The sequence below is a fragment of the Vanessa cardui genome, chromosome 16 (assembly GCF_905220365.1).
Source record: "Vanessa cardui chromosome 16, ilVanCard2.1, whole genome shotgun sequence".
Classification (NCBI taxonomy): Eukaryota; Metazoa; Arthropoda; class Insecta; order Lepidoptera; family Nymphalidae; genus Vanessa; species Vanessa cardui.
This window is the reverse complement of record NC_061138.1, coordinates 4,684,251-4,822,589: the sequence shown is the minus strand read 5'-3', so window position 1 is coordinate 4,822,589 and position 138,339 is coordinate 4,684,251. Positions and strand designations below refer to the sequence as shown.

General features: G+C 32.2%; 1 protein-coding gene and 4 non-coding genes across 8 annotated transcripts; 4 read left to right on the top strand and 1 right to left on the bottom strand.

Moving 5' to 3' along the window:
* Positions 1-47,699: 47,699 nt before the first annotated feature.
* LOC124536526 (collagen alpha-1(XVIII) chain) lies at positions 47,700-119,658 on the bottom strand. 4 transcript variants are annotated; one of them, XM_047113082.1, is made up of 24 exons: positions 119,470-119,658; positions 89,149-89,550; positions 72,214-72,262; positions 71,769-71,797; positions 69,882-69,929; positions 69,483-69,620; positions 69,029-69,223; positions 67,496-67,651; positions 66,205-66,322; positions 65,804-65,884; positions 64,335-64,387; positions 63,345-63,551; positions 62,703-62,846; positions 62,361-62,450; positions 62,051-62,288; positions 61,814-61,885; positions 60,056-60,168; positions 59,522-59,614; positions 57,174-57,296; positions 56,727-56,857; positions 54,199-54,378; positions 51,907-52,050; positions 49,861-49,941; positions 47,700-49,515 (listed from the first exon to the last, which is right to left on the bottom strand). In XM_047113082.1, the coding sequence occupies exons 2-24, from the start codon at positions 89,335-89,337 to the stop codon at positions 49,443-49,445; spliced, it is 2,745 nt and encodes a 914-aa protein (XP_046969038.1). In that variant the 5' UTR covers positions 89,338-89,550; positions 119,470-119,658; the 3' UTR covers positions 47,700-49,442. The 4 variants fall into 4 exon arrangements, with proteins under 4 accessions (XP_046969038.1, XP_046969039.1, XP_046969040.1 ...); XM_047113083.1 differs by having other exon boundaries at positions 89,149-89,501; XM_047113084.1 differs by having other exon boundaries at positions 89,149-89,481.
* A 3,766-nt stretch (positions 119,659-123,424) lies between these two features.
* Trnar-acg lies at positions 123,425-123,497 on the top strand. Its single transcript has one exon. It is a non-coding gene; the product is annotated as a tRNA-Arg (tRNA).
* A 304-nt stretch (positions 123,498-123,801) lies between these two features.
* Trnar-acg lies at positions 123,802-123,874 on the top strand. Its single transcript has one exon. It is a non-coding gene; the product is annotated as a tRNA-Arg (tRNA).
* A 669-nt stretch (positions 123,875-124,543) lies between these two features.
* On the top strand, positions 124,544-124,616 carry Trnar-acg. Its single transcript has one exon. It is a non-coding gene; the product is annotated as a tRNA-Arg (tRNA).
* A 779-nt stretch (positions 124,617-125,395) lies between these two features.
* Positions 125,396-125,468, top strand: Trnar-acg. The gene has a single exon. It is a non-coding gene; the product is annotated as a tRNA-Arg (tRNA).
* The last annotated feature ends 12,871 nt before the right edge of the window (positions 125,469-138,339 follow it).

The window sequence follows — 138,339 nt, the reverse complement described above, 5'->3', positions numbered from 1 at the left end:
TGGGTTTGAACCAATAATATTACTCTCTTTACAAGATTCACGAGTTCTATTAATTTCATTGTTATTTTTTCTTTTAAAGGAATATCATTAATCGAAATTCCAGCTTCAGATAGGTCAGTGTAAATAGTAATTATTTTTTCGATTAATCTGACTGTGTCCATAGTTGATCGCCTTTACAGCTTCATCGGGGTACAGCCAGTAATGGACTCTATCTTAATTTGGAACATCTCGAGTTGAATTGACGTCCATCCCAAGAGCTTTCCCTATGATATGACATCTCAGTTCAGGGTAGTCAGTAGCGATAAGAGCGCTTCTGTTTGTATTACTTGATTATCGACGTCGTAAGTTCGTTACCTTATGTTTTTCTTTGAATGAGGAAAACCAGTAATTCAATGACCAATGACATAAATTAAATAAGGGATCGCTTTTGTAACTCTTAATGTAACAGGTTTTACTTGGGAAAAAAAATGAGTTACAATAAAAGTAATTCACCTGTTCGTTCATCAAATCTATCGAAGGTACTTGAATAAGTATTAGTAAAAAATTAAGAACTTGGTGGTAGGGCTTTGTGCAAGCCCGGTAGGTATCACCCACTCACCAGTTATTCTACTGCCAAATAACAGTACTCAGTATTGTTGTGTTCCGGTCTGAAGGGTGAGTGAGCCAGTAACTACAAGCACATAACATAACATCTTAGTTCCCAAGGCTGGTGGCACATTGACAATGTAAGGAATAGTTAATATTTCTTACAGTGTCATTGTCTATGGGTTATGGTGACCACTTATCATCAGGTGGTCCATATGCTCGTCCGCCAACCTATACCGTAAAAAAAAGATAGCATTCGTTACATCAAATTTTAATAAAAGGAATCTTGACCCCACGAAACTTGAAAGTTGATTAAATCTAAAAGTAGTTAAAATAGAATTCTCGAGCGAAAGTATAAAATAAATTAGTATGCGATAAAATAGCTGAAGAATGTCGAAAATATTTTCAGAATTCGTATCAAAGGAAGGATTTTCTATAGAATGTTATAATACGTCCATTAGTGTCCATCAACATGGGATTTAAACTTTCGCCCATCTGGTTTACTTTGCGCTGCTTTGTTTTGTTGTATAAATAACGTTAAATATTAAGAAAAATCTTTATTAAATCTGTTCACAGACGTCCACGGTTTTTTATTGTTATGAGACTAACTCGAATATCATTAATTTGAGTGTACTATTAAATTCATATTATCAGTATCTGTGACGAAACCAGCCGCCGATGACTTAGTGTCTAGAACGCGTGCATCTTAAACGATGATTGCGGATTCAAACCCAGGCAAGCACCACTGAATATTCATGTGCTTCATTTGGATGAGGAAACTTGAATGTGACTAATTTCATAGAATTTCAGCCACTTGTGTATATCCAACCCGTATTGGAACAGCGTGGTAGAATATGTTCCGAGACTTCTCCTCAAAGGAAGGAGAGGCCTTGGCCCAGCTGTGGGAAATTCACAGGCTGTTGTTGTTGAGTTGTTGTGACGAATCGAAGACAAAGCTAATGTAATATATGCAAACAAACATTCGTAATTGTGTATTCCGATTTCAAAGGTGAGTGAGCCAGTGTATCAGGCACGGGAAATATGCTAGCGATGAAATGTGCTGTGCCAATATTTAGTGGTGTTTACTATTATGTAACCTATTTGCTAGAGAGACAAAATCAAAATCAAAATATACTTTATTCAAATAGGCTTTTCAAGCACTTTTGAATAATTATTTAACAAATCTTAGTTTATTAAGCGAGTAAGTACCCTAAAGTAGATTCTACCGTGAAGAACCGGGCATAAATCATTAGTTACTCTTTTTCAACATTTAAAAATACAGTCATGCTAGTTAAACACAATTATATATGTATGTAATATATCCTACCTGGCAGCCAAAAAGTATTAATTCGACGCTTTTTTTATATTTTATACAAAAAAAACGTTTGTTACCAATTAAATACACGAATTGTAAACGTAATAATCGGCCTCCATAAATCATAGTAGTGCCTTTATAGTCTACGATATTTTTATCAAATTAAATTAATTAAACCAACTAAACCTGTATTTGATTTTAAAACATAAATTTTAAACAATATCATCAAACGAACGATTCCAGACCAATTACGAATAGTCATATGTGTATGCATAATACCTCTATTGTTTGTGGAGAGCCATTTAATAACACTCTCGAATATTCCAATTAAATATTAATACAAAATTTACCGGCAATTGATATATACATAATTGGACTAGGGCTATGAGATCTATTGATTTAAGCGGGAACTTTTACTTAGAAGACAAAACAAAATATTCAGGGTTCATTAAAGCAGTTTGCATCGTTCCGACTTGATTTGTTATCTTATAGTTTTCAATTAAGTTCAATGTCAAAAACTGTATTTAATATAAAAGTGTTCCTATCTTATTGTTAATCAATAATCTACAACGGGTTTTAAGATTCATCAGCAGCTCATTTTCGTCCACTGCTGGAGATAGGGCTCACAGATTTGCACGCCACACTTGTGTTTTGCATATGGAGGAATTGCCGTGGCGATTACCGGCGCCACGATGGGCAGGCGGGTTGGCGATAGAAGGACGCTAAGACTTTACGAAAGATTCTAAGAATAAATACCTTGAATCTAAAGTTATAAAAATATATACAGCTAAAAAATGTATATAGTATTCAAGTCTGATGAATGATATCTACTGATGTGCTTGAATAATTAATTGTGACTTACAGTGTCGCTACCACCCTGTGATATAAGATGATATGACTTTCATATCTGTAGTTACACTGGCTTACTAGCCATTTACACTATTATTATAAAGTATGACAAAAAGTAAATAAACGTAATTATATGGCGCTTTGGAATTTCACCTCTCAGATATAATATTAATACTTGCCTATTTTCATACAGTATTAAAAAAACACCGAAAAACAGGCTAGACGAACGTAGTTACAAGAAAAAAGCTAATAAAAAATAATATTTCCTTTTATGACATTCCTTATAAATATCTACGTAGTTTCAATAATCTAACTATGAGTTATGAGGGTCGTCGAGTCCCCTAATGCAGACCCCGAAAAATATGTAGAATGTAAACGAAATATTTCATTTAGACCTAAATACTAAATGTAATATTGTATGCTAATGTACTTGTTTTTCGTATATTTTTTTTGCAAAATATTTGTATCATCATTACATAGTATAAAATAAAGTAGCTTAGTTTACAGCTATCAGTCCCTATGTATGCTTTCTTTAAAATTACGATACGGATTTTGATGCGGTTTTTTTTTTAATAGAGGTTTTTGATAAGGTTTTTGTATAGAACACACGTCATGGATAATAGTAATTAAACCCTGATAATTATAAAAGTTTCTAATGGGATGTCGTAAATAAACATAATCTGTAATTGTTATATTATATTTAGTATCAGCATTGAACCCGTGCGAAGCCGGGGCGGGTCGCTAGTTACGAAATAAACAGTTAAAATAGCAGAGATAACTGGTTGTATGTCTTAAGCAAATTTTATATATCTCACTAAAATAAGGGGTCTTAAGAATCTCTCGAAATTCAGAATTTAAATAATATGTTAATGAGCGCAACTATTTCAAAGACGAGTGTTGCTTTAACGCAAACGAGCGACGTCTTGATTTCATTAAATATCATGTTTCATGAAAATTGTTCGAGAATATTATGAACGTTATTAAATGCAACATTGCTTTGCAAAAAACCCTATTTGAAATAGTAAGCACGAAAATGTCAGATTTTCAAAAAAAATGTACAAGGTTTTATATGAAATCACTAATAAGACATTAGTGATTTACAGATAGGAAAAATACCTTAGATCACCATTGACAGGCCTGTTGACAGGGCCTCAAGGAATTGAGGATCGTTAGGTAGGCTTACCGTTGGGGCGTATCACCGTCCAGGGGACGGTGATCAAGGTGCAGGCCCAGATGAAGTATCTGGGCCTGATCCTGGACGGACGATGGAGCTTCGGGCAGCATTTTGTTCATCTCGGCCCAAGGCTCATCAACGCCGCTGCCGCTCTTGCTCGTCTCCTTCCGAATGTGGGAGGGCCGGGGTCGCTATGCCGGCGTCTTTATTCCGGCGTAGTGAGGTCGATGGCGCTGTACGGTGCCCCGATCTGGATAGACGCCCTAACCGCTAAAAATCGGGCTCTGCTGCGAAAGCCACAGAGGGTCATAGCGGTGAGAGGCATCAGAGGGTACCGTACGGTGTCGTGGACTGCGGCGACACTTCTCGCGGGCGATCCGCCCTGGGAGCTCCAGGCGGAGGTGCTCGCGAAAGTGTACCGGTTCCGGGTCGAGGCGAGGGACCGCGGCGACCGTCCAGGGTCGGCGGAGATCGGACGGATCAGGGCTCTAGCAAACCCTGATCGCCCGATGGCAGGAGGATCTGGGGACTCCCACGGCGGGCCTAGCGACAGTGGAGGCGATCCGTCCCCACTTGAGTCGCTGGGTCGAGAGGAAGCACGGCACACTGTCGTATAGAATGACGCAGGTACTTACCGGACACGGATGCTTCGGTAAGTACCTGCACGGGATAGCGCGGCGGGAGGAGTCACCCTCCTGCCACGAGTGTGGTGCGCCAGTGAACACGGCGTACCACACCATGTACGAGTGTGCTGCGTGGGGGCCCCAGAGGCACATCCTTGCGGCGACTATGGGCGGAGACCTCTCGCTACCGAGCGTTATCAACACCATGCTCGGTAGCGAGGTGTGCTGGACAGAGATGCGCTCCTTCTGCGAAAGTGTCATGTCGCAGAAGGAAGCAGCGGAGCGGGAGCGGAGCGGGAGCGGGAAAAAAATGCCGCCGCTGACTCGCTCCGCAGAAGACGACCGGGGGGAAGGAAAAGGCGCTACGCGCATCTTCTCCCTCCGCCTCAATAGGCGCCGTAGGGACCAGGGGGGGTCCCAGTACCCTGGGAATCCCCCCTAGCTGTTGAAGGCCCGTATAAGCGGGCCGACTGTCAGGGCGTCACAGTAGCATGCGTAAGCGATCCCGTGGCGTCCGCCGAAAGACGGAGAGGGTACCGCTGGTTTTTTAGTGGGTAAACCCGGTGTGCTTGGGCGCACTTGGCGTTCAGGGCTCCGGGGAGTCCCACACACCCCCCACTTTCCATCACGTGGGGGAAGCGCGTAAAGCGTTTTTCCAGCGTAATAAAAAAAAAAAAGCTTAACGTTGGGGCGTCACGCTAGTATGCGCTAGCAATCCCCTTACTTCCCCGAGGAGAGTTGGGTACCGCTTGCGTACCGTAATTGAGTTTCAACAAAGTATTTTAAATGAACTTTTCATTCTGTGTAAAAAATACTATTTTTTACATAGTCAGCAATATTTATATAGAAATTACAGCCTATTGTTAAATTTATTTCATAATTCTCATTATAAAAAATATGAAAATTTGTGGAACGTTCTTATCATTACTGTATTAAAAGTAAAGTTTCTGAACTTATTACTTTGTAATTAGTTCAAGGAATTCAACAAGTTGCAATTGTGAAAATAATCTTATCTGGGTCTTTATTAATAAAAGTTTTTTCGGGTCTTTATTAATAAAACATGTTCCGCCACGCTGTTCCAATACTAACAGATGGAATACACATGACAGAATTTCTATGAAATTAGACACATGCAGGTTTCCTCATGATGTTTTCCTTCACCGCCGAGCACTAGATGAATTATAAAAACAAATTACGCACATGAATAATCAGTGGTGTTTTTGCCTGGGCTTGAACCCGAAATCATCGGTTAAGATGTACACGTTCCAACTACTGGGCCACCTCTGCGGTTTCAAATCAATCAATCAAAATTTGATTGTATTTTCTATATTTTTCGTATATATTTTGAAGCTAACTTTAAACAACAGCGATATAAATATACTCAATATTACGGTATTCATTATTAGATATTACTTGAGACTTCAATGGAATTATTCTTTATTTACTTAGTTCAGCGAGGCGTTTGACAAATAAAAATATATTTTGCTAATTTTCTTAGCTACTTCACGGCTTTGCGGTAACCGAAACTACTGCTCTTTAAATTATTTTTATTTTACGAAAACGCCCTGTCCAATTTGTTTTTAATCTTAGTATGTATGTCGGCGTGCCTCGGGGGGCCGGAACGAATGCAATGATGATGATGACGACGTTGTCTCATGATATCTCACTCTAATTGCGCTATCTCTCTCTTTGTGTGTGTGTGTGTTTATCGTACATTTCGTTACTATTTATTATTACATTTTTTACTATTAATAAATATAAACATAATTATTTGTATCAATTGTAAAGGCCATTGCTATTGCCAGTTAAAAAAACAATTGAAATAGGATTCTATAAAAAATGAAATATTTCTTCATTCCGATAATGGTATACACACTGAAGTAATCGAAAATTGTAATTCACAAACGCGTACACATATTTTTTTCACGAAGTACGAGACATCGGATTACCGGTAATGGCATAACATTGAACTTTGACTGAGGAAATTCGGAAAATTCGCCCGTCTCCCAGTCGCCTGCTACGTGAAAAATGAATGAGCTAATGCACTACGTTCACTTCAGTTGCATGAGCGGTGAACCTTAAAAAATATCCAAGTACAGCATTCTATAATCCAAGACTCGTATATCCGGATAACATTTCAGAAATGTTACGTGAACCATGGAATAATATACCGCTTGAGCGAAATATTGTCGGTATGCAATGACTTTAAAATGAGTTGAAATTGTATGAGAATACAATATGAACGATTATACTTTAATGAAACAAAATCAAACTGTGTGTGTTGCGTTAATGATAAGAAGACACTTAAAAAAATGACTTTCTAGGAGAGCCGAGATAGCACAATGGTTAGTGGTATTTATATAAAATAATGTACAGCACTGACATCATCATTATTACATAGTTTAAAAAGTCGCTAACCGTTGTCCCTATGTATGCTCAGATCTTTAAAATTACAAAATGGATTATGAAACGGTTTTTTTTATAGAAAGAGTGATTCGAGAGGAAGGTTTTTTTATATAATTGGCAAATTAAAAAAGCACTGATAATTTTAGATGTTTCTAATGTGGTGTCGTTAATAAACAAATTCTGTAGAACATTTAGTATCAGTATTGCATCCGTGTTGAGCCGGGGCAGGTCAATAGTTATACCTTAAAGAGATTTTTAAAAATGTCGACGTGAGTGTGTGTCTATTTCTTAGGGATAGCCAACAGCAAACACTTATTATTCTTTACTTTTTAGTAAAAATATGTCTATATGAATATTTTCGAAGATATTTCAGATTTAAAATCCAGGGACGTAGCGGTCTGTACTGTCTAACGACTGAAAAACTGAACGCTTAAGCCATACTGTAGTATATTTAGTATCAGTATTGCACTTAGTTAGTTAGCTAGTAGGGCGTTAGTTAATAATAAAACTAGAGCCGTGTGAAATCAAATTCAAGAGTTTTCGATTTCACCGCTAACCGTAAGTAAATATATGTCCAAGCGACCCTATTTCGAAATTCTAATTTCCATGTTAACAAAAAAATACATTATTCAGAGAACGTTTGTTTTCGTTAACAACATATAAAACTTAATTCAGTTGCCGACAAAGGTGATCAATCATGAATATGTGTTAGATGATTAATAGTAACAGCTGTTTACAGCAACACTTTCGTTATAACGTGTTATGGTTTGATTTTTCATTTTCAATATTTTACTTTTTTTTTAAAGTAATTTAAAATTTTCATACACGCATGTATGTATATATATATTTATTATAAGATATCCACTAACGTGGAAACATCCCTATGGGGTTGAAATAGGAATGAAACGTTAGCATGAAAGTTCGTTATTTTTCTGAGTTTGAAATATTTAACGTTTTTGGACTACTGATTAAAAATAAGTGGATATTTAAGCGTTTCTGGATAGTCTACCTCTAAGGGGTTGAAGCAAGGGTTATAGTTTTATATAGAATACTCTGTATTATATGTTTGTGCGTATTTTATACTACATACATGGAATTTAATTCTTGAGCTACTAATCTGAAACATAATTAACTATACGAACGAAGCCGCAGGCAGCAGTTAGTTGTTTACAAATTTTTTGATCTGGAATAGGAAAAAATACTATGAAAATTAAAATAAAATACTCAGAACATAAATGTATTATTTTCAATCACGACGAAGTACAATTGTTCTGCGTTGAATGAAGTTTTTGTCTTCAAATTAAACATGTTTCAAAAGTAAATAAAACCTAGCTATTTGAAAAGGCGATGTTTTTATTCGGGCAGTACGGAATATTAATAAAACACATAACAGCCATACGTTAAACAGTAGATGGACTAAGGCTTCCCACACATATAATAATGGATAAAAATGTTTATGAAAATCATTTGATACTTTCAAGTTTCATTATGTTGATTTAAGCACGTCTCAGTTGGAGTGCACATTCTTCTTTTCAAACTTCGGGGAAGTCTTGGTTATCTCAAGACTTAAAAAAAACGAGCGACAGCCAGTTAGAAGGATGTTTACCTTGTTATATGTGTCGTGGAAAGCCAATCATGTTGATTAAAAAAAGCGTAATTGATTATTGTAGTAGCTGGTAAACGCCGTGACGTCATAGAATGTTAAAGCCACGTGGACAGAGTCGTGTTGGAGAGTATGGGAACTGGATAACGACACTGCGTTTGAGTAACTGATCAGCCCACACCTCCAAGGCGAAACTGTCTGTTTACCTACCACCGAACACAGAAAAGGACAATTCTATCGCTCAGCCATCGCTACGCTATATGTATTAAGCAACAGGCCCAATCAAATAAATGAAGGGCGTTTAGAATAATTAAATGACAAGAAATCAAACAGTTAAAAATTCCATGTGTATTAAATACCGTATTTAATAAAAAGACAAAGAAAGAGGCTTAACGGTTTGTTCTTACGTGATGATTTGTATTAGTTAACTTAAAAAAATCTTTAATTCACGCCATCTGTAATTAAATAACATAAATAAAAGTGTAATTAATCAACCACATTGAATAATTGTATTCTTAGCACGTCGTGGCTAAATAAATATCTATAGTATAATATATAGATAATTTTCCAGTGGAATCTACAATATCTCCTAGTCATCATGTTGTTGACCTTCCTTTTTGTTTCCTTAAAACTTAGTTATGTATTTTCCGCAAATGCAATGAAAATATTTAAATACATCTAGGTACTGTCATTTTTACAACAACAACAAGAACAGCTGTAAATTCCCACTACTGGGTTAAGGCCTCCTCTTATTTTATGGAGAAGGTTCGGAACATATTCCTCCACGCTGTTCCAATGCGGATTGGTGGAATACACATGTGGCAGAATTTCATTGAAATTAGACACATGCAGGTTTCCTAACGATGTTTTCCTTCACTGCCGAGCACGAGATGAATTGTAAACACATGAATATTCAGTAGTGCCTGCCTGAGTTTGAACCCGTGATCATCGGTTAAGATGCAAGCGTTCTAGTCACTGGGCTATCTCGGCTCTTTACAAGATTGTTTGTTAATAATATCCCTCTTATAATACCTCCTTTTATTTCGGGATGAATAACATTGATTGTATGATATAAAAAAAAAACCTTAACAAAATTATTGAAAAATTCCTTCGTTTAATCACATAAATAAAAATTTTAACAAAAAGAAAAACCGACTTCAAACAAAACAGCATTTTAAAACAAATGAATATGCTCTAAAAAGTAATAAAAACAATTGCGTATTGAACATATTTTTTAGAGTCCTCCTAAGTAAAATGAAATGAAATATATTAGACTACTTAAAAGTCGATTCACGATTATATAATGTAGATATAGTTATTGGTATATTTGGAGCCGGTGTCAGCCACGGTGCCCTTGCCCTTGCGATACGAGCCCCTTGATTGATCCAGTATATTATTGTGTAAAAGGTAATTTGTAAAAAAACATAAAAGTTTGTTAAAGTAAGATATACTGTAGGGTTTGATTGGCTGACACCGACTCCAAATATAGCAATAATTATAACTACATTATATAATCGTAAATCGACTTTTAAGTAGTCTAATATTTTTCATTTCATTTTACTTAGGAGGACTCTAAAAAATATGTTCAATATGCAATTATTTTTATTACTTTTTAGAGCATATTCATTTGTTTTAATATGCTGTTTTGTTTAAAGTCGGTTTTTCTTTTTGTTAAAATCTTTATTTATTTTTTGATTTTAAGTGAAGCTGATGGTGAGTAACTATTTTTTCTTAATATAGATAGATTAAGAGTTCCATTTATATGAGTCAGAAACTACTTTGAGGACAATTCCAAAGGAAACTTGCGAATAAAGCAAAAATAGACTTTCGAAAATGCGGATTTAATACGTCATGTGGCGTAAACTGCAAGGATCCCTCGAAAGAGCTGTAATCGAACTCAGCAAAAAAACTTTGAAAAAGACCAACTATATTTCGTACATCATATGACATCACATCACATACACAAAATTTGATTAAAGATAGTAAGAAATTCTGCCCCATATCGCACCCTAACTACGAGCCGTATAGGAGTTCCATCACTACATAGTATAAAACAAAGTCGCTTTCTCTGTCCCTATATCTTTACATCTACGCAACGGATTTTGATGCGGTTTTTTTTAAAAGATAGTGTGATTCAAGGGGAAGGTTTATGTATATAATACATGAACAATATAGTAAAGAAACACTGATAATTTTAGAAGTTTGCGATGTGATGTCGTAAATAAACAAATTCTGTAGTATATTTAGTATCAGTATTGCACCCGTGCGAAGCCGGGGTGGGTAGCTAGTTGATAATAATATTCGACTATGATAATTACATAAACATAACCACATTACGGAAGGTGACTCAAGTATCCAAATAACCTACAAATAAAAGATTCGACCGAGTATCGCTAACGTGCTCCTTAGAATTGTTCCGTTCCCTTCCGTCGTGTACTTTGTCATGGATCCTATGCTCAGAACCTTACCAAAATTTCACCGAACTACCCTTGAAGTATATATTTTATAATAAAAAAAGAATCATCGAAATTGGTTAACGTGATTTTCAGTTATTCACCTACTTGTCACGCATATACATAATGCAAATTTAAGACTTATGTCGTTTTCATATGAATACCATCATCGGAAAAAAAAAATGGGACCCCACGGGAAGCACTACCTTTCAAACAAAAAAAAAATTATCAAAATCGGTCCACCCAGTGAAAAGTTATGAGGTAACAAACATAAAAAAAAAAAAAAATACAGACGAATTGATAACCTCCTCCTTTTGGAAGTCGGTTGAAAAACAGTATAAAAAGCATAAATGAAGTTTTCGTATCCCTAAAGATGTCGGTGTGGAGTGATTCTCAGAACATTTAAGGTGAGTCTTAAAAAGCTCTCCAGAAAATAATTCTACCTTTGTTACAATTTCGAAGAAGTTACATTCATAACGGATCGTAATATTTTATTTTTAACACGAAACGCCACTGAAAATTATAAGTCTATTTCATCTGGCGTGCCGTGATGCTCCTTATTAATCATAGTCGTTAGGAAGCGTACGTTATTTTGTTATTTATCGGATGGTCCAGCATTATTGCCACCTTCATTAATCTCTTGGATTCTTGAAGGGAATGTAACAAAAACCATTGTTGTGGCTCCTTAATGATAAACGGTCGTTGTCTCGTATTCGTCTCTGTAACGATTTATACTTTTTTTTCTATTCCTATTTATGTCAAATGTATATTCGAATTCTGAAAGTATGCTAATAAAAAATATTGATTGAGATTTAAATACAAAATAATGCTAAGAATAAGGATATTATTCTTAGCATTATTTTCTTATATAGTTATGAATATTTAATTTAAATAAAAGAAAAGTAAACCTGTAAATGAACAAGTGCTAACAAATGCTACTTTAATCTTGATGAGAAGACTCTTGTAATTTATTTCAAAACGCTGCTTCTTTCTTAACTAGTATCGAAAAAGTATTTCTTTGTTTCTTACAATGTATTCCTTAAGATGAGTATAAACCCAAAATTGTTTTTTTATGTTAAAAAAATAATCAAAAGATTTTTATATGTTAAATAAATAATAAAGTATTTTTGAATTTGAATTTGAATATGTTCTAAACCTTAACCCAACAGTGGGAAATTTACCGACTGCTGCTGCTGTTGTTGCTGTTGTTGTTCTAGTTGTTATTATAGATAATAAAAAATAATTAATAGTTTATTGATGGTAAATTGTTATATGAAAACCCAGTTTGAACTTGCATTATTTAAGTAAGATACGCGAGGTGTAACTAAGGGATCAGGGTTTAAATTTTACTTAATGCTAGACATCCATTGATCAGAAATGTAATTTAATTTTGCATCGTATAAATGATTACATCCCTACTTTGATAGCACTTAACCGTTTTGTCTACGGGAATATTACTATCTAAATCTGGGTTGTTCCCTTCTTAATCCTTTGTTAATGAATAGGGTTGAACGGTAAAGCCTTTCGTCATGAAGATTATTGAAAAAGCAATCAAATTATATTTCATTTAACTTTACATTTGTAATGAAAATTACAAAAAGATAACAGTTCCATGTTAAAATTTACTCGAGTAAATGGTGAAGGGAATTAATTGGAGTTGGTTTAAGAAATCGGTTATAAAGATTAGCGATTGTAATACTACTGATTGTATTTTTTTTTATTCACTATAATGTGCACAGAATGGGGCTAGAACAGCTGAGTGCTTACTGAATAATGTGGTGTGAAATCCAGGTAAGCTTTACTGAGTTATTGTACGCTTATTTTGTGTTTACAAATCATTTAAAGCCCAAGCAATAACATTGAAACCATAGAAGTGTACACGTGTTAAAACCATACGATATATAAAGAACTATGAACTCTTCTCAAGATAAGCAAAGGCTTTTTATCCAGAAGGGGTCATTGTCTGGCTTTTGCTGCGTAGCTTATATTATATTGAAATATTATAATGAGAAAAAGAATAATAAAGTAACGAATAACAGTATTAAAGAAAAGTTACAACTTCAGGTAACTCACAAAAATTACGAAGTTACAAAAAAAATTAATTGCATAATTGCTCTCTTTTAACTAAAAAAAAAAGAAATTTTCCGTAACAAATTTTTAACACTGGTATGAAATTTGTACGCTTCTATTAAAACTTTTATAGATAATTCGAGTAATTCACGCTCTGAGAAATTTCTACGTTTGCACCACAGAACAGAAATTGCAACGGAATTTACATCAGGCAATTAAATATGTTAGTGATGAGAGTTATTATTTTGTAAACCTCGGTTGTATAAATACAGATTAAACAACACTATAATGCCTAAGTTTTTCGCAAAACACGCAATACATTATCTTCAAACATTATACGCAACAAAATATCGAAGGTAAATAACGTAAGACCTCCTCTCCCTTAGAGGTTAGCTGGTTGGTGGAAAAACATGTGGCAGAATTCTATTGATATTAGATAGATTCATGTTTCATCACAATGCTGTTCATCTTCACCGAGCACGAGATGTATAACAAAAACAAATTAAGCATATGAAAATAAAGTGTGCTTGTCTGGATTTGTACATGAAATCGTCATTTAAGAAGCGTACTTATCTATGGGTAATCTAGTTTATCATTGTGAACCATTATTATAAAGGAATCTAAAAACCTCGGTTACAATTAAATTTCAAGCCCTTTTATTACCTATTAATCATTGTTAAAAACAAAACTATTTATCAGTAGGATTTTATTGTGATATAAAATATAGGCTAAGCGAAGTTGAGATCTTGGATGTCAGTTTGGTGCCCTGGACTTGCTATAGAGGAGGACCTCATTATCATAATCGTCATATTACCATAAACATTTAACAAATCATTTTAAATATGCACAATGTACCTAACCGTCCTTATTTAACAATTTCCTACGCTCGAAAGTTTCAGGAAACAATGGTCTTTAGAGATTCGGCGAGTACTATGTGGTACATTGTATTTATTTACTTTAATCGTTTTATCTTAATGTATAACAAAGTGAGTTACAAATGTAAAAGTATAGCTATGTAAATTTTTCATATGTAAATGATGTTTCAATAGAAGTTCATTTTATATAATGCAAACTGTTACTCAATAGTATGAGTACCATCCACTTCTCTGCCTTACAACAGTAAGTAAAGTAAAGTAAAGTAACAGCCTGTAAATTTCCCACTGCTGGGATAAGGCCTCCTCTTCCATTAAGGGGACTACATGAGCTAAATGCAAGTTTTAAAATGCCAAAAAGTATATAATCCAATGCAATAAACCAAATGAAAAAAATATATGTTAATCTTCAGGATAGATGCTAGTTATTAATTGTGTTGAAAACATGATGTAATTAATTTGGTACGATAGAAAAAAATCGCAAAGTTACCTCTAAAAAAGTCTTTTTTTGTTTTTTAACTACACTTATATACCTTCAATAATTTTGGTCATTTGTCAGATTATTCTACAAACAATATACTAAAAATTTATTATCTTAATTATTTAGTAAAATCAATAGATTTTTTTTAAATCAGATTTTCTTATTTTCGACCAAAATGCGTAAGCATGTGTGCGTGAGCGCCTCGTACAGACACTGCCGGCCGAGGCCTGTTGCTATACAGACGTGTCGCTCTTTTCACCGCATCGTTGCGAATAAAATCTCGTAGATTTTATTTTTGTGTAATTTTAATTGTAAATTAATTGTCGAATATTATTCTTTTATGTAAATAAATATATTAAGTTTAAATAGTCTAGTTGTAGTTAGCCATTTATTTTTTTGTTAAGTTATTTTTTATAAAGTTTAATTTTGTAAACATGGGAAATAAAGTACAATCTGTGAAGAAAACTAAAAAACGTTCATATAAATTAAAAAGCCGAACATATGAAAGATAATATGAAAAGGTAAGAGTATTTAATTAGTAAACATATATATATATATATTTATATTATAAATAATGATTATTAAAAACAATGCAATTAGTTCGCATAGAATCAGATTTTTCGACATATTTCTTACAGTCACCATGGAGTATTTGGTCAATGCAAGCAAGTCCAAGGAAGAATGTGCAGGTTCGATCCCCGCACTCTGAACTAATATTTTATTATTTTTAAAGGACTGTATTTAAAAAAATATATATATTTTATAATTATTAAAATTTAATTGCTAACAACTATGCATTTATTTTTTCAGAATTAAGAAAATCGAAAAAAAATAACACGGAAGCTATTTCTATTACGTTAGAGTTTAATTTTATCAATTTTGTTTATAATAGGAAATATAGTTATGTATAGATGAAATTTAATAATAAAAAAATAAATAAATACAAATTAGCACATCACATGAATATTTAGTGGTGCTTGCCTGGGTTTGAACCCGCAATAAGATGCGCGCGTTCTACCCACTGGGCCATCTTGAAATATGTAATTGTTGTGAACCAAAGAACTAAAATAGTAACTAATTTAGAAGTGTAGTAATTTTTTTTTTATCGCTAAACGTTATTTTTCTGACGCGTTCGATTAACGCCCACGCGAGTGGGCCGCCGGTGCGAGCGCTACGACCATCATTTTCCTTTTTGCCTTTACGTGATTAGACCCCTGAAGAATCGCCATACTGGTACAAATGACCAAATATTTTCAACCGACTTCCAAAAGGAGGAGGTTATCAATTCGTCTGTATTTTTTTTTTTTTTTTTTTTTTTTTTTATGTTTGTTACCTCATAACTTTTCACTGGGTGGACCGATTTTGATAATTTTTTTTTGTTTGAAAGGTAGTGCTTCCCGTGGGGTCCCATTTTTTTTATTTTTTTTTCCGATGATGGTATCCATGTGAAAACGACATAAGTCTTAAATTTGCATTATGTATATGCGCGACAAATAGGTGAATAACTGAAAATCACGTTAACCAATTTTGATAATTCTTTTTTTATTATAAAATATATACTTCAAGGGTAATTTGGTGAAAGTTTGGTAAGGTTCTGAGCACAGGATCCATGACAAAGTAACGGAACGGAAGGGAACGGAACAATTCTGAGGAGCACGTTAGCGATACTCGGTCGAATCTTTTATTTATAAGTTATTTGGATATTTGAGTCACCTTCCGTAATGTGGTTATGTTTATGTAATTATCATAGTCGAATATTATAATCAACTAGCTACCCACCCCGGCTTCGCACGGGTGCAATACTGATACTAAATATACTACAGAATTTGTTTATTTACGACATCACATCGCAAACTTCTAAAATTATCAGTGTTTCTTTACTATATTGTTCATGTATTATATACACAAACCTTCCCCTTGAATCACACTATCTTTTAAAAAAAACCGCATCAAAATCCGTTGCGTAAATTTAAAGATATAGGGACAGAGAAAGCGACTTTGTTTTATACTATGTAGTGATGGAACTCCTATACGGCTCGCAGTTAGGGTGCGATATGGGGCAGAATTTCTTACTATATTTAATCAAATTTTGTGTATGTGATGTGATGTCATATGATGTACGAAATATAGTTGGTCTTTTTCAAAGTTTTTTTGCTGAGTTCGATTACAGCTCTTTCGAGGGATCCTTGTAGTTTACGCCGCGTGACGTATTAAATCCGCATTTTCGAAAGTCTATTTTTGCTTTATTCGCAAGTTTCCTTTGAAATTGTCCTCGAAGTAGTTTCTGACTCATATAAACGGAACGCTTAATCTATCCATATTAAAAAAAATTAGTTAGTCAACATCAGCTTCACTTAAAATCAAAAAATAAATAAAATTTTAACAAAAATAAAAACCGACTTCAAACAAAACACTATTTTAAAACAAATGAATATGCACGAAAAAGTAATAAAAATAATTGCGTATTCAGCATATTTTTTAGAGTCTTCCTAAGTTAAATGAAATGAAAAATATTAGACTACTTAAAAGTCGATTAACGATTATATCATTTAGTTATAATTATTGTTATATTTGGAGTCGGTGTCAGCCAATAAAACCCTACAGTATATCTATCAAAAAACAATACGAGAATACTTTAACAAATATGTTTTTTACAAATTACCTTTTACACAATAATATACTGGATCAATCAAAGGGCTCGTATCGCTTCTTTCTTTTGATTGTTGGGGCAAGGGCACCGTGGCTGACACCGGCTCCAAATATACCAATAACTATAACTACATGATATAATCGTTAATCGACTTTTAAGTAGTCTAATATTTGTCATTTCATTTAACTTAGGAAGACTCTAAAAAATATGCTGAATACGCAATTATTTTTATTACTTTTTCTTGCATATTCATTTGTTTTAAAATAGTGTTTTGTTTGAAGTCGGTTTTTATTTTTGTTAAAATTTTATGTCATTATCATCTCCCGGTCTATCAGTAATAGCGTATCGAGTCCTATATATTGTTCCAATTTCAAATTCGAAAATGATAACTACAACAAAATTTTCGATATTTAAATCTGTCCACCTACCACTTCTAACTCCCAGTTCTGAGACTAAAATCTTCATTTGAAATTAAAAGTTTATCTAATTAGGAGCGTTTTTGAATATCGATTATACTGTTGCGAACTTCAAAGACCTTTTATATTCAACTTTTTTCGAACAACTTGAAGCAATTTCTGAATGCCTTATTAAAATGAAAACATTCATTTTCGCAAAACTTTTACAGTTACTGAGAATAAGTATTTAATTTTTTCTATCTCAAAGGCTCTATTATTTTGATTGTTATTTTATATCGCTTTAGTATATTGGCTTTTAAGTTTACTGTAATTATTATTATAACATTTAGCTATTTAAAGTTAAATAATAGCCGGTTAAAATACCACTGGCGGAATGCGGCCTTCATTCAATTTAAGGATAATATCGTTTGAGAAACATTATACATGTATAATGGATGAAATTAGAAATAATTATTATTATTATACAGTAACTATTTTTAATTAATATTTGTATGTAATCACTTAATATTATTCATTTTTATGTATAATTCTTATAAATATAATTATAGACAATGTAATATTTGTGGCACACGATTTTTAGCATTGCAACAAATTATATAAAATTCGATTCCGTGGTTTGACCGTGGAAGAGCAACAAATAGACATAGACATTTTTTATGCTATAAAGTAACTTTTACATTTATAAATTATAGCCATTACTTTCATTGACCATAGTCAAAATATTTAATTAATTGGTTGTATGTTGACCTCCTTTGAACTATTTTGTTTTATAACGCTACCTAAATAATTATTTTAATTAAAAAATACTGAGCTATAAGCGACACAAATCTGTTTAAGTAAACGTAAAATGTATCACTTCAAGCTGGATTCAAAGCGTAAATTAATTTTCTTATTTGTCATTACAAAATCATGAGATAGCGGTCGAGATTACAAATTTGCATAGCCAAAGAACCCATGAATGCACGCCTTAGCTAACCAAGCAGAGTTGTTCCACGGACTATTCTTGCGGTTAACTCAAAATCTTAGCCAAAGTAAAGGGCTTATTAATTCCACGAAATTCCAATGCTACTTTGAAGACGCTTGAGGTAAGATAAAGGGCCATCTATTATTTTAAAGGGTCGCCTTTCTCTGTGGCATGAATAATATTTTCAAAAGAAAGCGTTTCGTGGTAAGATCATTTGATCATTATGAGTAACATATACTTGACACACAAAAATAAAAAAATCCCAGAATAAAGTTTCTAATCTAATAACTAATAAATATGTAATAATGACATAAACTGTTTTAATTACAAGGACTAAATTAATCGTTTTCTTGTTTTGAAGCAGTTTATGTAAATAAATAAATTTATGTATGATCAACTTTTTTTTTCGCTGGAAAAACGCATTACGCGCTTCCCCCACGTGATGGAAAGTGGGGGGGGGGGTGTGGGACTCCTCGGAGCCCTGAACGCCGAGTGCGCCCTAGCACACCGGGTTTACCCACTAAAAAACCAGCGGTACCCTCGCCGTCTTTCGGCGGACGCCACGGGGTCGCTTACGTATGATAAAGTGACGTATGTATGCCCAACTTAGTTAAATGTAATTTAAAAAATAATAATCGTAACAATGAAAAGGAAACCGCGTAGCGATGTCACAGTCGCATGCTCAATACTGCTTACCCGTTAAACTAATATTGAACTCCTACTATTTGGTTTCTATCTAACTGAAAAATAAAGTAAATAGTAATATCTTTAAAATACATGATAGTAACATTACTTTTGAAAATTGATAGTATAATATACATATTTATCAATTTATATTTATGCTTGTTGTATGTATAAGCTCAGGCACCTCATGCTTAGAGTATGTCGAATCATTTATAGCTTACATAAAGTAATAATACTCTTAAAGTAAAAAATAAAAATGGAATTAATTTTTACTTTGAAGTTTATAAATTAAACAGAAACAAAGGTAGAGCGTCAATATAAACGTTTAAAATTTAACATACAAATGTTCGAAATCAGACAATAAAGTTCAAATATTTACTTGTTTCATTTTAATTAAAGTAGCAACTAAGTAGTTTGATTTTAACAACTTGAGTTGTTTATACTTCACGATACTATAAAAGCTGAGTGTGAATTGAAGTCACAATGTATTCAAAGACTTTACTACTAATTCATTATTACACACTAGTATATACTTGCTTGCTCTCGTACATAGTTTTAATATATAACTGACTGTTACTATTCCGCCTTGAAACTATTTATATGCAAAAAACTTTATTGCGGAATAAGGAAAAAATTATTGTATTAAATAAATACATTTTCCTGTGCTACGACCTACGACCCATAGCACATCAACATAAGCACTTTAAGCCGTTGCTTCTGCGATAATCTTACGATAGAGCACTTATGCGGTTATATTATGACACATGGTCCTTTCGATCGTAGGTCGACATTGGTCATAGATATTAGTGCTGTATGAAGGTGGGAAATTTTATCAACTTCTTACAATATCAATGCACTACCAAACTTGGTATACTAAAGACTACTTGACAGCAGAATACATTTTGAGTGTGTAATACGAGCTTACACAAAGGAAGACTGAAATAGATTAAGTTTTATATAAGCTCGTCTCGTTTTGAACTCCGAGCTGAACTGGCTAAAGGACTGCCATAAAGAAAAAAAAAAACTACAATTTAGACGTATCACTGCGAGAAAAATGTTTTTACTGTGTATTTTGTTGAACTTTCAGTAAAGAAATAATGATAATACATACAATAACACCTATAAATTACATAGTTTAATTTTTAAGATTATATTAGGCTTCTGAAAAAAATAATGAGGGGTCAAAAGTTTCTCCACATGGTTCGTGTAATGTTACGGCGCTGCTCACCAGTTCAGTAACCTGAACTTGGCTGACACGCTACCGCGTGTCTAGATTTTGATCTCATGTTAAAAATGATTATTAATAAGTCGTATCATACAGTTTGTAGTCACAAAAACACTCCCGCGTTAGTATTCCTCTAATTACCATAGACAAAACAAAACGTAAATTATCACAGAAAAATAATATTCATTTAACAAAGTATCTATTGAGTTTCTTGCGTAATGTCAGTTTAATTTTCAGCATAATCCAAAGTATAAAATCGATGAGGTTTTATATTAAATTTAATCTTGTAAAATTTCGATTAAAAGTTGCTTGTAAGTCCTTATATGAATGAAGTTTAATTTAGTTTTCAACCGACTTCAAAAAGGAAGAGGTTATCAATTCGTCTGTATGTTTTTTATGTTTTTTACCTCATTACTTTTTACTGGGTAGACCGATATAGATTTTTTTTTTGTTTTGACACTGGCTCCAAATATAACAATAACTATAACAACGTTATATAATCGTAAATCGACATTTAAATAGTCTAACATTTTTCATTTCGTTTTACTTAGGAGGACTCTAAATAATATGTTGAATACGCAATTATTTTTTTACTTTTTAGTGCATATTTATTTGTTTTAAAATAGTGTTTTGTTCGAAGTCGGTTTTTCTTTTTGTTATAGTTTCTATTTATCTTGTGACTTATCGATATTTATTTATGGTCCACGCTAAAGTAAATCAGGATATTGTAGAAGTTAATTTAACTTCGATATCATGCACGATGCACGCTTTCAGTATAACAATCAATTTCCTATGCAAAGTAACTGTTTGAATAACCTTGGTCTTATAAATAGCTAAAGGTTAACGATACATTGTAAATAATTGCAAGTTAATCGATCATGAGATTTTTATAATAAACGTATAAGTTAAGCACTGAAGCAGGTAACTGAGTGAGCTATAAAAATTACTTAATATTAAAATATATGCGATAGTTCAACAATAATCTTAACGGAGATAACGATCAGTGTACATCTAAAATAAAGACAAGTGCTATTCGAATTTGGGCACGAAGGGTTCCGTACCTTCATCTATAAAACCGGCCAAAAATTCATGGACATAAAAAATTAACGATAAAAATACGGAACGCTTGAAACTATAAAAATTTAAACGGAAGCGCGGCGTAGTCACTGAAGTACCGATCTGTTCCTGTCAACCTGAAAGAAACATACTTGTAAAACATGCTGGCAAGTGTTAGATATGAATAGAAAGATGTATTTCTGTGCATAATAATTTTAATGGGATGAAAGTCGATATCATAATATGTTCTCGTGACTTTAAATGACAAAAAACAAATACGTCCATACATGTGTATATTTGTACGAGATGGCCCAGTGGTAAGAAGTCATACACCACTGAAGTTTCAAGTGCTTAATTTGGTTTTATAATTCCTCTCGAGCTCGGCGGTGAAGGAAAACATCAAGAAGTTGAGCCACATGTGAATCCACCATCCCGCATTGGAGCAGCGAGGTGGAATATGCTCCTAACCTTCTCCTAAAAGTTAGAGGGGGCCTTATCCAAGCAGTGGGAAATTTACAGGCTGTTACTGTACTGTACTACTGTACTGAACAGTATTTCTTCAGTTTCCCCTTTAAAACTCATGCTTTAGTGACCTTCAAACGAGGAGATTGGTGAAAATGTTACAACTTAATAATTTCATTGTTCTAAATAGAGAAGTATTGGTACTTATGTATTGGTTTATTGGGTGTGAATTACTCCGCAGCTACAGACTTTGATTGCGGTGATAACTATAATAGAGAAACAGGGATCACCGTTCCAACAGTTCCTTGGTGTAAGGCTGGTTAGGTACTGACCACTCATAAGATATTCCACAATCAAATAGTAATACTTAGTATCGTTTTATTCCAGATTGTTGAGTGAGTGAGTCAGAGTAAATACGGGCCAAGTTAGATGGTGCATTGGCCATGTAAGGAATAAGTTAATATTTCTGGTCGCCTGTCTATAGGTGATCTTACCATCCGGTGGTCTATTATTATCCAATACAATAATGCAATGCTTATTTATCCTTAATTATCAGAATAATATTTAATGATGTATTAATTAATTAAGGACATTTGTTATTGAAAACAGATAGAGTAACTACTGAGTTACTAGCCAGTTTCATTTCGGTACAAAGATTCCATTACCAATCAATGTTAGATTTAAATGAAATCTTGTAAAATGACGTTTCAATGTACTCGTAAAAGTCTATTTGAATAGAGTATATTTTTAATATTTCCCTACGTCTAGGTACGATTATTTTTCAACTGCAAGCTGAAAAAAGTAATAGAAACTAGAATTTTGTTTCAAAAAGCTTTTTAACACCGCGACGCTAACATCTTCACTATAACATAGGGTACATTGACATGTAAGAACAAAACACAGCACAGACGTAACCACGCAACATGACCTAAAGTAGATTAAAACGAAAAGAAAAAAACGTTCTTATTCCACAAGAAACAAGGACTGTAATTGAATCCAAAATTTCGCGTTGCGAAGCCATCTGTACTCAATCTAACTTTAACTGTTGGAAGCGCGTTCCGTAAACACACCTGTCAGAGTGGTCACGAATTGAAAATCAACTGCTTTTAGACATGCGAGAATGAAAAAAACGGGTAAGAACGAATCGACGATTAATATGAAGGACCTTTACATGATTTGTAGATTATCTTGTATAGTCTCCTAATTAATTTATTTTGTATTTTGATTTTTATTGACTTATGGCTGTCATCACTACATAGTATAAAATAAAGTCGCTTTCTCCGTCCCTATGTATGCATAAATCTTTAAAACTACGCAATGGATTTTGATGCGGTTTTTTTAAAGAGTGATTCAAGAGGAAGGTTTCTGTATATACATGGACAATATAGTAAAGAAACACTGATCATTTTTGAAGATTCTAATGTGATGTTGTTAAAACAAACAAAATCCACAGTACATTCAGTATGCACCCGAGCGAAACCGGTGCGGGTCGTTAGTGTTACTACATTTTGTTATACACTACAAAAAATACAGAAATGTAAGAGATAAATAAAAAAAAAAATTCAATAATTTTATGAGTTGTACAGTCCGGGTAAGAAAAGGTTCGTCACCTGAAGATCTACTTTCGTGTGCTCAGTATGAACGATAATCTCCTTTACCGATCGAGAATATATGACACTGACAGACATATTTTGACAATTCACTGGAAGATGTCATATCTGGTACGTGACATTGGCGAAATAATCTGTGCCTTCTTGACATAAATAAAGGCCATAAATATAAAAAAAAGATATCATATCTAATTTAAATATGGAATGACTAATTACGCCATTATAAAGATTTCATGTTGATATAAAACTAGACATAGTCCAAGGTTGTTACACTATTTTGAAACAAGTTACCATACGATTAAGTTTAATTTTATATGCAGTTGTCAGTTAAGTGCTTAAGTTTAAAAGGTACTAAGAGTTAAGACTTGATAAAGGAATTAATTTGAAAACTGACAAAGGTTTTCTTACTCTGACTGTACAACGGGTTTACTTACGACTAATTAGCCATCTCTTCCTTTTCCTATCTTTGATTTAATGGAGGATACATAACTAATCATAAAATCATCAAATAAAAATACAAATATTATTGAGGTTATATGTTTTTCAAACGACTTCAAAAACGTTATCAAGATTATCAATTCGCCTGCATTTTTTTTTGTTCGATACCTCATAACTTTCAATGGTTGAAAGTTCTTTGTTTTTTTTTGGCTGACACCTGCTCCAAATATAACAATAACTATAACTACGTTATATAATCGTAAATCGACTTTTAAGTAGTCTAATATTTATTCTTTCCAAAAACTCATGATCTAGTCGAAGACCTAATATTTCACAACCATTACACATTCAAGGGATCTCTAAAACACGAAAAAGAACGACCATTTGAGAAAGCGGGCGAACAAATACTGCAAATAATTTCTAAACTATAAATAATCACATTTTCCACATTTTATTACGTCCAAACTAGCCCGCTATGTAACCTAATAAGGATTATGTAAATATACTGTTGTTTGGTTCGTTATTTATTGTAACAGTAATAGCATTGCAGCCGACATTTTGTGATTAAACTAATTAATGCACACTATCTTTTAAATAGGTGATTCTTTTTAAGTTTTCTCTGAAACCTTTGTTGCTTTAAGTATTTTATAAAGAGTTTTTAGTATAAAAGACCTGCGAATGGCGTTTCTACATTTAAATTCTAAGCTCGTTTATGCTAACTCTAGCCTCGGGCATGTTAAGGTATATTTTTTACAATCTCTTGAATTATTTTATTTCGTACCTTAAATATGTCTAGTAGATTTTGTAAAAAGTATTACAGGAAGTGTAATGCTACTTGGAGTTTCCGTGACCAGAAAAATGTTGATTCATTTTGATCCTGGATGATAATATTCTACTTAAGCTTAATTTCCTCTCTATTTGAGGAGAACGCTGCTTCTACGTAAGTTGATAGATAGATGTTGGCATATGTGGAAAGTGTTCCCCTACCAAAATGCAAATTATCTCACGACATCGCACCTACCAAACACAATTTGTATATTAAGTAATAGGAAGCATAAATTAAACACTTGTAAAATATTATCCAGGTCACATTTAAATCCGTAGTGTTGCCATAAAAGTCCTAACCACTGCGCCATTTGGGTTTTAGAGTAGTCGAAGAGAATAAGGTTTCCGTGTAACTCCTTATTGACACAGATGGATAACTTTTTTAAATCGTTTTCTTTTAAAAACTATTTACGTAAGAACTTTGTTCAATGTTATTCTATGGAGTTGCTTGTTGGTGCTTTCTTGATTTTATTGTATGAGGTCAGCTCTATTTTCAGTAAGCTTGCTGTAATTAGTGTAAATATTTTCAGAAGATTACGGAATTAAAATGTATTTATAGTACTTAAGTTGTTATATAAATATTTTTGAGCGCTTATAGTACAGAATAAAAATAATTACAGCTGAATAAGTAAATTACGAAATGCAAGTCTAATTTATGCTTATATTTTAGTCGCAAATTTGAAACTGAATTCAAAACGATAAGGCTAGGAAAACTGTCATTGGGGTTATTCCCACACCCGATTGTTTAGCCACAGCCTAACTAAAGCCTAGCACTTTATAGAACTGGAGGAATTGCCTGTATTATATTTAAAAGAAACACTGCAGCTTCAGTGGTGTTATAAATCTGCATATCTCTGAAGGGTGGAATAAGTCGAGCTACTAGACTACCAAGAAATTTTGAGTAGCAGTTCTGAAATATTAAATTTGAGTTTTACACGACGTGCATCGAAAAACACGGAATCATTATTATGCTTTTGTATCGTGTTCAATATTAATTCATTCAAGTACACACACAGACAGACTTCATGTCTTTACTTGGCGGTAAGGTCTCGTAAAGTCAAAGTCAAAAACCTTTATTCAAAATAGAAGCGTTTACACTTTCTTATTGATTGTCAAAATCTTCCACCGCTTCGGAGTTTGTGGTTCTCCTGACTCATCAGATATTGAAGAGCCTGTGTAACTGATTACGCCTGACTATTTATGTTGTAAAATATAGATTATAATATATGTACCTAAGCGTGTACATAAATTTGCGGAGCGTGCAATGGTATCCTGTAAAATTATTAAAACTGCTCGCTACGATTGCAAAGTATTCATAAAATGTTTATAAAATTAATTGACATACATTCATGAGAGTTTGATAAACTTTGTTATATGATCATTGCGCAATCCTTTTTGGGTACCGCCCATAAATCAAAAATATTCATACAGCAAAATCAAAATCAATATATACTTTACTTCAATAGGCTTCTATAAGTACTTTTCAATCGTCATTTAACAAAATATTTCAAGTGAAGCTACCACTGGCTCGGAATGTAAATTCTACCAAAGAACCGGCAGGAAACTCAGCAGTTACTCATTTTCAACATTTACCAGTACATGTATTGATGTGTTCCGGTTTGAAGAATGAGTGAGTCAGTGTCAGGCACAAGGGACACAGCATCTTAATCACCAATGTTGGTGGCGCATTGGTGGCGGATATAATATTTAAAAGATATTACGTATTATTCATTCGGTTAAAAATAACCAATTACAATTTCCACATTGGAAATTAATAAAATTAATCTTATAATATTAACAAAATAAAATATTAATAAATATCGTTCTCACGATATTATGAAAAATATTTAACATACCGCTAAAGTAATTTCAAATGGAGTTCCGCTTACAAAATTTCGTAATTACTAGTATAGTAATTAAAAATTTTCGTTCGAGACCCGTGAAGCCGTCAACTCGACACGAAATTCCATTATCCGACGCATCAAAAACCAATGTTGTGTATGAAATTTATTAATATTTATATTATGATTTAATGTAACAAATAAAATTAAAAAGGAAATTAATTTAATAATTTGTAGGTATCTGTTTATAGTACAGTGTAATTAGGGTATATTAATATCGAATAAATAAAACGAAATAGGGCTTTTTTACGTAACAAAGAAATTTATCAGTTTATTAAATAAGCATTACTATTACATTACATTACAATACACCCTGGTGCATGCTTTTTACCGACGACATTGTACTGGTTGGTGAAGATGGAAACCGGAGAATATTGGGCTGAAAATCAGCAGAACGAAGACTGAATACATGATCTGCGATTTCGGCGGTCTCTCCAGTTCTGAAGCCAAAGCGCTTGATGGCGCAGCTCTTCCAGTTGCTCCGACTTCCGGTATCTCGGTTCACTCATTCAAGGCGATAGCGAAATAGATCGAATGGTGAAGCACAGGATTAACACAGGATGGATGAAATGGCAGCAGGATACGGGTACAATTTGTGACCCCCGTATTCCCATTAACTTAAGGGGAAGACCTTTAAGACCATGATCAGACCTGCTGTTCTATATGGATCAGAGTGTTGGGCTACAAAAGGGACGACTGAAAGACAATTGCATGTTGCGGAGATGAGAATGATACGAGGAATGTGTGGTGTTACGCGAATGGATGGAGTAAGGAATGAGTACATAAGAGGAAGTTTGAAAGTGACACCGATAGCCGAGAAGTTATGTGGAAGGCGGCTATCATGGTATGGGCATGTAATGCGGAGGAATGAGAACACACACATTGTGAGAAAGGCCTTGAGTATGGATCTGGATGGATATAGAGATAGAGGACGACCAAGAAAACGATGGATGGATTGCGTGAAAGACGATATGGTTATATAGAGAATGTTATTTGTGAGATGACGTCTGACAGAGAAGTATCAACCAAAGCCATTGGTAGCGATAGCCTCAGCCTTAATATGATTCTACCAGTGTTGGATGACATTGCACCAGTGATCACTCACATTATAAATTATTCACTTTCATGCAATGTCTTCCCAACACTCTGGAAAAGGGCTATCGTTATACCTCTTCCCAAAACCAGCAATCCTACCTCTATGTCCCAATATCGTCCTATATCTATCCTCCCTATCCTCTCTAAGGTCATTGAGTCCATTGTACACGAACAACTTTATTCCTTTCTTACAACTTACAACCTGTTATGTCCTTTCCAATCCGGTTTTCGTCCATCCCACAGCACTGTTGGTGCCTTGCTGAAGATAACGGAGGATGTGCGGTGGGCTATGGATAACACCAAGCTCACTGCAATTGCTCTATTGGATTTTAGCAGCGCCTTCAACTCCGTTGATTTTGACATACTTCTTGGTACTCTTCGAGCAGTCAACGTCTCTCCTCTTGTTATTAACTGGTTTCATTCATACCTTTTCGGACGCCAGCAATGTGTAAAAACCGACGATTCCTCGTCAGATTGGTTAGAGCTCACGGCTGGTGTCCCTCAAGGCGGCGTACTTTCACCATTACTGTTTTCTATTTTTATTAATAACATTTCCCGATTTATTACTTCTCCCTTCCATCTGTATGCAGATGATCTACAGCTTTATCGACATTTTAGTTTGGCTGAGCTACCCAGGGCTGTTGATTTATTGAATATGGACCTGTCTGCTATTCAGTCGTGGGCTAGATCTTTTGGCCTTCTTGTGAATCCCAAAAAATCACAAGCCATAATTGTTGGCAGTAGCAGGCTTAGAAGCAAGCTAGACTGGGGGCTAGTCCCCAAACTACTTTATGACGGGATTCCAATTTCTTACTGCGATTCAGTTAGGAACTTGGGTCTTGTTATTGACTGCAATATGTCCTGGGTGGCCCAAGTCAATGATGTTAGCAAGCGGATACACTACACTTACCACTCTCTTAAACGTCTCCAATACTTTCTCCCTTTCAGTACAAAAATTATGCTAGCGCAATCTCCTCTTCTACCAATCCTCGACTACGCTGATGTCTGCTTTTTGGATGTGACTGAGGAGCTACTTAATAAATTAGAGCGTCTTCAAAACCTGGCTATTCGGTTCATTTACGGCTTACGTAAATATGACCATATATCTGCATTTCGTACTCAACTTAAATGGCTCCCTATCCGCCTTCGCCGTGATATGCACATCCTTTCAGTCCTCTTTAATATTCTTAATGATCCAAATTCTCCTGCTTACCTTCGCTCCCGTTTCAATCTTCTTCCTCCTCCAACACGTTCTAGACGTTCCTGTATTACTTCTGAGTTAGAAGTGCCTAGATGTAATACAAAGTTTCTGCTTAACTCCTTCACGGTACGTGCAGCAAATCTCTGGAACAGTCTCCCAAAATCCATCCAAAAGAGTCCAAATATCAACCTCTTTAAAAAAAGAGTAAAAGAGCACTTTCTCTCACAACTTTCATAAATTTGACAAATTTACCATTATCTTTTTTTTTTTTTATTTATTTATTTATTTTTGTACGGTAGATATATTTATAATATTTGTGTATTTAGATGTAGTATAAGTATAATAATTTAATATATATGTATTTATTCTATTATATATATTTATGTAAGCGTAATATATATTATATTAATATTGTTTCTTTTATATAATGTTACTAAGAGTATCTAATGTTGCACTATTTATACCTGCTATATAACACTATCTCTTACAGCTGTGGGTTGGCTGGAAGAAATTTCTTTTAGAAATAAGCCCGCCATTGTAAACAAAAATTTCATGTTTAAAACTTCTATGTAAAATTTCTCAGTGCAATAAAGAGTATTATATATGGAATGAGAAAACGTGCTGCGCCGACCCCAAATAATATTGGGATAAGGGCAGGAGGATGATGATGATGATATTAAATAAGCATTACTAAATAGGTGTATAACTTATACAGAAGTATGCCTAACGAACGATGTTGAACCCTTATATCTTCTTAAGATATTTCAGCATCTTAATTACTAAAGTACGGTCAGCAGTATGTCTTCAATCGATATAGGCTACGTTAACCACTCTCAACTGAAACTAGATATCTGCATGGGAATTTATAGCACACAAGTAGGTGTTCTCATTCTGGTAATAAAAAACCAAATAATTCAGCTACAAGACCAATAAGTTTTAATGCTTTCTGGTGAACGGTGCAAATTTAAAATATATAGCAGCAACTATAATATTTTAGGAAATATTATATATAATTTTAAGTGGAAGGATCTTTATTTACCATCGCGATTTCATTAGTGCTGTAAATTTTCCCACTCTGTTAATTATAAAGAAATGTATAATAATGTAATATAACAGCCTGTAAATTTCTCACTTCTGGGTAAAGGCCTCCTCTCCCTTTGAAGAGAAGGTTAGGAGCATATTCCTAAAGGCTGCTGCAATGCGGGTTGGTGGAAATTATGCAGGTTTCCACACTATGTGTTCTTTCGCCTTGCTCGAGATAAATTATAAACACAAATTCATTAAGCACATGAAAATAAAAATTTAGTGGTGTTAGCCTGGGTTTGAAACGGCATTAATCGGTTAAGATGTACACGTTCTGACCGCTGGTCTACCTCTCCTATATCACGTCAGGGTATAAAGAAATACTAAAAATTTATTCAAATAAACATAGTACGAACAGGTACTTTTTTAAATTAAATCGGTTTTTTTTTTATTTTGTAAAAAACTGTTTTTTTAATATTTATATATATATTAATGAATTATTATGTAATTGTTAGAACTATAGAACGTCACGTCACGAATTTATAAGTTCTAGCTACTTTGACCTTAACACCACTTTTGACCTGAAGCTGCTATAACGTTCTTTGTAATAGTTAATGGTGTGTAAAATGTACTCGAGACAGAATGAAACCGTCCATTATGATATGTCTGTGACTCGCAATGTTTTCATAAGCCATATAAATGTTATTCAAGATTGTCCAGCTGTAAAAATATCTTTAATACTATGAAATTCTTTACGCCATCAACAACGAAAAGCAAATCGGTTTATTGCCAAAGAATTTCCGAACAGGTTTGAATAAGGAACGCGGCAGGCGTTTTTTTCTGTAAAACCGTCATGGTTCAAAAGGAGAAAGGCGAGGACGACGTAGGCGTTATTTCCGCATTTCCATAGCGCCAATGTGATGCTTCAAAGGCGTGACTTTTGGGCTATGGAGTCCGAGAAATCTAGGGTGTCCTTTTTCAGACGTCCCTTAGAAGAACGCCGGTATAGCCTCTACGCACTAGCTAAGAGGGCAGGAAGGCGAAGTTACCTTCACCTCTTGTAGAGAGCTTCGCTGAATTATGTCGGAGCACAGCACAAGAGGAGCTGCAAATACGGTACATCGATATGACCCCACAGCCTCTCTAATCTATGACGAAGACGGCTAACGCAGTAGTTTTGTTTAGTGTGTCCCATATAACACCCATGATATATTTTTTAATATATAATTTATGGTACTACAACTAGTATTCCTACAGTAAAATATACCGAACGATAAATACGTATTTAACGTTTTACCTATTTTCTGAATTTTATTAATATACCAACTCGCAGTAAATGAATTTTAGTTTGGTGGAAAAAGTTTTAAACGCGGTCCTTTGCTTAGCAGCGCGACATTTATGAGCCATTTCTTTACTTTTTTACTTAATAAACGGTTTAGTTTATAGTTTTTGAACATAATTTTCTTAGCAAGTAAATGAAATTAATAACAGTTAGATTTTGAAAAATAGAATCATCAATAGTACTGGTTAAAGAATGGTTAAAATTTGGTAAAAAAATGAAAGGTTGAAAATTTATTAAATTTAATGCCGCTTACATGGTACCTTCGAATTTTGAATTGGGAAAATACATATATATTTATCATCATATTTTGAGCTTTATAATTCTCTCTCTGGAAAATGAATACACGAAGAATATTTTCTTGAAAATGAAACACAGGCGCTTGGCGTACGTTGGCTACAAATTTCAGTACAAAGCAGGTCCAATTTCATCTTGAAAGGATTTTTCCGATACTAGCAATAAAATTCCAGAATCCACTAATACTCATTATGGTGCACAGAGACGGCGACCATAAAAGCCAAGAACTTAATTAACGTCCTTCGGGTTTTACTCAACATTTATTTGGGCGTGAATTTGGCTTGGCTATAAAAATAAACAATGAAAGGCACCAGGTGAATACCCAAGCTGGTCACGTGCACACATGCGCGGAACAAAATGGAAATGCTGGGGAGTGCTTACTGAGCGAGTTTTTTTCAAAAACATGTAGTCGATCAATATTTACTTAGAATTCGAGGTGACCAAAGTGTTGTAAAATGTTCGGCACATCCGAATTTTAAGTGGATCTGAAAATGTCAACAAGCTTCTCAGCTATACCTAACCGACGAAAATACGCCACCGGTATATACAAAAATTTATATAAGTACAGGTAAATAAAAATAATTTCAAATGTTCTATGAAATCAAAATATTTTTTAGCTATATTTAAATTGTAATATACCCTATACTGACAATAGGACATATAGGTTTGCTAAGACTGTGCAACTGTTGTTTTTTTTTAATATTAAATTAAAGATACATATTATGGATACACGTATTCTATAACTGTGATTTATTTTAGGTAATATAAATATATAATAATATTGATATGTATTTAATTTTACTTTAGTACCAAGCTTATTCCAGCTTCACATGTAATTCTACAATGAAACATCATGATTTAAAAATTGAAAAAGTGCTTTCATGAGTTCACTTGAAAAATGAATATTTTGATTTTGTTTTTAAAAATACTTCACAACCGCCCCTACAAGCGAAACTCTTTGTTGGAGTCCGGGTACATTCACAACTCAAATACAAATATCCAGACAATGACCAATACCCGTATAGCCAAAGTAGACTATACCGCTTTGTCTAGTATAGTAAAACAATATCATATTATATAGACTGGTTTGGAGCTGAGATGGCCCAGTGATTAGAACGCGTGCATCTTTACTGTTGATTGCGAGTTCGAACCCAGGCAAGCACCACCAACTAAACTGTGCTTAATTTGTGTTTATAATTCATCTCATGCTCGGCGGTGAAGGAAAACATCAAACATCGTGAGGAATCCTGCATGTGTCTAATTTTATCGAAATTTTGCCACATGTGCATTCCACCAACCTGCATTGGAACAGCGTGGTGGAATATGTTCCAAACCCTCTCCGCTCTCTTTTATCGGCAGTGGGAAATTTACAGGCTGTTATTTTACTTTACTACTTTTATAGACCGGTTTAAGTCTATTTATTTATTTATTGTAAAAGTTACACCATCGACGTATCAACAACACTTAAAAATAATATTTAATATAGGTAACATTCGAGATGATACATCTTTATACGTGTGAACAATATTGACGTTCAAAAATAGAAACTAAACTAACCAATATAAAATAAAAAATCAAATTTTGAACTAAATTATATAATAATTTAAGAATGTTGCCATTACAAAAATAAAATATCCATCAGTGTCTTGTTTCAATTTTGAAATATTAATTTAAAAAAAAAAAGAATAATCGAATGGAATATTTTATAAGTTTTCTGTACAAATCTGACACTAAAAACTCAATGAAAAAGTGTTCACTTAACCTTAAACAAAAACAAAGATTTAATATACTGAATAGTATTTAATGTGGCAACATTTTACATTAACGGTTTCCTTTGTACCGATAATACGTCACATTTCATTCACAGACGGACAATGAGCACCGCAAAGTGACGTTGTTCCAATTAAACTGCGGATTGGCCTTTCAAATAAATCCACTATTTACTTCCCACATAATGGGATATCATACATTTTGCATATGCACGGAACGTGTACACTTGTGTATTATGTGTGTTAGTGCCTTTTATTTTATACAGCTTCTTTATTATCATTAATCATAATTTCTATTTAATGATTATGATTCTTTATCATGATCCTACTTGAATTGTATATTTTGAATTTCGTTTTTAATTCTCAAAGATTGTCAAATTTTGTCATCAGGTCTATTATGTTATAAATAATATACAGCTTAAGTAATTAATTTCATTCATTATTTTTAGGTATTTCTACACATATAAAATATTTCTCCACAAGTAGAACTCTACTAGTAAATAGTTGCTAAATAAACTCAAACAACTTCTATCAGTATATGTAGCTTATCTACGTATGTATGAGCGCAACACCATATACTACTATCACTACGAGTATCTCACTAAACTATAAGATTTATAAAAGTTATAATTGACGAATACGTTCCTGACACGATTTATAGTATCTATTGAATTTGTTTCTTATAGTACACTAGCTATGCCAGCGACTTAGTGCGCGTTTTTTAATTTAGTAAAAAAAATTATTGTTGTTGTTATTTTAGTCCTTATTGCATCAGCTTTCTGCCAATGAAGTCCCGTCAAAATCTGTCCAGTTCCGAGATTAGCGGGAACAAACAAACAGACGGACGATTAAAATTGTAAACATGCTATTTTTGTATATGTACATAATTATGCAATTAGAAAAAAAGTTATTCTAATATTAGAACCAAACAAACCAATTTTAGTTTATGTATAGATGATAACTAAGACCGGATTTAATAAAAATCAATTCCCTAAGGAGTGAATAGGACGGATTAGAGAATCGAGTGGGAGAAATTTTCTCTGAGACTCGAGTCAATATTATTATAGGAATAGCTTATTATTCTGTATGGTTAAGATATTTATAATTCAAAGAATCGTTCATATAAATCGATATAATTTATTAATATTATTATTCGTAATAAAATTATTTTATTTTTAAAATATTAAATTCCATTTTCGAATAACATTATTTCAGATTCCATAATATAAATTCTTGTAATATTCTTAGGAACGTCCATCAGAAAGTTCGCGTATCGTACAAGGCATTCCGATTATGAATCACTTCGCTAAGCATCTGACGGCACGAGAGTATGCGACAGCTATGCTGAAGAGCCAACATTGCTGCACGAAAAAATCCATTTGTGCACGTCAAATCGTACAATGTTATAACCATTCAAAGTCAACAACACTTGACATTGACTGACTTATTACTTTATTACATTTTTATCATAAAATCTGCAATAATATCGCCGAGATATGAATCTTTCGAGTATAGTATTTTTTTCATAATATGGAGATCTTTTTTTGAAAAATCTTTAGAAGAAAAAAACGTTACGTTTCTTAATGCGTTGCAATTCTGAGCCAAAATTCTTGCGAATAACTCGTAACTTTTCAAAACTGTTCCGTCAACTTACAATCAAATCAAATAGGTCCGTTCGGCCGAGCCAGTGCAAATCGGGAATAAACCCGCGGTAGTGCGGCTCTCACGCGCCCAGGCACACGCAAATTGGATTACGTCCGGCGAAAGGACTAAACGTTTCTGTCAAACAAAATTGCTTGTGTCAGACTAATGGGCAAACAGTGGAAGAAATAAAAAACAAAACAAAGTTTTGATATCATTTCCGTTGTTTTAAAATCAATGGAAAAACAACTTTGTGCGATCGTTTCAGTTTTGTTAAACGTAATTAAGTTCTATTATTTCGTTAAAGTGATTTATACTAATTTTCCAAGTAGCTATTGGTCAGAGTGATGGGTTTCTGCTTAGCGACTTTAATTAATAATTATATTTTTTTTCATTATTACAACCTTTTAACGAATCAATAGCACATTTTAGGAGAAACTTTCGAGAGATCGTCAGATTAAACGATTTTTTTAAATACTACATAATCATTGGTTGGCTATGTGTTTTCAAAACTTTAAAAAAAGAACGCTTGGAAACTATCTGAAAATGCTATCGTAATCTGTTTGTCAAAGACCACTGAATCGGAATATCGTATTTATCATGCGTACGGATACATCTTAACTAAATTATGTCCGGTGAATAAACAGCTGCCGTCTAAAAAATATTCATTCGTCTAGTTCATATGCGAATAATGGGCAAATGTGAAGAGAAATCGTAGACGGGTTCGTGTTAAAGTACAATCAGAGATCTTCACGCATATAATAAATAAGATAGTTAATCTCTTTGTTACATTAACACGTCTTCGAAACGACATTTAGCATACATTGCGTCTGAAGTAGATAAATGGAAAGGTAACTCGCAAAGACACCCGCCGATGAAGTTATATTTATTTATAGTTATAGTTATTAGTGTGAATACAGAGAAACAAACTTATAGAGAAAATAAAATATGCAAAAACTATTGTACTCTGACTGAACTGTCCTACGTAGCTAGTCAATTTGTATCAACGCACGGCTTAAACGGCATAGCATAGAGATTTGAAACTGAATTTTGTAAAATATAGGACCAATAAATGTAGTATGTAACTTGAGACAGTTACATTTAGGTTTCAATCGGTTTTTTCTACCTTCAAAGCCTGACATCATCCATCGTTATTATTCTTTTTTTTTCACAAACCGAGAAAAATTAATACGTGTATATAGTGCGTAAATGGATTACAAATAATATCTCGAAATAATATCACTTACATATTTTTCAACTTTAGCCGAGTATGGGGGCGAAGGGTTAACTCATAAATATAGGTGAGCTCTGTGTGAAACGAGATTAAACTCGGAGGGTTATAACTGTCTTACGTCTAGACACGTATTATAGCACGACACAACTTAGATGTAGCATCGGCAAAATTCGTAAAACCGATCGCATCCGAATTAAGAACGCTATCCCCAATTTATCAATATCTATTTCGTGTGGATGTGATCTTTACACAAACGTGATCACTTGTATTATCATATGACCTAATATATTCGTCAATTTGACACGTCGATTTACTCGTACATGCACTTGCTTTCTCAGGTTGAATTGACGCGCGAATCTATAGCGTCGAATGGTGCGATTGGGAGCTATTTCTATTGGTTGTATAAATCGGCAGTAATCGGTTTTATTGAATATGCCATTGCTATATCTAAGTTGTGTCGTACTATACATAATTGTATCGTGAAAGTTATCACGCGTGCAAATGTTACATGTTAATTGAATTATGTACCTACAATGGAATGACTAATCGTAAGTCAAATCAATTGTTTGTATCGAATTAATGGGCAAATAGTGTAACAAATCAATATCGAAAAGCCATCTGAATATTTAAAATACTTACTTTAAGAGGAATTCATACTTTGGCCATAACTTTGTGCACTCGGCTTTATTAATTCATAATAATACTAGCTGTTACCCTTAGCTTTGTTCGCGTCGAAACTTATTATGTTACCTAAAATTTCAAACCCAATTTCACCCCCTTAGGGATTTACTTTCCCAAAATTCCTTCCTACTTGGGTGTTTACTCGATAATACGATCCTACTCACCAATTTTAAAGCCCTAAGTTTAATAGTTTACGCTTGGCTATGATCAATCAGTCAGTCAGAACTTGTTATTTTACATATACAAATTATATTGAGGTAAAATCGTAATCAATAATCATATCACAAAAACATCGAAAATAAGATATACTACTTAATACAAGCTTATATTAGTAAAAAAATAAGTGTGAGTTTTAGTATTTCGGTGATTTCTAGGCAGGTGTGTGTATATACAATTGATTGTTTTTTTAATAATGTACTCTGTAAGTAAAATTAAAAATAGCATCTGCTGGTTTTCATCTCGTTTCTTCTTAGTCAAATCAATCTTCCGAGCCGACGGTAGTCTTCCATTTAAGTCAGCACTGTAACACGATGATTCAAAAATGCTTTTGAGAGCCTACTTGATTACAGTACCTACTTGATTAGTAGAGAATGTTTTGATTTGATTTGATTTATACAATTGTTTTTATAAATTGCTTAAGAATATTGATTATATGACTTAATAATAAATATAAATTTACTTATATGATAAATATCATATAAGTAAATTTATATTTATTTATATTGCTCACATCACATATCATATCAGAGATTTATTAAAATTGTTTGACAATTACCTAGGCGCGAATAATTTTACCTTTACAAAATTTTGAGTGTGACTGTACTAACAATTTGGAAAATCGGTGCAAATCTAAACACAGACTAGTTACTTGTATTTCCATTCAAAGTTACAATGGAGTCGTGTCACGAAATGTCACGAACTGACTGAAGTGATGCTTCGGCTATTAACACGAGTTATCAGTTTCAATCCACACTTTATCTTTTAAATATCGATCTCGGCTATATCGCTACCCTCACGCGATGAATTAGACGGCAGCACTTTGATAGTTTAAATATAATTTGTGTTCATATCATTAACATAGCAGTCAAATTTATAAACTTAAAAATTAATATTGATATTTTTTTGCAAACATACATAATTTACTTGGTGGTAGGGCTTTGCGCAAGCCCTTCTGGGTAGGTACCACCCACTCGTCAGTTATTCTACCGCCTTGAAGGGGGAGTGAGCCGGTGTAACTACAGGCACAAGGGACATAACATCTTAGTTCCCAGGGTTGGTGGCACATTGACGATGTAAGTAATAGTTAATATTTCTTACTTTCTTAGTTTCATTGTCTATGGGTGATGGTGACCACTTACCATCAGGTGGCCCATATACTCGTCCGCCAACTTATACCATAAAAAATAAAAATAAACACACGTTTCCTACCCGTCTTCACACGTTCCTTTACTGGTATTACACGTACACGTATTCCTTTACTAGTATTGTACACGCGTTCCTTTCCTAATATTATGTATACTTTTGTAATATTGTTTCCTTGTCTTGCGTGGTTTGATATTATTTTCTATACCATCTGCAGTCGGACGGGTATAGAGGGCGTAACAATGCGCCACCAACCTCGGTAACTATGATCCGTTCATCCTTTAAAACCGGAACACAACGGTTTTAAGTAAGTACTACTGTTTAGCTGTAGAATATATGATATGTGGGTGGTACCTACACATATGGGCTTGCACAAAGCGTACCATCCTACCATTAAGTAAAGATATAATAATGCAATGCAACGTATTGTAAAAGCTAGTACTGCACAAGAACATGTCTCTAAGGCATAATATAAGGATATAATTTAGTAGACAATAGTAAGAGTAGTTTTTATTAAAGGTTGAGCTGTGTAATATTTAGTATCGACATATTTTTGTTTACACAATTATCAGCCTTATAGACGCTAAAATGCTTTAGTGAGCTTACTATTTTCTATAAATAAACTTTTAAACAGGTGTCCATTCAATGATCATAAACCGGTCTAAGTCGACATCGTAATTTGCTCTCGTAATATGAAAGCGTGTGTGTAACCAGTATCGATCTAGCGATCTTATAAAAAAGAGTATCAAAATTGATACATCTAATAAATAAAATTTTAACAAAAAGAAAAACCGACTTCAAACAAAACACTATTTTAAAACAAATGAATATGCACGAAAAAGTAATAAAAATAATTGCGTATTCAACATATTTTTTAGAGTCTTCCTAAGTTAAATGAAATGAAAAATATTAGACTACTTAAAAGTCGATTAACGATTATATCATGTAGTTATAATTATTGTTATATTTGGAGCCGGTGTCAGCCACGGTGCCCTTGCCCCAACAATCAAAAGAAAGAAGCGATACGAGCCCCTCGATTGATCCAGTATATTATTGTGTAAAAGGTAATTTGTAAAAAACATATTAGTTAAAGTATTCTCGTATTGTTTTTTGATAGATATACTGTAGGGTTTTATTGGCTGACACCGACTCCAAATATAACAATAATTATAACTACATGATATAATCGTTAATCGACTTTTAAGTAGTCTAATATTTTTCATTTCATTTAACTTAGGAAGACTCTAAAAAATATGTTGAATACGCAATTATTTTTATTACTTTTTCGTGCATATTCATTTGTTTTAAAATAGTGTTTTGTTTGAAGTCGGTTTTTCTTTTTGTTAAAATTTTATTTATTTTTTGATTTTAAGTGAAGCTGATGTTGACTAACTAATTTTTTTTTAATATGGATAGATTAAGCGTTCCGTTTATATGAGTCAGAAACTACTTCGAGGACAATTTCAAAGGAAACTTGCGAATAAAGCAAAAATAGACTTTCGAAAACGCGGATTTAATACGTCACGCGGCGTGAACTACAAGGATCCCTCGAAAGAGCTGTAATCGAACTCAGCAAAAAAACTTTGAAAAAGACCAACTATATTTCGTACATCATATGACATCACATCACATACACAAAATTTGATTAAAGATAGTAAGAAATTCTGCCCCATATCGCACCCTAACTGCGAGCCGTATAGGAGTTCCATCACTACATAATATAAAACAAAGTCGCTTTCTCTGTCCCTATATCTTTAAATCTACATAACGGATTTTGATGCGGTTTTTTTAAAAAGATAGTGTGATTCAAGGGGAAGGTTTGTGTATATAATACATGAACAATATAGTAAAGAAACACTGATAATTTTAGAAGTTTGCGATGTGATATCGTATATAAACAAATTCTGTAGTATATTTAGTATCAGTATTGCACCCGTGCGAAGCCGGGGTGGGTAGCTAGTTGATTATAATATTCGACTATGATAATTACATAAACATAACCACATTACGGAAGGTGACTCAAATATCCAAATAACCTATAAATAAAAGATTCGACCGAGTATCGCTAACGTGCTCCTCAGAATTGTTCCGTTCCCTTCCGTTCCGTCACTTTGTCATGGATCCTGTGCTCAGAACCTTACCAAACTTTCACCAAATTACCCTTGAAGTATATATTTTATAATAAAAAAAGAATTATCAAAATTGGTTAACGTGATTTTCAGTTATTCACCTATTTGTCGCGCATATACATAACGCAAATTTAAGACTTATGTCGTTTTCACATGGATACCATCATCGGAAAAAAAAATAAAAAAAATGGGACCCCACGGGAAGCACTACCTTTCAAACAAAAAAAAAATTATCAAAATCGGTCCACCCAGTGAAAAGTTATGAGGTAACAAACATAAAAAAAAAAAAAAAAAAAAAAAATACAGACGAATTGATAACCTCCTCCTTTTGGAAGTCGGTTGAAAAAACACTCAGAAACTTTTAAAAAAGTCTCCATTAAATGATTACAGGCTGGTCTGAGTCGAGATGGCCCAGTGGTTAGAACGCGTGTATCTTAAGCGGTAATTGCGGGTTCAAACCCTGGCAAGCACCACTGAATATTCATCTGGATAATTTGTGTTTATAATTCATCTCGTACTCGGTGGTGAAGGAAAACATCGTGAGGAAACCTGCATGTGTCTAATTTCATAGTAATTCTATGAAATTTTGGAAATGAAATATTGGATATGTTCCAAACCCTCGCCTGAATGGGAGAGGACGCCTTAGCCCAGCAGTGGGAAATTTACAGGCTGATGTTGTTGTTTTTTGTTGTTGTGTGAGTCGACATATTAATTCGTACTCATAATATGAGAGTGTGTGTGTGTGCACAGGCACCTTTGTTTAAAAATCAGATCTTATAAAATAGAGTATCAAAATTTATACATAAAAAACATTGTCTGATAATTTCGAAATTAGAACACGGAAAGTAAACACTCATATTGGATAATTTAATTAAAATTTTAATTAGGTAATTAAAATACACAGCAAACATTGATCGCTGATCGCGTTCTTTGAAAATATCGTCAAGACACCTTTGCGAGCGATTTAACTGGAAGCAGTAAATAGCTTTGAAGCTAATGAGTGTGCTCAGAAAACATGCTGTACACGAAGGCAGTCAAAGTGCCTCATTATTTCCACGACTTCAATTTCGCTAAACCGTACCACGTCATTTGGTTTTAAAATTAAGTCATTATATTTTTCAACCTTAACTAAACCGTCCCCGAAATTGTTACTCCGATTTAGGAACTTGTTTAGAAAATTTGACATTTAAATTTAATTGGATTGGAAATTATTATTAAGAGATTACAATCTTTGATTTAATATCGTTATAGTACGTGGTGTAAATTGTGTAACAACTTTGAGGAGAGTTAGGAGTATATTCCACAACATTTACGTACTGTTCTAATGTGGTTTGGTGGATTTAATGTGGCAGAATTTCATGATGTCTCCTTTAAGCACGAGACGAGTTTATAATTCAAAATAAAAGGAAACATGTAAATTATTCAAAAAGTAATGCTTGTCTGGATTTCAACCCGCAATAGTCGGTTCGGGTGTACGCGTTCCAACCACAGAGCCATCTCAAAAATATAAACGCGACTTAAAAAATGTGTCTGTCACGAATATGTTATAATAAAAATAAAAACAAACACAGGCTACGTTACTTTAATAAATACGTTTCTCTCATTATGATAATTTCAAACTGTTCGCGATAATCTAAGCGAATTTTATTTTTCAAATCGCCTGACTTAAAACAAAAGTGAAGATAAATACTGAACTCGTAGTTTGTTTTATAACGTTGCAAATATAAGTCGAAAATAGAACCTTTCGTGTTTAACGGTCGCTTATTAAAGGAACAAAGGCTCGAAATATCTGACCTTGTTATTATATTTTTAGCTCATGATTATATTATTTGCCTTTACTTTAATAGTTAATAAGTTGGAAATTATTTGGTCCTTTTTCTATAGTATTTTAAAGAAGGTATAGATTTTAAACCAGGCGTAGTTGCACAGAAAATTAAAAAGGATTTTGATTGTAATTTAATTAATGGTTACGATTAAACTAACTTAATTTTAACCGGTTGAAATAAGTTACTAGCCGGTTATAATAGTGAACGGATGTATTTGATATTAAAAAAATAATTAAAAATAGGTTTAATCAGTTTACGATGATATGAAATAGAAACAAAGCCTGTCCATGATTTGAAATACCGAAAAATATTTTAACGCGATGTTTCGCGAACGACCCCAGCATGTATGTGTGTGTGCATTATTTTTGTATACTTTATAAAGATAGTCATAGGTAAAATTTAAAACTACAAATCACTTTTTCGTTTAACTTTGTAAATATTATCAGTTTGAATTAATTTAAATATTAGTTTGCTAGGTAGCCCTATATATTGGATACTAAATAATTGTATCAAAAGAAAACCGACTTCAAATAATACAGAGATTTAAGAATGAATACAACTCGAGTCCAGCAAAAAAATATGGACTAAACGGAATGTATCCCAAACAAACCAAAGGGAATTTATCAAATCGGTTTATAAATAAAGGAATACTCAGTGTAGAGGTAACTTTGATAACTTCCCTTTATAAATTTAATATTTATTATTGGTTAATGTTTTTTATCTATAATATCTTATAGCGTATCACAAGTGTATATTTTATATTATAGATCCGCCTTTTTAAGTACATGGAATATTTTGCACACTTGACTATATACATATTATTGTAGCCTATGTTACTCCCTATTATATCAGTTATCTGACAGTGAAAGTCTTGTCAAAATCGGTCCAGCCGTTCCAGCGATTAGCCGGAACAAGCAGACAGACCGACAAAAATTGTAAAATGTAAATAAAAAGGGGCTATTTTAATATTACAAAGGTTTTAAAATTTAGGTCAAAATTTGGGCTTACGAAATTTTATTACATTAAGCCCTAAACAAAATAAATAATTAAATATATAAGTTATGAAGACCGCGGCAACCAATCGAATGTCCACCCTGTGGACCCAGTCTTTAAACGAGGTAAGTGCCGGACCTTGGGTCATCCTAATATGCAGCCCTTGAGCTTGACTTTTAATCTTATATTTTAGTAGTTGAACACTGTAGACATTATTATTATTGATTGTTAAAATAATGAGAACTACTGAGATTATTGTCTGCTTTTTATCAGTAGAACCTGGTAAATTAAAGTATATTTTCATTTGATTTAATTAAACATTTAAATCAACAAACAATTTTCTAAAGAACAAAAATTAATGAATAAGACTCTTATATTTAATGCCATACCTACATTAGAAGAAAAAGGCATAGCTTAAGAGTATGATTGTCGTACTCCTTAACTACGGAGTATTTAAAAGCAAGCCCTACAGCGATATTATATCCTACCGCCAAACAGAAATAAATTGTATTTTTGTGTTCATTTTGAAGGAAGAGTGAGCTAGTATACAGCACAAGGGGTCACTGATGAATTTTCCAGTGTTTATAAGCGTTTTTAGTACTATCAAGTGACCCATTTCTCTGTGAGCCTAATATAGAATAAAAACAATCAAAAAATGATGCAAATAACATTCACGACAATCAGTCTCAACAACGAACAACAACCACTCTTTTCCTTGGAGGAGAAGGTTTGGAACATATTCCACCACGTTGTACCAATGCGGTTTGGTAGAATACACATGTGGCATTTTTTATGAAATTAGATATGTATCTAATGCAGGTTAAGATGCACGCGTTCTAACCACTGGGGCATCATCATCATCATCATCAGCCCGTTTCCGTCCACTGCTGGACTTTGACCTCTCCAAGTGCACGCCACTGTGGTCTTTCTCCGCCTACTCGCATCCAGGTCCTGCCTGCCGCCTTGCGTAAATCGTCATTTTACCGTGCCTGATGACAACCTACACTACGTTTGCCGAGACGCGGTCTCCACTCTAGAACAAGTTTTCCCCAACGGTTATCGGTTCTACGCTCATCAGTCTCAATATATATGTAAACGTGAATGAGGATAAAACAATGAAATCAACTCCAACCTCATTCAAAAAACAAACGAGGAATATCTAATAACCACGCAAAAGTGAAGTACGGGTGGATGGTTAGTATATATTAATACATCTATTGTTCCCTTTCCTGTATTACCAACAAACTCATGCATATCTCGAACATTAATGTGCACGCGAGTCAAACGTCACGCCCTGCTTTGTACAGGGGAAGTATTTTATCAGAATGGAATTTTAACTCACCTATAACTCAGAATTGTATTTGATTACGGTACGGAATTGGAAATCGTGCTAATATTTAGGCCGAAATACAACGACAGAGCAATATTAATCAAATACCGTAACAAAAGATATGTGTAAACATGGTGTAACATAGTGTTTATAAGATTAAATTATTGAGATTAAATTAGGAACATTATTATCATACAGTTTATTTTTATAAAACTAGCGACCCGCCTTGTTCGCATGGTGGCAATGATGATACTAAATATACTAGACTCTGTTTATTTAAAACATCACATTAGAAATTTCTAAAATTAATAATCAGTGTTTCTTTGCGATATTGTCCGTGTATTATATACAAAAACCTTCCTCTCGAATCACTCTATATATTAAAATAAAACCGCATCATAATCCGTTGTGTAATTTAAAGCTCTAAGCATACGTAGGGACAGACAGCGGTAAGAAAAAGAAGAAGAATTATTGTAAATCTGTTGAAGTATTTATTTTAACTGTGTTCAACAATATAACATTTACTGAATGATATCAGTAAATATAAAAAAAAACATAACACAAGCATAAACGTCCGGAAATAAAATCGAATTATCTGTAATAAAATTTACCTAAAAATCATTTCTTAATTAACGAAAACGTTCACGTTTCAGATAATTAAAACGAGTTCTTTTAAACTTTTTTTTCAATATTACGCATTTAAAGATTCAACTGCATAGAAGAATTAGGTGTTAAAATTGTTAATTTGCGCTAATTTCAGTAATGTCTGAATATGTGAAACGTGTTTATTATGGTGGTTGTATTATGTAGGAATGACTAACGCATTTGCGACGTGGATTATAAACGATAACGCTTGAAATCATTAACATAATACTTACCATAACAATTAATAATATAAATATATTATTATAATATGATATTCACTGTATAATAAGTGAATATTTATTTATTTAGAAGAGTAACACGATTCTGTTTTTTTATGTTTGGTTGGCGAATGCAAGCATATAGGTCATCTGATGGTAAGTGGTCACCATCACCCATAGACTAGCCCTGTGAGAAATATTAACGATTCCTTATATCTTCAATGCGCCACCAACCTTGGGGACTAAGATGTTATGTCCCTTACGCCAGTAGTTACACTGACTCACGCACCCTTCAAACCAGAGCACAACAATACTGAGTACTGTTGTTTGGCGGTGGAATATCTGATGAGTGGGTGGTACCAACCCACACGGACTTGCATAAAGTCCTACCACCAAGTTTGCTACTAAATTCTATATTATAAAGAGAAAAAAAATCTCTCAAACGTTAATGAAAAGGAAAAACAATTGAATCCAATTGTGAATCGCTTAAGAGAGCTACTTACCCTTGTCCAACCTTTATCATATAAAATTAGATATATTTCAGTCCGTATTCACTTTTGCAAATGAGCGCAAAAAATTTAAATTTAACACAAACCTGTCCTAACGATGCGAAATGAAGGCTTTGCATAACAACTTTAATCTCCATTAAAATGTCTACATAACCCTTCCACGTACGTACCTGGATACATTAGGCTGTACCATCATTAAATTCAGAAACTAATTCATGCCATTCTGTACCTTATTAGAGGTGAATTTGTGTGAAAATTACTTGGCCGTATTCAGCGTTTAGCACCGCAAAGCAGTCTTTCATTGCGCCGGACGAAAATCTAACACCTTTAATTTACCTTAAATCCCTTTTAATTTCAGTAACGGCACGTTCCTTTTATAATATATTTCCCTGTTGTTTTATACAGCATATTAATATTTTAACGCTTTTTGTGCAATCCACGAACTGACGGCTCACGATTTACATCTTCATGGCGATATAAAATGTTTTATGATGGCCGAGGCCTTCAGCGGTCCTAGTTTTGATTTGAAGTTTGTATCGTATTAAGGAACAAATACCATTATTAATATTAATTGAAAAGATTTAGTAAAACTTATTATATGTATATTTAGGTACAGACTTATTTTTACGACAAAAGATTTAATCAAACAGTGCAGTATTTAATTGTAGATTTTTAATTTATAATAATAAATATATTCTTCTTATTATTATAATAAAGTATGACGTAAAAAAGCAAAGTACGACGACGGACAGACACACGTCCATACCGTATAAGATACAGTCATGCCGTTTGCCGTCAAAAGTAAAAATAAAATTTAAATTAAACTTTATTCAAGAAGGCTTTTAGATGCACTTTTATATTATTTAAAAGATAAGTAAAGCGACCACCGATTCGGGATGTAGATTCTACCGAGACGAATCGGCAAGAAACTCAGTATAGCATACGAGATATTCTAACATATTTATAATGTAGAATACTCTAATACTTTGTATCAGAATAGCGAATATAACATATACATAAATATAGCGTTTTATTTCATTCGATCTATCAAATTAACAAACATGTTATTCGTATATTTTTGTACATGATTCTATTATTTCATTGACTTTGAGTTTGTTAGTTTTAGTTTCACGGAAGTGAATGTTTTTATTTCCAAATAACATTGACACATCATTAATATAAACTTGATTTTTATTCAGGAATAAAATTTATCTCAGGTGGCCGTGGCGTGTAGAACATAAAGGCTTTGGGTCCAAATCCTTTCATGTTTGTTTACTCAACTCTCTAGGGTCTTAACTGTTTATACACAAACCTGTACCCTCGTAAAAAGCCACCCAAAATGATTCAAATCGAGAATACCTTTTACGTGAGCTTAGTACCATTGCAGAAAAAATATATAATAGTACATATTTTTTTATTTTAATCGGTAGAAAATAATATCTCTTGGTGAATGATTTTCTTTATATAGAAGAATTCTTTTTTGCACTTAGATTAAGCGGATATTTAGCTCAAAAGTAACGTGATATAAAATATTTTTTAAATACGGATAAAAATGTATATAAATACATAACAAAAGAATTTATATCTTGATTGCAATAGAGTTTAAGGTTTGTTTTTAAGTAAAATAATAAGCCACCACATTAAAAAAGATCTTTATTTAAAAAAAACAAACGTACTTACCAAGTACAATAAATTCTAACATATACAATTAAATTAGTAAAATCATATAACATTAGGCGTACTTATATGATTTTTAACAGCGATTTTTTTTTAAATTGAGATTAAAACATAATTATGGAAAACGACATCTCTTTTCAATTTAGTAAACGTTTTTTTTATCCATTAATATATTTTTGTTTTAAAACTTATCACTTAAATTTAACGATTTTTTTAACTATTCATCAATAAATGTAAAAGAATAAAAATTATTATCAATTCACGTGGATATGTATGATATTATTCGACAAAATTATTTAATATACAACGATGAAACGAAGAAACAAAACAAGCCTTACAATCAGCGATGTGTAACATTTAAATAAACTTTTATACATGATATATTGCATTTTATTCACACACACATACAAACACACATGCATAAATAGTAATAATGTATGACTTATCAAAACATAAAAAGATTGAAAAATTATAACATTGCTAATTAGAGATGCACACGTTGATCATTAAAATTACATAAAATAAGAATTATTTTATGACATATTAAATTTACCACGCTTTTTCATTCACTTCATTACACGTTTCCTTTGCATTTATGACATTACTCCCGGAATAAAGAGCTTAAATGTTACACATGAAAATATATTATTATTATATAAACGTGTGTTTTGAAATTAAATCGAAAACAAATGACTACTGAAAATGGCAGTAGTTCAAATATTATTCTATTATTTAACAGGAATATATTTACACATGAATTACATTCGATCTATCTATACAGGATGTATTAATTTATATAGATATTTTTTAAAAGCCATCTATGTACAAAACGACTATATTTTCAAAATGGCTGACGTTAAATAAACGGTTTCCAACTGATTTGTGTTGTATTTAAGCAGTTACATCGACGTTAGAGCAATAAATAGCAGAGAATTATAAAATATGGCCTGTGGTCAACTATCAAACGATTGATTTATTCTCTTTGGACGCTACTAGTTCTGATCGCCGGCGATATTTTGGATGAATTGCTTTTAGTAATGAAAATTCATAATAATTCAAAAATGATATATAACCTTTTTTCATATTCATTCATTTTGAAAAACATGGTTTGAAGATTCACTTCAATGCATTTTTATATAAAAATTGTTAAGTAAAACACTTCACTATTATACCAATACGACTTTTTTTGTATATATTGAAGTAAATATAAGGAAATTAATTAAGAATTCTTTGAAGAATTACTGAATTTCGATTTACATAATTTGTGTTTACACGTGCTCGGTGCTGTAAAAACATCGTGAGGAAACCTACATGTGTCTAATTTAAATGGAATTCTTCTACACGTGTATCCACTTACCCGCAATGGAGCAGAGTATTGGAACCTAGTCAACAAAAGGAGAGGAGTCCTAAGCACATCAGTGGGATACTTAATCACAATCAATATTAGTATCATTTAGATGTGGTTGTATATTTCTTTAATGTCGACGTTTGTTCGTTACAGAATTAGAAATTTAGAACATGTATTCTAACTTCCATACAAGTTTGTTTCAAGTTATTACTTTGTCGAAACAACGAATGCTTAAGTTTCTCTTGTTCTGAGCCGTAAGTTTAACGAACTTCACTGGCCTAGCTTAATACGGGTCATTTAAATTACTGAATTTATGTCCGTTGGAAACCGTTTCGAACAAATATTTTATTTTCATATTGTCTTTATGTTCCACGGGAATCGTTTTAGAAACATATACATTACCTAATGATTTATTTACAGTCTTCACAATTTGCTTATAAATGAAATGAAACGCTTTCAATATCTATAAATAATTATTCGTGTCGTTTCTTTCGTCGATGTCTTTCAAATCGTGTATCTTTTCGGAGACGCGGTATCTGAAAGAACACGTATTTAGATCAAATGGAATTAATTATGGTTATGTCAATTCGTGTAGTACAGTCAGAGTAATAAAACATTAATTCCTTTATCAAGTCGTCAGCTCTTAGGACCTTTTCAAACTAAAGCACCAAACAGACTGCATAAAAAATTAAACTTACATAGTACGCTTTGACGTGACTTATAATAACACTGCGACGCAATGTAATTCTCGATCGGTGAAGCAGTTTATCTCATACTGACGATATATTCACACGAAATTAGATCTTAAGGTGACGAACATTTTTATTCTGACTGTACATTCGTTCGGTATGGCTGTATGAGTTATGAAAATTATTACATACTTTGAACGTTTTTTTCTTCTAACCGTATTCACTGGTGTCGCCTCGATGCATAACACGATTAGCCTCGTGCTGCACGGATACCTGAATGAAAAGAAATTTATATAAGTTTTTTTTTTTTTAAATAAAAACAGCTTATTGTAAAATAAAACAGTTAAAGACTGACGTTCATTATACTGCTTTAATAGCGAGCTTAGAATGTTGTGTCTTATATTAATTTTGAATTTGGAAACACTTCGATTCCAATTTCAAAAAATCACAAATATATGAAAATGACTAATATTCCTCGTCGTAACTATCATTACTCAAGCCGTAATCGTTTCGATGTTTCTATTACATAATGACAACTTTTCACGTTCGTTTGTGATTTTTGGTCGAGCCAGCCAGTGTATATATTCGTGATACGTGACTGAAATCTAAGAGTGATTTCAAAGCAACTGCATACGTATGACTGTAATAACATTTGGAGGAAGTCGTATTTATCGTGAATATAACCTTTAAGGAGCTGGGTTTCAGTTCAAGGTTATCACACAGCCTAATTAGGCACAAGGGACATATTACCTTAAGTAAAATAGTTCGCCGTATTGACATTGAAATAGGTTGTAATATATGAATATGTATAAGCTGATAATGACGTCCTAACCGTTGGACAATCTCAAGAGACACCAACTACGTAAGACAAATTACTATAGTTTACAATGTTATACACTTATATAATTCGAAAGTAAATTTGACAAGGTTGGAAATAGTTTAGGTACATTACGTATACTCGGCATATTATTAAAAAAAAATCGGTTCTGCTACATCCTTTTAGCATAAACTTTATAAAAATACTAATGTTATATATAAAATTTCATAGTCAAACCCCGTTTTATATAAAACTGTCTTTAATTACTTAGAACTCTTGTATAATAACATACATACACTAATGTTATTACGTATTATATTTCAATATTAAATATATGTAATCCAATATAGCTCTTCTTCCGTGATACAATTATTCATTCCATAAAACATACTATTAATTAATTCGATTTCATATATTTTTAATTTACCCGACATTAAACGCTTTTTAAACTCTTTTACCTCTTAGTATGTTTAGTCAAAATGACTTTTAATTTTATCAAGATAACGGTTTAAATTTGTCAACAACAAAAAATAGTTAAAATTGGAATCGTCCGATTGCATTAGTGTCGGTATGTTAGCAGTATTATAATAGAAGAAAAAAACAAAGGTAGACGAAGAAAACTCGTGTAGTCGAGCCAGTCAGTTCGTGACAATGACAGATGGAATCGTGTTAAAACGACGAAAATAAAAAGCAATGATCGTGGTTTAAACCTCGAACATAATACAGACAATTTACAAAGGTAGTTTTTAATTAAATAAATTAATTAAAATCCTATTTAACCCAACACGGGAAATTCTACAAATAGAAAGTCGTTTGAAATGAGTCGCGGGGAAAACAGCTCGAGCAATAATAACACTCTAAAAAAAATACAATAAAGTTTTATCGAATTAACGTAACCGAATATTTTCGATGTTCCAATTTCGAATTAAGAAATGAGAATAAAATTTTCGAGAGAGAATATTGTTTCATTGAGTTGAGCAAAAAATCAGATGACCTAAATACGACACAGGTCGCATTGAAGCCTCGTGGGTTATTTTTCTGTTACATAAGTCATGTCATAAAGCTGTGCCTTACGATCGTCTGCTCGAAGAGGAGGCAGTGTACATCGATTCTGCTATTTTGTTACGCAAGCCTTACTTAACCCAATCGTATCTTTTGCTTTCAAATATATCCTTGTTAAACTCCTTTCGAGATTCTTTTAACGATTTATGTCAGAGGATAACAATAAATGTTATCCTCTGACATAACATTGTAAACATAAAGTTTACAATGTTATTACTACTTATATCAATCATTAAGTTGAACATTATCAACTATCAAGTCGTATTGCATTATCACAACTAACACGTCCTGTTTTATTTGAAATGAAATTCGATAATACGAAAAATATTTTTCGTAGAACTTCTTGTAATTGTACTCACGTTTCTTGGTCCAGTAGCTTATTTGAACGCAGTGAGGAGGCAAGTCCGAATTTACTCGGGTTGCTTGTGTGCCAAGCGTCACAGAACGCGTCCATTGCCGGTTCGCCCGTTGGATTCGCACCGTGCCATACCGCTTTCGTTGGCCTGGGAGAAATAAATCATATATTATATAGACATAGAGGATCATTTTCTCTTCTAACACAGATTTTTCATGACTATTCCTATTAGTATGATTTATATTTTTAGTCCGTGGTTGCACTTTGTAACACATCTCGATAAGTACGCACACATATTCTAACAAATAAAAATGCTCAGTAGTGTTATGTACGAAGAAAGACCACATTGGCGTGCATTTTGAGAGGCCTATGTCCAGCAGTGGACAAATATGGTTGACGTGTGTTGTGTTTCGGTCTAATGTGTGAATAAATCAGCGTAAAAGGCTATATAAATAAAATAAATTAGAAAAATATATGATATAAATATTGACTTTTTTATGGTATAGGTTGGCGAACGATCATATAGGCCACCTGATGGTAAGTGGTCACCATCACCCATAGACAATGAAACTAAGAAAGTAAGAAATATTAACTATTCCTTACATCGTCAATGTGCCACCAAACCTGGGAACTAAGATGTTATGTCCCTTGTGCTTGTAGTTACACTGGCTCACTCACCCTTCAAACCGGAACACAACAATACTGAGTACTGTTATTTAGCGGTAGAATAACTGACGAGTGGGTGGTACCTACATAGACGGGTTTGCACAAAGCCCAATTAGTATTATGCCAAGTATTATATATAGACGATTTCAAAATTATATTTATAACGTATTAAAAGACTATTCGCTTTGAAACGCGTCGGCAATTATAGAAAATAAAAGATATGTATTTTTAAATGAATAAAATTGTTCATAAATACATAACATCGATAACAATCGTATGATAAAACCACGACTGATTTTGTTCCAACCAGTTATTATAGTATACGAGATATTAAATAAATATACGGTATATTCTCCGCTACAATGTTTATATCGACAATAATTGATGCTTTTATGTTGTTTATTGACTGTGGTTTATTCTTTACCTATAAAAAAATTCTTTGTATTACTCTACCTGTAAATATAGAAATGATTTAAAAAACGAATGATAATCATTGATTATTTTATATTAAATTATATTAGTTGACCTATATTAATATCATATTAAAGAGTACCAACATTAAAAACGAAAAGGAATTAAGTACATATAACCCAATATTAAGAGCTGAGATGGCCCAGTGATTAGAACGCGTGCATCTTAACCGATGATTCCGGGTTCAAACCCAGGCAAGAACCACTATATGTATGTGCTTAATTTGTGTTTATAATTCATCTCGTGCTCGCCGGCGAAGAAAAGCATCGTGAGGAAACCTGCATATGTCTAATTTCACCGAAATTCTGTCACATGTGAATTCACCCAACCCGCATTGGAACGGCGTGGTGGAATATGTACCAAACCCTCTTCTTAACGAAAGGGGAGACCTTATCCCAGCCGTGGTAAATTTACAGGCTGTTACTTTTTTACTTGCGCAATATTTATAAATTTGTGGACGAAGGCATCATCCTAAAGGGTATATTTGTAGATTATCAATCTTTCAACTATAAAGAGATACAGAATCATAATATCAAGAACTAGTTAGCCGTTAAAAGCGTATTTAGATAGTACGCCTCGCAGGTGCTGCATGCATATCGGAAATCATAAGGTCGTTAAGGGAACTTAAATTCAAAAGAAGATAGAATAATATATGTATAAAAGATAGATAATAAATGTGTTTTTATAATTACCTTTTTTAATAATAATAGTAATGATCTATTTTAAAGGTATAACTAATATTATTATTTACCCTTTCAGTTGAGCCTAAAGCTTATTTATGCTCGGGATCAAACCTGTGACTACATCAGTTACTACTACTACTACTACTACTACTTTTTAGGAAGCCCGATAACCCAATATTGTAATAAAGGGAAATATAATATACATAGTTACCTATATAGAAGCTATTAATATTAAACTAAACAAAAAAGCAACGGTCTGTTTAAATTAAAAATTAAATTAATTTTAAAAATGGAATGTATTAATTTTCATGCCATTTTTTTTAAAACAATCCTGTCTATAACGGTGCTTATGTACAAACTTGTATCAATATCAAAGCAAGAAATAAACAGGGGAATTTGATAATATAATATAAAATTTCTATCCAATAACTCTTCGTTATCCCACAACTAATTGTACACGTCACTCTATAACTTACCAATCAGGATCTGTCATCACGTTCTTGCCATTGAAGCTGTAAATCTTGGGCGCATGCGTGAACAGCGCACCTGATCCATCAAACATTTCACCCCAGGAATTGAACAACATGTCTCCTCTTATATTCATGACTGGCATCTCTCTATCCACCCAGCTCACAATGGCGTCGATATTTTGAACCCTTAGTAAATAAGAAAATATTGAAAAATTAATCATTCATCATTTTACCAAATATACAAGAGCTATAGTTTTTGATTATATATTATGTTGATTAAGAAACAAGCAAGACTTAAATTTCCAATTTAGTTAAAAATCTCTAAAGTTAACTTGAGCGAGATTAAAAACGTCTTTAGTTCTTCTTGTATTAATATTGCGAATACTTTAAAAGTTTCTACAAAACTAATATTAAATAAAAATTTAAAATAAGAACGCCGCTGTCAGACCTCTTATAGAAAATCATATCAACTATATTATCAAAAGTATTATAATCATGTAATTGCTTATATATTTTTTTATTATCATTATCACTACATAGTATAAAACAAAGCCGCTTATAGCTGTTTGTCCCTATGCACAAAAGATATTTAGAATTACGCAACGAATTTTGATGCAGTTTTTTTTTAATAGATTGAGTGATTCGAAAGGAACGTTTGTGCATATAGTACGTTGACAGTATAGTAAAGAAACACTGATGTATTAGAGATTCTCTACTGTATTTAGTACCTGCATTCACCCGTGCGAAGCTGCGTCAAACAGTTGACAGAATAATTACTGAAGGACAGTAATGCCGTCGTTTTAAGGACGAGAATACAAAAGCTCAAAACTAAGCCTTGCCATTAAAAATGTTGAATAATAATATATAATTATAAGTATATATAAGTAACTGAATTCATTTATATGAGATTTCAAGGAAACCGTTATGAGTATTTTATAGTGAAATTATGAACATTAAATTATTCAAATTTGGAATGTATATTGTAATACAATAGCGGAAATTGTTTGAAATAGTCCTAACGAATGTAAACAATCTCGCTGAGTTTCTTTCGCCGATTCTTCTCAGATCTGAGTTGTTAAATTCTGGTAGATTTTTGACTATCATAAGCAAGTGTAATCACTTCTATATTGAATAAAGGTTTTTGACTCTGACTTTAAATCAAAGCTTGGGCGTGTATTGATAAATTAGTGATGAATAAAGCTACAAAAATGTACCGATTAAACCACTTGCTACAATACACTCATTATATTATTTAAAAAAAGGTCTTTGTATTAAAATTTAAACAAAATAGCGGAAAGGAACAAACAACTGCGCTCTTTAAAAGGTTTCGTTGGGCGACTCCGGTTAAAACGTTTCAAGTAATTTTCGAGTAACTTCGAGGTTTTACGTCAAGTACCATGAAAGTTCAAGTTGACATTTCTATTGTGGGCTATTGCGGTATGGTTTTTACGATAAAAATATATATATACATAATATTCAAACCCACACAGATATTTAATTCTGTATTATTATATAATTTTATATTTAATTATTTAAATGTCTTTCATTTCTTTTATTCTAAAATAGTATGTCTTTAGTTAGATTGAAAATATTTTTTTTGCTTTTGTTTAATGTTAAGGCTTTGTTAGTCGATATGCTATGTCTAGTTGACTTAAATCACCTTGAATGTTTTTTAAGTTGAAAATCAGTTATTTTAAGTAAATTTTGATAATTGTTTTAATTGTATGTTTTACCAATATAATAAATACAAAGGATAAAAATTTAGTTGATACCTATTTAATACGTAAAGATAAAATTAAAATCACCTAAAAATAAAAGACTTAGAGAATTGCGTACTTATAAAATTTTACTTAATAACTTTAATAATATTTCTTAAGGGAATGAAATAATCATAATTTCACAGTTACTAACCTAGCTTACCCATTAATAAGGGAACAACAAACAAAGGTCACTTAACTTCATTATAGATATAATTATTATATAAAATCTATATTAACATCATAAGTATAAAAGTAACTCTCTCAGTCTGTCTGTCTTTCATGACCAAACCGCTGAACGAACTTGACGAAATTTGGTTTGTAACAAACTCTAAGAAAGGACATAGGCTACTATTTTGCCTAACACATGACAACCCCGAGTGAAGCCGCGGGTGACTAATAAATAATAAATCAATAAAAATGTTTAATTCGGACATCTTTGATCCATAAACTTGTTAGTAAATAGGAAATAATTTAAAAACTTATATCTATGTTAGTAGCTATACAACAATTAATAATTTAAAACTAAAAAGGACGTAGTCCTCTGTGCCATTTGGCTGATCAGCGGAGAGTCTCCGCTGTTGGCAATTTCGCTCAGTACACTGTGGCTGCTGCCACGCACTTTGTTTAGCAATGAAGCGGTCTTCTTCCGAACGATTGCGCCAAAGCTGTCCACATTGGCCAGCGCAAAAATCGCTGATGCGCTTCAGAAGCGCGGCTCTAAAATAGTATTAACAGTAGGACTAATAGTATATTATAAAATAAAAGTAACGTTACCTCGAAGCAATAAATGCGTGGAAATTTCCCTCAAAGCCGGCCCTCTCAGCTTGTCTGTGACAATCGTAGTTCGTACTGCTAACTCCGTGTAAATCTCCCGTGTGGGGCTCATTTAATGCCACTAAACGTAACTGGTAAATAAAATAACATATATTAATGAAATATAAAGAATATTGCATTGTAATATTTTATGGTTTGGATTACACATACAAAGAATATGTTTAGTTTTATATGACTAGTATACTCTTAAAGATTATTTTTTTGTAAGTTTATTGTATTTCGTTTTGGAGGGCTAGTGAGTCGGTATAACAAAAGAATGGTGTACTTATAATATTATGTTATTTTAAATGTTGATAAGGTGAAGAGATTGTTAAGTCATTTCATCAAATTAAATGCAAGTTGAATATTAATAAATAAATTGTTATTGAATTTTTTTTTATTTCTTACCACTGGACCTCCACCGCCAGAGTTCTTGTTATGGACTAGGCTAGATGTTTCTAGAATACTCTGCAACGGTGTTAAGGTCGGACCTTTGCCGAGTGGACTCTGAACTTCCAGCAGCGATCCCATCTGCATTGAAATAAACTTATGTATTTTAAAATAATATGAATTAAGTAATCTCTATATCTCTCTTGCTTATATCAATAAGCAAGAGAGAGATAGAGATAGGTATCAAAATTCCATAACCCGATCATGTAACATACGTATATCAACTTGTTCAATATTAAAGCCGCTTCCTTCTTTATTTACTTAATAAGGATAGAACAGGACAAATATATTTTTGTTATTTCATCAGTAAATAACAAAATAAGGAGTTGAGGCCCAGGAACCACAATTTTACGTACTTTCTGAAACATAGGACAACTTTCAACTTCAGGTTGCCACTTCAAATTTATAGCCAGAAATAGTCAATAATATTTTATTGGCCCAACCTGTCGAGCCTTTAACCAACCAAGGCGGCACTCTAATAGTATATTATAAAGATAATAGTTGTAATAATAATCTTGTAATATGATTAAGTTATACAACTACTAAGACACATATCACACTAACACACGGCTACCAATAATGTGTATAATTATAATATGCAAATTGGTAATACATATTTACAAATCAAGTAATATCTTTCGGGTAAAGTACTCAATTTGCATTGCTTTCGCTTACCGAAATCTTAAGGAAAAATAATATTTTCCTGTCAACTTAAAACCTCATTGCTATTACATTTTCGTCGAAACGTATCCTCAAAAGCTGAAGCGAATTTTAAATTTGAGATTCCCTTTTCATAGCGTCGTATCCTCAAAATGAATTTTCTGTAACCAGAGCCATAATAAAGAGAAACTTGTTAAAAAATACTATCGTGTTATCGTGTAACGCTTGAGACCCTTTTGAAAGAAATCAAATAATACATGTACTTTATTTTTGAACTAGTATTTCCTTTGCAACTGACAAATACAATATTAATATATATGATTACGAAAACAATTTAAGAAGTATCTCTTAGTTAAGATTACAAGTTAAGTGGTTGTAACTATTCTATAAAAAAATATCGCGAAACAGCAATGATCCAAGAGCCCAGTAGTTAGAATACGTGTCTCTAAGCCGATGACTGCTGGTTCAAACCCAAATAAGCACTGCTAAATTTCCGTGTACTTTATTTTTAATGTTAATTTATTTTTATAAGTTCATCTCATGTTTGGCGATGAAAGAAAACATCGTCAATTTCAGTTCCATGTGTATTCATCAACACTCATTGGATCCGCGTGGTGGAATTAGCTCCAAAAGGAAGTTTCTTTAAATATCAAAACTCAGTATTTAATTAGGTTCAGTGTATATAACATTCATTACCACATATTTAGCTGTGCGTGGATTGGTGTAAGAAGTACAATTTTTTGCAATATTATAAAATACGTATGTGTAACAATTACACATTGCTGCCTGTAGTAGTGTGTGCGTGTGTTTATGTGTGTGTGTGTGTGTGAGTGAGTGTGTGTATGTGTGTGTAGTATACACGACGTTACGATAGAGTTAAATATGCGTGGTCACGAGTCTATTGAGAGTACGACGCGTCTTCCGTCGTTGATTACACGAGATTTCTTCTCTTTATTCCTATTTGATTCTTTATCTACTATGATGTTAGAAGCACACTATAATAATAACTCAATTTATCAAATGTATTTTGATCGAGGCATATGACTTCACTTCTAAATAATAGCCAGATATTATATATAAACTTATATCTGCAACGATACTTTGTATGTTTCTTAATTTCCATAATTTGACACCCTTACTATTGGTTATTAGTGTTACTATCTTTCCAAAATCATATCATGATGAAACTATGAAATATATGATTGCGGTTATATCTCGAATTGTATCACAAAATATATTTCGTTTGTTTTTCCTATAACAAAAAGGTTTTTCATAAAAGTTGTGATCATCATCACGATTATAAAATATTTATATTACCTAACGTTCAAAAGCAATAAGTATTCGGAAATTAATCAATAAAATATTATAATAAATTAGTTATCTTCCCAATAAATCGTAACGTAAAACATTACATAACGATCACGTAACGAACACTCATGGCTCGTAGTTAATAAACAATATTAATTAATAAAGCTTAGTTAACGAAAATGTTGCCATCGAAAAATATTTAATATAGCGATAATTAAGTCAATTTTCCATGTCACACCGGCATTCCAATTAACCGACCACAATTGTGTATTATCTATATAATAAAACCGCTGAAGCCGCGCGATTAGTAGGTACTAAAATTAATGTACATTACTCACAGCAACATATTGCCATCCCTTGTTGACTCGAAGGAGGAGGGCTTGCTCTCGTAAAACATATGCCAAAGTTCCACGAGGACTGTTTGTTCCCAACTATACGGAACAAAAGGAAAAAATAACAGTTCTATATTTTGTATGACAGTCTCGCTCATAATGTTTATTACAGGGATAGAAATAAAAATATGCTACGTTGCTTAGATAAATAATGTATTTAAGAAATGAAATTAACTAAGCGAATTTATTTACAATACGCTTGATATCTTTAAAAGATAGTCTCTTAGTAAGTACTTGAAATAAATTATAAATTTATCACTAAAATTAAAATCGAAAAACAATAAATTCATTTCTTGATTAAACAGTTATCGTATTACCGAAGAGTAAGACAGCTAATAATTACTTTGTAATAAATTCATTTTTATAATATTTAAAAATATATGAAAGAATTTATTATATAAACTAAAACATACTAATTCGTTTGTATAACAACGATCTATTATAAGTAATGTATATATATTTTTTTTATTGTATACTCACTCGTAGCAAAGATTCTGTTGATTTATACAGTATCGTACCAACGATGGTCCTTCCGTCATCTTCGTCATCAAATTCCATATTTTCAGACAGGGGATCCAAAGGGTCTCGAAAACCTGTTTATAACATTTAAATTTTTATAACTAATAATTTAATATGGTATTTTTTCATGACCCGGAAGTTTCTTAGACAATTCGTTTCCACATGAACTAGACTATGAGAAGTTGTTACAAAATATCTTCTTTAAAAAGAAAGTCAATCGGTCTCTCAGTCAGTTACTAACATGAATTATTTCGAGTTTCTTGGCAGTTCTTCTCAGTAGGATCAAAAATCCGTATCGGTTTTATACTGTCGTTGTGAAACGACGATTCAAAGTGTTCGTAAGAGCCTACTTGAATGAAGTATTTTCGCATATACGTGTCACGTAACATACTGCTTACAATTTAGCGCATTATATGTCTGTAGGTATCTACTTCTCTGTAGGTATCGAAAGGAATTTGAATCAAATGATAAAAAGTCGAAATATTATAAGCTATTGTAATTTATTATACGTTCTATTGTTAACTGAATCACCGTTGACAATCTTTCGTCAATTTACAATCCCCTGAGATAGAATAAAATGTATAATTGTATAATATTTACATTATCTCGCATACAAAGATTTCTGTGAGGAACATATTGTGAGGTAGGCCTTGAGCATGGATGTGGATGGATATAGAGGTAGAGGATGACCAAGGAAACGATAGATGGATTGTGTGAAAGACGATATGGTTAGAAATAATGTTACTTGTGAGATGACATCTGACAGAGAAGTATGGAAGGAGAAGACCCGCTGTGCTGACCCCAAATAAAATTGGGATAAGGGCAGGAGGATGGATGACAAAGAATTCAGTAGAAGCTATTATGCGTAGTGTCTTGCTATTTTTACCATATGCACTTTTCTTGGAATATTTCGTTAATATTATTTCAATATCAAAAATGTAACCTTCATTAAGAATCTATCAACACTGTTCTTCGAAAGATTTTTATTCAAATAACCTTAACTGCCACAATAATTAGGTTCCGTTCATGAATGTATAATTAAAACTAAAAATAAGCGTTGAATTTGTAAATTACTATGTCACAATGTTGGCAAGACATTGTCATGATTAGTATATATATATATATATATATATATTATACATACACGTATCATAGTATAATATTCGGTCCCAAACATAAGCCATTAACCAAATATTTCAAATATCTATAACGGATATGCCTGTGTCTACAAGTATATATGAGATGGTCATCATTATCAAAATAACGGCCAACACCATAATGATCTCTAATATCCTGAAGCACAAATACAAAGTAAACTCTATGAAAAAGTACTAATATAAGTACTAACATTCTGGGTAAATAATGGGCTTTTTTTAAAAAAAAAGAAAAAGCAGAGTCACTACAAAGCTCAAAAATAATCGACTATTTGAAAATTATAATGACATTTGGGTAAATGTTCTTCATTCAAAGGTTCGAAATTTTTTATTCAGAGCTAAAATTGTTGCAACTTTTCCATTATTTATACAGTAGCTATTTTTAATATTTATGTAAGTTTTTAGTGTAAATAAAATAAAATTTCTTAAATTAGTACACTTTAAGAAATTTGGACAAAAGTGATGGAATTTAATTTCAACTCATAATAAATATTCAGCATTCGTAAATAAAGACAGTTGAATAAAGCTACGGTTTTATTAGTTTTGTTCGAAACTTCGTACTTACCAAATTGTTCTTGCCTGAACTGCATCAAATTATTCAAGTTTCTCAGAATTTGTAACGAATCCCGCGGTTTGCCTATACAAAACAAACCTTCGTTAAAACTTTCTTTAAAAAAAGAATTGTAATCCGATCTGACGTATATCTTTAAGCAAAAACAATCTTTAATAAACATTTAGTGACTATCACTATATGATATTTTGAGGTATAATTTCAATGTAATAACAAAATAATATCGCTCACCAGTGCCGGGCTCACGTCGATTAATCCCTGGGCTATCGGTCAATGTGTCGCCCGGAACTTCGTTAGTGAATGCACCTGGGGGCCCGGGGGGCCCCGGCGGGCCAGGTGGACCCGGTACGGGTAAATATTGCATGCTCGTAGTCGGCGGACCCGGTGCTCCCGGCGGTCCTCTCGGCCCGTCCTTCCCCGGTGGTCCCTGGGCCCCATCGTACCCACGATCGCCTTTCTCACCTTTTACCTTTCGAGAAATGAATGGCTATCGTAATTTATGTTCTTCCGCTATATAAACGTATTTTGATTTTAGATTTACCTTTTCGAGGTCCGTTGGCGAGATTCCAGAATCTCCCTTTTCACCTTTTGGCCCCGGAGGGCCCGGCTGACCTGCGGCGCCCGGTGGACCCTATTAAACCCGAAATATAAGACACTTTATTATTTTATATGGACTAAATGTTTTAATTTTATAGCGATTACATTTTAATAATTTATATGAGAACCTTGTTTTAATTTTCGCTATATAGGAACACTCGCGATCGTTTTTTTTTTTTAAATACTTAATATTCAAATACTGATACTTATTACTTCAACAAAATTATGAATAATAATTAAAAATAGTGAGGCTATTTTAAAAAATATACATCGTTTTTCCACATACCGTCCAACCGGGCAGTCCTATGTCACCAGATAGTCCATTTGTACCAGGCAAACCAGGGGGACCGGGAAGGCCTGGTGGCCCTCTTGGTCCAGGGGCCCCTGGATGACCTCGTTTTCCTCTGGGACCAGTTTCACCCTTATCGCCCTAGTAAGAAAATTATCAAAACTTTTTTTTTACCCAACTTAAACCTTATACTAAATCGTAGTAGGTTTTTTGCCGGGTGATTTCTCAAAAACGTGTTATGACAACTGGATGATCATTAAATAAATGCTCATTAATATCCCACTTAGGCCTTCTCTGCATTTGAGAAGGTTAGGGAATTATTCCACCACCTTGTTTCAATGCGTATTGGTGGATATATCAATGGCATATCTTTATCTCACATTACACTAAGTTTACCCCCACCACCGACAATGAGATTATTAAAATCACAAATCAAGCGCATGGAATTTGGTGAATTGAAGACTTGACCTTCTGATATCTATTATATCATCACTATCTTAACACAATTGTGTTACCTAATTGTAATTCATACTTATTTTGTCTGGCATAATTTGAAAACCAAATAATTATACAATAATATGTACGACTTATTTCGTTGAAGTCATGAATCATGTAGGTGAAAATACAATATCAAATAACCTTAGTCATAATGGCAGCTTCTTCTCTTGATATTGCCACTGGTCCTGGCGGACCAGCATCGCCTTTATCCCCTTTGGTACCAGGTACCCCTTGAGTTCCTTGGGTTCCAGGCAGCCCGGATGGTCCGATGTCCCCTCGATCGCCTGGCTTACCATCAGTGCCAGGAAATCCCTGAGGTCCTTCCATGCCTCGGAGGCCCTTTTCTCCCTATTTCATAAATGTTGTAATAAATATCGAATAAGAAATAAAGACCTACTTTCAAAATTATTGAATTAATCTAATTGAAAAAATGTTGGCAAAACTAATACTTTTAACTTTTTGAACAAGATTTGCTTTTTTTAGTTGAAAAAGTGTTCTAAAAATAATTGCTCTACTTGCGGTTTTCTACATTATATATAAACTTCTAAGTAATCGAGTGGAATTATGCATTTCAGCATGAAATTTATTCAATTTTTTTGCTCAAAATAACCAAGACTTAAATAAATGTAGACACACTTAAACACACAGATTTTAAATTAAAGGGCCTTAAAATATTAACCAGCTTACCAATTTTATTATACTAAAAATTGTACTACAATAATAAAGTATGTTAGAAATATTTTTATACAAAAGCTCTTTTTTAATAATACTTGTAAACGAAAAATTAAAAAGTAATTTAATAGTCGTCTGTGCCAGATCAAAATATGCGATGGTAAATCCTCCTCTTTATAAAGGATTTAGCCTATTTCAGCTACGAGCGGTAACGGGTTTTAAAACTTGATTGAAATATAATCCAAACCCCTAATAAATGACAAAAAAACAGTCTTATTTTATGAAAATAATGTATTTTTCACGTAACATTTACATGCGAACTCATTATTATGTATGGAAATTATCTTTTCACTTCCCATCTCATCTCGCACCAGTTTTTAAATTGGCGGGAATAAGAAATTCTAGTCGAAAAAAATGTACCCAAACTGGCTTTCGTATTTACATCGGCTTAGTAATTACCTTTTCACCCTTCTCTCCTCTATCGCCTTTCAACTTCGCGACGTCTCGTGGCCCTGAAAACGTAAGTCATTTATATTCTCAGTACATTATGGAAGAGTCATAAAACAGAGGGTTATTAGTTATGTGAGTTCAGGCGGAATGGCAATATGTGTATTTTGTTACTTATGTGCTTGTGTGAGTGCTTTAAACGTAGCGGTTTCCAAAGTTTAATGAGGTAGAAGTAGAATAATGCGTATAAATTTTCCACTGATGATCCGAGCCCTCTTCTTTGAGGAGAAGATTTGAGTGAAAATTCTCAAGATGTTTTCCTTCGCCGAAGATAATGAATTATGTGAATAATTATAAACATATATTTGAGTCCACAAATTTCAGAAAAAATATAATGATTTCTCACCACTGAGCCGTCTTAGTTGTAATGTAATAAAATTTAATGTTATGATTCTATTTATTGAAATTATAAATTATTTACAAACGAAAGTTCATAACAAATGGATGTTTCGCGCATCAGTTTGATTAATCAAATATTATAAATCTCACAAGCTGTTGCTCCAAGAAAATGAATATTCAAATAATATAATTTTTCAATATAGTTTTCGTCTATAATTTTCGAAATGTATTTTAATAATATAAACATTCCAGTCAAGTCATATTTTTTTCTATATCGAAACGGTTTAATTTGTTTGTTAATTATAAAAACACCTTCATTTGATAAACATTGCTGTTAAGATAATATATCAATTAACAAACAATATTCAATTATAAAATTCAAAAGAATCGTTAAAGAGCGTTTGTGTGCTAAAGGATATTACAGCATTAATGACTTTCTAGTTGACTGCACACCTTGGGAATGAGATGATCGCCTCCAGGCTGTTTCAAATAACAAGAATATGTTTATTACTGTATATTGTAAATTGACATTATAAAAAAAGAAGGTCCCGCTGAGTTACTTTCGCCGGTTCTTCTCAGGTCTGAGGTATTGTGTTCCGAACCGGTGGTAGATTTTCGACAATCGATAAGAAAGTGTAAACACTTCTGTTTTGAATAAAGGTTTTTGACTTCTTTGAAACGAAATAAATACTTATATAAGAACCGTATTATATAAAGAATTTATATAATATATCATTTATATAAAGAAGAATAAGATATGACAGTAAATTGTAACAATAATTAGTGAAGAGTAGAAAACAAAGCTTCGAAACTAATGTATTAATAATTCATGAATCTTGACCCCAATTCACGGCAAGTTTCTCGAAATTTCAACCGTATTTTATTATGTATGAAGTACTGTTTAGTTTGAGAATTTTTATGAGATGTAAGGTAAATAGTTAAGTTCGGGACTTGTTAGGGAAATAGACATCGAAACTTCGAGTAGTATCTGACGCTTTTTATATTTTATGTTGAGTCTATTCAAGATTGACAAGGATAAATAAATCTATTTACATGTGCTGGAATAAAAATGCAATGTTTACCTGTTTGAGAAATATCGGTTATTGAATTTTCAGGAATACCCAGCACTGAAGTTCCGGGAGGTCCTGGTAGGCCTCTAGCACCTAAAACAAACGCTTGTGTCTTTAAAGTGTCTCAATAGCTTTTTAGGATAAGTCATCTCGAATCCTGAAGACGATTTTTATTCGAATAAAATTTTCCAAAATGTCGCAATACCAATAATTTTCGTAATAAAAAACGACGAACGGAACTCGAAACTATAACATTAAATAATATTTGAACTGTATATTTCGGAATTCGAAAGCACTGGAGAAATAATAAAGATTTGCCGAATCGTTGCCGTAAAGGCCTGAATACTTGCACGTTTCGCATAAATAAAGGGTATAGTGAAACATAAAATTTGATGGCTGAGTTAGTTTGATACCTTTTTCGCCCTTTTCTGCGGGACGACCGTGCGCGCCAGGCAGGCCAGGTGTTCCGTCCTTGCCCGTTTGGCCGCGTTCTCCTTTCGCGCCATGTGGTCCACGCATGCCCACATACCCCTAAAACATAGTTATAAGCTAAGGTCGAACAAATAACATCACGTTACGAGGGTCGATTTGACGGTTATTGCGTTACTCAGTGTATTTTCCGCATTGCCACTTACTGAATGGAAACAGTTCGGAGCTCAGATTTTATTTTGAATTTGGAATGAGTTACGGGGTTTATAGGCTTATATAGATTAGTTCTCAGATATTTTATAAATAAAAAATATCAATAAAATTATTCAGCGCTATTTTTGTATCTTTGTTAGCTTCAATAAATTTACAGCTGTAGAAAAACTTAACCATTTAAAGTAACGTATACAATACGTAATATTAAATTTCAGAGATAAATTACTAACTACTTTTAAAAAGCATGTACCTAATTATAATATCTGATCAGTATTTATAATATCAATTAATATATTTTAAACTAAAGCAATATCTGGAAATTTAAGGATTTAATGAGAGACATGATATATAAAATTATTTTGAAAAGTAATACCTAGAATATTTTTAGATCATAAATTTTATATTTGACCTATTATGTAATTGACTTTATGTGTGAGATTTTTTAAAATCATAATGAATTAAAAAAATATATGTTTCTAAATGTCTGTTGTATAAAAAGCAATTAGCATATTGTAGCAAAATTTACTATTGTATTTCGAGAACGTTGAAATTTAATGTAGTTAACAGGAATATTTTTTAGGTTAATTGATGTCGTCCTCGTGACCGATTTCAGTCAGGGCGACGATTCTCAATTGAAAATAGCTAACTACGTTGTTGATATTTAAACTGAATATTTCCTCAGTAGTATAATAAGTAACGGCCGAAGAATGTTTAGGTAGCCAACCAAAGCATTTGGTAGCAAACCAATCATAACAGTACATAAGAAATGACAATAAACGCACTATACATATACAACCAGGAATAATCAATAATTATTTAGTCAAAAGTTTGTTAAACAAATATGGAATTCTAAATTTAAATATGATATTAGAATTGACGTATCTTTTTTTTTTGCAAACTGGGCCGAATAAAATGCTGGCCTGTAGCAAAAATTTTCGATTTAAAAATCGAATACCGAAACATAATCATTAAAATATGAAAATCGAAAAAACATTTGCAAAGTATCCGTAAATTTACAAACTCAAACAAAAATATTCTGTTACGGAATTTCATCTGACTTACCCGTTCACCTTTATCGCCCTTAGCTCCGTGTAATCCTTTTTCACCTTTATTCCCGGGATAACCTCTTTCTCCTTGAGGCCCCGCGAGCCCCATCGGGCCTCTCTCGCCTGCGGGTCCAGGAATCCCACGATCGCTTGCGTATAATCCCGTTGATTCCTGTCAGAAATTCGTGATGAGAAATAGTTACAAATTTATCGTGAATTTCGATTTGATGCTAGTTAAAGTATACATTTTAACAGATACTTCGATTATATTTTAAGAAATAGAAGACGAACAAAAAATTAAAGCTTATTTTTCTGTATAAAAAGTGTCAATTAAATATGACTTTTTATTTTTTATTTTTTAACTTTGTTTTTACAGATTGTGTAGGTAAATTGGCCTAATGGTCCCATGATTGTAAATATACACAATCGTCCATCACTGTAAAAAATAGTAACCATCCCTTATAACATCGATACTCCATCGACTTTGGGTTATAACCGTTTACTAATATTCCTTATTTCCTTAGATTAAGCGTAAAGCTTATATTAGGACTGGGAAAAATAAAATCCTGAAGGGATTAGGATTTAAACTGCGAGTTTCACGTCATTACATTAACCATTTAACTTGAAACTGACTTTTCTTATTCACTTCTCTTTTTTAATTTTATTAAATCAAATATTTGATGAGTAAATCAGGAAATTAATTTTAGTTTTCAATTCCCCTGTTCTTCGATAAGTATAATATGAATGGGATAAGACAAAATTAATTTGATTAAAGTGATTAAAAATTCAAACAGACTAAGGAAATCGTTGATTTCATTTTTATTTCTCGTATTATAATATTCTTGACCTCGAAAGTCAAGCATCGAGGGAAACGAAGAAAGAATTTCATTAAGATTCATTTTTTTGTATCAGATTTCAAAGTGAGTATTTTAACATTAAGAAATTATTTTTTATATAAAAATATATTTTAATTCAAAATTCATAACAATATTGAAATTAATCAGTATACCATACATACATGGGAAGATAATTACAATTATATCGAAATCAAAATATATTACGATGAAGATAAAAAGGAATGATAACTGATTACGAAGCAACTCGTTTACTTACAAGACAATATTTTTTTTTTCATGTTCTCAAAACAATGACATTATTCTTTAAGATGGAATTTAATATTTAGATGACGCCTCTTTTGAGACAAATTGTTTGTAAGATCATTTTTTGCACATGAGAAAAAGTCTTCGATCATAATATCACAAAATAGCACGGAGAATGGAAGCTTAGACCTGGAAGAGATCGCTATGTGAGGTAGCCAAAACTGTACGCCTGTTCTTTTAAGGCCAAATCTATTTTATATTTATTTTTATTTCTCTGTATGATGTACAATAAAAAATAAAAAAGGCGTGTCGTTTCAAAAACGGCTGAGCAAATAAGGTCCTCCTTCAAATTGGGTTCTTATTTCAATTTAGTTCACTGTATAATTATATTTTCTCTAATTTGATTGACTTTAGTAATTATTTGAATAGATATTCGTATTTCTACTTACGATTAGCGCAGACGCAACTGCCCCTGGGGGCCCCGGAGGCCCGGGTGGTCCTTGAAAGCCAGGAGTGCCATCAACACCTGGTTCTCCCTTTGGACCCATTTGTCCTTCAATCCCTGGTACACCAGTTTCGCCTTTTTCTCCCCGGTCACCTTTGGGGCCTGGAGGTCCAACTGGACCTGGGTCTCCCATGGGCCCCTAAGAAGTAATTTTCATATATCAATACTTAAAAATAATTTAATGTATAAAACAATATATTATAACGTAAATTCTTATAATTATTTCTCCGCATAAATTCTAAATCTATTTATATCGTAGATCCAGAATAGATCATCGTAAAAAATTAACCCTGCACCTTTCTCTTTAACAAGAGGCTTTAGCTTAACATTTATAGGCTATGTAAGGCGTTATATAATAAAAAATAAATAAAACAAAATGCCTGTGGCATCACACTTACTGTCTTCCCTGGTACACCTGTTGTACCATCAGCCCCAGTAGGCCCCTGGGGTCCTGGGGGCCCCACTAACTCCGTCATAGACTCTAATATCCGGGATATATCATTCACGCTGCACTGACATTGAGATGACAACGATACCTAAACCAGAAAATCATTTTTTATTTATTTTTAAATTGTAATAATGATGTTGGTTTTTTTATATCGTTGATTTATTTTTATACGTATCACTAAACACTTAAAGTTAATATTTGATATACATAACACTCGAAGTGATACATCTTTATAGGTAGGTGTAAACAACATTAATCTTGAAAATATTCAAAATTAATAATTTATTAAGTCTTATGAACAAGAGATAACAATGTAAAGCTATATATCTATACGATACATAAAACTCACATGTTCGTCTGTCCGGTCCTTTCCGGATGGGCTAATTTCTCCGAACCCCTAGCAAGACAATACAGTTTTAAAGGGTCACGTCATAATATTATGTATTATGCGGAGGCGAGTAAGCAGAGGGATTAAGTGTTCTTTATCTCTCATGATGATTTATTAAAATTAATTACTTTATGCATGAAGTAAATTAGACTAATGATATGAGGTACCAGTAGTTTAACGCGCATATTCTCCTACCTATTGTTTACATCTAGGTCAGTGGTTTAAACATAATAAATGTTATTTTTTGTCATAGAGAGACAGACTGGCAAATAAGTCCACTAATGGTTAATGGTCTCATTACTGATAGTCACTGCCAGTCACCTTAAAAATGTGCCACAAAAAAACTTAACTAAGATGTAACATTTCTTGTGCCTGTAATTAAACTGACTCACTGGTTAAAACCAGAACTCAATAATACTGAGTGTTGCTGTTTAGCGGTAGAAAACAGAATGAGTGGTTACCAACTACTAAGACGGGGACTCAGCTCTACTAAAAATATACTGGAAAAACTCTTGTATAAGTGAGAAAACTAATATAAAATACATTTAGTTAAGACATGCTTGTAATTAAAAAAGTATTTACAATGTAAATAATTCCGTTTGTATCGTTTGTTGCAGGAATTCCAATTAATATTACTTCTTAAAATTGTAGCATTATAATAAAAAAATAAAACGAATATTTGCCATGACTCTAGTATTAGTTGTATGCGTGTGCTCGTGACTTTATGTATGTGTGCACTGAAGTAAACAATAATTTAATTTATTCGTTGAAAATTATTGTAACGCGAATTGATGTCATTTCATAGAAATAAAGAGATATTAAAATGAGTGGCATTATTGAACATGAATCTAACATACTTGATTATATACATGTCTGTGTGAATTTGAATATTATTGTAGTAATGTAATAAATGCAAAACTTTACTATGTTTTCTGTTAGTGTATACATATCATTACTATATAGACAGGAGATTTATTTAGTATGTATTGTATGCTGTTCTTAATGGGACTTGCTTGTATTTACCAGAAAACTGGATGACACGGTATTTAAAATTAGCGACGTGTATTATATCTGATAATTGTTTATATGAAACAATTAAATAGGCATTGAAATGCATATTGCTATTAGTATATTGTGTATATAAATAACGATCATTATGATAATAATAATTGTGTTAGTAATATGAAACGTTATTAATCGCTATAATTTACAAATGAACTAAATAATAATCAAATCCACGACAACAGTTACATATACATACTATATAATTATATATAAATAACATAGCTTTGTATTTTAAATGTTGGAAAAAATAACTTAAAGCAACGGCTTTTCTCGGAAGAAAATTCCGGACCTGTGGTTGCTCCAATTAAATATAGTTTTGTAAAATTATTCTAAAGTGCTTGTAAAGGCCTACACAGTTGATTTTAATTTTCATGTTTCATTTTTAAATAATAAAAGGCGAATACAAAACAAACATAGGTCTATAGGTCATCTCGCAGATGTATATAATTGGTCTGCGCAATCTCAATTACGTACTGCAGGTACCATTGTCTTAGAAAGAAGGTAAGGTCTTGCATAATTTGACAAGGACCTAAATATTTAATGCTCTTATTGCCATAAGAACGCTATCAAATCACTAAATTTACAAATGTGTCTGCACTTCTGTAATTCGAATGCTATGATAATTTTTGAGCCGAAAGTTTAAGGAGATACTTCAAGCGTAGTATTGAGTATATGTCAAGACTTTTGATGGGATCTCTGACGAAATTTTCAATGGCTTTTATTAAATAAGACAGTGTTGATATTTTGGTTTTGTAGAAGATTAATTGATTTAATAATACTTACGATTTCATCTTTTCCTCCTTTATGGACATCTGTGGAATATTGATAAAAATTAAAATCACTCGAAAATAAATTATTAATATTATTTGTTTTAGTGCTATCTACCAAAAACAAAACCTTTTCATATTGTTGAACTAATAATTTTATTGACACAGGTTAAGAAAAAAGGGAAAAATACCATAATTTCAATAAATAACCCTGAGTGCCTCCATTGATAGGGTTTATAATTAATACTGTTGCTAAAATAATATTAACAAATATATGCACAAATATTAGCATAAAACCCACATAATTTAGTGCTATTTAATAATATTACGTGTTACTTGTGCGGTCGTGACTATTTTCCAGCGAAAATATGCGACTGTTATATCAATCACTAAACAACCTATTTACTGTTAAGCTGTTGAGATTTTAATTAGTTTTTAATAATTTATTATATTATACTCACACGGCGAGGAATGTGATATGACTGGTAATCTGTTTTCATCCGGATTTACCTGAAACAATGAAATAAATCATGTTATAGACTATTAAATAATAAAAATAATACTTCAACTATATTTAAACGAACATACGATATACAACAAATAACGACATACAATACAATTAATAAAAGACCTTTCTAAGAAACAGATTAACTATTAAATCTCGAGCTGGCGCTTATTTAGTTTAAAAACTGGTACAATTCCATAGGAAAATCTTTTGGATAAAACGTTTTTAACCGACTTCAAAAAAAGGAGGTTATGTTACCGAATTACTAGAAGATGGCTGGGCCGATTTTGACAATTCTTTTTTTGTTTGAAAGGGCATGTTTTACAGGTGGTCCCATTGTCAGGAGATCAGGATCTGATGATGGGATCCTGGAGAAATCGATGGAACTCCTCAAATTTTATAGGCACACCTATAGTGATTTCGGTTTTATTCAAAGTGCCTTGGTCATATGCTCACGAAAAGTGACATTTGATGAAGTGGAACTGATGATGAAGACCAGAACTGGTAATCAGAACCTATTAGTAAGTAATTATTTTACGGATTTAGTTCTATTTCTTTAAGATAGTCTTCAAGCAATTGATGTTAGTAAACATGCCTATGATGAAGTCTAGCTATGGTGGATTACCAGGAGAATTCCTCAATGATTAAAGGCATTGCATCGGGAAAAATGGTATTGTCTAATTGGCGATGAGCAGTTAACATTAGGCTATTGTAACTTAGGTAACGCTTAATTTGAGTTGCAGTCCACGTCGTATTGAAACGGCGTTGAGTTATGTTTAGAGTCGAAAGCCAAAATGCACTAAGTATAATAAAGTGAATGACAAACACTACCGATTGTAATTATAAATAACAAAACAACACTGAAAAGCATTAAATAAATTTTTATAAATAAAAAAACCGCCTTCAAAAATGAACTAAAACGAAAAAAATAATCAGTTACATCCATATCCAATTTACGATTTTTTAATCACCTTTTGAAGTCGGTGCCAACAAAGTAAATAAATTCCTATATTAAAATAATTTAATTTGTATCGATAGTAAGGTTTTTCTAATGGTGTCATCTATACAATAAATAGATTTAGTTTTTGTATATATGTATTATGTATTATGTACCTATATTAGCAATGTTGGTACCGACTTTGAGAGGTGATTAAAAAATCGTAAATTGGATATGGATGTAACTGATTATTTTTTTCTTTTTAGTTCATTTTTGAAGGCGGTTTTTTTTTTATTTATAAAAAAATATTATTTTTAATTTATATCATTTCTGTATAGTTGTATTTCATTTAGTTTGTTATTATTATTTACGCTTATTTTATACGTTTAAGTTTATTAATAAATTATTAAAAATATTTTAATAACACAGATAAAAAAATATAATTATGGCGAAGATATTCCAAATATAAAAGGCACGTTTGAAAACATTTATTCGAGAATATTCCAGAATTCAAATGTAATTTAAAAATAAATGTCCTAAATAATTTCGTTTGAGATTCGGCCATCCGATGTTAAGTGGTTACCTTTACTCGTAGAAATTGGAGCTTTAAGAAATATTAACCAACCCATACATCGCCAATATGCCAACAAGTTTGGGAGCTAAGATGTTATATCTCTAGTGCCAGTGAGCTCCACAATACTTTGTACTCCTGCTTAGAATATCTGATAACTGTGTATAACTTAGGCAGGCGGGCGAGGATCTATAATAATTGTATTTGAAATTCTGAATACGTTTTATACTTCATCATATTGAATTAATATTTTGATGACATATTGAACTAAATAGAACCAGATTCCCATGTAGGTGTTGTGATTTATACTGACTGTTTCTTTCATACCTAAATGGAGTCTAAGTTACTAGAAATAATAACAAAATTATTGAAATAAGGAATTGTTTATTTAATAAGAAATAATGAAATAATATTGGCCATCAATTCAAATAACATTGAATAAATAATATATTCGTCATAATATTTAGGTATTTGTTAAGGTGTGTTTGTAAATAACATTTATTGTAATATTATGTTTATTGAAGATGGCCTGATGAAATATATTTCATATCGATTCGGATTATGAATTAATATTGTAATACAAACAGGCTGTGTCTTTGTGTATAAACAAATTTTTCTTCTCAAGCAAGAAGGTTTTAGTATTTGAGTTTGAATTCCAATATTCTGGTCTTGCTCGGAATACCCATTCAAAACACGAACGTCCCCGAACGTTCTTTTTTTTTTTACTATGAACATGCGATTTTAAATTATGTACGTAAGTAAAAACTCCACGTTTGTAACCGAATGTAAACACACGATCTGTGAACATCTTTAATTCCGATTCTGGTTACATTTGAAATAAATTTTTCATTACTTTTTATTTCATCGTAAGAAAAAAATATTCGAATTTTATTATTATTCTGTAATATAAATATATATATTTTTTTATGGAATAGGTTGGCGGACGAGCATATGAGCCACCTGATCGTAAGTGGTCATCATCACCCATAGACAATGACGCTCTAAGAAATATTAACTATTCCTTACATCGTCAATGCGCCACCAACCTTGGGAACTAAGATGCTATGTCCCTTATGCCTGTAGTTACACTGGCTCACTCGCCCTTCAAACCGGAACGCATCAATACTGCGTATTGTTGTTTAGCGGTAGAACATCTGATGAGTGGGTGGGTGGTACCTACCTGGCGGGCTTGCATAAAGCCCTACCACCAAGTATAGTAAATTGACTAAAGAAACGTCAAAAACAATTTTACATATTAGTTACATATTATTATTCATATGAAGTATTAAATTGTAAAAGTTGTGTTGTTAAAATAACGTACTACAAACTGTCTGAAGTCGGTACCAAGGCGAAATAATGATTTATTCTCTTAGCAATACAAAATACATCAGTTGTTAATAACGATTTTAATTATAATTACGAGTTACGGCATGTAAGGTACAAAATAAAGTTGTAAATTTTCCAGAGCTTGACATCGACTTCAAACAGTTTTGTAGTACATACAAAGCCTTTTAGTAAAAATAATTCAATTGAGTTATTTTCAACTTTATAGTGCATTTTGTGCTATTTGTGAAGTGGGAATAATTTTATATTTAATTTTTTCCATTTCTGTTCGAAATGAATGAAATAATAAGTGTGGGTTTTAAAACTGTTCTACGTATAATTAAACTCGATAATAATAACCAAATCGATCCAATCGTTTTCGATAAATACATAATAAATATTTAAATATAGAACTCAGTTCTTGATTTGAACCTTCTCTGAGGTATAAGATAATAATTAATTAGTATTGAATTTACGTATAATGTTGATTGCAATGTAAAATAAAAGGCGGCGTGTTTTCCACTGCTGGGTCTTAACCAAGGAGTCTTAGTTCCTCTCCCTTAAAGTCGAAGGTTTGCGTCTGATTCCACCAAATTACTCCAATACTTGTTGAATTACGTGGAAGAATCTCATTGGAATTAAAAATCAAAGATTATTAGGTTTCCCGAAGATTTCCTTTTACGACGCATATACACCCAAATTAAGTGGTTTATCCGCAATCATCGGTTAAAATCCATCACTGGGTGAAAAGGTTCTAACTTAATCGTTTCTAAATATTACAAAGAAGTATATCAAGTAAATATATCCTGAAATCACGAATAATTTATAATAACAATAAATCATATTATCGTAGTGTCTCAGTGACTCATCGGCAAATTATCGTGGACACAATCAAACTAACGATAGTTTTCCGTGCTCTGTAACATTCATTTTTAGTGCCATAATTCGTTTTATATCCAATGATAAGTCAAAGGAAATTTGTTTTACAACCGTTTATAATTTATTCCATCGTTGACAGAACTAAGTTAAACAAAAAAAAATGATTAATAGTTATTTTTATTATTTTCTAGTTGGTTTATAAATTTACTGAAATCACTTTCGATTTTATTATTGTTATTGATTTGTCTTCCATTATTCGTCCAAAGTGACTTTGGTTACTTTAACAAGTAATTTGTTATTATAAATACACATTTCGTCATTAAAGTAAGGGTACTCATAAAATATTATGTCCAAAATGGCTCAAGAAACGAGTTGAGTTAGTTTAATATTTTCCGTACCTGTAAATGTACATGAGTTAAAGATACTTATACTAGAGACTCTTCGAGATGTTTTTGATAAAGTAGGAATACTCTCTGTTGCGTCACAGTATATTTACAACAATATTATGTATATTCTGTGAATAATGGCATTGATCACTTTGATAAAATCTGTGATAATCATTGTATGTGCCAGAAGTGAGGATAAGTATCATATCAATAAATCCTTCTTGGGGCAAGGTATCCGTTTCTATAATAAAATCTCGCAGACATTTTGAACTTTGCCGTATCGTAAATTCACAACGTTTATAAAAAAGGCATATTATTCGATACAAGATTTTATAGATGATAAAAAAAATGGAGTTAATACCTGTTGACTTCAAAGCAGGAAATATTAATTTAAACAATTGTATTTAAATAGCTTGACTTTGTTGTAAATGTTGAAAAAGAGTAACTACTGATTTTCTTGCCGGTTCTTCTCGGGAGAATCTACTTTCCGAACCGGTACTAGCTTTACTTAATTGTAAAATGACGATTCAATAGTGCTTATAAAAGCCTTCTTGAATAAAGTTTATTTTGATATACTCCCATAAAGTGCAGGTACTAATTTTACCGTAGGTAAGGAAAAGTCAAGGTCTGCTCTGATGAAATTGACAGTTTCATAATCCTCAAAGTTAGCCATGCATGCAATCATTGTCAGCATAATTATAGAAATTTATATAAACTAAATGAATAAAGAATGCCCGGTTGTTCTTGATATCGGAACACGTATTGTATGTTCTTGATTTAAGTTCCAGATCAGACTGGTTAAAAATTATTTTGTTTCTTTGTCGGAAAATTCTCAGTAACGTTCCGAAATCTCGAAGTTGGAAATGTCCCTGGCCTCGTACAATGCATAAAACAGCTGGTTCCACGTCTCAACTCTTTTCGATCGTTTATTAGAGTTTCGGAATGTTTTTGAGACCTGTGCTTGTGCACACTTTTGTACTAAATATATCCTTTGTCGTTGCTTGATCTGCCGTTGTGACCGAAATCGACCAGACATGATAGAAATATCTTAGTGCTGTTATCGCTACCCATTACGTGGTCTATTTGCCTGTTGTATTTGATCTGTTTTAATTCAATTACCCATTTAATTTTACAATTTGGTTACACTTAAAACATACCACTTATATTACGATTATTTATTCCCCAAAAATACTTTACTTGTATTTATAGGAAATGTGAAGTAAAAACCTTCGTCACCGTCAATTCTTGAGGACCTCTTGTCTTTTAGAAGGTATATCAAAGGTTAAAGATATCCACTATAAGTCACTATGCTATGCTATCCACTAAGATATTTCAATGTGAATTGGTGGGTACAATTTTTACACTCATGTAAATTTTCATTTAACGCATGCATGTTGTTTTCCTTTATATCTGAACGTGAGATCATTAATTCGAATGAAACTCATAAAAAAATCAGTGATGCTATCCAAAGTTAGAACCTGCAATCGTCGTTTTAGATTCACGTGGGCTAACCACTGTTTTCCTTATATTTAAATTAAGTGTTAGGTTTTCGTATTTACGACAAAACACATTTCCATTTAGGATTGTCACCTTCGTTTAAAATTTTAATAATGCTGTTGACTACCTGTCAATTAACCGAGGTTTTGCGGTTTGGCAACCGACCGATCCTTTTATTGCTGTTTCACGTAAAGGCTTACATATACTTAAGTTGAAAAGGGATAGAAGAAGGGTGAAGTTTTGTTTCTCTATGAAATATTAATGTTTATTTACATTTTTATGCAAATCTAAAAGGAAACCTTTGCACAGTTTTTATGGAGGATAATTTTGCTTTCGTTCCGTGTAATTACTATGTAAAAGATTTCGTTGTTCTAAACCCTTATTTCTTTGTAATTGTTAACAATTATATTTTATATTTTAATTAGTCGTTTGCTAAATTTTCATACGTCCTTTTACGTAATTACATTTACAGATGTTTCAACTCTTTATATATTGTAATAACCCCTGACCACTCCATACCTCTATTTAAAGTACTTGAATTTATAATTTCAATGTATAACATAGGTACATATGTAATATAATGTATGTATATATAATAAATGTAATACAATGTACTAAAGTTCATATGACAATATTGCCATAATCTCACATAACCTGATTAATTATTATTTGCAGTATTAGTGTTGTTATTTGCAGTATTTATAACAGCATAACTTTCAGTCTTTATAACATCCTTCAGTAATGAAGCATACGAAAGAGAAGATAACAGCATAATTCTAAAAAGTCAACTGTGATATACAGCACTGCGAAACATTATAATATTGGTGTTATCGCTGTGGGTTTGCCGTAATTTGTCCAGAAATATATACTGACCTAGAGATGTAACTATTGAGTATCAATTAGTACGTGGTACGATCCACTTTCCATACTGATAATGTTGGTTTCACAATTAATTTAGCAAATGACTGGATAGAAAATGTAATAAAAAATCCTATATAGAGAAATTTCAAAATTCGAATTCCACGATGCCAAAGTCCTAACATCATCTACAGTTATAAGTTCGTTTTCTTTTGTAACAACTGTCACATTCATTGTCATAAATATTTTTAATAGCTACAAATTACTTTTTCAACATTTTCCTCCATCACTTAAATAAAAAAAAGTATTTATAGCATTGAAACAACGAATTCTCTTCAAAAGGCCCATTTCCATTTCCGCGACGGTGACAGTAGATTAATGAAGAGAAACATGCGATGGAAGAAGAAAAAAATACGCCTTAAGAAAGTCACGACCAGACTTCGACGAACTTTGTTTAGATATAAATAATTCATACAAGTGGTTTAGAACGACTTACAATTGCACACGATTATGTATTTTATAAATCATAAATAATATGATGAGAATCGTTTCAGCGCATTGGGCGATTATGACTTTGTAAAATTGGGTTGACAATTTCCTACTCATATCATGTATTTTTTTAATTTAGTCTGTGCTTTTATAGACGTAATGGATTCAAAGTTCAGTTTTCTAAGCTAGGATTCCATTCTAGAATCAATGTGCGTCTTACATGCCCTAATCTTACACTACACCATGTATTTGGAGAACAGTTCACACCTGTGTCACTGTCCTATATGTTAGTGATTTTTTCAGATCATCTTTTTTGTTTTTTATGGTACAGGTTGGCCATCTCATGTTAAGTGGTCACCATCACCCATAGAGAATGACGCTGTAAGAAATATTAACTATTTCTCACATCGTCAATGTACCACCAACCTTGGGAACTAAAATGTTATGCCCCTTGTGCCTGTAGTTACACTGGTCCTCTCTTTCCTTTGCTAGGATTAAATCAGAAGAGCACTAACTATCTTGGCATACTTGATCAGGCTACTTATGACAAAGCTCTGTTATATAATATTAATATTTACGTAACCAATGATTTTACCTCAATGTTATATTTTAATATTAAGTTTCTTTTGTTTTCAATTTTATTATTATTATTTATTTTTTCTTACGTAACATTTTGATATAATTTTACTTATAATCAGAGCACCTTAAATACTTAAAGTCTGTTTTGTTTTAAGCATTTAATTTAATATGAAAGTACAATAATACCCGTTAATATCCCATTGCTTAAGGATTCAAGAAAGTTCCAGTTAAGGCTAAGGATTAGGAGCTTAATCGAACTCTCAGCTGAAGTATGGATTGACGGATATACATTTCTTAGTCAAGAAACATCCAAGTTTCTCGTACAATGTTTCCTTACCTTTAATTATTCTTTTATATTAATTAATTCTACAATGTTCAAAATTATTCCGAAGTATATTATCGTATTTCTAAGAATCAGAAATATTGCTTGTAAAAAAAACCTAAAGGTCAAACTCGATTTCATTTATAAACACATAAAATAGCGTGATATTTATTTAATAAAAACGTATTCAGTCTTCTTTAATTCGACAGCTTAAAACACGATGGATTTATAAAAAAAAACACGTTTTTAACATGGGAGCCTCTGTAAATATTATTTACCCTACTTTTTAGTTTTTTTTTTTGTTACAGTGGCAACAGAAATATTTTATCTGTGAAAATTCTAACTATCACGGATCGTGAGATACAGTATGTTGAAAGACGGACAGACATCCAAACTTAGTAATAGGGTTCCGTTTTACCCTTTAGGTATGGAAGTCAAAAAAGGATTATATACTAAAATTATTTATGTATCGTAGTACGTAGTATGTCCTAGCTGAGGATTACAGTACAAAACATTTTATAAAATGAGAAATCAAAGATATATTCAAGTGTTTACAAAAATATATATAGTTAATAAATCGTTGAACAAATATTTACATAATTGTAAAAGTGATACAAAACAAAGCATTTTATCGAATAAACAAACATGGATTCCTTAAGCTGAACATAATTATGAACGACATAAATATTTCCAGTAGTACACTCGACGTTGACTTATTTACTGTTACATGATTATCAAAATGAGCCAATGCTAACGATTTTGGTCACGGAACTCGTTTCAATTCGTCACGCTGATACATATTAAATATTCATATGCAATGATTTTTAAGTATCTACGAAATTATGATTTATAATAGAAATGTGCCCATAAATATTAAATTTGTTTCCCATAAAAAAAAAAATATTAACCTTAGTGTATATAAGCCCTTTATTTCTGAAGCGTGACTGGCTACTACCAACAATCTATCACATATTCTTCACATAGTATTGTTATGTTAAAGGATAAGAGAGTTAGTGTATAAACAAGCAGAAGCGACTTGAAAGCTTCGTTCTAGAGGTTATCTAAAAGAGGCTCACCTGATGGAAAGTGACAAGCACTGCCCATGGATATTTGCAACACAGGGGGGCTTGCGGGTGCGTTAGTCCCATATCAAGTTAATTACTATGTAGTATCTGCTTGAAGTTTTGACATAAATAAAATTATATGAAAAACAAATAGTACCTACCTAGAAAATATAAATTGGTTTTTGGATAAAATGTTTAATAATGGTACATAAAGGGGAAAAAAATACAGGGGTTCAGAGCTATTTTACTGGGAACTACTAGCTCATCCTTTATTCTATATCCAAACATCATTTCGTTTCTATATTGTACCTTTCATCAAAAACGGATAAAATCATTATAACTTTTTTTTTTCAAATATACCGTAGTGTGTACATCGATTTATGGATACGCCACTCCGAGGTACTGGGTTCGATTCTCGGCTGAGTCGATGGAGAAAAAGTTTATTAGTTTTCTAAGTTGTCTTGAGTCAGGGTATTTGTGGTACCCTCGTTACTTCTGATTTTCCATAGCACAAGTGCTTCAGCTACTTAATACATTGGGATTAGAGTAATGTATGTGATGTTTTCCAATATTTATTTATTTTATATTTATAAACATCTTAGATCAAGTGATGTTTTTCACAATCTATATATCACTGTAATGCTTCCAGATTAAATGAAACGATTTGTGACTTCAATTTTGATACCGACAGATACACTTTTTAATTCGACAGTCTAGTCACGACTGCATGACAATAAGTTGCTCGTCATATCAAACTAAAATGATTTAAAATTACATTAATCTTGTATTTTTTTCCACTAATTTCTCGGATAGTCGATTCCGATTAAAAAAATATACTTAAAATTCAAGTTGTGAATAATTTTGTATATCTTTAATACAATCTTGGAGCAATTAGCGGCACTACACGGCACACGCGATATGAACACAAAAAGATCTGAGGGAACACGCCTCAGAGCTTTTCATCTACATATTTTAATATTCTAAACGAACTCTGGTCAAGCAGGTAACCGAAGGGCTGTAATCTTAAGGTGCCTGGTTCAAACCCTTATTCCAGCCGGTAAAAATATGGACATTTGATTTTAAATGAAATTATCCATCAGTAAATTCTCAGTAGAAGCCAAATTATTGTAGATTGCAGATAGATTACAATATAGCGATAAATAACATTAATATGCAAACATATTTCACAGTTCACAATATTTGGACAGTTTACAATCTGTCTCGTCAGATTTTAATCTAACGAATTTTGTAATCTGACGGTGACATATAAATTGACTAGTATATAAAAATCCTAAATTTTACTTTTATTTGTGCATAATATTTGTGACCAAACTTTTTTTCTGATCAAATTTATTTTTATTTTGTTTTCTTAATATGTTAAGTCAGTTATATCAGTCAATTCAATTAATTAATATTATTATGACTATTAATTAATATTTTAATTACAAATAATTACCTTCCGCCCACGGTCATGCCTACATGTGAAGTCGTATGTTCGGTACCCTATATGATAAGCAATCTTAATTACAAACAATCCAAAGATGTATCCTCGCCAACTTTTTCATTTGTAATATTAGTTTACACAGGATTAAGACTGTCACTTAGTATATTTAATTGTTTTATTGAAACGAACTTCTTTTATGCGTCTTAACAGTGTGTAATCCCTACAGGGGTTGCTAACAGGCAACCTACCCCTCTTTATCTTTTATCTTGTTTTATGTAATATTATTTAACTTTTTCGTTACTGCTTTATTTTGATTTTTATTAACAATTTTGTTTCATTAAATTACTCTCAGGCGCTCTTAATTTAATGCGTTATATTTATCTGTTACTTGATATTTTTTTATATACTAATTTCCTTCAACTCAGTGTCCCATAAGATCGCTCGTTTTTTAAATATTATATATATTTAGCAAAAATGAGAAACATAGATGAATATAACCCGACTAGGTATATAACACAGCGAAGTAATTGAAAAAGTACTAAAAGTACCGACTTTCATAATTTATGAGTAATAAAACGTGTTTATTTTTCACTTTTACAACATTATTCATTAACATAAAATTCTGTTATAAAAAGACTAATAAAATAAAACGAAAACGAATTTTAAAAGACTAACGCTTTTAATAATTTCAGACAAAATAAAAAGCCTAAAATGTTTTATACATCTACATTTGCTTTGTGTGATCCATGGTAGTTTCCATATTTGTATGTATTTAAATTATATTCGTATATTTAAATGTACATCGAAAACACACATATGTATATCGAATTTGTAGTATATATTTAAAATTTTAATATATCTCATATGTAAATTGGAACTTGTAATAATACTTACTAAAGTATTATTACAAGTTTTGGTTCCACTTAATATTTAAAGGAAACAGCTGAATCTTTAACTTAATAAAAAAAACACAAGTGTCATTAATAACATACTACGGGGTCCACCGTTTTCAACTGACAAATATATTTTTTACAATTAATTTAAATAGATATTCACGAAATTGAATTTAACAAAAACAAAAAATATTGCCATAGCCAAAGTTACTCCTTATTATATCAGCTAACTACCAGTGAAAGTTTCGTCAAAATCGGTCCAGCCGTTTTCGAGATAATCCAGCACAAATAGACACATAGACACACAGGAATTGTAACAAAGGTTTTGGTATATGTACAGTGTAGGTATACATAGATAATATGTATTTAGTATAAAGCGGTTATTTTAATATTATAAAACAGACACTCTGATTCTATTATATGTATAGATTAAAGTAGTCAAGGTAATATAAATGTTATTATCACGAAATGTATTTCTCAAGTTCGTTAATTTTAATTCTTTAAAAACCCAACCCTTGTTACATTATGCATACTAATTTTGCTTTTTGGATATGCAAATGAGGTCGGGAGAAAGTCTTGTTAAAACGTTATACATATTGCCTGCGGCTTTACAGAACACATAACTTCTTATGTTGTTATATTACGTAAGGTTGTTTTTCAACCTCCGCGAACACAAGAACATTGGGCACTTAATGGTATGTGGTTACCACTGGCAACAGACATTGGAAATGTAGTAATATTAAAATCCCTTACACTGGCGCAATTTAAGCTGCAATATAACAATATTTTTTGCTGTTAAACGTAGAAAGGCCCTCACAAAATCTTAACATTAAGTCAATGCAAGCTCATAGAGATATTATGCTCTCTTTTATGGAATAGTTTGGCGGAGCATATGGGCCACCTGATGGTAAGTGGTCACCATTACTCATAGACAATGACGCTGTAAGAAATATTACCTATTCCTTACATCGTCAATGCGCCACCAACCTTCGGAAATAAGATGCTATGTCCCTTGTGCCTGCAGTTATACTGGCTCACTCACCCTTCAAACCGAAACACAACAATACTGTGTACTGCTGTTATGCGGTAGAATATCTGATGGGTGGTACCCAGGCGGGCTTGCACAAAGCCCTGCAATCAAGGTTTTTGTAACTCTTAAGATTTTACTTTAAAACTAACATAAATAAACACAAAATGTTAGAACATTAAAAATGCTATTAAGATCTTTTGTAATCTCTAGTGTAACTATGTTATTAATGAGATTAGTGCGCGTTAAAATCTCGACACAATAGTATTCTTACGATCGTTACTATTATTACTACATTGTTGCTATGATCGCGGTCTTCGTCCAATTTGGTTAATGTCGATGCGGTAAGTCTTTGTCCTCCCTAATTTGATCCTATTTTAGATATAATAGTACTAAGTATAAAAGTCACTAACCTTGTAATTTTATTATGTACAAACAGTGTCATCTAAATTCTTTCGGTCTTTATTTATCAAAATATTTGTATCTCAATGGGAAATGAAAAGATTTGTTTGCAAAAATACATTGGGACATGTTTTTTTATTTCTCTCATAAATAACATTCCGTGAAATTATCGTTTGAATATTATGATTACTAAGTGCATTATTATTCCTTATAAAAAGCAATTGTTAAACAGTTTTATGCTTCAGTAAATACAAGCTAAAACCAATGCGAAGTGCATTTTGAAATTCAAATCAACTTTAATCAATCCCATTGTAATATAATATTGATATAGCTTACTATTAATACATATATATTATACATAGCTTTATATTCGATAATTACATGATAAAAAACATATAGCAATTTATTAATATATAAAATATTCATTCATAAAAGTGCAATCGAGTGAGCTAAACTACTGATCAATATAAACAATTATTAAATAGCACACTGTTATATTAAGCACTGTTAGATCAATCTGTACATGTTAATATAACGTTCAGTTAAGACTGTTTCCTGATATCTGCTCATATACGACGTAAGCCCGCAATGGTCCAGTACTGTTAACACACCTTAAGCTCACATCGATTGATTACAAGGAACAGGTATTTCTCAGAAGTCAATAATCGGCCTTACTTCAAACCATATAAATTTACCTGATAGTGATAGATTTCTATTCAGCACATATACATATGTATATTGAATTTCCTCTGATTTTTTTTTTTAAATAAATTTAAAATCTGTTACTGTGTATTAGAAATCTATAGTAATGTTATAACTGCCAAATTAATGTATCTTAGCGTATGTTTTTACGGCCAAAACGTTTAACCGACTTTGATAAAATTTTGTATGTCGCATTTCTAATATTAATATTATAGAGTATGGTAATCTCACTCATGTATAAATTCTACTAAAACTCAAAACAGTATATGGCGAGGTCAACGATTACCACATACATTGAATAAACATTACACACATAAACGCGCATAATTTATTGGTGGAAGTAAAAAATATACCATTTTTCCCCATGTAAGAACTCACTATGTACCTCACCCTAGAAATGTTGAGTAGGTATTTTACACTTATGTATGTGTTATATGTTTATACGTATGTCATAATGTAAATCTGTCTGTCTGTCTGTCACGCTTTAACGCCCAAAGTACTGGACCGATTTTAATGAAACTCGGTGTACAAAAATTCAAGAACCTAAGAAAGTATATAGGCTATTTTTTTGGAATCAAAGAGGTAATAGCTCTTTGTATACCAATTACCAACGTAATATTTTAAGTTACAGTTACAGAATATATTAAAATTCTATTATTCAAATAGACCCCAAATAAAATTCTGATAAGAGCAGAAGGATAATGATGATTCATATTCTACGCGAGGAAAGCGGGTAAAAGCTAGTTGCAAATAAGTGCCTACATTTAAATGAAAAAATCCGTATTAGTGAATGTTAAATTTAATTTAATAAAAAATATATACAAAACGATTTACGGTTTAATATTTATTTTATAAACAATTTAAATAGCAGATTAAAGCAGTTGATCTAAACACAATCTGCTCTGAGTTGAATACAATATTGGGTACATTTTAGGCAAGAGCACCGCTTCAGCAAATCTTAGTAATTAGTATTCCACAAGTTTGACTAATGAAAATGCTTAAATGTTACGAAATTTGAATGGTTTAATTTAAATAATCATTTACATGCTTAGAATATCAAACATAACTAGTTACTTTTAAGGCGATAACGTTTGAGTATAACCTGGGGGCTTAGACAAAGTAACATCGCTTCATAGCGAAAAGAAACTGAAGTTCGCTATCGTCTCTGAGATAACGATAACAATTTCCTAGCCAATGTACTACGATTGTCGCGATCGTTGTGGCGAAATTGATATTCGCTAAGAAACGAATATTTAGCTGTCATTACATTATTTTAATACCGATATATGTTTTTTTTTAATAAGTTGGTTATGTCAAATGAATGTTTAAAAAATATTTGTTGAATTATTTACGTTGGCTCAGTTATGGAATAAAAATAATTGTTGTGTAGTTAGGAATACTTCGTTGGATTATTGAATTGTTGCCTATTTTTTCAATTTTTACTCATTAAGAGACTGCGATAAGACTGTTCGACTATGTTGTTCAATTGTTAAGACTGCTCCTAGTTTTTTTAAGTGTTAATATTAGTAAGGGTCACACATCGATACAATATATGTAAGAAATTTGTAATCAGTAAATCTAGCTTGCGCGTTAGATTATGCCCAGCAATTTATTAGTTTTATTGGATAATATATTACCTACGTATAAAAAATTATAAGGTTTACTGTTAATTAAAATATACTCATAAATAAAAGTTTTATTCAAAATCTTTATTCGGTCTAAAAAAGGCTTTTTTTTTAATCATTAATATAGCTACATTCTTCTAACCAAAACATTACGAATGAACTCATTTCCATCGTCATTTGTGGTGGTGCTTTGTCGCACAGAATGGTCTTCATTACCTTCAAGACCACTGGCTGGCATGTCACTCGGAGGTGGTATTCTAGCAGCTACTGCAATGTTGTGTAGTACACAACAGGCATTGGTTATTTTGCTAGCCATGTCAGGGTAATAGTGAAGAACTCTGAGTCAAAGTAAGTTTATTTAAGTACAACAATCAACAACATTGTTCTCACAAGCACCTTAAAACACTGTTAGATTCCTAATATATATAATTTTTTTAGCTTTATTTCCAGGGAAATTTCAGTGGATCCTTTTAATCTAGCATGATCTTTTAGGTCGTCACATAATTTCCGAAATGTGTCTTTGTTTAGCCTGAAATGTTGTATGAACAACAACTCTGGCATTTCTTCAATTGTATCCAATTGTCTTCTTAATGTTAATCGCCTTTGTCGCTTCTGCCATATGTTCTCAATGTGTGCAGCACGCAAAGAATGTTTTTTTTACTATTTCAACTGATAATTATTAAACATGCCTAGTTAAAATATCAGCTGACGAATGAAATCGGCCATTTTGTTTCGATATCTACAGCATCTTTGTATTCGCTTCGATAACTTTTTTGACAATCACGATCGCAACGAAGGCGAACAAAAAAAGTGCTGCTTGTCTACGCATTTCTATTGTAACGTCATGGATGACGTTCGATAACTATTCGCTAATCTATCGTTTCGTAATGAATTTTAACATTGTCTACCAATCTGCGATAGCGATGTCGATTGGCCACGTGATTTAGCGCGGCTTATGTCAATCCCATACATTTTGTTCTTTTCTAACTTCGCTATCGTTTTTTAAATGTTACTTTGTCTAAGCCCCCTGAAACGTTGCTTTTGACAGTAAGCGTTGCATGTAGGTTGCAACAAAGTAACCTGTACGTATTAGTCCCACTGTGTACAAGTGTTAGTCAAATGCATTTACGGTTAAAAAAAGCAAATGGATAGATACAAAATCTTTAAAGTTCTGTTATAAAAGATCATGATATATCATTATTCAAGATATACCGTTTAAATTTAACAAACGTTATTGTTGTAGCTGAGGTTGCTCCTGATTATATCAGCTATCCAGTAAAAGTCCCGTTAAAATCGGTTTTGGTGTTCTAGAGATTAGCCAGAAGAACCAGACAGACATAAATTGTAAAAAAAAAATATTTTGATATACTTATGTACCGTGTGTACGTATTTACAAATTTGTACCGTTGTAATAGTATTTAGCAGTGGTAAGCTACGAGTCTATTATTAAAAATGTTAATTTATTTTAGAAAGTGTTGTATTTAATTTTTATTTCTAATATTGGTTTCTTAATGCGTCTGGATAGTTTTATAGTTTCAGTAACATAAACTAATTTAACCTAGTTCTCATCTTCATCGAAACTGAATCCCGCGAGAAGTAGTACAAAGTAAAAGTACGATGCATTGGCTCTCAAACGTATATTTATTTACTATTTTCTATTGTTAATCTTAACGAGATATCTATACTAATATTATAAATGTGAAGGTTGCCTGTCTGACTGTCTGTCGCTCTTTCACAACCAAATTAAATAATCGGAATTAATGAAAATTGGTATCAAGCAAACTTCCACAACAACACCCCCCCCCCCCCCCCTCACTCCAAACTCGAGCGAAGCCGCAGGCGACTGATAATTTCTAATCTTAAACTAATAAGAAATATAATAAATATACTCACAGCTCTATGCGTGACAAACGACGTCCTCCCTTGAAGTCTAGCGCTGATTTTCGCTGGTGTATCTTCATCTTCTCTCTTAGGATCGAACCAGCCAAAGGCTGCGCCAACAACCAGAACAGCACCAAGTATCATCAGCGCTAAGAATCCGCCGATCGCAGCTTTAGTCGTTTGTGATATAACCATAGCCATATTGTTAGCACTTATCACCTTTTAATCATAATTAATCACAGGCACACACGTTGATACAATAAAGCCTTCTTCTGTTTTTGTTAAATTATAGATTCTCACGAAGTTCGCTTCGTACATTTCAATTTCCACGTCATATTTTTCCTCCTATATTTGAATCAGCGGAACTTTCACAGTCCGTCAGTTATTGGGTCATGAATTAGAACGTCAGTCGACCTAAGAGTTTTTTTTACTATTACTAATGTAGGTTGATAATGATTTAATAGATTTTAGTGCTGGTTTTAGATTTGCCAAATTTGTACTCAGGTAAGTTATCATTGGAAATAGAGATAATTTCATAATAAATCAAAAGCATATTTATAGGAATGAAGAGCTCAGCTTATTCGATCGTCATTCGTACAAGTACTGGTGTAATCATTTTTAGATACATAAAACTATAACGAACAAATCAAGTTATAGCTTTACGTGTAACTAAGTTTTCCTTTGGCAACAAAATATTTATCATATACAAAATCAATATTATCCAAAACTTTATAAATTCTAAATATGTATGGTGTGTTGTTAAACATAAAATCTTAGACAAAAACTATCCGGAGTGTTAAAACTAAAATACATAATATTAGTTTGATGGTAAGATTCATCGAAATTTATATTAAAATTTTTACAAATACTTTGAAACCCAAGATCTTAATTTGGGGTATGAAAGTATTCGGTCTATTCCAAATTTAAATAAAAATTTCGTCGAAAAAAATTGTGCGTTGAAATAATTCATACTCCTGGCACATCCTTTCTACTTGTACATGAGTAAATTCGCATAGTTATGCAAGAAGTTTAAGCAACTCAAGCAAAGTCACGGAAAGTTTCGTATTTTGTTCCTCTATGAAAAGTTGCGGCGATAAGCATTTGATTCCCCCCCCCTGGTTTGGTCTTATTAGATCGTTGAAAAGTTTAAACACGTTAATAATTAATGTTTTTGGTTTAAGAAATTATATATTGCTATAAAATTGTGATTTAATCCCTTTAATGACATTTTAATTTTCATCAAAAATAACGAAAGCATAATATTTTCAATATTTTGGATTTGACGGCCCTGCTGTTTGTGTGAGTGTAATCGACTTTATCTAAATTAAAAAGGGGAGAAAATTATCAAATGATGTGGTGTTTAATAGAAAGAATATATTTAACTGTTTCTTATATTGTTTTCATTTAAATATCAATAATTAATATGTCAATATGTGTACACAAAAACATATGTAAAAATTTAATTTAATGAGGGAATTACAGTTATGATTTTTAAAACCTAATAATAACCAAAATTTTGAGTAAACTCATTTTGTTTAATCAGGTCATCAAAACTCATCACATATTCTACCACCGAACGCATCAATATAAGTATTGCTACTTAGTGTTGTTACGTAACTATTTTAAAGATGAATGAATCAGTGTACTTCATTCTCAAAGTTGGAATTGCATTGTTATAAGATGAACCCATGCAGCCATTCGCCTATATGGGGTAGGTATTTAAAACAACGAACAAAATGCACCAATTTAATCGTCAATAAACCTATTTTCAAGATTCACACGAATGTTATTAACATTCAAATTAATATTTCGAACTTATCATTGTAGCTATTGAACAAAGGACCGTAATTTCAAATCGACGCTACGGCTGTTTATTTCGCTTAAAGCTAGTAATACACGAATTGTGGTATCTAATCGAAAATTCTCTACAGTAATTACATACTGATATATACGAGAATAATAAGGTTTTGTGTATGATATATTTCTCTTTTGTGATAAAACGTTATTAGGTTTTAATACGTACATGATAATATTGCTATTCAAAGAATTATTAGGTTATAAATTTCGAAAATAATAATTATTCATTTTTCTTTATATATTTCAGCCTGAATGCTTCATAATAGACAAAAAGATATATTTATTTTTTACATTATTGATAAATAGTTGTAGACTATTTTTAGGGAGAATATACTGTATTATAATTTATACTCGTTTTGTAAATTGCTACAGAATCACATATATAAAAATATTAATTAAACATTATTACGTTTGTTCAACAGACACATAGACTAAAATAAGTCATAGGTATTATGTACCCTACATGGGTACATAATACCTATGACTTATTTTATTAGACATAAATTGAGCTATGATACATAAAATATTACCACTATTGAAATTTAATATGCTTAATTTGTGTTTATGATTCATTATGTAATCAGTGGTCGAGAGAAACAATGTGAGAAAGCATGCGACACTTAAAATCCGTCACCAGTGTGACCAGATCACAGCTGCAAACCTTTTACTCGAGAGTCAAAATAGCTTTGGCAGCAGTTAAACGCTTACAAATTAATTTACACTTTAAACAATATTAGAGATTATTTGCTTTCTCAATGTCGTACCAAAACTGAACATCCAATTTTTTTTTATGTTATAGGGGCCAATCGACCAGGAGACTCATCTGATGGAAAGCGACCACCACCGCCCATGGACATCTGCAACACCCGAGGGCTTGCAAGTGCGTTGCCAGCCTTTAAGGAAGGAGTACGCTCTTTTATTGAAGGTTCTATATATATAGATCAATTAATAATTTGACCTTAATATTAAGAATGACTTTCATGCATAATGGACTACAATTGGAATCCCAAGAGCATTGATTGACATTGTCATTGACCAAGGATTAAAGGTGTTAACTTACCTTCAAGTGACCGTCATAATATCATGTCAGACAAATTAAATTTAACAAATAAATTGGAAAGATTATTACTTGATTGTAAGTGGTCGCCTTTGGCTCTATGGAGTCCCATTATTTTAACATGATAGAAAATTTACCCTCTATGTGGTACAAACCAATCAACTTAATTTCGTAGGCTGTCTGGCCACCAATACTTGGTATTGTTATATTCCGAAAAGAAGGGTAAATGAACTATGAAACTACTTGTAAATAGGACGGTATCAATAGTTGAAATATTTAGTGCCTACTATTTGAAATATCTGAAAAAAACTGTTAATGACATTTATATGGTAGAATATTTAGAATAATTGGTTTATTTTGTGGTAGGGCTTTGTAGAAGCCCGCCAGGGTAGGTACTACCCACTCATCAGATATTCTACCGCTAAACAACAGTACGAAGTTTTGTTGTGTTCTGGTTTGAAGGGTGAGTGAGCTAGTGTAACTACATGCACAAGGGATATAGCATCTCAGTTCCCAAGGTTGCCACCAACCTGCATTGCTGATGCATGCAAGGAATAGTTAATATTTCTTACAGCGTCATTGTCTATGGGTGATGGTGACCACTTACAATCAGGTGGCCCATATGCTTGTCCACCAACCTATACCATAAAAAAAATGCTATCCGTAGTATAATAACTTTAACAAGAATTATACACTCAAGCACCCCTTATGATTCAAATGTGCTCGGGTCTTACCAGTAACTTGCTTTTATTAATTAAAGTACATATAAGTCGTGTCATAGTTAACAAAATATAACTGGACTTAGATTGGATCCTAAATTTTTTCTCTCATATAGGAGTTTAAATAAAAAAAATAAGAGGTGTTGCCATAAGTGAAAACTGCAAACACAGTAACATATTCAGGTATACGTGATTTGGATTGCATACATACGAAAATGTTGAATAAGAAGTAGGTATCCATACAAATTTATTACAGTCTGAATGTATGAGTACTGCTCAGCCCACTTTTTGCTTTCGAGTCTAGTGTGTTAAGTGGGATGATATGAGTGCAGCGCGGTCGTGTAGTGAGAATTTTCTCGTCTCTAGTTAGCCAATGGGTTCTTTTATGAATACAAGCAATGTGTTCGGATTTTTTACGTTCACAGTAAGTTTTTTTGATGACTTGCTTTTAATAGTCAGTAAATTAGACTGTAAAGAATCAGTTCGTAATTTTTGACTCATAAATAAAGGAAAACATCGTGATTAAACCTGGATATGGTTGACAAATTAGGTATGAAATAGAGGCAAATGGTGGAGTAAGACTTCTTCCCACGAAAGAAGAGGTTTAGTTTTATGCTCTACCGTAATTACATTTACAGGCTGATACTATTACTCTACTATTGAAACAATCTTTGAAGAAAAATATTTTTACCATATATTTTACAGCAACTCAGAATATAGTAAGCGTACCTGGTACAAAAGGGCGTAAATGATTTTAGCTAAGATAGGATCGTTAACCGAAACGGTATACTACTCAGTCTCACAAATTATTCTAATAAGTTTTCTCATAAAAAACAATGTTATTGTCATGTTTAATAAAAAAAATTTGATTATAGCTACTCTATCTTTTAATTGAAAATTGTTCGACATAATGGCTGTCGAAATTTATAACGATAAAACATAGTGAGCCGGTTAAGCTAATTAATCACATGCCTGCGATAGTCATCACCGTTGACCTAATCGGCTTACGATAGATTGGTTTAATATGAACTTTCGAGGGGGTATCCCCTCCCTTGAAAACATAGAACATCATCATCACTATCCAGGTAACGGAATTACCATGAAAGTTACGTGTTCGGACATCACATACGGTTACAATAATTTGCTTTAGTAAAAAATTACTTTCTAAAAGTATAGCGTGTTCGTTTATTTATTATTTACACTATTTACAACAAAAATAATTATTACGCTTTTAAGCTTTTCTATTCAATATAGTAACTTTATATTTAAGGTTCGGAGAAGAAAATATCATGACCTCAGAATAACCGGCGCAAGAAACTCAACACAGGAGACTTTCAAATTATAATTTAAAAATATAATTTGTCATCGTATTACCTTCACAAACACTTGTATTTATCATCTATACCAATATTATAAATTTCTAACTATGTTTGTCTGTTTGTGTATTACGTCTACAAAGCTAAACCACTGAGCGAAAAGCATAAAACTTTTATAGTATTTCTATGTTCTGGTAGCTGGTCGTTATTGCTATCACTTTTTGCTTAGCAGATAAATGTTGTTTTAAAGAAAAATCAAAAATTTTATTGTACCAAATCAGCATAACTAAAAACAGATCGCTAAAAACTCAAGAATGTCAAACTATTTTCAGTTTAAGCTACGATCTTTCAGAAAACCCGTAGGGCCTAAACTGTATCCGGTCGTGTCAGATTTGCTGTCCCATTGGAGAATGAGAGTAAGAAAACAGATAGAGCATAGTTCATGTATCGATGCAGACATTCACTGTGTGAAAGTCGATGTGGCTTTAAATAATGTTGCTTGTGAGATGATATCAGACAGAGCAGTATGGAAGAAGACATGCTGCGCTGACCCCAAATGAAATTGGGATCAGGGAAGGAATATGATGATTGGTGGATATTTATTTATTAATTTTTTATTGTACACCACAGATACAAAATAAAAAATCTTAAAATTAAGATAGAATATATTTAATGTGTTGTACAATGGGTGACCTTATGGCTAATTAGCCATCTCTTCTAGGTAATCCAAAATATTTTACACAAAACTAGTTTATATCTCATATCAAAGAGGCAAGTTCATATGAATCAACTTGGTAATTCTAACGTGAATCGAAATTGTAGACAAAAACATTTTAAAAATACAATCTGTTGCAATGGATTGAATTTAATTTAGATTTTTTACACGGCTAAAATAATTTTATTTATTTACGAACACTTTTAATGGACTAAGTGGTCGTACATACACTTTATAAAAATAACAGTGTTTGTTTTATCGATAGGATTCTAGTAAATTAGTACATTTAAAAATACGTACTGACTGATGATGAGAGAGTTTCGGATCGTACTCATTTTTTTTTATCAGACAATCTGATATATAAATCCTCACGTCAATAACAAGTAATTGCTAATCAATACCGTTTTGACGATCTTGTTTATCGTGACAAGTTGACTGAGGCAATTCTAAGCTCAATATCTCACTGTTATGAATCTTGAAGGCTCTTCCCAGTTAAATCAATACACCAACACGTTAATCTATATATATAATAGCAAGGCCTCACGGACTGATTCATCATTATTAAATACATATATAAAATATTATAGCTATCAAACTATTAAAGCGAGGGCCTTAAAATTTGGCGAGAAGATAATTTTATGAAGTACACCCACTAAGGAAGGAATATTGGAAATAGTACCCCTAAGGGGGGTGAAACAAGGTTTGAAAGTTTGTATCGAAATCCGTTATTTTTAAAGTTGCAAATATGAAACTTTATTTATTGGCTACTGAAGATAATTAAATAGGTATTTAAGCGTTTCCGGATATTTTAGTCCTGAAGGCGTCAAATGCACACCGATGTAGTATACAATTATTGTAGGTCTTAAATTAACTTCATATATGCTTTAAAAAGTTAATATTAAATACGGGAAAAGCCACGGGAAATAGCTAGAAACAACAACAACAGCCTGTAAATTCCCACTGCTGGGCTAAAGGCCTCCTCTCCCTTTGAGGAGAAGGTTTGGAACATATTCCACCACGCTGTTCCAATGCGGGTTGGTGGAATACACATGTGGCAGAATTTCTATGAAATTTGTCACATGCAGGTTTCCTCACGATGTTTTTCTTCACCACCGAGCACGAGATGAATTATAAAGACTAATCAAGCACATGAATCAGCGGTGTTTGAACTCGCAATCATCGGTTAAGATGCACGCGTTCTAACCACTGGGCCATCTCGACTCAGCTAGAAATTTAGCTAGAAACACATTAATATAAATCTATTGGCTCTACATTAAAATTGCTTTTGTAGTTGTATGTAAAGTGTTATAAGATCTCACTGTGTTTCAGGTAAACATAATACAAGATAGTAAATATAACATCTTCAAAATAATTTATCTCTGTCATTTATCCAAAGTTATCTAATTAGTCAAGTAATTAATAAAATTAACGAAATCGCTTGAATGTCCTTCGAAACTTTAACAGTTAATGTAATTGTGAATGGGAATGTTTTACTTTGGAGCACTTTGGTCACAATCAATTTATTTGTAACAAAGTCATTTTAAATACAAATAAAAGAGAGAAAGCTAACGTATCGTGAAGGCATGCCGTACGCCATACGGGCAGGCCGATACAAATATATTCGACCTACTTTTAGTTGTAATTTAGTTTTGTGTCATCACCGTATCTAACAGCTATCCTGTTCATTAACCTTATAACTTTGTTAATCTTAAATACTTCAAAATACAATATTATTGGAATACATATACATAACAATATTATCTATAGTAACTTGGATGGCAAATGAGAATACAGCTATGTTATTAAATGCCCCATAAATAAGCAAACGCAAAAGCAACGAATCCAACAACGATGTATTATAAATACTATTGGACCTCGCGACCACTAGGCTGATTCGATTAATTTTTTATTTGTATTTTCAAATTCATCTCAATTCGTGAAATATCTTCACGGTTTACGATTTATGATCATCATGTTATTTTTTATGTGTGATATTTTTTTTCTATATTATTTATTATTTAATAGGTAGGTAGTAGCAATGGCACCGAATAACGATTCATCACAGGCATCCACAGATGAGATATATTGACCATTCAATACATAGTCAAAGCACCACCAACCAAGAAACCAAAGAAAACAATTGTGCCTGTAGTTACACTGACTCACGAACCCGTACTTATTGGCCGGCCGAAAATCTGAATACCCATACTACAGTTAATTCCTAATATTACTAATATTTGTTGCAGAACCAACAACCGTTGGGGAACACGCGTTCTAGAGTGCAGACCGCGTCTCGGCAAACGCAGTGTAGGACGTCCTCAGGCACGGTGGAGTGACGATATACGCAAGGCGGCAGGCAGGAGCTGCGGAGATGCGAGTAGCCAGAGGAAGACCACAGTGGCGTGCACTTGGAGAGGCCTATGTCCAACAGTGGACAAAAACGGGCTGATGTGATGTAATGTGATTCCTTGAAATTGATCTTCTTGTTGAATTTTGTCAAAAAGATACCACCAGTTAAGATTCACACTTTCTATCCTTCATACTAACGCTGCTCTAACTCACTTCCTTTATTACTCTTTGGGTAGTATAAAATCCGAGTAAACCATTATTATACCCTAAAGTATATCAATAGTCATGACCTTCAATATCCTGAGACAGATTATCTCCGTCTTGTCTGCCTACATTTACGTAAAACAAAAGACAAATCCATATAAAAACCCAACAGTTATTTTAAAAAGCGCCACTAATGCTAATGAGTTAGAATTATAAATACTGTTTGCGAACAGAAAACATGTTTGTATATCAAAACAAATACGTACAAAGCGAGGTCGGAAAGGAAGGACAGCACTTGACGTGTATTGAATGTACAGCGAAACTGATAACCTAGATGTTATGAAAAGCTCTAATAAAAAGCAACGTGACATAGATATTCCTACACATTATACTACCGCGTATAATTGGTATTCTATTTTTAATGGTTTCATTGTGTGGGTCATTCATTAATGAGCGTTATGTGTGGGTTGTCTATGTGTGCGTATTTTACGTACACACATAAGAAATCCGTGCTCGTGAAGCATTAACACGTTTTAATATTTAAGAGCGTTTTAAACGGATTAGCCATTTACACTGGTTTTCCAAAGGGAATTGTATACCATATATATAAATCAGAGACTGAAAAATCCTATACATAAGCTAAGTCTGTTAATAAAAAAATATTGATTAATAATTGACGGTTAACAAAAACTGTATGTACATTTACGTATAATTTGTTTTTCCAAAAAATTAAAATAAGTCGTAAGTTATTTCAATAAACCAAATAAAAATGAGCATATTATTTACTGGAAATGCTATTTAATATATGTGAGAAAATAACGAAACCAATCTATTTGACTCCTACGTTTAATTTGCATATGTTTAAGGTTATGTGAATTGAACGATTCATTACGCGCTAACCAATCATAGCTTTTACAAATACCTAATAATTAATATTCATAAAAAACTCTGAATGAAATTCGCATAGATAGCTTATGTATAGTTTGCGCTCATATAAAAACCACTTATGACGTCACGCTTCGTTGAATTAATTAAAAATGTTATAATGATTAAACTGATATTTTATATATTAAAAGGATAGCTATTTTTTTTATTTCAAATCCTTTAAAAAAAAACATTTGTATAAAAAATTTAGTTAATTTATTTTTTTATATACAGATGATGATGTCGTCCTAAATAATTTCAGTTACAGCGCTCAAGAGTGAACAGCAAACTACGCAGGACATATTATAATATACAATTGTTAGTGTCTATGTGTTTGTGTAAACACATGGATACTTTGTATTGCCTAAATATTATAATTTGACGACGGCAACCTGATACAACTAGAAAGAACTCAGACGCATTACCAAATACTACAAGTACTTACGAATATGTTACGATTTTTTATTGGACTGAACACAGGTTTTTTTTTAAACCATATGTAGGTCAACAAAACAAATGACAGTCAAAAAATACATAATATGGTTAAATTGATACATATTCTTGACGTAGAGAGGACATGCGATTTTTATTTAAATATATGTATAGCATCTAACATATAACAGCAACAAAGACCAAACTTACATTTTTTTTATTTTTGTTTCAGTTTTGAATCCAGAACTTTTACGATCTTATATCTAGCCTAGACTAAAAAGGCATTGGATGCATATAATATACAGTTCTAGTACAGCTATGTACGCTATGTAATTATCTACTTGTAGAACGTATGTATAGGCACAGCTGCTATTGTTAAGCCAGACTCCAGCCATATTCTAATTTGGAATATAATATACGAGATTTTGAAAATGGTATATATTAATATTTTCATATTCATTCGTTGTTAAACTCTCTACTAAAACTTAATATAAAATAGATTATAAACAAAATTGTGTCCGTTTTTATAGTAATATTTTAAAATGTTAATCGCAGATTGTAAAAAAAGGTTTGTTAAAAATATAATCTGTTTATGAAAGTAAATATATTTATTCATGCAATTGATGCAATGAAAACGAGTACTGTAAAATAACATTTATTTATCTATACGTAAGTAGAAAGAGTTTTTATTTTGATCTGAGCTGGTTCGACAAACGTATTTAATGTTTTCAGCTAAATAAATATTTAAAAACATACTTTAAAAAAGATGAAATGACGAACATAGACTTATCATTATATTATAATAATATATGAAACCACGAATTTAAGAAAAACACGTGTCCAGAAATGATTATTTTAATAATTTAAAACTGTTTGATTGTTAAATTAATATTTTTAGTAAATTGTGAAATTAACATAAATTAATTAAAAATAAAACATAAATTAGTCAGAAATATTTTAATTTTTGTAAACAGGTGTTAAATTGAGTGAATAAGTCTACCCACCTATTTATATTTGGTATAAAAAGAATAATCGGTATCGACAAGCTGGTTCGAGCCGTCGGAACGATCGGACCGCCTCATATTGGAATAAATCAGAGAAGATTATTCCTGAGTTTAATTTCATACCACTGAGAATGGTTAAAGATCGAAACCCTGACACTCGTGACGTCAGCTAAGGGGTCAGACATGCCTCTCCGTTTTATACGTATTCATTATACTAAAATGAAGTTACTTAGGATAGGCAATAATATTTTCATAATAAACGCCCATGAGATTGAAGTCGACTGACGCTCTAAAATAAACTAGTTTAAAACAAATTAACCGTTACATGCAGAATATCTATCCTTTAATCTATCCCTGTTACAAATGAACGAATGAATAAAACAACACAGTCGTTGAACGGACTTTCGTTATCTCGAATTACTTTATTAGCAGTAGCTAGTGATGTAACGTTGACTTGTAATTCCGTCGGGTCGAGGTCAGGCTTGCTTTATTGTGATTACATCTATTCCCAACTAGTAAATGTCGAACAAATCCTATCAGGATACATTGGACCTTTTAACATGTGTCTCGATCGGAATACATATTGCCTTTTACACGTATTGTTGAACAAACTAATGAAGTTGACGCAAATTAAATTTTGCCTTCTGATATGATTATTTTAATTAACTAGTGACATTCCCCGGCTTCTATTAATACACTACTACTATATACTACTATATTGTCCATGTATTATATACGAAAACCTTCCTCTCGAATCAATATAAATAATTAAAACCGCATCAAAATCCGTTGCGTAATTTTATAAATTAAAACATATATAGGCACAGATAGCAGTAACCGACTTGTTTTATAAGATGTGATGATGATTATGATGTTGTTTAGCTGTCGAGAAGTTTTGTGGAAGGCGGCTATCATGGTATTTGTATGACGATGGAACATACAGTGAGGAAGGTCTTGAGCATGGACGTGCATGGATATAGAAGAAGGGGATGACCAATGAAACGATGGATACATTTTGTGAAAGGAGATATGGCTGGAAAGAATTTTACCTGTGAAATGACGTCATAAAGACAAGTATGGAAGAAGAAGACATGCGCAGACCCCAAGTAGTATCCATTAAAAATATAGTTTTATATAAAATTATATGAGTATAAATTATATATTACACGAACAAAATAACTCGTCTGTGACGATTGGGTTTATAAGAAGAAGATTGGCTCTGAAGATGGTACGATAAAAAAATGGAACCATTAAGGAAACTTCTTCAATATTACCGTTTAACTCATCCAAATCAGTATTTTCGTTTCCAGTAACCAGAGAAAAAAAAATACGCGTCAAAAATTTAACCATCCACGCTCTGGAGTATTTTTAAAGGTAAACTGGACGTGTATTTGTCTCCTAATTGGCGCGATGCACTATGCGTCAACACTAAAGCCCTGAGGATTGGTTTGATCTTGATAAATATTAACATGAGCTAGTAATGGTTGTTTCTACTTTGTGTTTTTAGAATATCCGTATTCTATAAAAATGGCAAGAAAGTATTTGACAGCTTAAAAAAATTAAGAGTCTGTTTCCCCTATATGTGACTGACTGATTACATCAATATAATATTAAGACATCGCTCTTTTGAGAAGACTAGTCCCACTGTTTGGAATGAGAATCCTCTAATATTAAAAACAAGGTTATCTATCTTATTCCATAACGCTTATTCAAAGCAGTTTATTGGCTTCTTCAGGATTATCTTTGCTCATGAGGTTGTATACAAAGAAATTGGGCACATTCAAAAAATGTATATTTATTTTCCGGTTTTGAACGTACAGACTTTCGCAAATTACGATTTTCACGCTATCTACTAGAACAACTTGGTTTAATTACTGATATTCGAATACACAAATGAATAAGCATCTTGTACAATGAATCCATAAACACTATTAGCACAGTGACGTAGCGTTCCCGGAGTAATTTAACCGTCATTACTACGTTTCTGAACAAGAAATAGGTTAGTGGACTCGTCCCATTACTACCGGACAACTTCCATTGACTCCAATTCGGTTTAATTTATGTTTATTCTACTCACTGGCTCGTTATTCTAGATACTAGGTTATGAGGGTTTAGGTCTCAAGGGCCCGGGAAGGAGAGGAATTTATATCATTGGTAAGAGCATCGATTCTTGCTTTCAGTCATGAATTGCTTTCTATGTATTTATGTATGCGTCTGCATGTGTGTGTACTTGAACGTCGGCGGTGCGTGTGCGTGGCGACGTGAGACCGTGCTTGCGTGTGCGTCTCGTGAACGTGTTCGTCGGCGTGTCTGTGTGCGTGGCAGTGTGAATGCGTGCTTGCGTGTACCTATGCGTCTCTGTGTGGATGTGTGGCAATTTTTGACGCAACGGTTCATATGAAATGTCAGACAAGAAAATATTTGTTAAATTCAATATACTGTAACCGAGGTGTCATAGTTTTAAGTCGGAGTCAAAGAATCCGCCAAAATATAAACATTCGGTTTTACATATACCACAGATAATATCACACTAACAATAATATTGTACGCAATAATTCTACGCCATTACAGAATAACAGAATATACCGAGCAATTAATAAAAATAAGGTGTGACGGTACTATGGGAGACACTGCCACTAGGGAATGACATGAATACGCATTAAGTATTTCACAACGAACGTAATAGCTAGATATCTATATTCTATATCAATATTATAAATGTGAAAGTCTGTCTGTCTGTTTGACCAAAGCGCTGAATTGAATTTCATGAAATTTGCTATGAAGCAGACATGACCTCCAAGGGAGGATATAGCTGCTTTTTTGCCCAAGACATAACCACCAACACCCTAAAACGCGAGTGAAGACGCGTGTGACTACTAGTAATAGTATATTACAGTCCAACCGTTAATTTCAGTTAATTTCAGCTGATGCATTACATAACCAATTTTACTTTAATCTGAAATTTAAATGGTACACCTATTCGAGGAAATGACATAGAGCTTGATTCACTAAGATCGTATTATGCTAGGGCGTCACTGTAGCATATGAAAGCGATCCCATGCCGCCCGTCAAATAAAAGAAAAAGATACCGCGGGTTTTTAGTGGCTTTTCTGGTGTACTAGTCGTTCTAGGCACCGTTGCCACATACGTCCCACTTGTTAACCCTCGCTGCATTTAAAAACATTTAAGTATAAGAAAATGTATTAAATACAAAATTATTAACCAGCAATCTAGTTGCATTTTGGCTCAGCAATATGATTATTATTGTTGATGCGATGACGTCTGTTTAGACAATAATAGTGTCATGATTGCTTACATTGAAAATACAACCTACAAGATGGCTAAAATTATGGTACACTTTTTATGACATAGTAGGTAACGGACTTACCGGATAGAAAGTGACTAACGTCTACATCAAGAATACATATGACATGACATGTGCTACTTATTATACCAAAATTAACAATGGGAGGAGCTGCCATTGCAGGGCGTAAGTTTGATGGAGGCGGACATCCAGGAAAATTAACTCGTAGAAGGCCATTTGAATTGGTACCACCTACTTATCAAAATAATTAGTAATGCAATACCAGCCACTATGGAGTGTAACAGTGATATTGTCTATCAGTTGAGTTGTTCCATTTGCCAGTATGCCTAAAGGTTATCAAAAAAAAAAAAATTGAAGACTAAAATATATTTTATTCAAATAAAAAATATCAATTCCCCAATACTCTTGATTTTGACAATTTCCTCACTAATTCTTTGTAAGTACAAAGTACAGTACTACTCACAAATCCTCGCCTGATCGCGTAGAAATGGCACTTTTTCTCTATAATTATTATACGCAATCGAAAACCGCCATCGGCTTGATAAACTCATGGTCGAGACAATTCATACTAGTTTTATTACGAGCGATCGTTGTTACGATCGGGACGCAATAATTTACTTTCTTATCGGCTAACCCGATCTGCTGAGTAAGATTCGATCCTACAAACTATAGGATGACGCTATATCTTGGGTAAAGGAATTCTATGGCACTGAGACAAGCAATGTTTGAGTGATTGGGGATTTTTTTTACTTTTAGTCCAATTTATAATGTATTGTTGATGTTTCGACTTGTTTTATAGAGATCTTTATTTATTGACAGCGTAATCTGCGGTGTCACTTGCTTTCATTTTTATGGACATGTGCACATTATCAGTTTCATTCCTACTCAAACACAACTCAAACTCGAAATTATGTGTAATGCTTCTATACTTTATTAAGTATAGAAGCATTACACATAATTATTGATAGTCAAATTAGAGCTGAGATAGCCCCATGGTTAGAACGCCTGCATCTTAACCGATGATTGCGGGTTCAAATGTTGTTGCCTGGGGCAAGCACCGCTATATATGTATATGTGCTTAATTTGTATTTGTAATTCATCTCGTGCTCGGCGGTTAAGGAAAACATCGTGAGGAAACCTGCATGTGTCTAATTTCATCGAAATTCTGCCACACGTTCATTCCACCAACCCGCATTGGAAAAGCGTGGTGGAATATGTTCCAAACTCTCTCCTTAATGGGAGAGGAGGCCTTATCTCAGCAGTTGGATGTTTATAGGCTGTTACTGTACTTTACTTTTTAAATTAAACTCTATCACCGGTTTGGAAAAGTAAATGCCCTGACCTGTGAGTCACTGGCTCCTTTTTTGATATAAATCATAAACTTGCTAATTGTGTAATAATCTTTCGCACACAAGCGTTCTTTAACTTTTATTTTTTTTAATTTCTCAGCAACCATTTTGAACGCTTTCTGAGATCCTGTTGTAGAACCATATATATTTCTGGCACTGCACTATTTGCTATACAGCCTCCTGCTTTGTTTCTCAAGATTGAAGAATTTCTTAATATATTTAGTATTATTACTTTCACTTATCCCGATCTGACCATTTTTCTACAAGATTGTTGTGTAACGGAAAAAATATGAACAGTGGATACTTTTCCTCAGATCTTGTGATGGTAGCAAACTGCCAAATCACATATTTTGACTCAGGTGTAGAGTTTGTGAATTTAAGCATTGAATAAGAACATGTAGAGTTGGAAGCATGACTCTTAAAGAGATTTTTTAACCGACTTCAAAAAAAGGAGGAGGTTCTCAATTCGTCGGGGCCTTTTTTTTTTTTTTTTTTTTTATGTATGTTACCGAATTACTCGAAGATGGCTAGGCCGATTTTGACAATTTTTTTTGTTTGAAAGGGCATGTTTTAGGTGGTCCCATTGTCAGGAAATGAGGATCTGATGATGGGATCCTGGAGAAATCGAGGGAATTCCTCAAATTTTATAGGCACACTTATAGTGATTTCGGTTTCATTCAAAGTGCCTAGGTCATATGCTCACGAAAAGTGACATTTGATGAAGTGGAACTGATGATGAAGACCACAACTGGTAATCAGAACCTATTAGTAAGTAACTATTTTACGGGTTTAGTTCTATTTCTTTAAGATAGTCGTCAAGCAATTGATGTTAGTAAACATGCCTATGATAAAGTCTAGCTGATGGTGGACTACCACGAGAACTCCTCAATGATTAACGGCATTGCATCGGGAAAAATGGTATTTTCTAATTGGCGATGAGACAGTTAACATTAGGCTATTGTAACTTAGGTTACGCTTAATTTGAGTTGCAATCCACATCGCATTGAAACGACGTTGAGTTATGTTTAGAGTCGACAGCCGAAATGTACTGAGTATAATAAAGTGAATGACAAACACTACCAATTGTAATTATAAATAACAAAACAACACTGAAAAGCAGTAAATAATTTTTTATAAATAAAAAAAAACCGCCTTCAAAAATGAACTAAAAAGAAAAAAATAATCTGTTACATCCATATCCAATTTAAGATTTTTTAATCACCTTTTGAAGGCGGTGCCAACAAAGTAAATAAATTCCTATATTGAAATCATTTAATTTGTATCGATAGTACCTAAGGTTTGTCTAATGGTGTAATCTATACAACAAAAAAAAGATTTAGTTTTTTTATGTATGTATTCTGTACCTATATTAGCAATGTTGGCACCGACTTTGAGAGGTGATTAAAAAATCGTAAATTGGATATGGATGTAACAGATTATTTTTTTCTTTTTAGTTCATTTTTGAAGGCGGTTTTTTTTTATTTATAAAAAATTATTTTATGGTATAGGTTGGCGGACGAGCATATGGGCCACCTGATGGTAAGTGGTCACCATCACCCATAGGCAATGACGCTGTTAGAAATATTAACTATTCCTTACATCGTCAATGTGCCACCAACCTTGGGAACTACTGGAAATGTTATGTCCCTTGTGCCTGTAGTTACACTGTCTCACTCACCCTTCATACCGGAACACAACAATACCGAGTACTGTCATTTGGCGGTAGAATAACCGATGAGTGGGTGGTAGCTACCCAGACGGGCTTGCACAAAGCCCTACCACCAAGTAAAGATCTGATAACTTTTTGACAGTGAGAGTCATATGGAGAGTTTTACATGAAAATGTTTTTGTTTCCATATTTATTCATGATATATGTAGGTCATAATATACATAACTATCGTTCGTATCGTATATAGTTCCAGATTTTGATTTCTCCGCTTCACTCTTTAAACGGTTCTGTAAGCGGCTCGGATAAGGACCCCTCGCCTCTTAAATTGGAGAAGGCTTGAAGCTTATTTCACTAGACGGCTCGAATAAGAAGATACACGTGTGACAGAATTTCATTCGAAACAGTTGATTATACATGTAAAAATATCGTATATTTTATTTAACCATTCTATCATATCACACATATTTGTCAAATTTAAAGATGAAATTGACAATAGAAATTGTTGTACAGTGTGCGTACTATAGATATTATATATTTCAAAAAAATATATGTACATCTGTATAAAAAACAAAGTCACTCTTCGTCGTCTGTGCTCTTTTATTATTTAATAGGAGATAGTTAAGAGTGAATGTATAATATATGCATATTATTAAATTGAACTCAGCTAGAAAAAAGATTGTTCTTCCGTTGGTTTTTCAATCCAAAAGTGGTATATATAGTTATACTAATACTCTATATTTTTATTTATTTTACTTCATATAAATCCATATAATTTCAACAAATAAACAATTGCGAAGTTTCTCATGATTATAAATTAATATAATGCATTCATGAATTCTATCACAAATAATATCTATTACAGAATTACTCAATTTAGTTATTAGTCTCTCTAACAAGTATCACTAAAAATATTTACGTTTGCATAGAATTTGAATGGACATGCATTTAGAATAGATTCGTTTAGTAGCCTAATTAGTACTTAAATTACCAATTGATGGAAATTAAAAATAATACGATGAATAATCATTTCTTTAAAATCCCATACTAAATGAATTTTGCTTTCTATACAGTTTTAGTTATTATATTTGGTCTGACTCAATATTAAATCTCTATTATTTACGTTAAAGTCATTGCTTATTATTTAAATTTCGTTTTATTAAATGTTTAATTGATTTTTTAATTTTAATTTTTCTGAATCAAGATTTTCTTAAGTAAATATAATTATTACCAATATAAACTTATAAACTTAGGTTCATAATTTATTAAGCAGACCTTAAAATGTAAAGTTGCTTATCATATTTTCCAATATAAATTCAGATTATTCTCTATTACCTCACTCTTATAACCCGATTTGGACTTAATACTCCGACTGCCCTGAGACTAGACATGGAGAAAGTGGTGCGGAGGAAGCTAGTCTACACATCGATAAAAGCATTTCAAGACAAGGACGACCTTCAGTAATGAAGCATACGAAAAAAAAGAAGATAACTCGATTAGTCAATAATTTAACACGATTGAAGACAGAAGTTTTACTTTTTGACAATTTTTTGTATAGAAAAATCCTTTTTTCCTGATGTACGGTTTCATTCCAGGATTTTGGCGTCTCATACGCTAGCTATTCGATAACAGAAGCAGTCGTTCGATTACAGGTATGAGAGCCATAGAATTTTTGATCACGTGGTTTGCGCCGAATTTCCAGTTAAGGATTTTTAAGTCGATTTATAACAATGCTTTTATCTTTGGGCGAATTTTACCAATTAACTCACTTTACTTGATTTATTTACCCAACGAAAACCATAAATACATATAAAACCTCCTTGTGCGTTAAGCCGTTAAAATCTCTTATCGTAGAACAAGATTTTAATGTCAAATTATACAGCTAATGAAAAACAACTTTATAAGGGTTATTGGGCCAAACTTACCTCGAAGTTATAACCTTTTTTTTTATATTTCCCCTTAATTCATGTTAAATTCACATAAGTTATGTTTAACCACCCTTTCAGACACTCGTATGCGTGCTAGTCGTTATTTTAGGCGTTTCCTAAGTCACTAAATATTAGAAAAACTGCCATTACATAAAACATTCACATTCTGTATTATGTAATTTATTACAAGTTTTATATCTGAGGTAGTTCACTGATTAGAACAGATGGATTTTAATCGCGATTTATGGTTTGGTGTTGTCACTGATTTTTTATTATTTACAAATGTAATTTCGCTGGCGGTTTTTCCGAACCGATACGACATGGGAACCTTGGGACCATGGGACCTTCAAGAAAAGAGGGTACTCCTTTCTTAAAGGACGGCAACGCACTTGCAAGCCCCCTGGTGTTGCAGATGTCTATGGGCGGTGGTTGTCACTTTCCATCAGGTGAGCCTCATGCTCGTTTGGCACCATTATCATTAAAAAAATTACCTTTTTATATTCAATTCAGCGCATTTCTCACGGTAATCAAGAGTGTGTAAGCAACTATTTGCACTATATTCTTTCAGTCTCGTAACCCTATTATTCGGAGCTGGCATTAGTTAGTCGAAGAGATTTCTGGGGTGTTAGTTCATACGAAGTTGTCCAATAGACTGTCAGCACTGCCAACATCTAAATATAAGACTGCACTGACATTGACGTTAGAGCTGAGATGGCCCAGTGGTTAGAACGCCTGCATCTTAACCGATGATTGCGGGTTCAAACCCAGGCAAGCACCACTATACATATGTGCTTAATTTGTGTTTATAATTCATCTTGTGCTCGGCGGTGAAAGAAAACATCGTGAGGTAACCTACATGTGTCTAATTTCATCGAAATTCTGCCACAAGTGCATGCATGCAAAACCGAAAATTGTCAAACATATGCAATGTATTTTAACTACCGAGGAAGCGATTGTTTTTATTTGGCTATACATCGCCAATACGCCAGCAATCTTGGTGGTAGGGCTTTGTGCGAGCCCACCTGGTCAGGTACCACTCACTCATCAGATATTTTATATAGACCGACGACCTCCTCCGAGTGGTGTGTACACCGGTTTTCATGGGTACGCCACTCTGAGGTCCCGGGTTCGATGTAGAATGTAGATATCCCGGCCGAGTCGATGTAGATTACCATTAGTGTTCTATGTTGTCTTGTGACTGGGTGTTTGTGGTACCGTCGTTACTTCTGATTTCCATAACACATGTGCTCCAGCTACTTACATTGGGATCAGAGTAATGTATGTGATGCTGTCTCATATTTATTTATTTATTATTATTTTACCGCTAAACAACAGTACGCAGTATTGTTGTGTTCCGGTTTGAAGGGTAAGAGCCAGTGTAGCTACAGGCACAAGGGACATAGCATTTTAGTTCCTAAGGTTGGAGGTGCATTGACGATGTAAGGAATATTTAATATTTTTTACAGCGTCATTGTCTATGGGTGATGGTGACCACTTATCATCAGGTGGTCAATATGCTCGTCCGCAAACCTATTCCATAAAAAAAAAACAATCCTGGGACTAAGACGTCTTTTGTGCCTTACTTGCTAGTAGTAACCCTGTGTTCTCATCCTTTGAATAAAAAGCCATAATACTGGGTAATTCTATTTGACGGTAAAATATAAGGTCTAATAAGTGGGTGTTACCTACTTTGCAAAGCCGTTTCAAAATAATATACAGGATATTGTAGATGAAAGTTTTAAATGATTTGTGAACTAACTATCTTGGTTACAATAGATTGATAGATATATAATTATATAGAATATACCAACCTGCATTGGAACAGCGTGGTGTTCCAAAACCCTTAATGGAATCTCCTTAATGGAAGAGGAGGCCCTATCCCAGCAGTGGGAAATTTACAGGCTGTTACTTTACTAGTACTTTACTATATAGCATTTGAACCAAGAAAAACTACCACAAATATATATATTACAGATAGCTCATAATTAAAATCGCCATATCTGTTTTGATAATTTTATTTCAGAACTTAATTCTTGAAAAAATTAAGACGATCCTCTGATTCGAAAGAATCTTGAACGTAAAATAAATTGAGATCTAAAATACCAATTTTTATGATAAAAGTGACCACAGATGGTTTACTCCGCTTTCTTTAATAAAAATATTTAAGATTTCAGATTACGATTTTTAGAAGAAAAATCAAATTTATCCCGTAAAGGATCACCGTAATAGCACGGACCCTAATTGAATAACTTTTGAATAAAAATCATGTTACTGAATTTTATATGAAGTCTCCTTCGTGAGATTTATTCCGGTTTTATTTAAAATGTATATAATACTAACTACTAATCACGACGTTTCTTACGTAGAGTCTTTATATTTTTTAGGATTTCAACCTAACGTAATAACCAATTACTGTATAAAAACATACAGTACAACAATTACGGGATATTGAAACTAAGAGTCATATTATATATATTGGAGCTGTCGAATATAAACAATATCATATTGGGTCTTACAAAATGACAATAAAATAACAATTAGGTCTTTAATAATGTTTACATGCTATATAGATTTTTTTGACACAGTATACTTCTATTCTAGAATAGTCTCGAATAAGTTAGTACGACAATAAAATCCTTTGACATCGTTACATTTTGTTTGCTTTTCGACATTAATATATCAATATATGTACCTATATATGTGAAAAAACTAAACAAAAATCTCGCAAGATATTACGAATATATTTATAGATCAGAACTGTTACGGAGAGAAAAACGAACACTCTCTCAAGAATTTAGTATATATAGAGTACACATACGGAAAATCACAAAATCATAAAAGATTCATGGCTCATATCAACATATGGTGATTCAAACGTAACATATTGTTATCTGTTCGAAATAAACGTAATTTTCCTTCAAGAAATTCGTATGAATGTAAATGTGTGACGTAATACAGAAGGTACTGTATTTTGATCAAATTGTATAAAAGACACCTGAAATGATTAATATTACAAGTTTTATAAGTGTAATGATTTAAAGATGATTTTATAGATGATAAAAAAGCGTGGAATTAATACCTGTTGACTTCCAAGCAGGATATATTAATTTAAATAATTGTATTTAACTAACTTGACTTTGTAACTAATGATTTTCTTGCCAGTATTCTCGGTAGAATCTACTTTTCGGACCGGTGGTAGCTTCACTTAATTGTAAAATGACGATTCAAAAGTGCTCGTAAAAGCCTTCTTGAATAAAGTTTATTTTGATATTGATTTTGGTAATTTGTCATCGAGCTTTTCTATAATGAAGACAGCGGGTGTGTAGAATTACAAAGTTTACTGGTTTTGTTTTTTTTTTTTAAATAAATTAATAAATATTGGACAATATAACTTACATTACTCTGGTCCTAATGTATGTAGCTAAAGTACTTGTATTGTGGTTAAGAAGTAACGGCAGTACTACAAACATCCAGACATAGAAAACTACTAAAATATTTCTACATCGAATCGGCCGGGGCCCCGGGACCTTAGAGTATTCTACCACGAAGGTTTCATAAGTCTTTTACATTACGCGGCGTATTTCCTCATTTATAATCTGTCAAAAAAGTAAAGTAAAAGCCGGTAATTGTTCCTCTACTGGACTTTGTCGTGATCTCCTTTTAAGAAGAATGTCTTCGAACTCGTCTATTGTAGTTGTTTTTATTTATAACTAGCAAGCCGCCCCACTTCGCACGGATGCTACGCTGATACTAAATATACTACAGAATTTGTTTATTTACGACATCATATTAGAGACTTCCAAAATTATCAGTGTTTCTTAACTGTATTTTCCATGTATTATACACAAAAACCATCCTCTTGAATCATTCTATCCATTAAAAAAACCGCATCAAAATCAGTTGCGTAATTTTAAAGATCTATGCATACATAGAGACGCACAGTGGTAAGCGTTTTATTATACTATACAATGATAATCTTGATTCATAATTACACTTTTAAAAAAAATGTATGACGTGTGATTTTATTTTTTCAAGTCCAATTAAAATTCGGACGAGACTCCGCTCCTGTGCCTCCAATTATGCGAGTAACAATGGATTTTTAATCGATTTTCAAATAACAAATATAGCCGTGTCACGATTTTTGATAACCGCTCTCATTTTATACATATCGACTATAACGAACAAGCTCGAGTAATAAAGGGAGGTTAATAATTAAACCACAAATATCGTAATTTTTTGTAAATATTTTTGCTTAATCGTATCGTGTGATATTGGTATCAATGGCTAATTTAACCATTCACCTATTTTCTAATCCGTCTTCCTATTGTAAATTTAAAATCATCACTAACATTCAGACTATAGGATTCTTCTGAGATTTTTTGACAAAAATACTGAGTCCATTTACAGATGCGAACCCAAGTTTCTTTGATTCACAACCTTATAATCTACCAGTATAATAAAAGGCAAAAACTCCGTACTAAAAACGCTTGTTTTGTTACCATACCAAACATTAACTTTTTGGTACATGAACCTTGGAAATTACTCATGTTAACTAACGTAGTACTACGTAGGTATATTGTATACAAGAAATTTGTCTTGCAATACTCGTATGGCTTTCTAAGTATAAGAATAATAATAAATAAATAATAAATGTGAGACAAGATCAATCATTACTCTGATCCCAATTAAAGTAGCTTAAGCACTTGTTATGGAAAATCATAAGTAACGACGGTACCACAAACCTACCTATATATACCCAAGACGACAGACAGAAAACTAATGATAATCTACATCGAATCAGCCGGGAATCGAAGCCGGGTAATCGGACTGGCGTACCCATGAAAACCGGTGTACACATCACTCGACCACGGAGGTCAATGAAATAGAATAGAATACAAATAACATTGGTATTTTTAACAACATATTATAGAAACATTACGTAACAACCTATTTGACGTATCCCAAAAAAATTGCCGGTAATGTTCAGTTACGGAATAGGCTTAAATATATGATTTACCTCAACTCAACGCCAAATGAACCCGTATCAAAAACATGTCAAAGAATATTCCAGAAGTTTCGTGTTCGTATTTTCATTCGACGTTAGGGAAGAAAGAACGTATTATATTTTTGTAACGATCTTAACATTGAATAAAAATATTATAAATACATAACATAAATATGTATAAAAATAGACGTTGATATAATATAGGTTACCTACTGGAACTTACAGCATAACTCTAAATAAATTTTTCTAACCTAGTAGGTATAGGAAAGTTTTTTAAATATTTTTACTTCTTATACATATTTTAGTTGCTTTTTCCGACATTTTTAATAATTATTCTTCTATTTTAACTTGTTATAAGAAAAACCAGAATAAATTATATACCCAAACCTTCCTTACGAATGCCTCTGTATATTATCTAAAACTTACTTACTTGTAGAGTTTATCGCGTATACATACAGACAGTCAGACGCGGTCGGGGGACTTTGTTTTATAAAATATAGTAATAGTACAAAGTAAATTTATATGGCTGATTTAAAATAGTTTTTCTAAGCATTAAAACAGTATCAAGGCTATAATAAAAGAACGAACGACGTATGTAACAAAGCTGGTGACAGGACACGTCGGAATAGGAAAAAGTTAACAGCGAAACTTGGACGATACAGGAAACGCTTACGAGACATACGTTAGTCTGTCTAGAACACGAACTTTTATAAATTTCCATGATACAGTTGAACTAAGGAACCTAATGAATTAATCACGTTTGAAATTTAACTTTAGATATTTAATATCAATTCAATTTTAATTTTCGAAAATAATTTGTTTCATAGATGCAGAAAATAAAATAAATATTAGTCATAATGAATTTATGAAATAATTGTCATGTTAATATAGATAAAAAATGACTAAATACTAAATAAAGATTAAAATTCCAATACGCCAACAGCCTTGGAAGCAATTGCTATGTACCTTATACCTGTAGTTACCCTGGCTCACTCACCTTTCAAACAAATACACAATACTAAACTTACATTTGAAAAAATTAAAAATGTTATAAGAATGCCGTTTCGCGAAATAATATGAATATCACGAAATGCTAAATATTAATATATAATAATGATGAGTAAATATTTCACATGGTTTTAAAGGTATAATGCAATCTAAATTCTAGATTGAATACCATATAAGTCAAACTAATGTGTCAAAGGAAATTAAAGTTGTAAGTCAGCAGCACTACTTTGTGAGAAGTTAGTTCCCATCCACTCGTGTAATGTTGAAAGCCGACTTACTGTGATACCCTCATTTGATACGTGTATCCTTGGTATGCTATAATTATAATTATACCGAATTTCATTTACGAATTTCTGACATTTGTTCACAATTGTACTACAAGGTGAAATTCATAATCTATTATGAAATAAAATTCTAAGGTATAATCTTATGTAATAATTTATTAATATAAGAATTAATAACATTAAGTGCATAAGTATACACGAATATGAATTAAAATCAAAATATATTTTATTCAAGTGGGCTTTTACAAGCACTTTTGAATCGTCATTTAACAATTAAGTGAAGCTACCACCGGTTCGGAAAGTAGATTCTATCGAGAAGAACCGGCAAGAAACTCAGTAGTTACACTTTTTCAACATTTAAAAAAAAATACAGTCATGTTAGTTAATACAATTATTTAAATTAATATAAAGATTTAATAATAGTTACTGTATAAATCTTGACCGCGTGGTATGGTGGCAAGAATGCAAGCAGCATTAGCCTGTTAAATAATAATTATTATTTATTAAATAGATTAAATGAGCTTCAGCTTATAATATTCACATTTGACCTGCTTACTTTATTCGCCCAGTAATCCTTATAAATATGTTACGGATATATTCGAAACAGTCACGTGACTTAATTGGTCTTGATAACAATAGAACCTTTGCCTTTTTGGAATATAATATACCAAAATGTTTTTATAGTTTAAAATTATGAAACATTTCTATGAAATAACTAGCATTACTCAACTAATGTTAACTAATTAAACAAGTACAGAGGAATTTGAGCATTTAATTATTGAAACAATTCCACGCTTAAAATCCTAGAAGTACATTTAAATTGTCATTTTACATGTCTATTAAGTCGATTAAACTATAAAGTTACTTTCAGTTAGAACTTACTCTAGTTTGAGTTTAGAATTAAACGCTCTAAATTTTTACGTAACACAGTCATTTATATACTAATGACGGAACACCATACAAACTTTCACTCCTTTAGGGGTAGAGTATCCAAAAACGCTGAAATAGGTATCGATTTATTTTTAATCAGTATCGCAAAAATAAAATTTCGTATTTCTAACTTATAAAATGACAAACTTCCATACAAACTATTAACCCCTATCTCACCCCTTTAGGGGTAGAATTAGGGGTAGAATTTCCAAAATTCCTTTCTTAGTGGGTATCTACTTAATAAATTAATTCTACTAACCAAATTTCAAATCCCTTACTTTATTGGACTTGTTATTTTATATATGTATATATATACGTATAGATTTTATGGGTTTGAAAACGTAAAATTACATTTTAATATGAATATCTGAAATTAATAAATTACGAACTTATCCTTTGTGAAAGATTGGATTGTTATATATAGAAAACAAATAATAAATTTAAAATGAAAAAGTTTTTTTGCCTAGCAATTTTATAAATTATACTTCTTTGTATTACTATAGATATTATAATGAAACATAATAATGATTAAGTAATTATTTATATATTCAAAAGTGTATCGAGCTAACAAACCCATCGTTCCCACTTAGTTATCCTGGCTTTAAGGCGATAATTATATTATTATACGTTGCACGCCATTCTTTAGTCACGACAGCTGATGTAATTATTGCGATGCTCATCGTTAGATTAAACGAAAGTAAGTTGTAGATATATTTTGAATTCAATTTCTTTATTAAGAGTTAGTTTAAACGCTAAGTCATATCACCATCATTATTAAATAGTATAAAACAAAGTCGCTTATCGCATACAAATACGCAACGGTTTGTGATGCGATTTATTTTAATAGATAGAGTGATTCAAGAGGAAGGTTTTTGTATATAACACATGGTTTTGAATACAAAGATATAGTAAAGAGACACTGATTTATATTTTATAAGTATCTAATGTATAGTCGTAATTAAATTAAACACATCTTTTGTAGTATGTCTCTTATAAGTATTTTACCCATGCGAAGCCGGGGCGGGTCGATAGTTAAAAAAAAAACAAGAAATAATACAAAGTATTAACGTACTGAATGGTATATGGATCCGAAACCACGTAACTCAAACTTGCATGTGTCCGATTTATGTTAACTATACATTAGAATTGTTACATAATAATGATGAGTCAATGATGTATTTTCCAAAAAATATATAAAAATCTAACTTATATTTTATTAAATAGTTGTCAAACGCGCTAGCTCACTTGATGGAAAGTGATTACCACCGCCCATAGACATCTCGAACAGATGAGTTTTCTCCGCATTTCAATTGGTTTTATTGCCTTCATTTGTTTTCAATATATTTTCGCTTGACATACTCATAAGTGTCTAATCATACTTTATCTTAGTATCGGTGACAATAGAGTTGATAAAAACGTATTATTTTACTATTTTCAGCATATGATATACTTATAGTTTATATGATTATATTGATGACAAAAAGCGTTTAGTAACTATTCAGTAATTATTATAAGGCATAAAAGAACAACTATTAACTGGTTTTTCAAATATTTTCTGGTTCATATTGTAGAAATAGAGGTTTAAATTCAAATTATAAAATGACCATTTAACAGTTCTCGAAGTGTTTACTTGAAATAATTAGGATTTCATTCGATTTAATAAACTCCGATTAAGTCAATCTGTTAAGAATTGGCTTAGAATTTCAATTACTTGGTGAAATTATACTTTGTATGATATCGTTGTAAAATATGATTATTTATTAACTATTATTATCGACGTAAAAAGTTTGAATTGATTTTGAATTAAGAATGGATTTAATTGAATGAACTCTCTTGAATTAATAAATTAGGGCCAGCTATAAATTGAAATATTTCTGCTTAAGGGTAGATATCTAAGATATACTCTAGACTACTCTAGACTAGACTCTATGTACACGCTGTCAGTACATAATTGACATCAATAATACAAATAAGTAATAATTTGATATTACTCTAATCATAAAAAAAGTCAATAGAGCGGACAATAAATTATTATTATTTCCATCAACTACCTAGATACTATCACAAAATAGGTCAAGACATCAGAACGAAGTCAAGAATAAACATGGCTCCACCAAGAATTCTTAAAGTGTAAAGGAATATTCACTTATTTTGAATGTATGTATTTTCGTATAGATGTTGAATTACCATTGAAAAGCTTACGTGAGTAATGAGATAAGATCAAAGCTCCTTTTGAATCATGATTCTCTCGACACCGAGCTCAAATTTTTAACTCGACTGTTAAATTTACCGTGTAAGTATTAGGTAACGCCTGGCTCTTTGTGTGCATGAATGACTCCTTGCTTTTTTTACTATGTTTAATAGAAATAAATTAATTTAAAGAATCAATAGAATTATTAAACTACAAAATAAATGTATAAGATTTATTTTTGTATTTTATTTTGTGATACAAGTAGGTGGATAGTGGTAGTTGGGCAAATGAGCAACTTGATGGTAGGTGGTTACCAATTACCATATTTGGCACTTTAAGAATATCACCTATGTGCAAACAACCTAAGTAACTAAGATGGCACTTCCCATGTGTCTGTAGTTACACTGACTCTCTGCCTCATACAACACCCGGAATACAACAAATACTAATTATTCTATGTGGTGGTAGAATACTTCACCTATTCATCCATCTTGGCTTTAATTAAGCCTTTCTAGATAGGCACTAATCACACTTAACATGTTTTAGTATTTGGGGAATGGGTAAGCCAGTGTAACAGAGCTAATGTTCAATAATGGTCTACTATTTAATTAGGTTGCCTATCTGTCAGTCCGTATATCAATATAATTTTTTATGATTAATTTAATATTATATAAGAAAATGATTAATTATATACCATTGTACTATTTTTATACAAAAAGCTTCATATTTAATTTTAAATGAAGATTCTATTTTATTTGTATTTCATTATATTGAGATGGAGTCAAATATTCGATTAAAAACGAAGAAAGATATCGACACTCGTTTGATTCTAATAAAACTAAAATAAAATTCGTAATATTGCTGAGGCAATGTAACAATAAAGGCTGAATAGTAATATTATATCTGATATAAATATATAGATATGTATTTATTAATATCGCTAATATGAGAATAGATGATGATCTAAGTGAGGTCGAGGCGAAAATAGATAAGTCGCGAGTCCGTATACTTTATTTCTATTCCATCTAACATCGATAGAATAGAAAGATAACATGAATTTCTTTTAACATAGAAGAGAGTACTCGTCTCGAAAAATAGAAAGATATGACGCTGATGAAAATAGCGTAAGTCAAAAAAATATTCAGCTTTGATTAATAGAAAAATATCTCTCCAATTGCATCTGCTTATAATTATATTAATGTGTGTGTCCTTGCTCAAATAAAGAATTATTTCACGCACACATCCATAAAACATTGTCGTGTAATTTCGACGAAATAAAGATGTCAGATACTTTTTATGAACTAAATATATGACAGGAGTCAAACTGGCCCTAGTATTATGTATTCAGTATATTAATCATTTTGTCATTTGCGTTATTAATACGTATTAAAATAACACTTTGTTCACGTTTTCTTATAAAAAGAAACAAATATTGAACCCAATCTTAATAAAGGTAATACTAAAAAAACACAATAAAATAAAGTAATTCCCATTTTGAAACAATTGTGAAACGAATCTTTTGTTAACTTAAGTAATAGCAAAAGTTTTAATTGTTGCTCGCAGTTGTTTGTTTTTATCACGAACATTTTTAAAGTAAATTTGAATGGTACGAATTCTTTTTGATAGCTACTCTTTTTTTCTTATCAAATTTTTAATTATTGTTTCTGAAGTTAGTTCTGTAACGTTTAATTTTTTTTTAATATTTAATTATTGTTTTTAAAATAGGTCCTATAACGTTCAAAAATATATTATTATTAACGTGATTAGTTATAAGTATAGAACAAGGCATTTGATTAAACCTTGAAAGCAAATTAATTCATTGGTATCCTTTGGTAATTGCCAGACTCGCATAAATTATTTGCCCAAATTTATTCATAGTAAAATAAAAAAGATAGACATTTCGGCGTTAACAGCTAACTAGAAACGTTCTGGGTAAAATCGACTGACGTTATCTTAACACACCATTAGACCGAAACGCTTAACGTACCGTAGAATAAAACGAAATAAAATTGTGGGTACTGTTTCCTAACCATTTACGGCGCACTTTTTTACGTCCGCATTACAGTTTACCTGTGCTATTATCCTCGCTATAACGTCCTTTTTTGTTTAAAAAATAATAATTAATATAATTCACTGCAATTATTATAACACTACACAATCACTGGGTACATTTTATTTTTTTTCATTAAGTAACGAGTTTTACGAGTCACTGTGGGACAGCTACGAGATCTCGTAGCGCGTAGCGTACGTCTATCTCGCTACGATGCCGCGGTGGTACTGCCTACGGTGAGCTACAATCCGGCGCTACTCTTTAGTTTAGATTTCTCGTAGCACAGATTTCACAATCAATAGACTTACGAATTTTGAGTATATGATTACATTAATATTATAACATAACTTGTTCATGTTTCGTTGAGATATCGAAAATTGTTTTGGCTTTAATTAATACTTTACGATCAAAATACAATTGACACAATTAACTACACTTGCTTCGAGTAAATCTTATACAATATATATTTTTTAATTTGCAATAATAATAACTTTTATCTGATTTTGCTCCGTTACCTTTCGTGTTACTTATATCCGTAATTGTGTTAATTGCTTTTTAGACTCCTATATAAATATTATATTATTTTCCGTATTTATAAGACAACGTAGATTAGATACATTATTGAAAGAAAATAGCTATTACCAATACAATATGGTATTGGTTTTGATTTATGGAATATAAAAATTGTAATATGTTTCATTATTGAATTCAATTAAATCTCGTGGATTATAACAAATTTAAACCATACTTATAACTTGATTATACTCTATAGTTAACAGGTTATTGTAACATAGATTTCCTTGGTGGTAGGGCTTTATGCAAGCTCGCCTGGGTAGGTACCACCCATTCATCAGATATTCTACCACTAAACAACAGTTCTGTTCCGGTTTGAAGGGTGAGTACAGGCACAAGGGACATAGCATATTGGTTCCCAAGGTTGGTGGCCCATTGACGATGTAAAGAATAGTTAATATTTCTTACAGCGTCATTGTCTATGGGTGTTTGTGACCACTTATCATCAGGTGGCCCACATGCGCGTCCGCCAACCTATTACATAAAAAAATTGTAATTGTATTAGTATGCTTTTAATCTTCATAGTAATGTTCCGAAACAGGACATATATTTATTCATATATTTTATCATAATAAACTGTTTATTAATGTTTTCATTTGATGACTCACTCCTTGTTATTCATTTTAAACTTTTTGCAAGGTGTAAGTGAAATAGGTCTTTAGTCAGTATTTTAAAATTTTAGCTTCATTAAAGGCGGAAACGTGAGCGGAAAATTGTAGAATGCTCGTATTTGCATTCATCATAACGAGCCCTTTTCCTTGTTATGGTTATTCGATATGCCTGTTTTGTTTGTAAATTGACAACGCACTTTAGCAAGATAGCAAACGCTTGTTCAGATTTCTTATGATACAATTATCACTTTTAATATCAGCATCATAAATACAATATCAAATTGGACTTTTTAGCTTCTTCTTCTTAACCGTTTTATATGAATTTGCTTTTAATTTTGATGGTAGCATTTGTGCAAGCAAGTACCACCCAGTTTTCCAACCGCCAAGCGCAAAACTTAGTATTGATGTTTTTCGGCTTAATAGATGAGTGAGCTAGTATAAAAACTTAAATATTTAGGTTACAGGCCCAATGGTAATGTAAGGTAATGATAAAAATAATAATATACAATCATTTGTGCCATTTCGTTCACTTAATAACACGCGTATCCACCTAGTAAGGATATAAAACATACTACTTATAATTATTTACAAAATATGTCATTCAATCTTCTTTTCAATCGAGAAAATAATTTTAATGGTCCCGTGATTTTCAGATTTCAGAGGGTTGATTTATTTTTGTTTGATTTATTTCCGATGAAAGTAAGATCCTTAAAAATTGTATTATTAGTGTAGATTTTAGAGAAAATTATTATAAAATGTGTTGTGTTTTTTTCCTTAACATTGAAGTTAAGCTATCAATTAATTAATAAGTATATCAATAAAATAAGTACGTAAATACTTTTATTTCGTAATGTAAAAATATTTCTTGAAAAATATCTCAAAAACATCCTCAGACATATAAAAGCTGTATTTTATTAAAATAACTATTCATTTGTTTTTTATTTCTAAATTTTTACGAAAAGAGAAAAAATATGTTGAATTTCAAGTTTTATTTTTATCAAGCACTTAGAACATCGCACTCAGCTATTGATCGGTTCACATAGTCAGCCATATTTATTTTTGTTACCTTCATCTTATGGTAAATCCTAAAAGGTTTTCAGATGCATTTCAACCACTTTGTCACTCTAAATGATTTTTTCAATTTATTATAATTATTATATATTAATAATAAAATCCTGACCATCACGTTTAACATTTTTTTTAAACTGGATTGAAGAAATACGGCGAATGACCAACGGTGTTTACGCACTTTTCGAGGCACGGAAGTGTAACACTGAACTTGCTGAAAAGCTTTCAGACTTCTCAGAATTTTTTAACAGGAAAATCGAGTGAAACGCCTACTAGCCTACCGGATACCTGGTCTAGGCTGGAAAAAAGATTGGTTAAATAATATATTACTTATAAGTATGACTTTATTCCCACTTTGTTATTTTAAGCACAAGCTACCTAGAATAGATCGCTGTGCGTAATAAGGCCACTTTTGCATGGTTGATAAAATTGCAAAGATATAAATGTTTCCATTGAAAAAAAATCATGATAGATTTCATCCAATGGTGATCCACTGCAGGATATAGTGCCTTTTCAGTCTCCTACAATAGTCTCTATTTAGTAGAGCTCTTTAAATATTAAATAAATAGTACAGATAAGAAAAAAACGTAAGTGATAGAAAAGTTTAATGTAAATTGAACCGTATTTTCATTATAATTTGGAAACATGTCACAAAGATCACCTGTATGACTTCATAATGTATATACCACCACCACCACGAAAAGTACCACGAAAAGTATTATTACCCGAGAATTATAAGTGTAGAGTCGAAACAGTGCAAACTCTACGCAAAGACAGGCAATTTCTCCCAAAACCAATTTCTTTAGCAAGGTCACAGTTAGACGGAAATGAAATAATTTCCTAATAAATTAAATTCATTCGCCATTCGTCACTCCCACTTATACTTCCGTTGTGCAGAATACCAAAATGGCCGACATTTCAAAAACAATTAGCTGACAGACAATTGAATGTGAATCAAATACGAAACTCGTTTCGAATTTCCTTTATCGTTCGTACTTGTATGTATTTTCCGATGGAACTAAACATAAATGAACTTTATTTTTATTTTTAGCTATTATAAAGACCATGGTTGCAAGTCATTGCAACATAATTTGCAACATGATTTCGGATTATCGTGATTTTCGAATTTAATGACACGTATTCGCTGCAACTATTCAACGAACAAATACCTAGTATGTATAACTGAAGTTTACATAGTCCAGGGTTCTACGCTGGGGCCGTGATGGTATTAATGCAATTTATTTGTTAGTATCATAATAATATCATACCTCGGATAAATTCCGATTTATGATATTATTATATCTTTACAAACTGTCCGGCTATTCTGTAATAAGAAACTCGTATCTCACAAAGCTTAAGATGTCAGTAACTTAAATGTGAAATTGACCATTAAGTTTATTAGATATGCGTACCAAAACGGCATGTCACTTTAAGTCACATTTCATAAGTGAAATACGAAGTTATTTTTTTAGAAATTTACTGCTGTTTGGCCTTTGTCTGACTGACATCTGGTCGTGTCGAATTTCTGATGTATTGCATTAAACATATGCATTCATATGTTTAACTAGGAATAGAGATAGAACCAGTGCACATGAATGGAACTTTTGAACACATAACTTTTCAGAAATGTAATCCGCGGCCCTGTGGCTAATTTAGTATCAATATATATACATAAATGAAATATAAATGTTAAGTAGAAATGTTTTTCAACAATGTAACGCATGGCCCTGTGGCGCAATGGATAACGCGTCTGACTACGGATCAGAAGATTCCAGGTTCGAATCCTGGCAGGGTCGTGGCCTAACTTCTTTTACCATGAATTTATTTAATTACTTTAAGCATCTTATTACAAAGATAAATGATTCAAATATTTTCAACCAAAAGAATTCAATTAAACAAAAAATTATCACACATTTTTTTTTATTGTGTAAACGCAAAAAAATTATACTATATTTTATTTTAATCATGTTATGTAAGAAAATAACATTTTGCTACTTTAATCCACTTAAATTATCTAGAATATCGAGACATAATATTACTGTTGTCTGGACTGCACTAGAGAACATTATATTATGTTATTTTATATTTTTCAGCGCACACGGCCCTGTGGCGCAACGGATAACGCGTCTGACTACGGATCAGAAGATTCCAGGTTCGAATCCTGGCAGGGTCGCTTATATTTTTAACATTGAAAACTGTTAAATTTGGTGTCATTAAAGCAATATATAATATACATATACCAATATGTTGTCATTTTTTTTTGTTCAAGTGGCTTGTTTGTTCGACTGCAATTCATGAAGTTTTGGATTCAATCCCAGGCGCTAATGGATTTTTTTTTTGACAAATTGTCGTGTAACTTAGATGAGCCGGAAAGGCCGTTGCCGTAGTCATTATGCAGAGCCTATTAACACTTCTATCTTATCGGGTTTCATTCCACCACACTTTGACTGTGACGGAATACTACTACTAGATGACTCCCGTGTTTTCGCAAACATTCATCGACTTGTATTAATTGGATAATCTCCTCTCTGTTATTAACAACTGTAATAGCTGAAATTAGTTATGAAAATGCTTCATTTGATGCACTGGTTTAAAAAAAGAACGGTTCAATTGAAAACCATAATAATATGATTCGAACATTAAATAATTTATTCAATTATTTATTGAATATGGATTATAGTGTTCTCAAATTTATGAAATTCGTATATATATATTCATTACACTGAAAGTACCAGGGCTAATGAATTGGGTTAGATTTACCTTAAATATCAATTCATAATCCACACCTTTTTAATGTATAGTAAATTTTAGATGATGGGACTCGATAGAACATTATCAACAAGGCCCTGTGGCGCAATGGATAACGCGTCTGACTACGGATCAGAAGATTCCAGGTTCGAATCCTGGCAGGGTCGTATACAAGTTTTTTTTAATAACTCAATGAAAAATACATTTACTAAAATAAACCTTAAATATTTTTATATACTTTATTATTGTATAATATAATTATTTCATCTTCCTAAGTAATTTGTGTAGGTATCCTTCAGTTATACATAGGGCTTTCTTAAGTTGCACAGTTTTGGTGTCGCTGCTTTCCTTAGATAGTCGGCCCATGTCGCTGAAATCCTACTACGATGCTTTTGTCTACCGAACTGAAGTTCACGCCAGTCGTCTGCTTAAAAGGCTTAAGTCAAGCATAGCTAGGTTACTTCAATCTGTTAGTTTTATAACACTTTGCTATTAAGGCTGCTTCTTCTTTGCATAATCTAATTGCTGATGTAACTGTTAATGCATATTATATTAAAAGAAATGGACTAAATATGGAGTAAAATTAATCCCGTCCCAAATGTAAAATATAAAAAAGTCTCACAACGCAGTTTTTCCACAGGAAAAAGTTGTGAGACCGCATGTAAAACCAAGTCTGTTGTTTCATATGAAAGCGGTTCAACAACTTTGTCATAATTTTTTTCCTAATTAGCTACCAACATATTTTATAACGGCCGTTATGACATTAGGAATATATATTTCGATTAAAATCAAAATACCGATAAGAAACGCCAAGAATCTCAAGCCCTTTTTTAATAAACGGGATTAATTTTTTGTTTAATTAATTCGTTATTGTACTAAACAATTTATTAAATAAATAGTGTAGTTTTACATAATATGATGGGTCTTCAAGTAACAATATCAACGAGGCCCTGTGGCGCAATGGATAACGCGTCTGACTACGGATCAGAAGATTCCAGGTTCGAATCCTGGCAGGGTCGATTGAGATTGTTTATTATTTTAAATAAGAAGGAATCATTTAAATTTGTTTCGTAAAATCTATTCTAATTATCAATTTATTTTGAATAGATTATTGATTTAAAAAAAAAATCTATCTTTATGTTGCTATGGCTACAGAACGAATACAGCCCTTAATAAAAACAATACCTTTAATCAATACACACTTTAAGTTGCCTATTTACCGGTTAAGTTGCTCCCGCTAAATAGCGCTTTACAGTCAAGTTTACCGCACAGATCGTAACCCAAACGATCTCCGTAAATATTTGTGAAGCCGAAAATCGAAAGCTGTTTTTTTAGTTCTGTTTCTGCGAAAAAAATAACTCGTAAAATTCGTCCATCAAATAATCCATTTTGCACTTTTTAATTATTCAATATATATATTTTGTTATTCTCTTTGACATTTTTTTAATAACAACTAAATATACGTGTAGCCTTAGTTTTACTTGGATTTTATATATGTTATAGCTACCTATTTGGTGGCAATTATACAAACTACTTCTGCGGTCGAGTGGTGTGTTTTCATGGATTTGCCACTCTGAGGTCCCGGGTTCGATTCCCGGCCGAGTTGGTGTAGAAGGTTTATTAGTTGTCTTTGTCGTCTTGGGTCTAGGTGTTATTGGTACCTTCGTTACTTCTGATTTTCCATAACACAAGTGCTTTAGCTACTTACATTGGGGTATGTGATGTTGTCCAATATTTCATAATTTAATAATTTGTACTGTATTTGTAATGGTAAGTGATCACCACCGCCCCTTAAGACATATGAACCATTCGTCACACCAATGCAACCTCGGTAGTTAAGTTGCACACTTTAAACTGGAACGCAATAATCTATCTATACTTATAATAAATCTGTAGTGATGTCAATTCTGTACATGAAATATTTTTCCAAAATAACTATCAGGGGGTGATCAGGGGTCGATACTGATGCCAAAAATGCAATCAATAAAATTTTTGTCTGTCTGTCTGTCTGTCCGTATAACCGTTATAGAAACAAAAACTACTCGACGGATTTTAACGAAACTTGGTACAATTATTTTTCATACTCCTGAGCTGGTTATAGTATACTTTTCATCACGATACAGTCAATAGGAGCAGAGCAGTGAAGGGAAATGTCAAAAAATGGGAGAATTTACGCCAAATTTTAAGCTTCCGTCGCGTGTACATCCTTAATGGTTAAAGCTACATAGAAATTGTGTATTACGGAAATGTTCTCCTTAAAATTATGTAAAAAATATCCCATGACAGCCTTTGTCTATCTTTTATGGTTGACTCACAATAACACGTGTCACTCCCAATAGCTTAGTAGTTCGAAGCTTTCTGATTATATTCTTCTATTCCTGCGTTTATAACACTCTCAATCATCCCAAATTAAAAAAGTTAACAGTATTAACTATTAAATAAAAAAGAAGCATAGAAATCGGTATAGAAACACCAAAGTTATACATGAAATACGCTAATAATAAAGCTATCGCACGTGAATATTAAATCTATACTTCTATATAAATCTCTAGAGACTGTCTGTACACATATTTTTGTCGTAATTCGTGATAAGTATTCTTTTTATGATTGACTGACATAATTTTTACCATTTAAGACATTTTTGTCTGTCTGTATGTTCTGCTATAACTCGAGAACAGATGCACCGTATATCTTTATTTACAAAATTGGTATAAAGGAAAAACATGTGCTTGCGCAAATGATGTGTAGATGTGTATGTACGTGTGTCATTGATAAACTCAGAAACTATTCGATCGATCATTAAGATTAAATGAATAAAGAGATTATGCTATCCCAATTGATGTAACTCGCCACTAGGTAACGCTGCGATATAAATATATCAACACCGTTCAACCGATTGTCACGAAAATGAGTACTTTTTTCACGGAGAAAGTGATTATTTCATCCGTATCGTTAAAAATAACCAACAGATGGCCCTTACGACTATTACGATGCATTTATATGTCGATCAACCGATAAGTATAAAATATGAATTAAAAAAGCAAATCATCATTGAATAAAATAATTTATATAAATAGAAACTACCATGACATTGAAGAAACAAAAGATCAGGACATCAACAATATATGTGCAGCGTCATCCAAAAGAGCTACGGAAACAACACACCAACAAGAAATACGTTTAAAAACAAATATAATCCGAATTTCTACTTTGAGAGTTGCCAAAACAGTTAGTCAACGTAATGATCAAGTTCCAGATCTTCGAACAAGAATCTTTATCAAGAGATACTGAAAAACCTGACGAGCGAGCCCAACGACTGGATGATCAACGATTAAAATAGACTAAGTCAAGAACTAGAATCAATCTCAATAAATCCCGATGTGATCATTGGTTCAATGAATATAGTATGCCTATATTGTCACGCTATGATGTTTAAAATAATTCTGATATAGTGCTACTCCACTGACAAAATGTATTTACCACAACTGGTTGAACCACCAGAACCCCTTCTTATCTACGTTACGGGAACTACTGAGGAGTCTGAAAATTTCCTTCAACATATTAGAAATTACAATTCTTGCTTTGAAATAACATCATTTGGAGCAACAAATATTGTACAATACAATAATTTCGCGTCTACGTTTAAAGTGTATCATAAGATTGGTTCACTTCTTTCAGTATCTAATTAAAATCCAGTTTCTGGTCATTTACTCCATGGACAACGTAGAAAGAGTTAATCTTCGATGCATGTTCAGTACCACAACTAATCGAGAAATCATCGCTAAATTTAGGATTATGCTTTATGAAAATAAATGTGTAGTAAAAGCTTTTAAAACTGCTCTAGAAGGTGAAACAACAAATGGTTCAAAGTCATTATCAATGCAGATAGAATGCCATTGAATGCATGAAAGTCGTTTTAATGCTGCCGTAGCTCCTAAAGTCACATCTATAGTTGTCGGTACAGAAATTACAAAACGAGGTATTGTTATCACTAACCGACGTGTCGCTGAAACACCTCAATAATATGACAATTATTACGATTATCCAATTATGTTTATGGGAGCAGATGATGGATATAATCTCGGACTGTATCAAAATAACCTCACGACAGGCTCTGTGATATCGAAGAGTTAGTTGTATGGATTTTTTTGCGTATCGCATAATGATTAGAGATAGTCAATCTGACCATATTCTGAAGTGTCGTCAACTGTTTTAACAATTCATTGTTGACATGTACGCTATGGTCGAGAACTAACGATTAAACTACATTCGATACAACCAATCAAAACTCTGAGCCAAAGAGTACATTTATTTACGAGATAAAATATCGAATGGTAAAGTAGCTGCTGATATTGGACAAAGATCTTCGTACAATGGAAGTCCAAGACATATGCACGAGTATGCTCAGGATGCTTTGACATACGTTCGCAAGGTTGTCGTTGATAAGGTTGTAAATGTCATAACATCGATATTCGATAGAACCGGATAAAAGAGGACGTGTTGCTTTGATGCAAACTTTTACAGACTATAGAAATTTAATTAAAAATTTCATCGTACCTATATAACATCGGATAAGTTTATGGTTGTCATGCCATACCAATCTGCAGCCTATCGAGAACATCATTGAAGAAGATGAAATAGATGACGAATATTAAATAATTTTTTTTTTAAGAATTTATTAGATCTCGCATTTTTTTTCTCTTTAATTGGTTGTTTATTATTTGTACATTGTTGATGATCAGTAATTAAATACAAAAGGAAAAATTAAAAATTTATTTTTCTGCGACTAATGCCCAGCGAAGCGGGCGGGTATAGCTAGTGAGCAATATAAATCAGACAATATTTTCAAAATATTATAAGCAACATCACCATAATAAAACTTGACCACCTATATTATTTATCTGTGTTGTATTTAGTGATATTATATTGATTTGTATTGCAAATGAGTTTCAAATTAAAACTTATGGTATAGCCAGTTTACAATAAATGGTTTTGCAAACTTTATGTTGTAAGGACTTAATTATAGCGACATGGTAATTTATCACACAACCTCATGGTTCCTGTGTCATTGAAAATATAGAAAAAATATTGATAGTGTCGTTTTCAATGTAAGTATCAGTTATTTATTGTTACAGTTAGATCACCAGTGTGATCACCATTTAGACTATTGAAGTAGTTCGATTGTGGCAGTACGAAGTTTGCCGGGTCAGCTAGTACCAAATATTGCTTTTAAGCGATAGAGTATCTATAATATATAGATAGAGTATAAGAGAGTCGAGATGGCCCAGTGGTTAGAACGCGTGCATCTTAACCAATGATTGCGGGTTCAAACCCAGGTAAGCACCGCTGATTCATGTGCTTAATTTGTCTTTATAATTCATCTCGTGCTCAGCGTTGAAGGAAAACATCGTGAGGAAACCTGCATGTGACAAATTTCATAGAAATTCTGCCACATGTGTATTCCACCAACCCGCATTGGAACATCGTTAATATGTTCCAAACCTTCTCCTCAAAGGGAGAGGAGGCCTTTAGCCCAGCAGTGGGAATTTACAGGCTTTTGTTGTTGTTGATAGAGTATCTGATGAGTGAGTCGTACCTACTGATGATAGACGAGCTTGCAAAAAGCCCCACCAAAAGTATTATAATATAATATTTATTACACTAACCTACACTACTATTATTTAAGATAAGGCTTATATATCAAATATATAAGATACAAGCAAGCTTATACATATTAAAATGTAATTACACATCACATATAATCGATTCTTAGTAACATTAATTATTGAATTGTTAATTCAATGTGTATTATTAAAGTATACCATCTCAGGATATTACATAGTCATTTTTTATAAGTGTAAGATTTGTTATAAGTTATTGTAATAGTTACAAAATATTATTATTGTTATCTTATGTTAGTTATAAAAAAGTAACAAACCAATCGCTGTATTGACTTGATATACTTTTGGGGAAAAGGTAAGGAGCTATTTCCATTTATCGGCAAACAATCGGCGTAGCTGTTTACGAATATTTACAAAAATAAAGTCGAATCGATTAACTCCTGAAGCCCCTTGAACGCCTTATGGGTCGCTTTATGTAGCCATTAATACTCTTTGAAAATGTCACCATATTATAATATTATATCAAGTAAACCATGGCTTGTAAATGTCTTTTCCTTTAAGAAATAGGATTGAAGCTTTTCCCACCACGTTTCTCTACTAAGGGTTGGTGGATACACACGTAGCTGCCCTTCATTGAAATTAGACACATTTTTCCCACCACGTTTCTCTACTAGGGATTGGCTGCCCTTCATGAAATTAGACAGATACAGGTTTATCTATGACGTTTTCCTTCACCGCTGAACACGAGACGATGCACAAGAAAATTCAGTGGTACTTACCTGAGATTGAAACCGTAATCATTAATATGCATGTGTTTCAACCAATAAGCAATTTTAGCTCTTATGTAAAGAAATTGTACATGAAAAAAACCGCATATTGGTTAGATTTTATACTTCTTTTTAAACTATGTATTAACCAAATATTAACTTATATGTGCTATAATAATATAGACATATAATATAATATAATATATACATTATAATTCGTGACGATGCAACGTAACCGACGAGTCAATGGTAAGTGAACGGTACCTACACCAATACATTTGTTGCGTTAATAAGATAATAGAAAACAAATTCTCTATATCTTGCATGCAACATGTCAAAACATCTGTTTATGATTTATCTTCTACGTGCACTTGAATTTCAGCTTTATTGAATAAAATATAAGATATCCTATAGAACCATTTAAATTGGCTCAACTACTTTAATTTTTTACATAAAAGACTTAGAAAACCAATGAGCACTTGATTCATTAGTGGACATAGCCTAAAATTTCGATTCTAGAGATACTCGTAGAGTACTGTATAATTCAACAAAAAGTGATATGTCGCATTGAATACAATAATTATATATATGCATTAAAATAGCGTTTTGCTAACAAGTCGCTTACAACATTTTACGATTGATTGACGAGTGTCAGCTGTTTCTGTACAGAATAGCTCTTCATGATTAAAAAATATTTTTAATCTTCTAAATTATCATCATTTGTTCCCCTTCAATCATAGTCACTGGAAAGAACCCTTAATGTAATCAGTAAGATGATTTTAATAACTTAATTTTAATAGGAGGTTTTATCCAAAAACAATATTACCATACATCTGTAAAATTGATATTGAAACAGTGTTTTTCTCTATACCGCATAAACAAATATATATTTGAAAATCTATATCAGGAGCAAACCGTGAAAACGATTCTAGATCATTCTTTTAAAAAGTAATTTGAATTTTTTAATTAAAAAAAAAAAATTGCACATCGGATGTTTTGTATGACGTCGTAAATAATTCACCGCGCGGTTCCGCGATGACATTTTATTTTAGTTTTATTTTCTGTTCAACGGACGATTTATTGAAAAATACAAATAGCTCCCGTAAAGGAATAGTATTATTAAAATATTAAACTAAGCGTTCCGTTTTCAAAATTAAATGCTTTTAAAGACTATATTTAGATTTGTTGGAATTTCATTTTATACGACGTGATATTTGTTGGCTGGTTGAAATGAAATGATTATTTCGAAAAATCCATTTGATGTTAAATCATGATGAAATAAAAGAATAGTTTCGTTTTTTTCCTAGAATTTGAACGTATGATTTCCTCCGCAAAATTATAATACCATGAATCATTTTGATTACTATTAAATTTTTATAAATTTTAATCTGTTTCGTTTATTGGATTAACGCGTGTTATGAAAATGTCTTGTTATCTAAATTGAAACTAGGAAGAGGTACCGACGTTTTATAAGGAATTCTGATATGTTGGATCGTTCTAAGATTTCTAAATATACCTTCCTTTAAGATGGGGAAAACTTTAAGTTCTGTTATGGTTAATAAGTTTCACAAATCTGATATGTAATATGTTATATTACATAATATGGAGAAATAAAATACATTCAATTTTTTATCACTATTCATTCTTCTATTCGTTTCATTTCATTTCTATTCATTTTTAAATTTATACGTCTTAAAAACTACTCATTCATCATGAAATTAAACATAAACTCATAAATACTTGTACGTTATTATGTATTTTAATTTCATTATCAATAACGATGTAAAGAAACCTTAACAGTTTAATACATAAAGGAAATTCGAAAAACGACTGAACGCTATAGTCCTTTGAATAATTATTATAATTAAATAATGTAAAATCTTTATACGGGTTTAAGTGTTGTGGGTCAACAAACGAAAAAAAAAATTGAAAAGTAATAAAGTTGTTTTTTTTTATGTGAAGTAGGCAAACGAGCAGGAGGCTCATCTGATGGAAAGTGACTACCACCTCCCGTAGAGATCTAATATACCGGGAGGCTTACAAGTGTACTGCCGACCTTTAAGGACGGTGTGAACTCTTTTCTTGAGTCGTATCGGTTCGGAAAAACCGCCGGCGATAGCTGGTTCCACGAGTGGTGGTTCGGTTTTGTTTTTTTTTTTTTGTAAAAATACTACAACTTTCACTATATAATCACTACATAATATCTTTCTGGCTCTATGTTCGCGATAAACTCCAAAACTAATAAAAGGATTTTCATACGGGTTTCAGTTATAGGCACAGTGATTCCCCAGCAAGGTTTCAGTATACAATTAATAAAAGTCTTGCATAATTAAGTAAAATATAGATAAATGTTAAAATTGTAAAAAAAAACGACTTACGTCTATCCGTGCGAAGCCGCGACAGGTCGCTAGTATTTTATATAATTCTGTTAAAAGACTCGTTATGTGTATTGCTAATATTTTAATACATATATTTCGATTACAGGCATATTGATAGATTGCTTACATACGAGTATAACAAGTGTGAGGCTCGCGGTTAACTTTAATTGTTTTATGGTAAAGTTGTTGTTGGGTTTCAGTTAGTATTATAACAACAGAGCAGTAAGCGATTTGTTACAATTATAGAAGGTATATCTTCATATATTTTATTACTAGTAGTCGCCCGCAACTCCGCTCGCGTTTTAGGGGGTTGTATTAGGGAAAAAATGTAGCCTATGTCCCTTCTTGGACTTTAAGTTTGCCTCATAACAATAACAACAACAACAAGAGCCTGTAAATTCCCACTGCTGGGGTAAAGGTCTCCTCTCCCTTTTGAGGAGAAGTTTTGAAACTTGAATACACATGTGGCAGAATTTCTATGAAATTTGTCACATGCAGGTTTCCTCACGATGTTTTCCTTCACCGCTGAGCACGAGATGAATTATAAAGACAAATTAAGCACATGAAACAGCGGTGCTTGCCTGGGTTCGAACCCGCAATCATCGGTTAAGATGCACGGATTCTAACCACTGGGCCATCTCGACTCTCATAACAAATTTCATTAAATTCACTTCATTGGTTTGATCGTGAAAAAGCGACACACAGGCAGATAGAGTTACTTCCATATATATAAAATTAGCGTAGATGAAATAATTCTACTAAAATTTCTGATTGAGAAAGTGGCTTTTTCACGAATAAAAAATATTCATGAAACGCTCTACTCCCAGAAATCTATTTGTATTCAAGCTCGAGCTATTAAGTTATCAGCAAGGACGAAACTTGGAAAAGAACAGGTGGAATAAACACGAAAAACATTCTAAATATTTAAGTGAGACTTAAAACAGATTGCAATATTGCACCCAAAGAGTTTCTGATCAAGTACATAACAATCCATTTATTATTATATGTACTGAATATACATATTCAGCAAATATACATTTATAAAATAGATAAATTTATTTAGTAACAAATGGTCTTGTAAGTTTAATTATATGTTTTATCAATATCACTGTAACAAAAGGAGATACCTAATTTTTGTTCTGAGTATTTTAGACAGTTATCGAAAAACTAAAATACATTCAAATCACGTATAATATTAATAAATTTTGCCAACGATCGTTCACATTGCACATACTGTGACACAAAACTTAAGAACCACAAATAACCGTTACAAATTTCCTGTATTTACACATGTACAGTCAAGTCACTGGTTGCATGCGTTACCCTACAAAAAAAATAGTACACTTTTAGCAATTCATATTTTGCAAATCGATAAGTCTCCGATTGGAAACACTGTTTAGCTTGGTCATTATTGGTGGTTTTTTTTTATGGAACAGGTTGGCGGACGAGCATATGAGCCATCTGATGGTAAGTGGTCACCATCACCCATAGACAATGACGCTGTAAGAAATATTAACTATCTATTACACTGACAATGCGCCACCAACCTTGGGAACTAAGGTGCTGTGCTATTGTGCCTGTAGTTACACTGGCTCACTCACCCTTCAAACCGAAACACAACAATACTGCGTACTGTTGTTTAGCGGTAGAATATCTGATGCGTGGGTGGTACCTACCCAGGCGGGCTTGAATACTAAAATAATGAAATAAATTTCATTTAATCAAATATATACATATTTAATAACATGACTTTATGTTTCCAAGTGTGTTTACCAATAACATAAATGTACATGTTTTAATTTAACAAAAATAAATTATTCGACTTTCAGAAGTCTAAAGAACCTCATTCAATGAACGGAAGATGTATTATTTGAATGTCATCCAGGCCGCTGATTGGAGGGCGCTGAAATACCTAGACTGTTAATTAATGGCGAAATGGAACAAGTTTTACATTCTACATACAAAGATAATAGGATATCTGCCAGTTTTAGATAGTTTATTTACGCAAATGAATGTTTATTTTGTATGTGTTCCTTTACCGTTCAACCGATTGATTTGAAACATTGTAGTGTCGTTGTTTACTCTTGAAGGTTTCGCGGGTTGTACCAAATTCTTAAAGGTGTAAATTAAAGAGCCATTGCGACACACAGCAGATATATATATATTTTATTGATAAAACCAGATGCTTAAGTGATATTTAAAGAAACATAATAAACTTAAAGGAAAATCTTAAAAGCCGATACAAAATTCATGAGTATAATTCTTATTGTATATTAAATTCACATTTAATATGCGATTGACAAAAAAAGTACTTCGTCCGATAACAAATTCAATAAGACCATCCTTAAGAGTTTTCTTTAAATATTTCAGTCAAATATGCAAATGGAAGAGAAGTTATAATCTCTCCCTGAATAATGAAATTTTAATTAATGCCCGGTCAATAAAGAAGAAAAAGTTGATAAAAATTTACATTATAATTCCTTGTTCGTAAATTAGTTTTTGTCTTAGGGAAATAAGTTAGTATTTGATCGTTATATTTATTCGACTTTTTTATATTTATTGCTCAAGATGACAGGAAAGATATAAAATAACATTTCATTATATTTGTTTGGGTCGAACATCAAAGAAGTTCCAAACAATTAATACGTCCGTATAAAACGTTCAATGTTACTAAAATAAACATTAAACGCTATGTAACATTTCATTCAAAGTTTATTTACAATTTTGTATTAAATATACACTATAGTATCAAATATGAATATCAATCCTAGACTAATCAAGATATGACGATAGTTTCTTCAAAGTAAAATTCGGCATACTATTCACTCGAATAGGCCAGATTTTAAAGTACAGTTTGTTAAAATTTATATTACTTTCATGTCTAAGGAACACATATCATCCTCCTGCCCTTATCCCAATTTTATTTGGGGTCGGCGCAGCATGTCTTCTCCTTCCATACTTCTCTGTCAGACGTCATCTCACAAGTAACATTCTTTCTAACCATATCCTCTTTCACACAATCCATCCATCGTTTCCTTGGTTGTCCTCTACCTCTATATCCGTACACATCCATCATCAATGTCATGTCATGTCTAAGGAACACAATATGATTATTCGAATATAATTTATAGTATAATTTTCAGTTTTATGTGATAAAATGGTCCAGATGAATCTTAACTAAAGATTAATTAGTTCAAACGCAGACAAGTGCTACTAAATTTTCACATGTTAGATTTGTTTTTTAAACTTATCTACTAAAAGATAGAAGAAATTTGTTTCATTAATAATAAATTTGTATTATTTAAAATAACGCCAACAAATTTATAGAAACACATGGATTTATAAATTAACAAATAATATTTTGTCAAACTTGCAACATAACTCGGTGCCTAATTTTCGTACAAAGAAAATTATTGAAAATTAATGAATTTCTCTTTTCATTCATCATTTTTTTCGAATAAATCATGCACCACTAAGAGTCAGTATAATAAAAGTGACGGGAATGTCGTCAGATAGCTTCGGGGAGTTTGTAATGACATTAGCGCTTGATATCATTTTATGATCGATTTATTATCTGGGAACAAGTGAAAATTTGGTTGTGATACGCGCCATTTACGTCTAAGCGCCTTAACTTGAAGTGAATGATTATTATTTATTAATGCATTAGCGCCGAACTTTATATTTAATATGTAATTTAATATGATATCATGATAATATTTATATTTAAGTTTTCCTAATCGTTCTATCAATGTTCACAACAGATTGGGAATGGAAAGAAGATTCTTACTTGAATTAAATATAGTTTAGAATTACTAAAATGTAACATAATTATATTTTACTTTCATATTTTTTGGATAATAGCTACGTTGCAATTGGTTTATTGCTTTTAATATCAAAAGAATACTAATGTAACATTTGTAATTATTATAAACAAATAAATTACGAATTTATTAAAAAATATCATTTTTGATAACTCTGACTTTAAAATAATCACGATATGGTATGAAATAAAATAAAATAAATATCTATTTAAACTCGAAATGAAAATATCCACATTTATAATTCAAATCATTTTAGTTAATTTATTGAAGCTTATAGAGTCACCTACGATTGCAATTGAAAATAATCTGTTAATATGTTATATCACATATATTTAAGAAATCTTATAAACTGTAATTTTATTTACAACGGTAATTAAACAAGATCCTAAAAATATAAAAATATCTTTTCTTACCCGTGTGAAGTCCTTAGATATTAATCCATAGACCTTTTTCAAACTAAAAGTCATTATCTAATATAGCATATATGAGAGCTTATACAGTGTTCTTTTCCTATTAAAAAGAAGCTTAACTAACTTTATTCACCTGAACATAGTGCTGTACACACGGGTACAAGTTTTATTGCAATATTTATGGTTCGTTTGGGATGGAACAGTGCAGCGTGTGCCAAGCCGTTGTAATAGTGACCGCTTAGGCGAGGGTCACTGACGATAACACAATTTTGTGATACAGTTTTTTGTACCTTTCACCGTTTTAGATATTCCGTTTTGTAGTTTTTGTAATGTCAGACGCATTGGAAATTTGTTGATAAATATTTGTTTCGAGATAAATAATAATTCAGTCTACGTTTTAGAAGGATTTTTTAAAATATATCTGTCTGTCATGACGGAACTGATAAGTACATAACGAAAAGTACCTGCCTGTCATTTTTCTACTTACTTGGTTTGGTTTAGGTCTTCTCTATTTATAAAGGTTTAGGTTAGGTTAGTTTATAGATCCATATTTTTATGGTTTTGGCATAATTATTGAAAAAATAATAATAGTAAATTTATTCTAGACCGAGCAGAAACGAAAAAAATCTTAAGTCCTGGAATGGAATCCACAAAAGCAGCGGTGCTTTGTATGACGTTTATACGAAATAATATAACTATAACACAGCGCCAATAATAAAATGCTTAATATTTTTGAAAAGTATTTGAAATAATTATAGTGTTTAGTTAAGAAATTAAAAGTTGTCACGACCTTTCTCTAGGTGTTGGATATTTTTCTACTATAATACCCACCAATTGGCACTAAAGTGGATTGATGAAATTATTTCCCATGCCTTCTTATGAGATGATGAAGC

Coding starts and splice junctions, on each gene's coding strand:
- LOC124536526 (XM_047113082.1), bottom strand. CDS start 89,337: ATGGCTATGGTTATATCACAAACGACTAAAGCTGCGATCGGCGGATTC. Junction 71,798..72,213: donor CATATCACATTCCTCGCCGT/GTGAGTATAATA, acceptor AATATTCCACAG/ATGTCCATAAAGGAGGAAAA. Junction 62,451..62,702: donor TAGGACTGCCCGGTTGGACG/GTATGTGGAAAA, acceptor CGGGTTTAATAG/GGTCCACCGGGCGCCGCAGG.